Raw genomic sequence first — 144,179 nt, forward strand, 5'->3', positions numbered from 1 at the left:
AGGCTTTTATTCACTCTCCCATCATCATTGTCTTACTAAATTTCTCCAATTATTGACCATTTTCCAATTCTGTGGGTGGGAAAAGAGAAGATATTTCATTGAAAACACTGTCCTTACATTATCACCCTTTTCAGACAATATGCCTCTCTTCCCTTATTTGTCATTGCTGAACACTAGATCTTCCCTAGTTACAAAACTTTTTCTTTTTCTAATTATCATAAAAAACATATAACATAAAATATACCAGCTTAACCATTTTTAAATTTACCACTAACTAGTATTCAATATATTGACATTGTTTTAAAATGATTCTCTAGAACTTTTTTCATCTTGCAAAATTGAATCTACATACCCTTTAACCAATACCCCTACCTTTCCCCCTTCTCCCAGACCCTGGTAACCACTATTCTACATTTTGCCTGTGAATTTGTCTTCTCTGGGTACTCCTGTGGGTGGAATCATCCATTATTTTTCTTTATGAAGTGGACTTATTTCACTTGGCGCAATGCTCCCAAGGTTCATCCACATTGTAGAATGTGTGAGAATATCCCTCCTTTTTAAGGCTAATATTCCCTTTTATGTATAGGTTTTAGCCTATACCTGCTGATGGAAACTTGTGATGCTTTTCCCTTTTGGCTTTTGTGAAGAGTACTGCTATGAACATGGTTATGCAACAATCTCTTTGAAACTGGCTTAGTCCACTTGTGCTGCTCTGACAAAATACTCAAGACTGAGCAGTTTACACAAACAGAAATTTACTTCTGTCATTTGGTGTATAATAAGGACCTTTTTGCGGCATCTTTATGTGGTGGAAGGAAGAAAAGAGATGAATGCTATGTCCTCCTATTGTGAAAGGCAGAAGAGTAAAAAATTTCTAAGCTAGTTCCCTCCACCTCTAATGTAAGAACAGTAATAAATTCACAAGAATAGAGCCCTTGCGACTTAATCAGTTCAAAAAGAGCCTTACCTCCTGGGTTCAAACCAGGCCCCAGCCAAAAAAACTACAAAAAAAAAAAAAAAAAAAAGGAAAGAAAGAAAAGAAAAGAAAAAGAAAGGAAGAGCCTTGCCTCCTAATAAACCCACAAGGTGAATTAAATTTCAACCTGAATCTGGAGGAAGCGCATTCAAACCAGAGCAGAGACCTTGCTCTCAATTTTGGGAGTAGATATCCAGAAGCAGGATTACTGCATCATATGGTAATTCTATTTTTAGTTTTTTGAGAAACCTTCACCATTTTCCATAGTTGTAGTAAAATTTTACAAACCCACCAAAATGCACAAAGGTTCCAATTTCTTCACATCCTCGCCAACATTTTTTTGTTTTGTTTTGTTTGATAGTAGCTATCCTAATGGGTTTGAGGTGATGCATCATTGTGGTTTTGATTCTAACACCTTTTCCATGGCTCATTCTAATGCTTGTTCTGTTTCATGAAATTTTACTTTTTGTCTTTTGAAATATCTTGTGATTTTTTTTTTCTTGACAGCCACACAAGATATACCAAGAAAAAAGGAACTGCTGCAATTGGACCTTTAGTAATGTTATGTTGAGGTGTGAGGAAGGGAAAGAATGATTAGATCTCGGTTTTTAGTGTGGTATGTCTATGGACTGTGACATTCACAAGGGTTTTACAATTTTTTTTTCTCCCTTGTTAGTTAAGCTTAGAGTAGGCTGAAGTTGACTATTTTCCTTCTCCCTTATGGAAGCCTAGATTTGACTGTAGTTGGTATTATCCTTCTTCCAAGTCAGGCTCTACTAATATCCCAGTAGATAAGGTCTGTGAGGTTTACTAGTTTCTTTGAGGAAGACCTTGTTAAAAAGAATAGAGTGCTCTGACATATTTCAAAATTATTTCTTTTCCTCTCCCCCTGTTAGAAGCATGAGAGGACTTTTCTCTGATATCTACTTTGATAGCCTGTTCAAGCTCCTGGAGGCAAATCTCACAAAACGGGGAATCTTCTTATGAATGGGTCCCTGGTTTTTAGCTCTCAGATTTGTCCACACTGAGCCTCCAGCACCTCATCAATTAGAATTTAGGTTTTCCTATCCTTGCACTGGCTGCCATGGTGGTTTCTTCTGTTCAGTCTCTGTACTTGCCTATCAGTCTTGCCAATTCTGGGGCAGGGGTTTGGCCTATCTCCTCGCCTCTTCTCCATATCCTTGGAGACAGGTTGATTTTTCAGTCTGTTCATCTTTTTACATATTGTTAGGAAGGATGAGGAACAACCTCCTAGGTCCTTACATAGAGAACTAAAAATTGGAAGTCTTTTCTCATTGTGGTTTTGATTTGAATTTTTATGATGTTAAGTGACATTGGGCAACTTTTTATATTCTTGTTGGCCTTCTGTACCTTATCTTTGAAGAAATGTCTACTCAAGTTCTCTGCCTGTTTTTCTTTCTTTCTTTCTTTTTTTTGATCAGGTTGTTTGATTTTAGTGTTAAGTTGTAAGAGGTTTTAATATATTTTGGACATTAATCTCTTATTGGGTATATGACCTGCAATTTTTCCCCCTATTTTATAGGTTGACTTTTCACCCAGTTAATTATATCCTTTGTTGCAAAAAAGGTCATTAAGATTAATGTAGTCTAACTCACCCATTTTTGCTTTTGTTGCCTGTAATTTTGGTGTCATATATCTAAGAAATAATTCCAAAGTACAGTGTTGTGAAGTTTTCTCTGTGTGTTTTCTTATAGAAATTTTATAATTTTAGGTCTTAAACTTAGGTCTTTACTCCATTTTGAATTAATTTTAGTATATGGTGTAAGATAAGTGTCTAAATTCATTCTTTTGTACGTAGACATCCAGTTATTACAGCAGCATTTGTTGAAAAGAAATTTTCCCTACTGAGTGGTCTTGGAATCATTATAGAAGATCATTTAGCTGTGATCTTCATATTGATTTATGAACTCTTCTTCTATTCAATTGGTCTATTTGTCTGTCTTTATGCTAGTACCACATTGCTTTCATTACTGTATGTTGGTAACGTATTAGGAAATTAAGTCCTCCAATTTTGTTCTTTTTCAAAATTGTTTTGATTTGCTGAGTCCCTTGAAATTCCATATGAATTTTAGTATGACCTTTTTTACTTCTTCAAAAGATTCCATAAGAATTTTGATAGCAAATGCATTGAATCAGTAGATAACCTCTAATAGTATGAACATCTTAACAATATTATGTCATATACTCCATGAACATGATATACGTTTCACTTTTAGTGTCTGATTTAATTACATTCAGTGAATTTTTATAGTTTTCAACATACAGGTCTTTCATTTCCTTTGTTAGGTTTATTCTTAGGCATTTTATTCTTTTGCCAATGTTGGGAACAGAATTATTTTCTTAATTTGCTTTTTGTATTGCTAATTGTTAGTGTATAGAAGTGCAACTGATTTGTCTATGTTGATTTTGTATCTTGTAACTTTGCTGAATGCATTGATTAGTTCAATGCAAGTTTTATTGTGTGTGAAATGTTTAGGGTTTTTTGTTAATTTCAGATTAATATGGGTGTACATTCAATTAGGTTATATAGTTTGCTTTTATAGGGTTAAAATCCACATTGTAGGGGTGTCCTTCACCTGGGAAATCAGCAATATGCCTGTGCAATGTACCCTTTAGGTGAAAATTTACCCTTCCTGGCCCACCTTCCCTCCTGCATACTTGAGATTCATTGAGTTATTTTCTCTCAGGTGAGCATGTAGCTGTCAATCTACTACTTCCAATTTAGTACAGAATACCTGTGGTGCTTATTTCACCATTCCTGTGTAACTTGGTTACAAAAGATATAAAACCTCCATATTTTATGGATGAATAATATTCCATGATATATATATACCGCCATTTATTAATCCATTCATGTATTGAAGGACACTTGGGCTGTTTCCACATCTTTGTGATTGTGAATTATGCTGTTATAAGCATTGAGTGCAAATATCTTTATGATAAAATGCCTTTTTTTCTTTTGAGTAAATGCCTGGTAGTGGAATTTTGGGTTGAAATGATAAGTCTACTTTTAGTTCTTCAAAATCTTCATATTATTTTCTGTAGAGGTTGTACTAGTTTACAGTCCCACCTACAGTGTTCCTTTCTCTCTGCATCCACACCAACATCTGTTGCTTTGGGACCTTATGATGTGAGCCATTCTCACTGAAGTTAGATATTTCAATGTGATTTTGATTTGCTTTTCTCTAAGGATTAGGGATGATGAGCATTTTTTCATGTATTTATTGGACTTAGTCCATAATCATATCCCTTGCCCAATTTTTAATGAAATTGTTTGATATTATTGATTTGCTGGAGTTCTTTGTAGATTCTGGTTATCAGCCCTTTTCAGATATGTAGCTTACAAATATCTTTTCCCATTGTGTAGGTTGTCTCTTGCTCAAAAATTTTTTAACTTTATCAAATCCCACATATTTATTTTTATTGTTGCAATTGCCTTTGATCTTCTTCATAAATCTTTCCCTAGGTTAATATCATTAAGAGCTTTTTCCACATTTTCTTTCAGAATTTTTATATTTTGCAGCCTAGGTTTAAACCTTTTATACACCATGAGTTGATTTTTGTGAATGGTGAGAGGTGTGGGTCCTACCTTAATTATTTATATGTGGCCAATCAGTACTCCCTGCTCCATTTATTGAATAGGGATTCTTTTCAGTATATGTTTTTGTTGCTTTGACAAAGATCACATGGAAATATGAGATTGGTTTCATTTATAGATTCTGTGTTCTGATCCATAGGTCTATGTCTCTAATTTTAAACCAGTACCATGCTGTTTTGATCACTATAGACTTGCAGTATAGCCTGAAGTCTGATGCCTCCAGACTTGTTCTTATTTTGTAGAATTGCATTGGCTACTTGGGTTTTTTCTGATTACAGACTAAGTGTAAATCTTATTTTTTTAAGATCTGCAAAATATGACATTGTATTTTTACAGGGATTGTATTGGATCTTTAGATAATTTTGGATAGTTTAGGCATTTAGCAATTGCTGATTTGTCTGAGCCATAAGCATGATACGTTCTTCCATTTATTAACATCCTCCGCAGTTTCTTTTCTCAATGTTTCATAATTCTCTTTATAGAGATCCTTCATATGCTTTGTTAAATATATCCCATGATTTTTCATTTTGTCTCATGCTACTCTGAAGGGAATTTGGTCCTCGATTTGATTCTCACCTTTACTATTATTGACATACATGGAGGCCACTGATTTGTGTACATTGATTTTATATCCTGAGATGTTGCTGTATTTCTTTGTCAATTTCAGGAGGGTTTTCTGCATATAAGATTATGTTCTCTATGAATAGAAAACATTTTACTTCTTCATTTCCAATATGAATGACTTTTATTTTTTTTCTTTCCTACTTGTTTTGGTTAGGATTTTCAGTACTATAATGAATAGAAGTGGTGAGAGTGGGCATCCTTGCCTTGTTTCTTATCTGAGAGAAAAACCTTTTAGTCTTTTAACATTCATTATGATGTTATCTGTGGGGTGTTCATAAGTGGTGCTCATTATGCTAATTTTTGTCCTAGTTTACTGAGTATTTCATCATGAAAGAGTGCTTAATCTTGTCAAACAGTGTTTCTCCATCAACTGAGATGATCATGTGGCTTTTGTCTTTTCAAATGCACAAATCCCCACAAAAAAATTTAACAAGACATATCAAGTATCAGAGAAACATGGCCCAATCAAAGGAACAAAATAAAAATGTACCCTAGAGTAAAAAAGATCTATAAGCTGTTTGACAAAAAAAAAAAAATTATTTTTTTAAATTGTCACCAAGATGCTCAATAAACCAAAAGAGAGCACAGGTAGAAAACTAAAGAAAATTTTAAAAAATGAGGCATGAACAAAATAAGTTATCAAAAAGATATGGAAACTATTTTTTAAAAATCCCAGAAATATGGAGTGAGAATTCAATAACTAAACTGAAAAATTTATTAGGGCAATTAAACAGAAGACTTGATCAAAAAGAAGAAGGAATCACTGAACTTGAAGACAGATCATTTAAAATCATTTAATCAGAGGAGCAAAAATTAAATAAAAAATGAAGAAAAGCAAAGAGAGCCTAAGGGACTTACTGGACACTATCAGACAGCTCAATGTAGACATTCTGGGAATCTCATAAAGAAAAAAAGAAAGGCTTGGGGCTTATGGCTCAAGTGGCTAAGGCGACAGCCACATACACCTGAGCTGGCAGGTTTGAATCCAGCCCAGGCCTGCCAAGCAACAATGATGGCTGCGACCATACAATAGCTGGGCATTGTGGCAGGCACCTGTAGTCCCAGCTATTTTGGAGGCAAAGGGAAGAGAATCACTTGAGCCCAGAAGTTGGGGGTTGCAGTGAACTGTGATGCCATGGTACTCTACCCAGGGTGACAGCTTGAGGCTCTGTCAAAAAAAAAAAAGGAAAACAGAGAAAAAGAAAAGGCCAGAGACGCTAAAGAAACTTCCTAATTCTGAGGGAGAAAAGAAGGACAAACAAATTCAAGAACCTAAAAGAGCTCCAACTGCTATAAACCCAAAGAGAATCACACCAAAACACATTTTAATTGAACTATCTGAAGTCAGGAACTTTCAAGAAAGAATAAGGAAAGCATAAAATGAAATTTATTTGCATATCAAACTAAGCTTTCTCAAAATAATTGATAAATTTCTCAGCAGAAACTTTGAAGGTCAGAAGGGAGTAGCATATATATAAAGTCCTAAAAAATACTGTCAACCAAGAATACTGTGTCTAGCAAACCTAGAGTTTCCCAGATACACAAAAGCTATGGGAGTACATTATCACTAGACATGCTCTTCAAAGAATTATCAAGCTACAAAAGGATAGTAGACCACAAATCAAAGCTGAAAGAAAACACAAAGTTTCTCAACAAAGGCAAATGTATGAACAGATATGGTAATCCGTACTATTGTAATTTTGTCACATCGATTTTAAATGACAAAACCATATAGCAAAGAAGTATAATTTTATGTTAATGTGTACCTAGTACATAAATATGTAACTTGTGACATCAATAACAATGTGTTGGGGAAGTGGAGCTACAAGTGAGTCTGTATATGATTTAAGTTGTTAATCAGTTTAAAATATAATGCTATAACCTTAAGATTCTTTAGGTAATTGCAATAGTAAGTAAAAAGAAAATATCTATAGAATATAGAAAAAAGAAAATAAGAAAAGAATAAACGTATCTAATTACCAAAACATCAATGAAACATAAATGAAGTCAGTAAAAGAAGAAATGAGGGACACAAAAAACCCCACAAACAAAAAAACCCCACAATTAACAAAATGGCAAACTAATTCTTTCCCTATCTAGAATGCACATAGGCTAAAAATGAAAGGATGGAAAACCGTATTCTATGCAAATGTCATAGTAACTAAAAGAGAGCAATAGTGACTATACTAATATCAGACAAAATAGACTTTAAATTAAAAACTGTTACAAGAGACAAAGAAGGATATCATATAATGAAAAAAGGCTCAAGTCAGCTATAGAAAACTAAAGAAAATTTTTACTTCTTTAAACAATTAGAATTATTTATGCACCAAATCTAGGAGCTTTTAAATTTGTAAGACAAGCTTTTAAAGAATTGAAAGGAGAAATAGATAATAATACAATAATAGGAGGAGACTTCATAACAAGTAAAATAATCTATAATATGTGCCATGCTATGTATGGACAAATGAAACCTTTTCTTTGTTTAGTATTTCCAGCTAGTTTATGAATTTTAGCTTATAGGCTTTTGCAAGCATCAGTTTCAAGGGAATATCTTACGTTAAATTAGTTAATTAGTTATTTTTTTATGTGGCCATTATGAATTCCTAGCAGTCACAGTGATGCCTTAGAACTTGAAGTTAAACTTCAGGGAAGTAAAGTACTTTTTTAATCCCCTGATTATATCATCAGATTTCTATTCATTCTATTGACTTTTCTGAGATATTTCCACACTGTTCCTTACTACATGATTGTTTCTTCAAGTGTGGTCCCCGCATCACACATTTTTGACATATTCCCATTCAAACTACCTGTATTTGGGGGAGAGAAAGAATTTATGTTGCAGCAATCTGCATTAACAACTTTCCAAGTAATTATGTGTACAAAAGTTTGAGATCACTAAAGCTTATATATGAAAGCTTGAGACTAGCTCATAAGTACATATAATTATTCTATTTAGATGACCCAGGACCCAGGTTTTATAATTCTGGCAGATTGTGTATATCCTAACAATTTAGATAAGGATGTGGAAGAACCAAATATCCTAGCACCAATAAATATCCTAGGCACCTACCTATCAAACAGTTGAAGAACATTTCAATTGAATCACTAAAGATTGGATTGTGAAACTTTTAACAAATGCATCTATCTCACTTTGTGATTATCAGTGATATTAAGGGAATAAGTGTGTGTGCCTATGACATACATATGAAAACATAAATATTCTTCAATGAATAAACACTTCCTTGGGTTTGAACATAACTTATCTTTTGGGTTCAAAATCAGATTAGCCTAGTGCAGTGGCTCATGCTTGTAATCCTAGTACTTTGAGAGGCCAACATGGGAGAATTGCTTGAGGCCAGAAATTTGAGATCAACCTAAAGAAAAGCAAGATCTCCTGCCTCTACAAAAAAAAAAAAAAAAAAAAGAATAGTTGGCCAGGTATAGTAGTGCATGCCTATAGTCTCAACTACCCAGGAGGCTGAAGCAGGATTGCTTGAACCCATGAGTTGCAGTGAACTATGATGATGCCACTGAACTCTAGCCTAAGCAAAAGAGCAAGACCCTGTCTCAAAAAAGAAAGAAAGAAAGAAAGAAAGAAAGAAAGAAAGAAAGAAAGAAAGAAAGAAAGAAAGAAAGAAAGAAAGAAAAAGAGAGAGAGAGAGAAAGAAAATAAGAGATTGGTTCCACTGTCAAGTAATCTTGATCACCTGGTACAATTCTACTCTAATCATAGAACATAACTTTTAGGAAATTCCTGATTTTGCTCTTTTTTCATCTGTAATGTGAGGATGTCAAATTCAATGGCATCTGAGGTCCTGCTCTAAGATTCTATGTCTGAAAAATCTTTGAAAGAGATAGGAAATTCCAAAGCCTCTATTTCCTATAATTCCACCAGATTTCAAATTCTTTTACTTATGTAGAGACTCTATTATGATATATGCACGAGTGCCTATAGAACTCAGCTAAGAGTAGGCAATATATGCCCTCGTTTTTTTTGTTACATAATGCAGTGGCCTTTCCACGTTTATACTCCCATTTCTCACATTTTACAACTTTCTTTAGGGCACAGGTATTTCAGGAAAATTTAAGGTTTTTGAATAGCATGATGGATTTTTTTGCATTAATTTTTACTTCCTCAACATTGTATTAAGTATTATTTATCTCAATTACTGAAAGTTGTCAGAGTGCACCCTTAAATTTGAACCCTGAGTGTCTCATTTGCATCATCCTGATCCTGGCTTTGAGAAAGGAGCTCAAAAAGGGTGGTCAGAGAAAGAAGAACAAACAAGCCTTGAATTTTGTCAAAAATAGACCAATTAATTGAAAAAGTAGTGCAATAGACACACAACAAATGAATCATCTCAGTAATTTGAGGAGAAACCGTAGAACTAGAAGTGAGGGTGGGTGGGGACAAAAGAGATACAGCAAAGCATTTCAGGCAGGATACTTCCTTTTGCTGATTTAGCCTCAAAGAATTGGGGGGTTGTTCTCATGCACGAGTTTAATGCCACGTTCTCCTCTCTGCAATGGACAGACAAGTGATATATGCTGATTTGAAAGTATCCAGAGATTCCAGCCCTAAAAGTTCATCACCCTCTTCTCTTCCTCGGGGTAAGTGGCTTTAATTTTCCTTTTGGCATTTGTTTATATTCCAGAGTTAGATTTTCATCTTGCATTTATGGCTTTAAAACATTTCTTTAAAGATAAGCTGCAATTGTATAATGATGTTCAATAGGTGTAACATAGCTTGCCCATGGATAATCGCAATTTTAGAGAAAAATTTTAAACCTCATAAATTTATTTTTTAGCAAGATAGTCAGCATGGAAAGTGAATATCACTTCTTTTACTGAGCCTTGATTGAAAGACTCCAAGTAAATATTTTACATATATGAGCAAAATGAAAATTTTTAGACACACTGGAAACTTGCTGTATTAGTAACCTACCTTATTCTAAATTCCTTTACAAAATATCAATACCACAATTAAATTCCAGTCTATATGCATCCATAACATTTTTTTTCAGAATGCAAAATGTAGGCTTAACAATTAACATCCTCCACTCTCCAAAGTAAGTGGAGAATTTTCTGGAAGAAAACCATATTCAAAATCAAAGACTTGAGTATAAGTACAACCTGATAGTTTCTAATTTGAAAGTGTCACGCTTTAAAGGAGATGCATACAACCATTATGTACCCATAATAATTAAAAGTTAAGCACTTTTTTAAAAAGATGGAGATAAGCCACAAGAAACTGGACCATATCAATAATAAACCTATTTAACATTTGTTGAAAATGGCACTTTTCTGTGTGCCAGAGGAGTTAGTATTCTGAGTGAAAGGGATGGGGAGTACCAATGTGAGCTAATGCATGTATATGACAGATAGCACAGCCTGGGAATAAATAAGAGACCAGAGAAAGGGGCAGAAAATACATATGAAATTAACGATCTACAAGCAGTATTATCTTCTAAAATCTAACTGAATTTACTGGCATTGATAGTATTACAATTGTTTTCCAATCAGCTATATATTTTGCATTGTGCTGAGTATGTAAATTGTACCTGTCAGGGCGGTTTGTTACACATTAAAACTTTTTAACTTTTCAAAGATTTAGGTCAGGAAGAAAGTTTTAGGGTCTTCAAAAAACTTTCACTACGATCTTAATATAAGATTGGAGGAAACTGAAATATTTGGTTGAGCCAGTTATTTTTTCTTTAATGACAAAAGGCAAGTCTTTCTTTTCCCCAATTGAGATCTAGCAAAAGAGTGTGGAAGGTGGGTGTTGAAAGGCGGTGTCAAAGAATGAGTACAGAAAAAGTTACTTTCCCTAACACTACTGTCCACAATTTCAAATCAATGGATCCTGAAAGTGTGTATACTTGGATTGTAACTATTACCCTACAGAATATCATCTTAAAAGTAAATCTAAAAGAACAAATAATAGAATAAAGCCAGAACAAAATCTGTAACTACAGAACACTGACCTGGTATTACAATGACTGTGAAACCACTATCAGACGGGTTAGCTAAGATGTGGTAACTGCATCACACCGTGATTGTATCTAAGGCAGCAGCAAAACCAGAAAGAGACAAGTGAGTGATAACCTATTTTATTTATGTCCAAATGGTCAAGGATTTGGTCTGCTAGAAAAGTGCATAAAGTATTGGAAAATGCTTCTAGATCATTCATTGGCATGATCTATGTGCCAGGCATGCTGAAAATGTACCAGTGAATAAAATAGAGAAAATGTTTTTGCTTCATAGAGTTTATATACCCGTGGTGGCATACAATCAATACAAACAAAAACTAAGTGTTTATAAAAGATTGGATGGTGTTGGTTCCATCAAGAAAAAAATTTTAATGGAATTGGACTTTAGCTTTTGTGAAGAGACGAGTTGGTACCATACGTCAAATAGAATAATCATGGAAGGTCTCCCTGAGAAGACATGTGAGTCAAGACCTGAAAGAAGTGAGGGACAAAGACATGCTCTCCAACAAAAGAACCTTCTAGGAAGTTGGACCAGCAAGTACAAAATCTTGGGATGAGCACAGGCCTATTGTATTGCAAGAGGAGGATGCATGCAGAGCGTACCACATGGAGACCAGATGGAGAGGAAAACAGAGCAGTAACAGGGAACCACATGGAGCAGGCATTTGTACATCACTTTATAGACTATGTTCTACTTGATAGAAAGCCACTGAAAGGTTTAGAACAATGAAATGAGATTACCTAATATCCCGTTTACACAAAGAATAGCTCTAGGTATTTCCAAATAACATTCGCCGGCTCTCTTCAGTGATCTATTAGTAACTCCATTGATTCTAATCACATACAATGAAGCAGAAAACAGTACAGGAGAGCATTGCCCCCAGGTGCAGAACAATGTTCTACTCAATTCCTTAAATTTTAGCATGAATGAGGAACAATTTTTAAAAGTCACCAAATTGGCTTTTATCTACAGTTTAAAAAAATGTAAAACTACTATTTATCAAACAGTTACTATGTGCCAGACACTGTGTCTAACATTTAGAAGAATTGTAATCTTCTTATAATCCTCTCCAAACCTTATGGAGTACATATTCTTCCACATTTTACAGATGAGAAATCTGTGGTTTATGAAGGTTGAACATATTGCCCAAAACAACTTGTCCAAACTCGGATCTGCTCAATTTGAAAGACTACTCTTAATGCTAGACTTTAGTAATAAAATTTAGTAAATTAATTTTAGTAATAAAATTACATTAGCATTGAAATAGTGACTATATGGAGCTTTCTGCATATTGCAAACAAACTTGGAGTTAGAAGGAAGGAAAGGATGAAGAGGAAAAAGAAAGTTGAAATTATGTAGGCTCATGGACTAGGTTTAGCCAGACTTATGTCATACTAGCTTTCCGTAGAAATATTAGATCAATATTGCCAAGTTTGATCTCCTCGTTTGCAGGTGTAACCCTGGGACCTTGGAGTTTCCTCTAGATGTCTATTCCTATCTCCACACCCCACCGATACATGTCCTAAATAGTGTCAGATGATAATCCACTTGTCACTATGTTTAATGTTTTTCCCATAATCTTTTTTTTCCCTTTATTTATTTATTTGCAATCATTGGGCACCATGCACTGGTTTTATATACAATTCCATAATCTTATATCATGTTTGCCCATACTAAATTCTGTCTCCTCAGGGACATTTTAGAGAGAAATAATTTACTTGTATGAATGTCAGTATTCTAATGAGAGACCCAAACTGGATTGTACAACTTAATTCTCAAGGGAATGCACACAAACAAGTAGAAATGGCTTTATAGGTCGTTCTGGAACATATAATGAAAATAAGAGACAATATTGTAATTATTTATATTAAGAAACATTATTGAAAAATTTTGAAGGAACAGATAATATAAATAAATCAATAGCTGCGGATAAATTAGAAAACCTTTACTTATAAAAGCTCTTGGCTATAATAATACAATTTAGAAAATCATTTATAATGGTTATACATTTAACATATTATAAACCAAATGGGTGTAAAAGGGGTTTTATAATTAAATCAGAGATACAGGAGCTGTCTAAACACAGTTTCAAGCAGTGTAACTGAGATATATCCTAACAGAATAATTTCTGTCAGAATTTATTTAATTTTAGAAGCTATAATCCAGTGTTTCCACAGAATATTTTTTATAAGTTTCTTTATTATTTTTTCTATGAAATTCATGTTTGTAAAAATGTCTAGAAGCAAAATACATTGATATAGTTGTGATTAATTTATAACATTTAATTCATTAATATAATCATAACTTCTGATAAGCATGAGATATATATTATATAGTCATTAATATGATTACAGAGAAAAGCAAAGATATCTGATATTTTGTTTAGAGTATGCAATGTTGTAGACATTAGTATGTGATATATTTTAGTAGTCTAGTACTGAAAATAGTGCGCAGTCTCACAAAACATTCTTCCTTCAATGCCATACATTTCATCCAAGTTGGAGATGACGGTTTTAGGCAACAGTAAAGCAGAGTATTTTGTGTCCTCTGAATAATAGAAAATAGAAGTTGTATATGTTATCAGTACCTAACATGGTGCTTGGCATAAAATAAAGGCAAAAAAAAAAAAAGTCTTGAATAAGTGAAGATTTTCCTTCTTAGACAAATTAGTTTTACTTACTTCCTACAATAAGGCATGTACTCCATTTTTGTATAGCACTTGGCAATTTTAAAAACATCTCCCCATCTATCTTATTTGATTTTCATCCTTTGTGCACAAGACATGCACAAATATTCCCATTTTATCAATGAGCAAATTCTCAGTTGTATCTGAGACTCTGTTTTGTGGCACTCTGCTGTTAAGATGTCTGATAAAGGTTCTTCCCTCCCCGCAGTCCTCATTGTCCACACATTGTCAAAACCACCTTTAATTTTTGTAGCAGATGTGCTGAACTGAGTTAACTGAGTATATTTTTTTAACTTCTCAGACGTCTGTCAGGGTCCACCTTGGCATCAATTTGCTCTGAAACTTGGCTGTGCTGGGGTTATTCTTCTTGTCTTGAGTGTGATTGGGTTGACTGTTTCAGGTAAGTGAGGTAAGATTTGTTTCAGAATATTTATTCTACTTTATCACAAATATCAGAGCATCTTAACATAATTTGGCCACCACAAATTTAGTGAAAGACCAGTGAAATAAAATATTAGAAATCAATGTTTCTAATAGTCATCTCATATCCATTTTGAAAACTTTAGCCATTCACATTTATCTCCCTAAGTGGTCTGGGAGTCATCATGGGGTGCTACACATGAACTCTAAGAATGTTAAAAAAAAAATCACAATTATAAGGAAAAATGACAACAAAGAAAAGTAAAAGGTATAGTTATTTACAATTTATTAAGTACTCACTAAATTCCATATGGAGGTAGATGATCTCTCTCTCTCTCTCTCGGAATAGGCATAAGTATACTCATTAGGAATATACAAAGTTCAGGTAAGAGTGTAAGCAATTTAGAAGTGTAAGTAATGCCCTTAAGTTGATTTGTCTAGTAGATAACAGGTAATCTAATATCTGTGTGAGTCTACTTGTTGTATCTTTTTCCTTGTTTATGCATGCTGCCTCTAGTTGTTAGTGCCTGGCTACACTTTATCTTCTGTCCACACTCAAGCTTATTGAGATAACTTCGTTTCCTGAAGTGGTAAATATAACCTATCCATTCCACCTCACATTTCAGCATTTAACTCTCTTAATGGTTTTTCCTTATTTACTAGTGATATCATTAATACAAAAATCATCAATAGAAAGATGCAGCATGGATGTTCAACAGAACAGAAACGAAACAACAGGTAATTTTGAGGCTTGAATTTCCTAAGAATAATAATCAATATTTGATAAGTAACATGTGTTTTTTTTTCTTTCTCTCGCTCTCTCCTCACCTTCCTTTCTTCCTTTCTTTCTTTTTATTTTTTATTTCAGATTAATATGAGGGTACAAACCAGCATGTGTTACTTTAGTTAAGGTTCACAGCAAACCATTATGTTTAGAAACTGTTATCATCCTACTTTTATGTTTGAGAAAATTGATGCACGGAAAGGTTAAGCAACTTACTGAGGGTCACACAAGTAGAAAGAAATGGAACTGGGAATAGCATTTAGGTGGCCTGACTTCAGAGCATGAGATCTTAACCACCAGGGCATGCTGCCTAAGAAGAAGCCCCTGTAGGAATAGTCAATTAATTGTTAATAGCCAAATATCAAATTAAAAAGTAAAATACACCTTTAAGTGAAACATTTGATTGTTAATGAATATATCAAATATTTAAGTTTGGTCTGAAGTTAATTAATAGAACTCAAAATATAGAATGAATTATTTATTATTATATTTCCGGAACATGTAGCAACATTAATCTTGTTCTAGTGTATATGTTAATAAAGACAACTACTGGCACCCTCTTCCACTGGCCCATCTTCTATACCTTCCACCTGCCCCAGGGTCTTTTCCCCACTCCTTCCACTCCCCTTAAAAAAAAAAAAGAATGACCACTGTTGAGTAACTGTAGTAAAATGTGATTTGTATACACATTCTCATCATATTAAGTAGGCAAATATATCATTTGGCAATTAGAAATTTTATGATTTTTCTAAGTTATGGCATTTCCATTAATTTGGTGAAATGAATTATTATTTTCTTTGCATTTGCATGCTTTTTAAAATCACCATTTTTTAGATGAGTTTTGATTTTGTTGCCCATGTAGTGGACTAGTCACTGATGATGAAATTAAGGAAATAAATACTCTTGACTCTATCATCTGATTGGGTAAGCTTAAACAAGTTATTCTGTCTCTCAATGTCTTAAAATGTAAGATGTGGCTATTAAAAAAAATAGAGTGACAGTCTCACTCGACTAGAGTGCCATGGCATCATCACAATTTCCTTATCACAATTATAAGGAAAAATGACAATAACAAAGAAAAGTAAAAGGTATAGTTATTTACAATTTATTAAGTACCCACTAAATTCCATCTTGAGTCCAAGAAATTAAGGTTGCCTCAGCCTCCCAAGTAGCTGGCACTACAGGCACCTACCACAGTACCCAGCTAGTTTTTCTATTTTTAGGAGAGATGGGGTCACACTCTTGTTTGGGCTGGTTTCAAACTTCTGAGCCCAAGCAATGCCCCTGCCTCGGCCTCCCAGCATGCTAGGATTATAGCATGAGCCACTGCACTGGGCCCAACCAGTTTAAATTATTTTGATGGTATCTTCCTCTTTTAATATTCTATGATTTCATTTATGCTCAATATAACTGGTTGCAAATTCTCAATTCTTAGTACTGGAATGAAAAGTAGGTTTCATAAACCTCAAAATTATAACAAATTTATTGTTCTCACTATGGTAATCAAAGACTTCCAAGCATTTATAATGACTTCTGTATGTTACCATGTGGTGTGGTAGGGACAGGTTAGGAATATCACACTTATTTATTTCTCTTTTCTGTTTCCTAATTTAGAAAGTCCAAGTCCATTAGAGTGCCTGGAACCCTGGCAATCACTCCAAGATAAATACTTGTTTTTTTCTACCATTTTAAAGCCTTGGAATAGCAGTCTAGTTGATTGTTCCACAAAAAAATCCAGTTTACTTCTTATTCAAGATCAAGAGGAATTGGTAAATCTTTAAATAACATATCTTAATAAAACTTAGTGTTTCCCCATTAAAAAAAAAATAGAGACTTTACAGCCTTTGTATTAACCTGGATGGAAGTGGAACACATTATTCTTAGTAAATCATCACAAGAATGGAGAAGTAGGAATCCTATGTACTCAATTTTGATATGAGGACAATTAATGACAATTAAGGACACAGTGGAGGTGGGGGAAGGGGAGAGCAGAGAGAGAAAGAAGAAGGGAGGGGTGGGAAAAGGAAGAGCAGAGAGAGGGAAGGAGGAGCAGGGTGGGGCCTTGGTGTGTGCCACACCTTTTGGGGGCAAGACACAATTGTAAGAGGGACTTTGCCTAACAAATAGGCAAAGTGTTAGTATGTTATGGTGAAAATGCAATCAGTGTAACCTGGTTTCTTGTACCCTCAATGAATCCCCAACAATAAAAAAAAAAAAAACTTAGTGCTTCCTTTAAACCATACGAAGATCTCTGGGCTTTACTCTAAAGATTTTATGCGATGGAAGTAGGGACTTTGAATTTAAGATGCTCACAATTGTAGAGATTAAACAGACATATATGAAAATAACTTAATAGAAACTGATGAATAAAACAAAAAATAAAAATATATGGAGAGAACTATAACTACATAATTACAGAGAAGCGACGATTAACTCTGATGAAAAGTCAGGAAAACTTCATCAACTGAAGGTGTTGAGGGGTGATGGTTGAACTAGGCTTTAGGGGATGAGTAGAATAAAAAAGATGAATAGATAAATAGATGCAACACTCAGTCATTTCTTCTGTCTCATTTATAGAGACACATACAGGAGCTGATAAAATATGAAGGAAATTCATTTTGGATTGGATTAAATTTTACATTACCAAAGAAGAAGTGGAAGTGGATAAATGGTTCTTTTCTAAATCCTACAACGTGAGTATTAGATGAACTCTTTTTAATAGTTCATTCTCCTTGGGTTTACATTATAAGGTAGTAACATTTTTGTTGAAGATTAAGTTTTGTAGTTTTAATTTGGTTTAGAAATTCTCGAGAGGTTCAAAATAATCTGGGAAGATGGGGGATTCTGAAGTTAGTAGAAAGGTCCATATATGAAAAGACATCAGACCCTTACAAGAATATATATTTTTATCTGCAGTGGCATTTTAGGTGATAAGGCACTAACTCCTTGGGAATGGGGGATGTGAAATTTAAAAGAAATGTCTAGCTAGAGGCTATTGGTACACAGAAATTTTTATGTAGAAGTAGTGTTTTCAAACTCCAGGAAACTGTATCTTAGTGGATCATAAAATCAATTTTAAAAATTGAAGGCATGGTTATGAAAGGAAAAAAATAGTAAAAATCAGAATGTGAAACCAAAACACTTGAGAGTATCTAGCAACATTTTGACAAATATGGCAGTACATTTTAGCCAGTAGTGTGAAAGGGATGTTTTTGAGGGGCCGTGATGAAAATATGTATAAGCCACAAAAGAGACATTTGCTGTTTTCTTTTTGGTGTACCATTATTATTTCTTGTGTATTATGGTTGAGATAACCACAAATGTAATAAGAGGCATGATGCTACACAATTAGATGTTATATTTCGGCAGAATTCATAGTTAATTTTATAACAAAGGGCGGGGTATTGTTCTGTCTTGCAAGCAAAAGCATGTATTTGACTAAGTTTCTGTTAAGAACTTTCAGTAAGTTTATCAAAAGACATGGTATTGAGAGTTACATTGAATGAGTCTGTGAGTGATTTACTCAAATTTGCATAATTTATATATAAAATGTATTTTCTATCATTCAAAAATCAAGAGGTTGAAATTTAAAACAAAGGTGCATGTTTAAGTTTACCTAAAATATAGGGATAATTTATTAAGTGTGAGAAAGTACTAAACATTGAAAGTAATGTTGGCTTAATAAGAGCCATATTCTGAAATATTTTTTAAGTGTGAGAATTTAAAGATTATTTAAAAATAAGTGTTTGGGGCTAGAATTAATTTATAAAAATGAAAACATTTTTCTTTAATAACATCTCTCCTGATTTTATACAATATTTTCTGGTGATTATTTTCTATGTTTTTATTTATAAGTAAATAAAAGTTTATTTGGTATTAAGTTACTTTTATCTTTTCATATGTAGTAAGGGTTAATTTTTGTTGATTAAATAGAATGTGTGTGTGTTTCTTAATTTGGTCATGGCAGAAAATGTTTATTTTATTGTAGTTCATAGTAAAAATAAAATTGGAAAACATTAAAGTATCTGTGAGCAAAAATACGTGTAATGTGAATGGAATAAATTCAGTTGAAATCTGAACCTCCCATTTTATTCTGAGGAGAGAGGTGATGCTTTGAGTAGAACAGTAGTGATCAGATAAAGCTGGAAGGTATGTTATGGTGAAAAGAGCACCAGTTAGAGCCTGCTTTTATTTGAAATCTCTGAGCCTTATTTTTTAGGCAAGAAAAAAAGGGGAGAGGGGAGAGATGATAATGTGTTTCATGGAATTGTTTTGTGAGTTAAAGGAGATAATGTTAGAGAACTAGCAGGATATGTCATAGAGGAAGGTCTGGAAAGCTATCAGGGCCTTTTGGAAGGGTAATCATTGATTCGACCAGATTGGCATTGAAAAAGTTCACTTGAAAATTGAAGAAAGAATTAGGAGAGTTGTACAGATAAAATATAGGAGAGATTTGCAGTATTCCTATTGAGATAAGTTGATGGTTTGACCAGAATATTGGACAGTAGGAAGAAATCAGACTAGCAACTCAAGCCCAAGGGGTTGCATGAAAATAATAGAATAGAGGGAAAAAGAAAGGCTGTGATGGATGGAGTCCTGCCCACTGCCACCAGCTCATCTTTTTGAGACAATAGGTGATTCTTGAACTCATTCCATTCTTGATCCCGACTCTAATACCACCTGTCCATCATTTGAATTCTATCTCTGCTTCCACCTGCAGTGAACCACAGGATTCATGCTAGTTTCAACCAAATATTGCAAAGCAACACTGACTTCTGTTTGACATAAGAATAAAAGAAACCTCTGCCTACCTATCCATGAACTGAGCCTCTTTTTCTCACAGACTGTGTTATGGTCCATTATTTCATTTCCAAGAAACACAGTGGACAGTATACTTTCTGATTCACCCATGTAAGCTTCACCTTGCTGGGCTTATCGGTGTTGCCGAGAGGAATTCATTTGTTGTTTCCATCTGTGCAGATGTTACACTTATTGATTTTTGTGTAGGTCAAAACTTGTTACGATCCATATACACCCACACCTCTGTACACTTATCACATGATCACATGCTTCGTTTAAGCATTGTCACACTTTCATGTATGTCATCTCAATGCCTTCCCCAAATTTTAGGTGGTTATACTATATATGTTGAAGAAAACTGAGGCTTGGTAAAATTAAGAAACTATTCACACGACATGCTAGTAGTAGAATAAAAATATTTAATTGTCAGTTTCTAAAGCTCCTTTTAGAAAATATCATTATGAAATTTCTCGTTAGAGGATTCTTTTCCAGTGAAGGTAAATTGAAAGTTCCAGAGGTTTATTCATGTATTAACTTTATCTTCAAAGTGCAAACCATTATACATGTATTTCTGGCTGTGTATTTAATATGATTAATAAATTAGCCTTCCACTATTTCCTGAAAGACCCAGGAAATAATGGCTAAATAAAGATAATTATTAAAAAATCTTAAACCCTGAGAGGCTTTTCTTTTGCTCCACAGATTAAAAATTTCAGGTGATGCTAAAGAAAATAGTTGTGTTTACATCACAAAAACAAGTGTTTTTTCTGAAGACTGTTCTGTGGAACATAAATGGATCTGCCAAAAAGGATAAAAACCTGTTATACAAAAAGTACATCCTACGACTTGACCATGAATTCCATCTCAATTTCTTTACTTTTAGCTGCACACACTGTGGATACTGCCCAATGTACATTTAGTGGCACAAGCAAACAAAGGCCAAGAATTCTGTAACTGTTGTGAATCTCACAAAAGTTTGTGTCGAATTAATTTATTTCATAATTGAAGAAACAGACAAATAGATAAAACATATAATTTTAAGAAATACTGTTGTTCTATGGAAGGGAGCCCAGACCAGTCAAGAGGCATTGGATTCTAGCCCTGGTGTACATGCGTGGCTTTCACTGATCCTCTTTGTCTCCGCTCATCTCCAGAAAAGCTGTAGGGACTGGTTTCTGTCTATCAGTCTATCATTTTTTATACTACCACACAATGGAGTTGTGACAGAACATTGATTCAAGTCTATTCTCTTAGCTGTGAGCAATGGCAGTATTACAGCCAGTGAGATTTATCCGAGGTGTAATTACTGCTAATTGAAAACTTTTTCCGATACCCTACCATGATGACTTGAAATATAGTCAGCATTGGCAATTTTTGACAGTCTCTACAGAGACGGAATTGTTAAAAAAAGTTCATTCTCTTAACTCTGATACTAGAGAGTCATAACTAAAGTAGTTTGGGAAGGGACTTTACTCTTCCCACCACTCCACAGTGCTTCCAATTTTAATTTTCTCATTTCCTCATCTTCACCCACGTCTCCTTCTTTTATGGCTCATGTACAAGTTGTAAGAAATACTTCATTAGATCTTTCCTTATTCTAACAGAAAGTAAGTGATATCTTTTTAACTCTGCAGTTAGGGAAACTATTTTAAAAAAAGCAGAAGTGTTTATTCTGACAAGATATTTTGAGTGTTCACTTTTCTAAAAATCATGTCGAACTTTCCATTTATTTCCAAATAAATGATAATAAATTTATAAATTTTCTATTTATTTCCAAATAAATGATAATGTTGAAAAATAAATGATAATGTTGAATTTACCTTATAAGAAGACTCATAATAAAACTTTGAAAAATTAGATGTGTATTTACCCTAATGATTCAAAGCCAAATTGAATTATATAAATTCAAGTACATACTCTAATGATCAAGCTAACGTCTCAATTCCTGTTTCTTATGCATAGAAATTGATAATATGTGTCAATGGCATATTGTGAATACACCAAAAATCAAAATATAATTCATTCTGTGGCAACAACTTGCTCTATAGACACCCACATGTCTACAGATGCACACGGGCCCACACACACACAAATAAAAAGGGTGATGATGGATGTGTTAATTAATTTGTGCTAATGAACCCACAGTGCACATGTATATCAAGTCATTACATTGCATGCCTTGGATATATACAATTTTGTCAATTAAACATTTTTACATTAAAAAAAGAAAAATTATCTGCCATCTGTTTTTGGTGTTACATCTGTCCACTACATACCCCTGTGAAGCCCGTGTTACAGGCTTATTGATTCCTTACCATTGTCCGCACCATTTTTTTGCCTCGGAAAATCCTAGTAATTATAGAAGGCCTGGATTAAATGTTAATTCTTTCATGAATTTTTCCCAAACCTCTCTGCTCTTCACATTTGTAATCAATCTACTTCCTACCACTTTTCTAAAAGGTGATTTAATTCTTTGCTGTATCATGGGTGTCTTTAAGTTTGTGAAGCTGGCTCCACTCCTCTCTTTGCTGGAGTTAGACAAGTACCAAGACAGAACAATTAAAGGGAAAAGAGACTGTCCCTGACTTCATTTTAATGTAGCAAGCTAAGAAGTTCCTCTAGGCAGCATGATGGTCTATTTAAGTGACAGTAAAAGGATCTTGAGGCTGGACCAGTGAGATTACTTCTGTGCTACATGCTTGGATTTGAAGTCAATTTATCTCTGCTTTACCTCCCAGTCCCACCCATTCCCGAGTTCTTCCATATGCACCATATGTGTCAAAAGGTAGGTATAGCAGAAAAACATTTAGTGGGAATATTAAACATTTTAATATTCTTAATGCATTAGCCTAGGTTTTTTCCTTGTTTGTTTAACTAGTCCTTCCAATTCACTTGTATTTTAGTAGCCACCAAACAATTCTTCTCTTTGTAATGCAGGTATAGGTAAACAAGAACAACTTCAGCCTTTCATACTAAGCAGATTGGGAAAGGGAAAACCCAAGAAGTAAAAAGATAATTCTAAAAAATAATTTTGGCTTTAAACACGTATGAAATCAACTAATTTATATTGGTCTGGTGAGATGGACTAACCTAGTTTGTAGAAACCCAGGAACCAAGCTGCTACATGGTGGATTGGGTGTTCCTCCTCAAGTGGGAACCTGACCTGAGCACCCTGGGTCTGGCAGAAAATGGGAGAGAAGTACTGAGAAAGTCTCTCTCTCTCTCTCTCTCACACACACACACACACACACACACACACAGACACACACACACACACAGTGTTCTGACCCGTGAGAGACAGACAACACTGTTCTAGCCCCTCACTAGGCTAACAGAAGCCATCTCAAGCCCAGAACTCAGGGCTTTATTTATTTAGAAAATTTGGGGGGTGTTCTTACAAAGCAAAAAGTGAAAAGGTAACAGCGTCATACTCCAATTAAACAGGCAGTTCTTTGTTTAGGGAAGAAAATCACCAGGCTGAAGGACAGGGGAGTACTAAGCTACAAATCAAAGAATACTTTGGTAGAAAGATGACGAGGGAAAATTATAGCCTTCAGGTCAAGGCTCCTGTGGCTGCAGGGTTTCTGTGGGGGGCAACTGTTAATTATTTTCTAGTTTCATTTATATTCTTTTCTCTAAGCTACCGACCTCTAAATAGACATTTCCCAGACTACTTTCTTATCTAGTCTACTGAACGTGCCAACCCTCTTTGGCCAGCCTAGGTGTGCATTGCAACAGGGAAGCTGAAACTTGGGGCCATAACCCTCTGGAGATTCCAGGGGGCAGTGCCAGCCTACTCTAGCTTTCACCCACACTACTCCTTGGCTGCAATTCAAGTTTACTTCAGAACCATTTGCGATGAACTCTGGTCTACTACCTTATGAACTTATTATTTTTGCTTTTGTTTTTGTTTTCCCTTTGTGGTTGTCTTGTTTCCTTCCATCTAAGCAAAACAGAACAAAAGAACAAAAGCAGTTCTGTATCAATCAGAACAAGTTTATCCATTTTGTCCCTTTGCAACACATTATTTCCTCCATAATAAATGAAATTAGATAATTTATCTGTTTATACACTTAATATTTTGTAATTGTTGTACTACCACTGGTGTTATTAGGTCCTCCTTATGGGTCTATGAGGTCCAGGAAAGCAAGGACCATCTTCATATCATTAGCCAATGAATTATTCTGGCACACAGCAAATATTCAGCAAATACTTATTATCAGTAAATAAATCACTACATAATCAATTTTGTTTACCATTTGGGATCAGTTAGGTGTTCTTGGTCAAAGTCTCTAAGGCTGTTAAAAGGGGGTGGTGATTGGGGTTGTTGTTATGTAAAAGCTTTTCTCATTCACACGTGTGACTGTGGATTATGGCTATTGCCTGAATCTCAGGTCGGCAAGAGTGGTTTTTCCACAAAGATTATTTTTCAAATATTAAAGTAGGAGCACAAAATGATTGTCAGTGTTTAGGAGGTAACACACTGATAGAGCTAGAGTCCAAGGAGGATCTTCCAGGTTTATGAAACCCATTGCACTCTTTATGTCAACATTACGATCAGGGCCCTTTACAAAATACCAGTTGGGAAACTACCATCAAAGTGCACTTTGGATTTGTCCTTTGCCCTTCATGGAAAAATTTTTAGTGTTCTGGCGCATAGTTAAAAATTTTCAGGCAAAGACATTCAAATAAGCATAACTGCTAAAAGTAATTTCAATACTGACTTAAATTGCTTCTCATATAGCTTCTTTTATTCATAAATTGATAAGATATTTTTATACATCTGTACTGATTTTCAGGCTCAAAACAGAAAAGGCAACATCTAATTATTACTACTTTATTTCAATTTGTTGTTTGGTGCTAAATAAAGTGAAGGATGATTTAAATTGAAAATTATTTTATAGGGCCAGGTATGGTGGTTCACACACCCTAATCCAAGCCCCTCTGGGAGGCCGAGACAAGAGGATCGATCCAACTCAGGAGTAAGAGATCAGACTGAGCAAAAGAGAGACTTTGTCTCTACTAAAAAAAAAAGAAAAAAATTAGCTGGGCTCATGGCAGACACCTGTAGTCTCAGCTACTTGGGAGGCTGAGGCAAGAGAATCTCTGGAGCCCAGAGAGTTTGAGGTTGCTGTGAGCTACAATGATGCTGTTGTGATCTACCCAGGGGGACAGAATGAGACACTATCTCAAAAAAGAAAAAAGAAAAGAAAATTACTTTATAGATTAGGTGATTTTGTCCAAATGGCAATGGAGGAGTAGATTTTATTTATTTATTTGCTTATTTATGCATGTATATATTTATTTAGGGACAGAGTCTCACTCCATCACCATCAGGTTGAATGCTGTGGCATCATCATAGCTCATAGCAACCTCAACTCCTGGGCTCCAGAGATCTTCCTGCCTCAACCTCCTATGAAGCTGAGACCACAGCTGTACACCAACACCCTGGGTTAATTTTTCTAGTGACAGGGTCTCACTCTTGTTCAGGCTGCACTCAGGCAATCCACCTGCCTCGACATCCCAGAGTGTTAGGATTATAGGCCTGAACCACTTCACCTTTGAAAATATGTTTATTCTAGGGAATAGACCTTATTTTTGAGAAGGAAAAAAGCTGAAATTACTTTTATAATAAACAATATATGACCAAAGATCTGGATGCTTTGGAAGCCTCCTGGGAGTGACAAGTCAGAAAACAAGAAAAGATCATGAGGAAGGTGAGTGGTCTGTGGCTGGGAAAGATGAAGTTCACAGAACTTCCAGAATCAGCTCTATTTTCTTTTCTCATCAATGACACTTTTTAATTAATTAATTAATTTATTACATTTTTTTTATTAAATCATAGCTGTGTACATTGATATATTCATGGGGCATCATTCACTAGCTTCACAGACCGTTTACCAAGTTTCACATATACCCTTGCAAGATGCACCGCTGGTGTAATCCCACCAATCCCCTTCCCTCTACCCACCTCCACCCTCCCTCCCCTCCCTTTCCCCCTTTCCCCTATTCTTAGGTTGTAACTGGGTTATAGCTTTCATGTGAAAACCCTAAATTAGTTTCATAGTAGGGCTGAGTACATTGGGTACTTTTTCTTCCATTCTTGAGATACTTTACTAAGAAGAATATGTTCCAGCTCCACCATATAATCATGAAAGAGGTAAAGTCTCCATCTTTCTTTAAGGCTGACTAATATTCCATGGTGTACATATACCACAATTTATTAATCCATTCGTGGATGAATGGGCACTTGGGCTTCTTCCATGACTTAGCAATTATGAATTGGGCTGCAATAAACATTCTGGTACAAATATCTTTGTTATGATGTGATTTTTGGTCTTCTGGGTATATGCCCAGTAGAGGGATTACAGAATTGAATGGCAGATCTATTTTTAGATCTCTAAGTGTTCTCCATATCTCTTTCCAAAAGGAATGTATTAATTTGCATTCCCACCAGCAGTGCAAAAGTGTTCCCTTTTCTCCACATCCACGCGAACATCTCTGGTCTTGGGATTTTGTGATATAGGCTAGTCTCACTGGAGTTAGATGGTATCTCAAAGTAGTTTTGATTTGCATTTCTCCGATGATTAAAGATGATGAGCATTTTTTCATATGACTGAAGGCCGCGCGCCTGTCTTCTTCAGAGAAGTTTCTCTTCAAATCCCTTGCCCAGCCTGCGATGGGATCCCTTGTTCTATTCTTGCTAATGCGTTTGAGTTCTCTGTGGATTCTGGTTATTCAACCTTTGTCGGAGACATAACCTGCAAATATCTTCTCCCATTCTGAGGGCTGTTTGGTTGCTTTACTTACTGTGTTCTTGGCTGTGCAGAAGTTTTTTAGTTTGATCAAGTCCCAGTAGTGTATTTTTGAAGCTGCTTCAATTGCCTGGGGGGTCCTCCTCATGAAATACTCACCCAGACCGATATCTTCAAGGGTTTTCCCTGCACTCTCCTCTAGTATCTTTATAGTTCCATGTCTTAAGTTTAAATCTTTGCCCAGTGAGAGTCTATCTTAGTTATTGGTGAAAGGTGTGGGTCCAGTTTCAGTCTTCTACAGGTTGCCAACCAGTTCACCCAGCACCATTTGTTAAATAGGGAATCTTTTCCCCACTGAATGTTTTTAATTGGCTTGTCAAAGATTAAATAATGGTAAGTAGCTGGGTTCATCTCTTGGTTCTCTATTCTGTTCCAGACATCTACTTCTCTGTTTTTGTGCCAATACCATGCTGTTTTGATCACTATCGATTGGTAGTATAGTCTGAGGTCTGGTAGCGTAATTCCTCCTGCTTTGTTTTTATTCCTGAGTAATGTCTTGGCTATTCGAGATTTTTTCTGATTCCATATAAAAGAAGTATTGTTTTTTCAAGATCTTTAAAGTATCACAGTGGAACTTTAATAGGGATTGCATTGAAATTATATATTGCTTTGGGTAGTATGGACATTTTAACAATGTTGATTCTTCCCAGCCATGAGCATGGTATGTTTTTCCATTTGTTAATATTTTCAGCTATTTCTTTTCTTAGAGTTTCATAGTTCTCTTTATAGAGATTTCTCATGTCCTTCGTTAGGTAAATTCCCAAATATTTCATCTTCTTTGGCACTATTGTGAATGGGATAGAGTCCTTAACTGTTTTTTCAACTTGACTATTGTTGGTTATATAAAAGCTACCTATTTATGAATGTCGATTTTGTAACCTGAGACGCTGCTGTATTCCTTGATCACTTCTAAGAGTTTTGTAGTAGAGTCCCTAGTGTTTTCCAGATATACAATCATATCATCTGCGAAGAGCGAAAGTTTGATCTCTTCTGACCCTATATGGATACCCTTGATCACCTTTTCTTCCCTAATTGTGGTGGCTAAAACTTCCATTACAATGTTAAAAAGCAATGGAGACAATGGGCAGCCTTGTCTGGCTCCTGATCTGAGTGGAAATGATTCCAATTTAACTCCATTCAATATGATATTGGCTGTGGGTTTGCTGTAGATGGTCTCTATCAGTTTAAGAAATGGCGGCGCCTGTGGCTCAGTGAGTAGGGCACCGGCCCCCTATGCCGAGGGTGGCGAGTTCAAACCTAGCCCTAGCCAAACTGCAACCAAAAAATGGCCGGGCATTGTGGCGGGCGCCTGTAGTCCCAGCTGCTTGGGAGGCTGAGGCAAGAGAATCGCCTAAGCCCAAGAGTTAAGAGGTTGCTGTGAGCCATGTGACACCACGGCACTCTGCCCCAGGGCGGTACAGTGAGACTCTGTCTCTACAAAACAAAAAAAAAAAAAAGAAAAAGAAATGTCCCTTCTATACCGATTTTCTTAAGTGTTCTGATTATGAAGCGATGCTGGATATTATCAAAAGCTTTTTCTGCATTGATTGAGAGAATCATATGGTCTTTGTTTTTTCATTTGTTTATGTGCTGGATTACATTTATAGATTTACGTATATTGAACCAGCCTTGAGACCCTGGGATAAAACTGACTTGGTCATGATGTATAATTTGTTTGATGTGTTGCTGGATTCTGTTTGTTAGGATCTTGTTGAATATTTTTGCATCTATATTCATTAGTGATATTGGTCTATAATATTCTTTTCTTGTTGGGTCTTTTCCTGGTTTGGGGATCAGGGTGATGTTTCCTTCATAGAACGTGTTAGAGAGTCTTCCTTCTTTTTCTACCTTTTGGAACAGGTTGAGTAATATAGGTACTAATTCCTCTTTAAAAGTTTGGTAGAATTCTGACATGAAACCATCTGGTCCCGGGCTTTTCTTTTTAGGGAGGTTTTGTATAGTTGATGCTATTTCCGAACTTGATATGGGCCTGTTCAACATTTCCACTTGATTCTGGCTAAGTCTTGGAAGGTGATGTGCTTCCAAGTATCGGTCAATTTCCTTCAGATTTTCATATTTCTGAGAATACATTTTCTTGTAATATTCATTAATGATTTTTTGGATTTCTGAGGAGTCTGTTGTTGTTTCATCTTTGTTGTTTCTGATTGATGAGATTAGAGATTTTACTCTTTTTTCCCTAATTAGGTTGGCCAAAGGTTTATCTATTTTATTGACCTTTTCGAAAAACCAGCTTTTTGATTTATTGATCTGTTGTATTATTCTTTTGTTTTCAATTTCATTTAATTCTACTCTAATTTTGGTTATTTCTTTTCTTCTACTGTGTTTGGGGTTGGAATGTTCTTCCTTTTCCAGTTGCTTGAGATGTCCCATTAAGTTGTTAAGTTCCTCTCTTTCCATTCTCTTGAGGAAGGCTTGCGGTGCTATAAATTTCCCTCTTAGAACTGCCTTTGCGGTGTCCCAGAGGTTCTGATAGTTTGTGTCTTCATTGTTGTTTTGTTCCAAAAAGTTGGCGATTTCTTTCTTAATCTCATCTCTGACCCAGCTATCATTCAGCATAAGGTTATTTAACTTCCATGTTTTTGTATGAGTATGCAGATTCCTGTTGTTACTCAGCTCAAGTTTTATTCCATGGTGGTCCGAGAAGATGCATGGAATCATTTCTATTCCTTTAAATTTACTGAGGTTAGACTTGTGACCTAAGATGTGATCGATTTTGGAGAAAGTTCCATGGGCTGATGAGAAGTATGTGTATTCAGTTTTGTTGGGATGAAATGTTCCGTAGATGTCTGCTAAATCCAAATGTTGGATGGTTAGGTTTAAATCTAAGATTTCTTTGCTCAGCTTCTTGTTGGAGGATCGATCCAACACTGCCAAAGGAGTGTTGAAACCTCCGACTATTATGGAGCTGGAGGAAATCAAGTTGCTCATGTCTGTTAGAGTTTCTCTTATAAATTGAGGTGCATTTTAGTTGGGTACATAGATATTAATAATTGAGATGTCATCATATTGAGTATTACTCTTAACAAATATGAAGTGACCATTCTTGTCCTTCCTTAACTTTTGTCGGTTTAAAGCCTATTGTATCTGCAAATAAAATTGCAACACCTGCTTTTTTCTGATTACCATTTGCCTGAAATATGGATGACTATCCTTTCACCCTGAGTCTGTATTTGTATTTTAAATTAAGATGTGACTCTTGTATGCAACAGATATCTGGCCTGAGTTTTTGTATCCAGTCAGCTAACCTATGCCTCTTTAGAGGACAGTTTAAGCCATTCACATTAATGGAGAATATTGATAAGTCTGGTGAAGTTTTGGGTATCGAGTTTTTCAAAAGTCCAGTGGGCGTTTTTAATCCTTTTGCCAGTGTGGAAATTGGAGTTTGATCCGAAGTTTCTGAGTGAGTTTACTTTTGTGGTATAGGATTGGGTTGGTCATTATGGAGGATAGGTCTGAGAATATCCTGAAGAGCTGGTTTGGTTATGGAAAATTTCTTCAACATATGAATGTCATTAAAGTATTTAATTTCTCCATCATAAGTGAAACTCAGTTTAGCTGGATACAAGATCTGGGGTTGAAAGTTATTTTGCTTTAGGAGATTAAAAGTCGGTTACCACCCTCTTCTGGCTTGAAAAGTTTCAGCAGAGAGATCTGCAGTCATTCTAATATTCTTCCCTTTGAAGGTAATGGTTTTCTTTCTCCTGGCAGCTTTGAGGATTTTCTCCTTCATATTAACTTCAGTGAAGTTAATTATGATATGCCTGGGGGAGGTCTTATTGGGGTTGAGTCGTGCTGGGGTTCTGAAGCTGTCTGTTATCTGAATTTCAGAATCTCTAGCCATGTCTGGAAATTCTCTTTCATAATTTCATGCAGAAGGGCCTCTGTGCCCAACAAGACCACTTCATCTGTTTCTGGAACTCCTATGATTCGGATATTCACCTTCTTCGAATTATCCCAGAGCTCTCTGAGAGAATGATCCATTTTTGCTCTCCATTTCTCTTCCTCTTTGAGAGTTTGGGAGCGTTCAAAGGCTTTATCTTCGATGTCAGAAATCCTTTCTTCTGCTTGCTCCATTCTGTTGCTGAGGGATTCTACTGTATTTTTCATATCTTTGAGGGCTGCAAATTATTGCTTCAGTGTGTCTAAGTCTTTGGTGGTTTTGTCTTTAAATTCGTTAAATTCTTGAGACAACTTTTGAATTTCTCCTCGAATTCCTAATTCCACTTTGTTAATCTTGTCTGCAATCCAAATTCTGAATTCGATTTCTGACATCTCATCCAGTTGTTTATGAATGGGATCTTCAATTGCATCTGCCATATCTTTCCTTGGGGGGGTTGATCTATTCTGGTTATTCATGTTACCAGAGTTTTTCCACTGATTCTGCCCCACAGATGTTTTACTCCCTCTGATTTTTTTCCCCTGGGGCTTTGTCGAGGGCCTGTATAGTGTTGTGGCCTGAGAAACTGGGGCCCTGTCTGGTGTGGTGGGGCTAAGTGGTTCTGTCTGGTTTTCAGCTGGTTTCTCTTCCACCCTAGTGAAACAGATACTCTCATCAATGACACTTTTTGAGGGGTTCACCTAGACTTGCCTCCTGTACCAAGCAGAACCAAAATGGTGTGTAGGTAATCAATCACACTTTAAATAGATCATCTAAGAGAGAACAGTAGAATTCAACTGAGAAGTGACAGGAAACATCTAAACCGAAGAAAGGAAGAGAGGTCAGGAAGCCTTCTCTGCCTGGAATTAGCTGGGAGCCTGGAGCAACGTCCCCCTGTGGAGAGAGGGAGACAGACCCAGAGCAGTCCACATTCCCATCACAGACTCCTGCAATCCTATCTCACCATAGGAGAACCCCTCAACCTTCACAACCTCTGAAACTAACATGGAGAGCTTCCTGGAGACCATGTGATAGCATTGCATCAGAGAGGGACTCACTCTGAGTCCCACGCACCCACTGAGTCCTAAGCACCTCAGCACACACCATTTTGAGAGCCCAGACACATCCCCCACCACCACCTGCATCCTGCCCTGAAGCTGAATAGCCCCTGCATCTCCACATGCCTGGAAACCCATTGATATTCAGCTGTATGTTGCTGCAGTGGCCAAAGTGTGAGCCATTGGCCTGACTCCACTATCCCTAACAGTGGAGTTACCATGCATTTTCATATGCCCGAAGGACAAGCCTCACCTCCCCAGTTGCAGGGCTACAGTATAGCTTGTGCCACCCCAACTTGAGCATTTACACTGGAGTTGGGGATCACCCTACCCCTGCCTGCTATTGGTAGCACCTGCATGAGCCACCATGGAATTTGAAGACAGATCTGCCTGGCCAAGCTTTGTACTCTCCACACCCAGTGCCCAAGCATGCTGTCCATTGATTCGAGGATGAACCATTTCCATCAACCATCATTGGCACCTCAGCAGTTCTCTTAGGGACCTATTATTACCACCACAGCTGTCACCCACCAATACATGCCACATGCCTGGGAATCAGCCCATCCAGCCCATTGTAACCACCACAACCCCAGCAGAACTCTTGGGAACCTGAGGGTTGTCCCATCACTGCTATTGCCATCACCCACACCATGCCCCTGCCTAGGGACCCAAGAACCTTCCCACACAATTGAACCACTGCTGTTATACCAACACCCAAGAAATCCAACTGGAGACCCAAGAATTGACATGCCTGAACTAACACTGGTGCCAATGCACACCCCCCTGGGAATGAAAGACAGGCTTGCTCAGTCCTCTGCTGCCACCACGGGGACTTGAGGACTGGCTTACCTGGCTCACCTGGCATCCCCACACCCAGCAAAAAGTCTTCACATTCTCCACAAACTGAACCCTAAGCCAATGAGGACATCACAGATACCACTGATGACTGGTGCTGTCCACAGCCAATAAACTAAAACAGGAACTCTACCATTGCACACACTCAAAATCAAGGCCAAGATGCCCTGCTCAACCAATGCCATGAATATAAAGTCCTTCCCTTCAAAAGGAAATTTAAAATATTGGATGAGGCAACTGTTACACTAGATATAAAGATATCAGTGTAAGGGCACAAGCAACATGAATAAACAAAGGAACACTATCATTTTCCAGTGACAGATTTTAAAGAGAAAGAAATTTATCAGATTCTGGAAAAGGAATTCAAAATAATAATATTGAAAAAGCTCAGTAAGATAAAAGAAAATACAGGCAAACATTACAAATAAATTTTAAAAATTGAGGCTACAAATGAAAAACATATCAAAGTGATAGATATCACTAAAAAGAACAAAATAGAAATTCTGGAACTGAAGAATTCATTGAATGAAATACAAAATCCAGTCAAAAAACTTCAAAAATACACTAGACCAAGGAGAAGAAAAAATTCAAAGCACGAAGACAGGTCTTTTGAAATAACCTACTCATACAAAAATAAAGAAAAAAGAATAAAGAAGAATGAACAAAGCCTATATAGGGGTCCTCAAACTACGGCACATGGGCCACATGAGGCGGTGTGATTGTATTTGTTCCTGTTTTGTTTTTTTATTTCAAAATAAGATATGTGCAGTGTGCATAGGAATTTGTTCATAGTTTTGTTTTTTAAACTATAGTCTGGCCCTTCAACAGTCTGAGGGACAGTGAACTGGCCCCCTGTTTAAAAAGTTTGAGGACCCCTGCATATGACATATAGGACACCACAAAATAGCCAAATATTCAAATTTTCAGTGTTCCAGACACAATGTGAAGATGATAGAAATAGAAAATTTATTTAACAGAATAATAGCTAAGAGCTTCCCAAGTCTAGCAAGAGATTTAGACATCCAGATCCAGGAAGCTGAGAGATTCCCCCAAGCAGATAGAATTCAAAAAGTTCTTCTCCAGAGCATATTATAATGAAATACAAAGAAAGAATTCTATAATGAAATACAAAGAAAGAATAGCAACAGAAAAGCATTTAATCACCTATTGATGATTCTCAAAAAATTTTGAGATATTGAAATCCTATCAAGTACCTTCTCAGACCACAATGAAACAAAACTAGAAACAATAACAAAATGAGCTTTAGAAACTGAGCATATGCAAGAAAATTAAACAACGTGCTGCTGAATGACTATTGGTTCAATGAAGAAATTGAGGAAATCAAAACTTTTGTTAAAGCAAATGAAAATCAAAACACAACATACCAACAACCTGTAAGATACTACAAAGGCAGTATAAGAGAAATTTAGGGCAGTCAATGTCTACATTAAAAAATTAGAAAAAATAAATTAAAAAAATAAAAAATTGGAAAGATTTCAAATAAACAATCTAACGATGTACCTTAAAGAACTACAAAAGCAAGAACAAAACAAACTCAAAATTAGAAGAAAATAAAAAAAGATGAGAGCAGAAATAAATGAAATGGAGACTAAAAAATATACAAACTGTCAACAAAATAAAAAGTTTGTGTGAGAAATTAAACAAAATCAATAAGCTGCTAGCTATACTAACCAAGAAATTGAGATTACTCAAATAAACAAAATCAGGAATGAAAAAGAGACATCACAACTGACACCACAGACACATAAAAGATCAGAGATTATTACAACTCTACATTAACAAACTGTTGAACCTAGAGAAAACTGGTAAATTCCTGAACACATACAACCCACCAAGAGTGAATCAGGAAGAGATAAAATACCCAACAGACTCATAAGGAGTAAGAAAACTGAATTAGTAATTAAAAGACTACCAACAAAGAAAAAGTCCAGGGTGCTTTTGCTGTTTCACCCTCCCTTGCATGCTGACTTAATCACTCTTCCTTATGGAAGTAAAATACACAGGAGCAGGAGGCATGATTGGCTCTAATTAGCTGGCTCCATAGAGAAGATGACAAAAATCCAGGTGTTATTTAGTTTCTTCAGAAACACCTTCCAATGCACAGCAAACAAATATAGTACAAGAGATATTTTATGGTATCTGTAATTACATATATTCATGTTTTAGAAGAAATGAAGTTTCTTTCTTCATAGAAGCCAACTGACAGCAATAGAATGTCCGTTGAGGCTATCAGTCACTTTCTTCTACTGTTATCATTTCTCAGGATAATAATGTACCCATAAAGTACATTATTCAAAAGTTGCCATATGCAAATAGGACTAAAAAAAAGCAATGCTTTTTTTTTTTTTAAAGACAAAGTCTCACTCGGTGCCCCAGGTGGAGTGTCATGGCATCATAGCTCACAGCAACCTCAAACTCCTGGGCTCAAGTGATACTCTTGCCTCAGCCTTCCAAGTAGCTGTCACTACAGGTGTGCGCTACCACACCTGGCTATTTTTTTTTTTTTTTAGAGAGACAGGATCTCTCTCATGTTCTGGCTGGTCTCGAACTCCTGAGCTGAAGCAATCTACCATGTTAGTCTCCCAGAGTGCTAGGATTATCAGACCTGAGCCATGTACCCTGCCATAAGCAACTCTTTTTATAACTGTGAAAAAAAGTCAAATATTCTCAAATGCAATTGCCTCATTTTACATGTGAGAGTTACTTATAGTGAACTTTAGTGGGTTCTAATTTAGTCAGTCACAGAGCCAAGACTGGAATACAGTCAATCCTTGCTTCTTTTTTTTTTTTTTTTTTGCAGTTTTTTGGCTGGGGATGGGTTTGAACCCGCCACCTCCAGCATCTGGGGCTGGCACCCTACCCCTTTGAGCCACAGGTGCCACCCCAGTCCTTGCTTCTTATTTCAGGGCTTCTTCTGCTTTCCAGCATGTCTGTTTGAACCTTTAGTACTCATTTGTACTGTAAATTTTCTCAGTAATTCCCTCCTTCTGAGATTTTTACACATTTCATCTCCTAGAGCCGGCAATTGAGGATGCTGTGTTATAAAATACTTGCTCCTTTCTCTGCAGGTATGTTCTGATATAAATTCAAAAGTGGGTCTGTTGCCATCTTGTGACCATAATACATAACTGCAGCCTTAAAAGTGCAGTGTTTTGAGAGCAGGTTATAACTAACTACAAGAGGGAGTCTGAGTAACAAATTCAAATATTTTGACTTGGTTGTTTGTACCTTCACATTAAGTTGAAATTTAAAAATAAAATAAAATTAAAAATAATGCAGTGTTTGTGGGGGAAAATTTCACACTTACCTGGGTCCTAACAAAAGTGAACAGACTGTGCTAGGGTCCATTATTTCACTTCCAAGAAATAGAGGCACAAGGGTCCTTTCTGATTCATCCATGCCAGTTTCAACTTGCCTGGCTTATTGGTGGGGATGGGTTCATTTGTGTCCATCCACATGGATTTTACATTTCTGGACTTTCATTTATCGCAAAATTTTCATAATGACCCACATACAAAACAATTAAAGAATGGTTCAATGAACAATGTTTATTGAAAATGTATAGATTGGGGGAGGCGGAGCAAGATGGCAGCCGAGTAACAGCTTCCTTGCATCTGGGCACCGTGAGTCTGGGGAGATAGGACTCCAGGCATCTTTGGCTGGTGGGATCTGCCTATCATCACCCCTATGAGGATACAGGGAGTCAGCGAGAGACTTCTGGACCCCAAGAGGAGGACTAAAACAGTGGAAAAATGGCAAGTGGTCGCTTGTGTTCAATCTATCTAAACCCACCTGCAACTGTAAGTTCAGTAGCAACGAGACTGCAAACCAGAAAGGCTTTACCTGTGAACTGTTTTGGGGTCTTTGGACATGGCACTCAGTTGAACTGCCTTGGGGAGAGCCTGAGCGGGAGAGCGGAGAACTTTGGCCGTTGTCTAGGGCCCCAGTCTGAGCCGCTGAGCCAGACGGAGCTAATAGTGTTTGGCTGTGGGTCACAGGGAGCCACTGTGAGCGATCTGCCCCAGCAAGCTCCGCCCTCAGGGTCCCAGAGCTAGAATCGGGTGGGAGCTGGTAACCCAGTGACCGAGTAGCCTAAGGGTGGGGTCTGAGCCGCCTTGCAGCCCTAACCCTCAGGGGCAGAGTGAGACCACTTTTGGCACACTGGGTAAGTGGATAGCCACTTCAGCAATGATTCCAGCGACAAGCACTTCCCTGGGAAAGCTTCCGTTCAGCAAGTTTACAAGTTCAAAGTGCCTTTTAAGTGGGCTGAAGAGAGATTTAGGGTGTCTACCTGCTGGGGTTTGAGAAATCAGCAGCCTCCAGTCGTATCAGAACTGTGATTAACATCTCATACCCCAGAAGACCACGTGTTGCCCAGACAATATTCAATAACATATACATACTGCTTTGTTTTTGGTTATGTTTTTTTTTTTGGTTTGGTTGTTTGTTTTGTTTATTTTGATGTTGTTGATGTTGTTTTGTTTTTTTAATTTCAACCTTTTCCATACAGATCCTTTTTCTTTCTCAATTTTCCTAGTTTAATTATAATTTCCCATTGCTGCCTTTTTCAATAACTAGAACTTCATTTTTGCTAGTGTTTCTACTGCTATTTGGTTTTTCACCCAATTTTATCCCGTAAAGTTTTCTGTTTGCTTGCTTTGGTTTGATTTATAGCATTCTTGTCTTTCCTCTCTACTTGGTGAAGGTGGGGTACTATGGCTGATCAGGTTAGCAAAGAGCTGCTGACCTCAAGGGAACCACCCAACTGGGCACCCCCAGAAGGTGGGGTTTTTTAAAATGTTGTGTCAAAGTACCCTAGTATACACCTATATTGCTCTGTCTCCCTCTTTCTGTGCCTCTCTTCTGTTTGTCAATATTCCTTTTACCCACCCACTCTCCTTTCTCTATTTTTCTTATCACTCTGTCCTCCTTTCTTTCATCCCTTTTTTGCTCTTCAACCTTCTCACCCTTCTGGTCCTGCAACCCTTAGTCCACAGGCATGAGAACTTTAAAAGCAAGAGGAAGTGAAAGGAAAATCAGGGCAAGGAAACAGATAAAAGAAATCACTCATGAGGAAGAATCAGCAGAAAACTCCAGGCAACATGAAGAACCAGTCCAGAACTACCCTGCCAAGGGACCATGAGGTAGCTACTGCAGAGGATTTCACCTATAAAGAAATGTTAGGAATGACAGAAAGGGAATTTAGAATACACATGATGAAAACAATGAAAGAAATAACGGAAACAATGAAGGAAACTGCTAATAAAGTGGAAAATAACCAAAAGGAAATCCAAAAACAGGATCAAATCAGAGATGAACGATATGAAGAATATAAAAAGGATATAGCAGAGCTGAAGGAACTGACACAGTCAATTAGGGAACTTAAAGATGCAATGGAAAGTATAGGCAACAAGTTAAACCATGCAGAAGAAAGAATTTCGGAGGTAGAAGATAAAGTTTTTGAGATAACTCAGATAGTAAAAGAGGCAGAAAAGAAGAGAGAGAAAGCAGAATGTTCACTGTCAGAATTATGGGACTTTATGAAGCTTTCCGACATATGAGTTATAGGAATTCCAGAAGGGGAAGAAGAATGCCCCAGAGGAATGGAAGCCATACTAGAGAATATTATAAAAGAAAATTTCCCAAACATCACCAAAGATTCTGACACACTGCTTTCAGAGGGATATCGGACCCCAGGTTGCCTCAACTCTAACCGAGCTTCTCCAAGACACATTGTGATGAACCTGTCCAAAGTCAAGACAAAAGAAAAGATTCTGCAAGCTGCCAGGAGTAAGCGCCAGTTGACCTACGGGGGCAAATCCATCAGAGTGACCAAAGACTTCTCTAATGAAACTTTCTAAGCAAGAAGACAATGGTCATCTACCTTTAATCTACTTAAACAGAACAATTTCCAGCCCAGAATTCTGTACCCTGATAAGCTAAGCTTAAAAATTGACAGAGAAATCAAATCATTTACGGATATACAAACATTGAGGAAATTCGCTACAACAAGACCAGCTCTACAGGAAATATTTCAAGCTGTTCTGCACACTGACCACCACAATGGATCAGCAGCAAAGTAAGAACTCAGAAATTAAAGGACAGAACCTAACCTCCACACTGATGCAAAAGATAAAATTAAGCAATGGACTCTCACAAAATAAGACGAATCGAATACTTCCAAACTTATCAATTATCTCAATAAATGTTAATGGCTTGAATTCCCCACTGAAGAGACATAGATTGGCTGACTGGATTAAAAAACACAAGCCATCCATTTGCTGTCTGCAAGAAACACACCTGGCTTCAAAAGACAAATTAAAGCTCTGAGTCAAGGGATGGAAGACCATTTTTTAGACAAATGGAATTCAGAAGAAAAGAGGAGTTGCAATCTTATTTTCAGATACATGTGGATTTAAAGCAACTAAAGTAAAAAAAGACAAAGATGGTCACTTTATATTGGTCAACGGAAAAATACAACAAGAAGACATTTCAAATCTGAATATTTATGCACCCAATTTAAATGCTCCCAGATTCTTGAAACAGACCTTACTCAGTCTGAGCAATATGATATCTGATAATACCATCATAACAGGGGACTTTAACACTCCTCTTACAGAGCTGGACAGATCCTCTAAACAGAAATTAAACAAAGATATAAGAGATTTAAATGAGACCCTAGAACAACTGTGCTTGATAGACACATATAGAACACTCCACCCCAAAGATAAACAATATACATTCTTCTCATCACCCCATGGAAAATTCTCCAAAATTGATCATATCCTGATCATAACCTATCCATATCACACAAAACAAATATCAACAGAATCAAAAGAATTGAAATTTTATCTTGTATCTTCTCAGACCATAAGACACTAAAGGTGGAACTCAACTCTAACAAAAATGCTCAACCCCACCCAAAGGCATGGAAATTAAACAATCCTCTGTTGAATAACAGATGGGTGCAGGAAGAAATAAAACAGGAAATCATTAACTTCCCTGAGCATAACAACAATGAAGACACAAGCTACCAAAACCTGTGGGATACTGCAAAAGCAGTTTTGAGAGGAAAATTCATCGCTTTAGATGCCTACATTCGAAAAACAGAAAGAGAGCACATCAACAATCTCACAAGAGATCTTATGGAATTGGAAAAAGAAGAACAATCTAAGCCTAAACTCAGTAGAAGAAAAGAAATATCCAAAATCAAATCAGAGATCAATGAAATTGAAAACAAAAGAATCATTCAGAAAATTAATGAAACAAGGAGTTGGTTTTTTGAAAAAATAAATAAAATAGATAAAACATTGGCCAGCCTAATGAGGATAGAAAAGTAAAATCTCTAGTAACCTCAATCAGAAATGATAAAGGGGAAATAACAACTGATCCCACAGAGATACAAGAGATCAACTCTGAATACTACCAGAAACTCTATGCCCAGAAATTTGACAATGTGAAGGAAATGGATAAATATTTGGAATCACACCCTCTCCCTAGACTCAGCCAGGAAGAAATAGAGCTCCTGAACAGACCAATTTCAAGCACTGAGATCAAAGAAACAATAAAAAAGCTTCCAACCAAAAAATGCCCTGGTCCAGATGGCTTCACTCCAGAATTCTATCAAACCTTCAAGGAAGAGCTTATTTCTGTACTGCAGAAATTATTCCAAAAAATTGAGGAAGAAGGAATCTTCCCCAACACATTTTATGAAGCAAACATCACCATGATACTAAAACCAGGAAAATACCTAAACAAAAAGGAGAATTTCAGACCAATCTCACTCTTGAATATAGATGCAAAAATTCTCAACAAAATCCTAGCCAATAGATTACAGCTTATCATCAAAAAAGTCATTCATCATGATCAAGTAGGCTTCATCCCAGGGATGCAAGGCTGGTTTAACATACGCAAGTCCATGAACGTTATCCACCATATTAACAGAGGCAAAAATAAAGATCACATGATCCTCTCAATAGATGCAGAAAAAGCATTTGATAAAATCCAGAATCCTTTTCTAATTAGAACACTGAAGAGTATAGGCATAGGTGGCACATTTCTAAAAGTGATTGAAGCTATCTATGACAAACCCACAGCTAATATTTTACTGAATGGAGTAAAACTGAAAGCTTTTCCTCTTAGAACTGGAACCAGACAAGGTTGTCCTCTGTCACCTTTACTATTCAACATAGTGCTGGAAGTTCTAGCCAATACAATTAGGCAAGACAAGGAAATAAAGGGAATCCAAATGGGAGCAGAGGCGGTCAAACTCTCCCTCTTTGCTGACGACATGATCTTATACTTAGAGAACCCCAAAGACTCAACCACATGACTCCTAGAAGTCATCAAAAAATACAGTAATGTTTCAGGATATAAAATCAATGTCCACAAGTCAGTAGCCTTTGTATACACCAATAACAGTCAAGATGAGAAGCTAATTAAGGACACAACTCCCTTCACCATAGTTTCAAAGAAAATTAAATAGGAATATACCTAACGAAGGAGGTGAAGGATCTCTATAAAGAAAACTATGAAATCCTCAGAAAGGAAATAGCAGAGGATATTAACAAATGGAAGAACATACCATGCTCATGGACGGGAAGAATGAACATTGTTAAAATGTCTATACTTCCCAAAGCAATCTACCTATTCAATGCCATTCCTATCAAAATACCAACATCGTACTTTGAAGATTTGGATAAAATGATTCTGTGTTTTGTATGGAACCGGAAAAAACCCTGTATAGCTAAGGCAGTTCTTAGTAATAAAAATAAAGCTGGGGGCATCAGCATACCAGATTTTATTCTGTACTACAAAGCCATAGTGCTCAAGACAGCATGGTACTGGCACAAAAACAGAGACATAGACACTTGGAATCGAATTGAAAACCAAGAAATGAAACTAACAATGACCTAATCTTCGATAAACCAAACAAGAACATACCTTGGGGGAAAGACTCCCTATTCAATAAATGGTGTTGGGAGAACTGGATGTCTACATGTAAAAGCCTGAAAGTGGACCCACACCTTTCCCCACTCATAAAAATTGATTCAAGATGGATAAAGGACTTAAATTTAAGGCATGAAACAATAAAAATCCTCAAAGAAAGCATAGGACAAACACTGGAAGATATTGGCTTGGGGAAAGACTTCATGAAGAAGAATGCCATGGCATTTGCAACAACAACAAAAATAAACAAATGGGACTTCATTAAACTGAAAAGCTTCTGTACAGCTAAGGAGACAATAACCAAAGCAAAGAGACAACCTACACAATGGGAAAGGATATTTTCATATTTTGAATCAGACAAAAGCTTGATAACCAGGATCTATAGAGAACTCAAATTAATCCACATGAAAAAAGCCAACAATCCCAGATATCAATGGACAAGAGACAGGAATAGAACTTTCTCTAAAGATGACAGACGAATGGCTAACAAACACATGAAAAAATGTTCATCATCTCTATATATTAGAGAAATGTAAATCAAAACAACCCTGAGATATCATCTAACCCCAGTGAGAATGGCCCACATGACAAAATCTCAAAACTGCAGATGCTGGCGTGGATGTGGAGAGAAGGGAACACTTTTACACTGCTGGTGGGACTGAAAACTAGTACAACCCTTCTGGAAGGAAGTGTGGAGAAACCTCTAAGCACTCAAGCTAGACCTCCCTTTTGATCCTGCAATCCTATTACTGGGCATCTACCGAGAAGGAAAAAAATCCTTTTATCATAAGGACACTTGTACTAGACTGTTAATTGCAGCTCAATTTACAATCGCCAAAATGTGGAAACAGCCTAAATGTCCACCAATCCAGGAATGGATTAACAAGCTGTGGTATATGTATACCATGGAATACTATTCAGCTATTTAAAAAAAATAGAGACTTTACATCCTTCATATTAACCTGGATGGAAGTGGAAGACATTATTCTTAGTAAAGCATCACAAGAATGGAGAAGCATGAATCCTATGTACTCAATTTTGATATGAGGACAATTAATGTCAATTAAGGTTATGGGGGGGGAAGCAGAAAGAGTGATGGAGGGAGGTGGGTGGGGCCTTGGTGTGTGTCACACTTTATGGGGGCAAGACATGATTGCAAGAGGGACTTTACCTAACAATTGCAATCAGTGTAACCTGGCTTATTGTACCCTCAATGAATCCCCAACAATAAAAAAAAATATATATATATATATATATAAATAAAAAAAAAAAGAAAATGTATGGATTGATAGTCTCTATCAAATTTACTTGGCTGCACAGGCAAGTTTTGTCTATGTGACCAGTGTATGTCAAAGACCTCTCAATAAACTTGTGCCTTGACTTCCCTGTGTCTGAGTTATTGCACACACATCTTGGTGTTCCATGTTCAGAGACAAAGCTCACCCTGTGTGATTGAAGGAGGACCCTGAAAGATGTACAGGGCCCTCCCTAAAATTTATCTGTGTTTTCTTTCTTCTATGGTATCAGATCATTTGCTTTTATTAAGACTTCACTTGGGTATAACTTTGTGGGGTTTGTTTTTTTCCTTTTACAAGTATGAACCTATGCAATTGCTGATTTTTTTTTAAATAGCTTTAACACAGGAGGGAGTCAAGAAGAACATGGCAGGACCAAAACTATTAGGAAAGAAGCAGCAGTCACCAGGAGAGGGAGATATTTGGTTATTTTTGCAGTTTGAGCAGTGTTCTGATTTATCTCTGTGCTTAGATATGACTAAGGACTAGCCTTGCTTTTTTATCTCACACTGTCATATTCCCAGAGTGATCTTATATAAGGTTTGTATTCTGTGAAATTATTATGTTCAGCAGGGAGCATCAGCTAAGAGCTCTCAAGTGTACTGTTCTTTCTCAATGCCCCTGCTATGGGATAAAAGCAGATGAATTTAAGGCATAGGACGTTTATGTTTTCCAAATCTTCTTCTTTGCTTGAATTCTGTGAATTTGGAGATTTTCTAAAGAATGTTTTCTGTATTTGGCTTCTTTTTTTTTAGTATTTTGAGACAGGGTCTCACTCTGCTGCCCCAGGCTAGAGTACCAGGGTGTCAGCCTAGCTCACAGCAACCTCAAACTCCTGGGCTCAAGCAACCCTCTTGTGGCCTCCTCTCAAGCACACCCCCGAAAGGCCTGGCAATTTTTTCTATTTTTAGTAGAGACAGGATCTTGGTCTTACTCAGGCTGGTCTCAAACTTCTGAGTTCAAACAATCCTCCCTCAGGGCCCCTCAGAGTGCTAGGATTACTGGTATGTGAGCCACCCGTGAGTGGCCTTTTTTTTTGTAGTTGGACTAGAGTTAGTCCTTCACACTAATTTTGTTTACTAGCTTAAAAGCTCCTCACAGGCGAGGAGCAGATGTATTGTTGTGATGCAAGAACCATAGTTGTTGGTGAAAAGTTCAGATTGTTTTGCCTAACTTTTTCACAGAGACTTTTCAGCACCTTCAAATAATAAACTTAGTTAACTGTTTGACCATTTGGTACAAATCTGTAACAAATAATCCCTCTGATATCAAAAAAGTTTAGCAACATCATTTGACTCTTGATTTGGACTCACAGAATTTTGGGGGCAGTGGAGAATTGGCTGACTTCCATTGGGCACTTTGACACTTTGTTTCAGGATCATACTGATACACGTATGTTTCGTCACCAGTGATAACATGGATCAACATATTGTCTCCTCTCTCCACAAGCTCTGGGAAAACTTCAACTCTCCTTTGCTGTTAATTGGTGAGGTCCTTTGGGACCATTTTAACATACACCTTTCTCATGCCAAGATTTTCAGTTAACATTTTCCTAGCTTTTTCTGTATTGATGTTTATTTGGTCTGCGATGCTTCTCACGGGCAGCTGGAGACTTTGACGACATAATTCACCAAATTTTTGCAGCTCCAGACCTCTGCCCTGACCTCTCTTTAGTGATCCTTTCTCTCCCCTCAGTAAAACATTTAATCCATTTGTACACTGCCTTTTTCTTTATGACACTATCCCAATAAACTTGGAATACCATGTCCCTGATTTCACTTCCACTCTTGCAAGTTTAACAAGAAATTTCTGAATGTTTGTTCATCGCTCTGATTCAAGCTCTGACATTCTCACAATGGCACACAAAAACACATGACAATAATGAATGCCACTTAGCAAGACAGTCACATGTTTACACAAACACAGCTGTGAGATACTGATATACTAAGGTTACAAAACTTTACCAAGCTGTTTGTACAGTGTTGCCATCATAAGCCTATAGTGACAAGTTTGCAAAATTAATTGTCAGAACCCAGATAACGTATAGCTCCTGTCCACACATAATCTATTTTAATACAAGTAGTTTATGTGGGGAAAAAAAAGTTTAAATTGAAATTTTCCTTCTATATCCCAGGATCTCCAGCTGAAATGTGAGTTCAATCATGTGGAGAGACTTTTATGTTAATTAAATTTTAAGGGGCTAGAACTAGAAATTTACTTAGAGACTAATTTCACCATAAGAGACTGAATCAACTGAAGAAAACAAAGCTTGGGAGATAACGTAAGAATTCCAGAGTCATTGAAAATTTCAGGGTTAGAATATAAATATTTGAGTGTTAGAGCAGACGAGGTGATGTGTGCAGCCTGAGAAATCAACATTCCTTAGTGTTTGAGACAGCCTGCTGACTTCTTATCCTAGATCTGCTGCTTCGTAGCTGTATTTCTTTGAATAAATTAACTCATCCCTTTATGCCTCAGTTTCCTCATCTATAAAATGGGTCTAATAGTAACAGTAATCATCTCCTAGAACTAAGAGTGAGCCTCAAATGAGGGGCACATATACAACACTTAGAAGTGTCTGGCACATGGTAAATGTTCAGTAATGACGTTAGTTATTATAGGACTTTGCTTTATGAAACACTTTAGCTTTTCCAACATTTTACTGAAGTCAGCTATTTAAAAAATTTTTCCTCACATAAAAATTATTCAACCTCTGTTTAAGGACATGTAATAATGGAGTGTTTTGATTTTAGGATTGCTCTACAATAAATGGGAGTTTTCACAAGATAATTGAAAGTAGTTGGTTTTCAACGCATGTCTTCAGCAAATAATTTAGAGCAGTCTTTTAAACAGGGTTATATGAAAGAACTCAGTGCCTCAGAAAATGATTTGAGTGATTTTTTTATGAATACTTTCAAGGATGGTGCATGCACAATACTATTCTGGATGCACAGCAGAGAAGTTAATTCACTATATACAATGGATACGTTGGGGAATTAGGGATCAGTTCTATGATAGAAAACTGGATGAGAAGGGCTGATTTACAGTTCTGAGCTTATCATTCCATTTTTAAAAAATATTCACAGTACATTTAGCAGTGGTCAGCCCAGTATTATTCTGTATCAGTGCAAATGTTTGGAATGAAGCATCTTAGTCTTAGATCATAGCATGGGTGAAAGTCTTATGATGAGAAAGTCCTTTGTATTTGAGAAATTAAAAGAAGTCTACTAGGTCTGAAGAGGGGAAAACATTTTTTTTAAACCTCTTGCTTTGTTACAGAATTTGTTGAGTGCAGACTTTGTTATTGTAAATTAAGCTCTAAATAGAAAATTTGTGTTATATTAAAGCTGTGTGAATTTATAAGTCCTTATAAAGCAAAGAGTACCAGGTCCCCACACCAAAAGGACCCCTTTTCTTTCTTTAGAATGTTGACCTTTATCAGTTCAGTAAACCCCATGCAAGGTAGGTCATCCCAGTCTGCCCCAGAAGCCTTGGGTTTCATGTCAATAGCATTCATTAAGTAGAAATTAATAGTCCTGGGTATTGTGATTCAGAGGAAAGTGAACGTGATTTGACTTATATTGAAACAGGAAGCACTGTTATCTATTTCTCGCTGTTTTTATGTTCAATTCCATGTTACAAAGACATTATCTAGATGAGGTATTCTCATTAATCAGATGATGCAAAAACTAATTGATTCAAAACATTAGCTTATTTCAGCCATGGATTAATTATTAACAAAACACGGCATAATTACAACAAGGACTCTACCTAACAAATGTGTAAACATTGTAATCTATTTGTTTGTACCCTCACATTAATCTGAAATGAACAAAAATATATTAATGAAACTAGGCTTCAAAGACAAGAACAGAGTGGGATCTAAAATGCAAGTGGAAGAATTGGCCTAAAATAAAGGAGCACTTTATTTTAAGACAACTATGGCATGATTCCATTTATATAGAGTATTCAAAATAGCGAAACTCAGAAACAGAGAGCAGAATGGGGCTATGCTGATGGGGAGGAGGAAATGGGAACTATTGGTCAATGAATAGAGAGTTTCATTTGTACAAGATGAATGAGATCTAGTGATCTGCTGTACACTATTGTGCTTACCGTCAACAATAGTGTATTACACCCAAAATTTCATTAAAATGATAGATCTCATGTTAACTATTCTTACTACAATCAAAAAAGAGTTCAGGAAAAATGAATTCAAATATATTTGAAAATTTGTAAGAGGCAGTGGAGGAAATCATTTATAATGTCCTTAATTTTATTGATGTAATAAGATAAAACTTTGGAAAAGTAAAAAGATTCACAGGTAATACTAAATGACTTGATTAGCTGGGCCACCAAAAGTTTCACTCTACGAGGCATTAATTTGTGTTGCATTTTTCTTCAAAACTAGCACATGATTAAAAATAAGAGCACATTATTCTTGATTAGGGATATCTTGGCACATAAAGAGGTTACCAAAAAAAAAAAAAAAAGGCAGTGCCTGTGGCTAAAAGGGGTAGGGGGCTGGCCCCATATGCCGGAGGTGGTGGGTTCAAACTCAGCCCCGGCCAAAAACTGCAAAAAAAAAAAAAACAAAAAACGCTCTATTTCTTTCTCTTTCTTTCTTTGATGTGCAATAACAGCCTTGGTAGCTCTTTATAATACTTTATAATGTTTTGAATCAATTAGTTTCTTGTCAATGGGCAAAAGGAAATATATACAAAGCAGATCTTTAAAAGGCTCTTAACAAAGACCTTAGTGTTATGTAGGCTCTAGACCATTTCCTTGTCTTTCATAAGTGCTTTCATATTTGTATAATCTTTACTTTATATAAGACATGCTTGGCCTTTTAGAGCTCAGTAGCACCTGGATTTTTTGTTTCTTTGTTTATTTCTTCTTTCTTTGACTCACAGAGAAGGAGTTAAGTAAGAAAGCATTTCCCCCACTTTTGTGTTGTACTAAATAACCAAATATTATTTTAGTATTTTAAACAATGCCAGATCATTTAGGCAGAGTCCAGTTCATGGCAAAATATTCGAGCTCTTTCTGCCTTCTTAAAATGCAAATAAATGCCCTGGAAACGCAAATGACCGCTTCCTTTTTCAAACAATTAATCCTGTCTCTGGCTTGGAATGTCAATTAGTCTAACCATAGAAATAGGCACCATAAACATACATAAAATTATAGAGATTGTATTATACAATGGCCACATTCTACAAACTCAGACATGAGGCCAGGTCAGACTCAATTTGCTTAAGTCCAGTTTTTCATCTCACTTTTTATGTCCTAACATTTATTAAGTTTTTACTAGGTGCCAAGAATTTTTCTTCAATAGTTCATTTAATCCTTCTAAGAATCGTATGAGATAGATACCATTATTTTTGTCATTTTACAGATTAGAAAACTGATTTTCAAGAAATTTCAACTTCCCCAGTATGTTTACAAGTAAAAGCAGTTAGATTTGAACCTTATCAGACATCAGACAACATACTTTAAACACAATATACTCCGCTTCTTGAATACTTTATAACTAGCAATATTGCCTAATTTACTCAAATGTATGAAACTCTTTTTTTTTGAGGCAGAGTCTCACTTTGTCACCCTGGGTTGAATGCCATAGTGTCATAGCTCGCAGCAACCTCAAACTCTTGGGCTCAAGTGTTTCTCTTGCCTCAGCCTCGCATGTAGCTGGCACTATGGGCCCCCGCCACAATACCCAGCTAGTTGTTTTTGTTTGTTTGTTTTTTAGTAGAGATGGGGTCTTGCTCTTACTCAGGCTGGTCTGGAACTCCTGAGCTCAGGCAATCCGCTCACCTTGGTCTCTCAGAGTGCTGGGATTACAGGAATGAGCCACCACACCTGGCCAAATGTATGAAACATAATTATAAATATTTTCATTATTATATCAACATAATAGTCATGTTTTAGATATCTTATTTTTCAGTATTAACAGCACAATTTAAAGTACTATATTTATTTAATTTAGTATATTAAAATTTTATTTATTAGTTTGGACAATGGTGAATCCCTTTCACACATCTGCTTTTCATTGAATTTTTATTTAATGTAGCGAAAAGTGCAACACTAAATCCATTAAGTATATTTTACCTAAGAAATAAGCAACAAATTCTTTTTACGAATTTTATACTACAAAAAAATCTCTCTCCTTTTCTAGTCAGTAAATATCAATATATCTTAATTTACAATCAATAATGCCTTTTTTCCCCTGAGACGCGATTAAAATCCCAGCTTTTTCCTTCTTAAAATGTTGATTCTCAGTCTCTGGTACATAGGAGGTACTCAGTAAATATGATAAATTAATGAGTCAGCGGAAAGAGATAATTCATGTGTGTAATTAGAATCTGAGTTTCTCCTTCTGCAATTATGATCTGAAAAATTTTCTCCATAAATAAAAGTGAAACTGACATTACTTAAAGATGATTTCATTGTATATGTGGAAAACTCAAAAGAATACTTTGAAATGTTCCTACCTAAGATAGTGAATTATAAAATAAATACTTAGAAATTGGATGGACAAGGGGAATCAAAGCAAAAATGCAACTCGTATTTCCTGCTATGCATGAATAACAAATTTCCTTTTCCTCTGGCCCAGGAGTCTCCTGTCTTCTGTAAGTATTCATGAAACAGTTAACTTGCTACTAGGATAAAGATTTTAGAGTCTTCACAGTTCTTAACATTTTGAGGAATGAAGGTAGGATGCCAACATAAGCATAGCTTTCTGGGAGAGAAAGGACAAGAGTCTTTATGGATTAGGTTAGGGAGTATGTGAAGACTTCTTGGGATCTGATAGTGAATGTTCTTACCCAAGTAATGGATAGGTGAAGAGAAATAGTCTCCTCCACTGTTAGTAATTGTTTACATTTCCCTGATGACTAGACATGTTAAGCATTTTTTCATTTATTTGTTGATCATTACACTATCTTTATTTTAAAAGCTTCTGTTCACTTCTTTTGTCCACTTTTTAATGGGGTTGTTTGATTTAAGGAAATGCAGTGAGAATAGCTTTTATCAAAAAGTCCCAAAACAACAAGTGCTGATGTGGATGCAGAGAGAAAGGAAAAATTATACACTGTTGGTGCGATTGCAAAATAATATATCCTCTAAGGAATTTAGTATGGAGATATCTCAAAGACTAAAAGTAGACCTACCATTTGAACCAACAGTCCTACTACTGGGTATTTACCCAAAGGAAAAAAAGACATTTTATCACAAAGACACTTATTTGCACTCAAATGTTTATAGCAGCACAATTCACAATTGCTAACATGTGGAATCAACCCAAGTGCCCATCAATACATGAGTGGATTAATAAAATGACATATGTATACCATGGAGTACTACTCAGAAAAAAAAAATGGTGATCTAGTATCTTTTGTAACAACCTGGATGGAACTGTTCTTCTAAGTAAAGTATTGCAAGAATGGAAGAACACCATATCTACTAAATACTAAACTGGAACTAGTTAATCAACACTTATCTGAACACATGGAAGCAAAAACTCAACAGGAATCAAATAGGTAGCAGGGAGGGGCAGCAGTTGGCTAAATTCACACCTAACTGCAACACACATTCTGGGTGAAAGGCACACTTATAACTTTGACTTAAAATGTACAAAAACAAATTATGTTTGTGTATGTAACCAAAATGTGTGTACCCCTGCAATATTCTGAAATTAAAAATAAAATAAAATAATCTAAGACTAGAAAAAAAATGTTTAGAGGCTGAGAAGTAAGAAATAGGGTTGAAAAATGTTGTCTGAAATGATGCTTCTATGTTGCTTAACTCTTTTCCAAATAGTCAATTCTGTAACTGTAGGCAGTGTCCACTACAGTACAGGCTAATCATTCTTCAATCATTCTTTCGTACCTTGTTCCTGAATGTGTTCAACATTGATGTCTCTTTATATACAATTAGCACCGTGGCTCAAATGAAAAGCTTAGAAGATAGTCACGGATATTTTTTACAAAGAAAAAAAATGGAGTCAAGAAACAATATTGACTTTACAAAAGTAGTCTATAAACTCCCAAGAAAAATAATAAATAAAGAAATCTAAAGACTTCCCACTGCCCCTTTCTCTTCCTATATTTTCTCTTCTTATATTCTCTTCCTATTTTTCCTTTCCTTCTTTCTTTCCTGGTATGAAGGTGTCTGGATTCAAGGCAAGGGGCAGCATATGTGGAAGCTTCTTAGAAGCATGCAGGGTGCTGAGGCAGAGAGGGACAGCTGGGCAGAAGCACAGTGAGCCTGACTGAGGAACTGGGAGGTAGACGAGATGTCTAAGGATGGTTTGGAGATTCATTACACTGAGAAAAGAATTACATTAATTGAGCAAGTAAATAAAGGCAACACAGATGGTAACTGCCAGGTTTTCCTTCAACTGGGTTATGTACTATAAACATGGAAAGCTAGAAAGCCAGAATAACCCTCAGTAGATTAGAATTATAGGCATCAGAGAGAACTCAGAGTCGATCTATCTATCTATTATCTACTTTTGCCGGTTCTCTGTCTGCTTAGAGGGGCTAGATATTAGTATAACATGCTTCAGCAGTAATGAGCACACAGAACACCTATATCTCGACTTCCAGATATTCTCCTCCTTTCAAAGGAACCTGAAGTTGGAGAAATGGCTGATTCTAAGATGAAGGCAGGGAAAATAGGAGATGAGATCCTAGAATTATTCATTTAATAACCACTAATTGATCATATATTCAGAACCAAGCAACCTTTAAAGAGTTAGGATAACATAATTTTTTGCCCTTGTTTTTAGTAGGGAAAACAAATTAACAAATAAACAAGATATATAAGATATATATGTACATTTATATACACATATTTATATATTTTTATATATAAATAAAGTAAATTGACCTGAAGACCCAGAAACCCAGCTTATACTCTACTGAACAAATGTTATGCTTGGGCACATATTGCCATAACCCTGGAAAAAGAGGTTCGTTTTTCTTTGCACAAAGTTACTATATAGAGCAGTAGCAGCCCTAATGTTAGGAATCTGAGAAAGTACCACGTACTTCTTTATTTAGTATTCAAAGAAAGGTTCCTGGGCTTTTGGGAGTCATATTCACGATTTTGTGAAATTATTAGGACAAAGATTACCTCTCCCCAAAGATGCATTCTCTTCCATTTGCTCAAATGGTCATTGTAACTTTGAAGCTTCTTCAGTCTAGTCTTAATGCAATTATTTTACAGCTGTGAGGGGCTCTCAGGAGAGTTCTCAGCACAATATCTGTTCTCTCTTATTCAAATACTCCTTGGTGAGCATATAACAACTTTTCCAATTGGCAACAGAGGGAATAAGTGAACCTTTGTGCATCAAAGAAATGGGAATAAAAGGGTAAGTAACCAGATAGAATACACAGGGATAGAGAAACATGTGATTCTACAGGCCAGACAAAAAACAGTGCCTTGGTTCTTTGTAAAAAGTCCTAGAATAGCACAGATCCTGGACACAGTGAGCTAAGTGTCCAGGAAGGCCACTCATGGTACTTGCTTGACACAGGTGCCCTGGAACACATCATCATCTTAATAGAATTGTGTTAAATCTGTTAAAAGGGAGCATTTGTAAGTTTCAAAATAAAAAAAGCAATTTTGAATATTATGAAAAATAAAAACTGTGCATTTGTCTTCCTTATTATGCAGGTATAGTGAATCTTTTTAGATTTTTGTATAAAAATTACATTATTTCTTAATTAAAAAACAAAAATTATTATAATTTAACTTCGTTCCCTTGCCCCTAAGTGTCTATACAGGTTCCTGTGCCTAAAATTCTACTATTAGAGAAACTTTTCTTTGGGCTTCAAAATGTTTTTCAATATTCATTTATTTTGTATTAAAACACACATACTCTAGAATAGTTAACACTTTCAGCATTATTATTAGAGTGTATTTACAAGTGATAGAATAAGGTTTTTCGGGAGGGGATAGAATGAAATGTACTAGATTCTAAGGCAAACTCTGCTACTCCCATTTGATCAGAATCAGCCCAGATATTTTTACCCGGATGTCATAAAATATTTCTCTTTTGATGAGGTAGCCAAGAAATTTCCTCTACAGATGAAAGTACCTGGTCTTTTTATTCCATAGGCCAATAAAATAATATAAAATCAAAATTAGGAATTTGACAAGATGGTTGACCTTTTATTTTGCCAAGTAAGGAAATAAAAAAAATACGAGAATATAACCATTTATCTTTATTATTAGTCTATAAGAGAAAGGACATTTGATATCAAACATGTAGAAAGAATATAAGCTCAGAATGAGCTGTCAGTTTTCCTTAATTCATCAAGGATTAATACAAACTCTGTCACCAACATCAGTATCTTTTTCTCAGATATTCTTACATCATTGTTTGAGAAGCATTACTCTAATAGTTCTTAACTTGGGATAATCTTACCATCCAGGGGACATTTGACAATGACCAGAGAGATGTTTTTGATAGTCACAGCTGGGGAAGGTGCTGCCGATATCTACTGAGTAGAGGCCAGGGATACTGCTAAACATCTACAATGCATAGCACCATCCTCCTGACAAAGACTTAGAAAATTATCCAGCCCAAATTGTCAAAAGTGACAAGATTGAGAAATCCTGCCCTGTTATCACAGAGATCAAAAATATTCCCATATTGGCAAGACAAAAGTTCTGTAGAACTTTAGGAAAGCTATTCCTCGCAGAAACATCCATACCTTGTTTCCTGTCTTATGACTCCATTTAGGGACTTTAATCCATGTCTGAAGTTACCGGGTACAGAGTTAGTTGTTATTTAATGCAATACACTCCTCATTACTTCCCTTTTTCTAGTCTTAATTTGCATGAGATGATGTGCCTGGCAAAGCATGGCATATAATAAATGCTCAATAATTGTTGCTTTCCTTCTTTTGCCTTCTAAATCTTTTGTCTAGCTAATATTTTCTCCAAGCATAAATTCATTAGTAAACTTTAAAAGGTACATTAAACAACTCACCAAACATTCCCTCCATAAGGAGGAATGAGAATCGTACATGCTGAAGTAATGCTGGCTGGATTGTCGGATGTGAAAAAGCAAGTTTATCCCAGGTTTTCTGAAAATTTTATTTGATTAACTTGAATAAATAATATCAGTCCTGGAACTTTTAAAAAATTTAGCTCTCAATTAAAAAAGTCTTCCTGTCTCTCTCATACCTAAACCATTTTAATGGATTTCAATCGACATTTAGGCAAAGTAAAAACAAAATGGCCTTATAATTTGGCATTTCAGTTTTCTTTTTGCCTCCAGTCTTCCTATCTCTTACTTTCTCTTTCTGTCTTCAGACAAATTGGCTACTCTGAATCCTCGTACTTGATAAGTAGGCTCTCTTACTTATAAGCTGCAACATACTTTTTACTTTGATTTGGGCTGCCTTACTCTGTTTTATGCTGCTGTAACCGAGTGCCTAAATGTATTGGTTCACAGCCCTTGAGTAGTCCAAGATCCAGGGGCTGACCTCTGGCAAGGGACTTCTTCCCACGTCATATCATGGGAGAAGGGCAAAAAAAGGATGACAGCAAGAGCTCAAACTCACAGCCCTTTTATACTCATCATTAATCCATTCATGAAGACAGAGCCCTCAGGACCAGATCACCTTCCCAGAAGGCCCCAACTCCCGATACTGTTATATCGAGATTAAATTTCTAACGTGTGCTTCTGCGGGATACATTCAAACTATAGCAGAGACCTGCTGTAACAGACATATTGTCCCATTATGAATGCATACCTGTATTTCACATGAAATATCACAATTTTAAGAAGGTAGCCCTCCCTGCTGCTCGGGGATGGGGTAGACACCATTCTTAACTGCTCCTCTTGTACCTAACACTGCTGCTATCATGGCACTTTTCACATTGTACAATTGGTTTCAAAAATGTCTCTCTCATTAAGCTGTAAAATCTCTGAAAGTGGGAATCGTATATGTCTTGTTACTTAACTGTTGAATTCTCAGTACTTTTTTTTAATGTCTGGTACATATTAGGTATCCAGTAATTATTTGTTAAATGAATGACAAATTATTTTACATAAATTATCCTGCTTTTTATATCTTTACTCAGTTAATTGGATGGAGAGCTTTGCAAGAAGTGCATAGGTTATAGGCATTGACAAGAGTCCAAGGACACAAGGAACAGGAAGAGCTCACAAGTGTTATGCGTAGTTAACAAAGTGGTTATCTGCCTTGGAGGTATCCTTAGAAAATGAATGATCAACAATGAATGAATCGACTAATTGTAAAATAGCAATTGAGCCAAATTATTGAATTATGTCATATCCTATTCCATGAAAGTCATAACAGTGATTCAGTTTACTATACTTGATATTTATTGTTAGAAGAACCTGTCAGAGTCAGAAGGAAATTTGGATTGTCCCACGTCAAACAGGATGTAAAAAGTACTTTGGTAAATATTACTCAGGCCATTGCAATACAACTTATTTCCGCTAAATGTGTTATCACTGTATCACTGTTGTATTCCAAAGTGGTAGAAAGACAGTTGTGTGAAATTTGAGAAAACAAAGTGCCAAGAGTCAAGTATGGTTATAATCTTCTAAATATCACCACATTAATCACAGTGAGCTAAGTGTCCAGGCCAGAAGGGTAACTCCAGATGGTTTTAAGATACTGAACCCCAAGGTATTATGAAACCTGCCAAAACCAGTTAGAGCCAGGTGGGAAATGACCTCAGGTTACCTTCACTGCTCATTATATGCTAGTTATCATGCCTTAGCTAAAAGAATCTCCCACTGGCATCCTAACAGTTTACAAAAGCCATGGCAACTCCCAGAAATTGCTCTATGTGGTTTAAATTGCTCCTATGTAACTCTCTACCCCTCTCCCAAGAAATTCACTGACAATCCTGCCTCTGCAGCCAAGAGACAAGCCTAGAAACAGGGCAGCCAGCCGCATACCATGCTGCTTCATGGCAGCCATGTTTCCTCTTTTCCATTCTATCTTAATAAAGATGCTTTGCCTTCATCTGTGGGCTCACTCTTGAGTTTCTTTTCACATGACACCCAACAACCCACTTGGCCTTTAAATGGACCAGCTTCGGGGTCCTCTCTCCTGTGTCATCTTGGAGATTGCTCAGATCATAGTGAAGTGGATCAGGACTACCCCAACTAAGGTTATTTCGCTTTATTTTACTATTTAGCAAGAAAGAGGAAAAGATACAAAGAAAATAGAAATACAACTTCCCAGTGCCTCTCCTGTTCTTCACAGAACCACTTAATCAACCTAGTATCTGTTATCAACCTAAGAGTTCATGACAGAAGAAGGGAGAGTTTTACCAACTCAGAGGTACCCAGAATACCAGGTTAGCTAACATTTATTCCCTCTCACACTGAGGAAGAAAGGAAAATGCATACCTCAACCCTTAAACCTAACATCCAGATTTCAAAATTAAATTTTCTGTGGTCTCAGTTTCATAACTTAACTTCTTCTATGCTTTATTTATTGCTGCAGCATCTAGCTTACTTGAGCTCAATGTGAAGTAAGTCCTGGCTATGGAATATAACATGAGATTAAGACCTGTGGTTTTTAAATAAAAATAAAATTAAAAACCTGAGTGTTACAGGTGAGAATTCACCTCCAAGCTGTTTTATAGACCGGGTTCATCTAGCAGAACTAGCAGGTTCAGTTTAGTCAAAGAGAGAGCAAGAAACTAGGAGAGTGGAAAAATGAGGCAGCTGGGACACCATTACAGCAAAGAGGTAAATGTAATTTTTATTCAGAGAAAAGCAAAGATAAACATAGATTTCCAGGAGAGTGGGAAAGGGTCTTCCTCTCGAGTGAAAGGAGGCATCTTATAGACGCCATCTACCAATATTAGTACTTTCATCCCAATTCTTCCTACATTTATCTGTAAGAATTCCCATTGGTTCTCCTTAGGCCTTTATTGGTTGTGGATTACTTCATTTGTCATGTAAATCTGATTTTCTTTACTCTGTATTAATTATTTAGCCTTATTTTACTAGTGATGGTATGGCATGTGTGTTAGTCTCACAATGTTTGTGCTATGGTATGCGTTGTTCTGTGCTGGGATCCTTACCTTTGTTTTGTAGGCGGATCACTGGCTCTGTTTTATGGGGGGATCATTCATGGGCTAGAGGACATGGGTCACAGGTTAGAGGTTCTGTATCACAGGAACAGCATATTCTCAGTTAACTGGGTCACGCCCAAGCAAAATTCCTCATGTCCCTTCAGGGCCCTTTCCAACTTTCTTGTCTAGAAGGCCGCAATTCTTTCCCACTTCCCTACAGGCCCTTCATTCTTCTTCCATTCTTCATCACTGAGAATTCTCAAGTGGCACTTCTTTTGTGGAATCCTCTTTGATCCTACCTTCTTCCAGGTAGGAAATTTCCTAAAATACATTTTTCTCTATCATTGTACTTATAGAGTTTGGAGTTATTTTTACGTTTATCCAACCAAGTATATCACTATATTTAAAAAAAGAAGCAATATATTATTTTATTGGTTTCTACCCAATTAGAACACCTAAAATATACATCAATAAATATTTTTGAGTCAATGGAAAAAAATCTCTGGGTTGATTGTATATAATATTAGTTGGAGACTGTTTTGTTAAAGCCATATTTTGTTAAGTAAAGCAGCAAAATTTCCAGAAAGATGATGGTTTTAGTGATGAATTTTATACTTACAAATGCTGCATCATATTTTTTTTGTTATTATACATCCTTTCCACACCTCATTCTCCCATGGCTTTGAGATTTTAATATTTTCTCTAGTAAAGGAAAGATTTATAGACTTAAAGATATCTGAACTATTGTATTGGTAAGTAGTGTTTAGTAAGACTACATTTGACATTTGTCTATTTATTTATATGTCTAGCAGTCTGTTTGCTTGGATGGAGTAGTATTATTTAGGATTAGTGAACCCTTAAGATAAAATAATACCTTTTGATGCTGTGGAACATTGCAGAGTTGAAAAAATGTGGCTTTGCAAACACAGTCAGACTATAAGTATTCACCTGGCTCTTCATTAGCCAAGCTGTTTTTCCCCCCACCCCCATTACTTCTTTTTTGTAGCCACTCATCCATAAGTAGGCTTTCTGATTAGAAATTTCTTGAGAGTTCCATCAATCACTGATGCAAGAGATAAACATCTGAGAACAAGAGGGCAGTTTCACTTGTTTAAGCAGCATATTTCTTTTTGAGGAAAAAGTGATTTCTCTTTCAATGGGTTATTCCATCAAGAACTGAATAGCTCTGTTTATTTTTAAGCTTAATTAACCGCCTATTCATTACTGGTCTTAGGCAATATGCTCTTATTTTGTAGAGTTGGCTCACACACTTCATTAAGGTGAACTAAAAGTTCAAGGGATTTTCAGGAACTGAAATAAATTTTATATTTATTTTGACTTTTAAAATGTACTATGGCTAATTACACACCTGGGAACATCAACAAAATGTTTTTGTTATTTAAAAACTTTGTAAAACATATAATGTCAAAACAACTTTTCAAGGCTTTGCCTTGGATTCAACTCAGTGGTGCTTGGAATATAAACCTTTATGGTCCCATGTCTATGGACGTCACCCAGCCAAAGTGGCAAGGTAGACAAATCTTCACCAGTCTTTATCATTGGCTGTCTTCTTTCCCTTTATAAATGAGTTCCCTGTATAATTTTATCATTGTCCATGATAGTAAATATTATCTCTGTTGAGTAATGATTCCCAAATCTACAGCTTTTTTCTAGAGTCCCAGATTTATCATTTCAGCCGTCTACTGGCTATCATCTCTTTGTTGTACTGTGGTCACCTCATACTTTATAGATCGTACTGAAATCATCCCTTCATCTACGCATCTCTTTTGTTTTTTTGGAGACAGAGTCTCACTTTGTCACCCTTAGTAGAGTGATGTGGTGTCATAGCTCATAACAACCTCAAACTCTCTGTGCTCAAGCAATTCTCTTGCTTCAGCCTCCTGAGTAGCTGTGACTACAGGTGCCTGCCACAGTACCTGGCTATTTTTAGAGATGAGGTCTGGCTCAGGCTCAGACTGGTCTCAAACCTGTGAGCTCAGGCAATCCACATGCCTTGGCCTCCCTTAGTGCTAGGATTATAGATGTGAACCACTGTGCCCGGCCTTTAAAATTATTTCTTAAACACACAATAGCTGGTTATAACTCTATAATGTTCTTTAAAAAGCTATAAACTTCATTAGCAGTTTCTGCCATTTCTACTCCACTTGGGAAATACTTCATACCATTATTGTTTACAATCCTAAAATTACCTCCTTATTAAATTCTTCCACAAATTTCTCACTTCTAGTTTTAATTCGATTCTGTAGAGCATTGCTCATAGTTCAAATATAGAATACTCTTGGTGTCACCTGGCATTGCACTTTATGTTTACAATCTTGCAGAGTAGGCTTGGGAAAGAATTGGTTTTATTCATCTGTTTATCACCAGGACTTGGTTCAATATTAACAAATTTCAAATTATGTTTTGAGGATTAAATGAGCTGCTATAAATACCAGTGCATCACATTCTGCCTGCTTCATACTGACACTGAGCAAATATGCTTCCTCTTCTACATTCCATCCCTTCCTTCATCCTTGCTCTCCCTCTCTACCTTCCCCTCTCCTATCCTCACACCCTCTATGCTTGTCTTCCTCCCCCCATCTTCCTTCATTCCTTCCTTTCTTCCTTCTCTTCCTTTCTTTGTTTCTTTCTCTAACAGAAAGCAAACGTTTTTTTTAGAGAATCATGTTGTATTCATCTCATTGTCTCAGGAACCTAGCACTATTGGTGATCCATAAGAAGTACTCAATAGATATCGTTGGATTCGTATCTGAATTTTCTAAGATAATGGCCCTTTAACCTAATGGCCATGTATGTAAGTCAGATAAAGTTATGTAAGAGTATGCCATATTTGTAAAAAGAGATATCATGAAAATATGCTAGCTAGCAAGATAATTTAATATATATAACAACATATATTTTTTTGATAAATTGTATTGATTAAATTTAAGAGCAATACAGTCATTTACTCAGCATAAACATTTTACATTTGGAAAAGCAGAAATACTTCAGAGCTGTTCCATTGCTTTAGATTATCAGCCTGATGGATAAACAATTTATCCATCTGCCTTGTGGTGCTATTTTTCTTGGAGTTGGTGAATAAAAGTTGCTGTATTTCAGTTATTTTGGAAGCCAGTGACTTAGTTTATCTTATGAACATAGACAGTGAAGTGGGAAGAGCGTTTCCAATAGTAAGTCTAACAACTTATCACAGGGTCAAAAACAGAGACCAGCAGTTGGAGGTTCCAGTGTAAAGAAATTAAACCTTAAAAGTATCAGGGCAGGACAGGCCCCAAACTGAAGATTAATTAGCTTAGTAGTAGAGTTGGACTCCTATGAAGGGTTAGAGGAAAGGAAGACAAAAACAAAGCATCTAAGTGAGAATGGGTAAGGGAGCAACATCTCAACTCTACTGAGAGCACAACTTCATCAGGCTTTTTATGAACACAATTTTGCTCTAGAATATGAAATGTAGTTGACAAGGAAGGCCTGTTTCCACCTTCCCTAAACCTCAGGGATGCCTCCAGGGACCTCCATTAGCTACCGTATTATAATTGTTTTTGTTGTTCTTTCCTTTGTACTTGAAGGCATATTTCTAAAAGATTAACATCAGTTCCTGTCTTTTCTTACCTAGTGTCACCTCCTTCAAACCATGCATTATCTCCATAAATACTTAAATTAAAAGGAATGTTTTTTAAAAGGGAGATGGGGGGTGGCGCCTGTGGCTCAGTGAGTAGGGCGCCGGCCCCATATACCAAGGGTGGCGGGTTCAAACCCAGCCCCAGCTGAACTGCAACCAAAAAATAGCCAGGTGTTGTGACGGGCGCCTGTAGTCCCAGCTGCTCGGGAGGCTAAGGCAGGAGAATCGCGAAAGCCCAGGAGCTGGAGGTTGCTGCGAGTCCTGTTGACATGATGGCACTCTACCGAGGATGGTTAAGTGAGACTCTGTCTCTACAAAAAAACGAAAAAAAAAGGGGGGAGATGGGAAGACAAGACAAATGGGAGAATTAACATACTGGGGGCTCTGTCAAATTTCCAGTTTCTTTGGCATGGTTCATGTACCTTGTAGAAATGTTTTGCAGTCAAATTTATGGTAAAAACCTTTTGGGTTTTCTCTCTCTCTCCTCACTAAGAAAATCATACTAAATGTTGAACACAGATTAACTTTTAAAATTTATTTTATTTTACTTATTTATTTATTTTTATTGTGGTTTTTTTGGCCGGGGCTGGGTTTGAACCCGCCACCTCCTGCATATGGGACCGGCGCCCTACTTATTTATTTTTATTTCAGGTAAACGTGAGGATACACACAAGTAGGTTGCAATATTTGCATTCGTTAGATAAAGTCCCTCTTGTAGTTGTGTCCCCCACCGAAAGGTGTGCCGTCTACCCTTACATTGTGCAAGATTTTTTTAATGTTGAATTCTGTGTTATGATAGTCTAATAGAATAACTTAACAGTTTTGGTTATCTGTAAAATAAGCCAATATTGAAATATCTGTTTGCATATGTGTTTTGGCAGCATTAGTTATACTGCTTTTCTCAGAAGCCTGAAAAATTTACCTTTTGGGAATTGGTGTGGAACAGCTATTTGGAGAAGTATTTTTCTTCCAAGTGCTAATTACTGTGTAGTAATGCTTTTGATACTATGGTTAGTCCTGTGCATGAGGTGCTAAAATAAACGAATGAACACCTAAGTGTTGTACAATGACTTCTTTTATTCTTCTCTTTCTTCCCTTCCCAGCTGTGCTACTGATTTCAAACACAGAGCAGCAGTCCAGTGAACTTAAGCAGGAAGTTGTATATAAAGTGACACCTCTTAGAGAAGTAATAAGAGAAGTGATCGAAATATGATTGCTGGGTCTCATGATACTTGTGCCAAAAAGTAATTGATCTTCCATTGTGTATGACTATAAAAGCAGCAACATACAGAGAGAGAGGCAGAGAAGAAGACAGGAAGGAACAGTGGAGTTGAGGCAGTTGGTTTCTAATGAGAGAGAGCAAACGAGTTACTTACCTCTATGTCTGTATTGGTCAGGTGTTGGGATAAAATGGTGCCCACCATCTTGATGAGCATCTTTTTGCTTCATTTTACTGCTGCTGTGGTTTCAGAACCGTAAGGACATATTACACTTTCTGCATATACTAAAATGCTAGCAAACTGACCTTATTAAATATGTTTCATGTTAAAATTTGATTCTATTTTACCATTTCAGCTTCTGAGATCAATTGCTTGTTTTTCCTGTAAATTTTAAGCAAGTAGGAAAGGAACTGACATCTTTTCCCTAAGACACCACTCTCCGAATATCCAAGTGATTGTGGTACTGTCTGTGAAAAATGTGTATGTTTCAGGAAATTGCTTTTTGTGGATGCTCTTCATTTCTCCTACATTTGCTTAGAGTCTTGGTTACTTTCTTTGCATAGGCGATACATCCTATGGATTTCCTCTGTGATGCAGAGTTATTCTACAGAAAAAGCTTGTCTCCATCTCTTAAACCTTAATGAATCTGTAGCCTTGAGTGTTGTCTTAGAATACGATGGATCCACTACCATTATTTTTGACCAGTCTGTGGAAGAGGATGACTTCTATGCTTGTGCAAATTTCAGGGTGAGGCACCAAATTTGACATTTCAGAACTTCTGATGAAAAGGTTAAATTATTTTTAAAAAACTATTTTTAGAGAGTTAAAAAATCTTATTTTAGGTAAATTGTAGAAGTCGGGGAGGAAAATCAGAGGATTCCTGAGAGGTAAGAAATAAAAGGAAAATTTACACCTGCAACAAAACATGTTGCAGGGAGAGATAATGAGATAGTTGCTGCTTTTTAGATATTAAAACCATTCTATAGTATGGGGAAAGAGAATCTACATAAAGGAAAGAAGGGGGTCGGGACTCAGGAAAACAAACAAAATAAAAGACAAGAAGATGAAAAAATTTAGTTTATTAGAAAGTATCCTAATGGTAAATAAGGGAATTGCATTGAAAACAAATGACCAATAAGTCTCTCACTAGGAAATAAAGGGTTTGCAAGTCTCTCTTACCCTGCAAAGCAAAATTAAGATGCTGTTCATCCTCTTAACATCTAAAAATAATTTTCCTCTTCTCTGCCCTTCCCCATAACTAGGTCTCTCAGAAGTCCTCTGAACAGCTGGCTTTTGTGACCTTGTTGGCTAAGGGAGATACTCTTAAAATATCAGAAAGGAGAGCTGTATCAATCACTTCAGAGGAGAAGATAACATTTATTCAGTCAGATAAACCCATCTATAAATCTGGAGAGAAGGGTAAGTCAGTGTTTATGTTTCCTTTATACCACTGACTTGAGAAATGTATTCTCCAAATTGAGAATGTTCAAGTACATGGATTTCAGTTTTGAATTCATCCTTAATGTCATGGGATTGTGAAGTTGTAAAATTCTTACAGGTTTTCTAGATTATGAAATAGAACTCTCCAACTCCAGTAATTGAATGCTTTGCTTCATAAAATTTTGCATGCCACTTTCACTGTTTACAAATTCTAGTGACAGGCCCATAGGCATTATGCCTGGATAGCAAACATGTGATGTGGAGAACAATTGCTTGTTTTGAATTGCTGTTCTATAATTTATCAAGTGGGCAAGCTAATTAACCCTCTTTTTATGATCAATTATTTTATCTGTAAAATGGAGATAAAAGTGTCTCACTTATAGAAATATTATGAGAATAAAGTAAGATAGCCATGGAAAAATAATGCCTAGTATGCAGTAATGACCCCATAAAAGGTATTTACTATTATCATTATTATTCATACTAGTGGAAGCAATCAGAAACATGGCAACCTACATACAGCCCTTCTATTTTCTTTATTATTGCTGTAAGTAAAAATAGCAAAAAGGACACCACACTGAGATTCAGAGGGTTTAGTTTTAGTCTTGGCTCTGTTAATAAATTATTGTAAACTCTGTAATTCAAGTAAATTCTGATTTCTGGGACTTAGTTTTCCCATTTGTAAAATTAAAGGTTGGATAAAAGCATCTACACATTTTATTCTGATTAACATTATATCTTTCTATGATTTACTGTAAAGAAATAAAATACCTAAACCCCAAATCCTTGTAGTGAGATTTTTGCTGAATTAGATTTTCTCTTCTGGATTTACTAAAATGCTATGATGACAGTTAGGCATACAAAAGTAACTAAAGCATTTTTTCTATAATTCTGCTAAAATTAACTTGTTTAATAGCATCAATAAATTTTTCTAGGAAAATTATATTTATTTCTTATCATATATGGTTCAGATTTGTTCTTCTATGGCTAATTCTGCTACCAATTCTGGAAATATCTCTATTGATTATCAGCGTTGAGGAAAAGGAGGAACTACAAAGATGCAATAAGGGGGCATTCTCTGGGAACCCAAATCTCAAAGGCTCTAAGCAGAGCTAGAGGAGACAGGAGCATAATATTGTGTGATAGAAAAGTACTTCATTTCTATGCCTATTTACAAATAATCATACCTGAGGGGGAAAGAACAAGGAAAAAAATTCATCTCCTTCATTTTTTTTAGTTCAATTCCGCGTTTTGACACTGGATACCACGTTCAAGCCTATAGAGGATTTGGTGAGTTCAATAATTTCACATGGTCCAATGAAATTTAAACAAGTTAAACAAATTCATTGTTACACATGCATTGTTATCCTGAGTCTTCAGGATGCTTTTCATGTGTAGACAAATAAGGTTCCTACATGGAGAGCTATGTAGATATAGTTTCAATGCTAACTTCACATTTCAGTGTAAAACTTTCATTTATAGTGAGTTGATTTAAACTTTTTAAAGTCTTTTCATTACGTGAAGAAAACATACATTGTACAGAACCTACTTTCCACCTACCAAAAGCATTTGAAATTTCTTTCACCTTTGGGGTTTTCCTGGCATCTTTAGCTATAGAAACTTAGTCCTCTGGAGAAGTGAGGGCTGAATTTCAATCTTAAATTAAGATATACAATCTTTATAATCCAATATTTGGCAAGAATATTGTACTATTACAGTATTAATCCATGTTTCTTTTCCTCTTTCAGTATCCTTTAATCACAGTTCAGGTAAGAGATCTGCTTTTCTTATCTACTTTAAATATTCAGATAAAGAATGCTGTGTGTCTAGATTTAATTATACATAACTAGAAATTAAGATGACTGAAAAAGGAGGAAAAGAAGTATTTATGTGCATACACAGTGTAGGGCATCAGATGAAGATTTAAATAAAAATTCATTGCTTCTGGTGCCTGTGGCTCAAGTGGCTAAGGCACCAGCCACATACACCAGCTCAGATCCAGCCTGGGCCCGCCAAACAACAATAATGGCTGCAACCAAAAAATAGCTGGGCGTTGTGGCGGGCGCTTGTGGTCCCAGCTACTTGGGAGGCGGAGGCAGGAGACTTGCTTGAGCCCTGGAGTTGGAGGTTGCTGTGAGCTGTGATGACATGGCTCTCTACCCAGAGGACAACTTGAGGTTCTGTCTCAAAAAAAAAAAAAAGAAAAAGAAAAAAAATTCATTGCTTCTAGAGCAGGCTTTTTATGGAAAATAAAAGGTTGGGCTCTTTCTAAGGGAGGTATATATTCTGAAATTACTTGTCTGCCGGCCCTTCTCAGTCTTAATTTAGCCACATCTTGTTCTAAGGAAATAGAAAACATAAACATCTAAAAATTTAGAAATGTACTAGAAAATGATTATTATTATAAAACGCACTGTTTGCTTTCAGAAAATAGTTAATGAAGTCTCTTGCTATCTGTTTCAGTCTCTAGAGAAGTATGTCCTTTGATATATTTGAAATCCCGTGTGCATATATATGTATATCAATACACATATATGTATATATATATACTAGTACATATATCACATGAATATATATATGTTTATTTATTTATGACAGAGAGGGTAAGTAAAGAATGTTTCTGTCTCTTTGTAAAGATCTTTTTGTCAGGGTTTCTTTCATCACAGTTGAAGGATATCAATGAATTTACTGAACCAATCTCATGGAAGCTACAGTATATTGAAAACAAATAAAGGAGAAAAGCCAGCATTATCAACCCTATATTATCATAGAACTTCATTTAGCAGCTCTTGTTTGCAGTGTGTAATTCATGACCAACTTAGGTATAGATCAGTAAAAACTCACGACAATTTTTATAAATATTTGTTAGAATAAGTATCCCCTTGTGCACCTATGTGGTATAAGTCCACTCTGCTTTGGAGAACACTTATTCTAGAGCAAGGACATTGAGTTTTTGATTCTTTAACTATGTAACTCTTGTTCAGAAATATCAAAATCAAAGCATTAGTTACAGATTTTTTTTAATCCTTTATGGCCTTACCAGAGATATACTGTGAATTTGAATGCATTGAGGAAATTACATTGTTTTTAGAATTTGAGATAATCATTTCAATAAAATGACAGCACTTTCTTTACTTTCAATAACTACAGAAAGTACCCAAAATATAGAAGGAAAGAATATATTCATCAATCTCTGATTGTTTTTATTTCTTCATTATTTTCCAGGATCCTGAAAACAATAGGATTTTCCAGTGGCAAAATGTGACTTCTTTCCAAAATATTACTCAACTCTCATTCCAATTAATTTCAGAACCAATGTTTGGAGATTATTCTATTGTTGTGAAAAGAAAATCAGGAGAAACAGTGACACACCAATTCACTGTTAAGAGATATGGTAACCAATTACTGTTTGTGGTTGTTCTATATGAATGAAAAGTGCAAAGGACTAAATAAAACTATTTTTATATTAGACTTAAGCAAAAAGAAATGAAGCTTGATTTGGTTTTCTGCCACTTTCCTTTCTTGGTCTCAGCTGTTTTATGATCAATTTTCTCTCGCTACTCACTTCTTTCTCAGTATTCTTATTCGGATGCCCACCATTTTGCCCAAGGAAACATTCATTTTCTAGAATCCAGACAATCTTCTAGGAAGTATCTAAGCAATTACAACAACAACATTGAAAATGTGAAATTCTGAAAATAGAAAAGAGGAAGAAAAAGGAAAGAATTGATCATTGATGAGACACTGTCACATGCTGTGGTACCCTGGCACCATACAGAATTTAGGGTGATTGAAACATGGTCTGTGCAGATGTATACATAGAAAAATATTGTGTAAGAAAGCGCATTTAGCTACATGATTGCAATAAGTATGCTCATCAGTGATTGTGGGAGCTGACATATATTTCTCTTCGGTTACAGTGCTGCCAAAATTTGAAGTTAAGGTCAGTGCACCACAAACAATAACAATTTCAGATGGTGAATTCCAAGTGAGTGCATGTGCCATGTAAGTATTTATTCAGGAGATTTGCTTTGACAGATAAAAAACAAATCTGAGAGAGAATGAGAAATAAGACTAACCATATAACTTTAAATATTTATATGTCTGCATTAAAATTCTTAGAGAAGTAATGAATTCTCATAGTAGAATATTTTAAAAATAAAAAGAGAAACATAAGAAGTTACCTACAAGGCCAGGGGGCTGTGGCTCACGCCTGTAATCCCAGCACTCTGGAAGGCAAAAGTGGGCTGATCACCTGACCTCAAGGGTTCAATACCAGCCTGAGCTAGAGCGAGACCCCATCTCTAAAAATAGCCAGACAAGGGGAGGGGGGAGGATAGATGGAGGGAGGGTAATTGGTGGGACCACACCTACGGTGCATCTTACAAGGGTACATGTGAAATTTACTAAATGTAGAATATAAATGTCTTAACACAATAAGTAAGAAAATGCCGTGAAGGCTATGTTAACCAGTTTGATGAAATAGTTCGAATTGTATATAAAACCAGCACATTGTACCCCATGATTACATTAATGTACACAGCTATGATTTAATAAGTAAAAAAAATAACAAAATAAAAAGAGCCAGGCATTGTGGCAAGTGCCTGTAGTCTCAGATACTTGGGAGGAGGCAAGAGAATCACTTGGGCCCAAAAGTCTGAGGTTGCTGTGAGCTATGACACCATAGCACTCGACTAGGATGACAAAATGAGACTCTGTCTTACACACACACACAAAAATTACCTATAATTAACTCTACCAACTGTCATTAATATTGTGATTTATTTTTCTATAAGTTTTAATAAGTATTTCCATTATTGCAATCATACTTTTCTATTTTCAATAATAAAAGTTCTCCTTATTATGCCAATATTTTCATGAATTTCTATTTTTTTGCCCCATAAGTATATCTTTCTGTGGCAATACCCAATTTACTTAACTATTCTTTAATAATATAACATGTAGGCTGCTTCATTGGTTGGTTTCAGAGCTACTCTCTTAATCAATAACAGTGTTATAAATAGTAAAAGATACTATTTGCCATATTTGTTAAATACTATTTACTTAATTGATGCAATGAAAATTACTTGGGGCTATCTAATCAACATGTGAGAACAATTCTCATGGATTCCCCCACAGAATCTTGGAAATTAGTTTATAGCCTGTAAAAAAAATAAAAGTAGGTAAAATCTTTTTTGGATTCTATAAAAACGATACAATTTTTATGAGTTCCAATGAAGTGTCGTTGAATGTGGGCCAGAATGTAATACGTGTAATCTGTGAGAGATTATAGATGATTGATAATCAACATAAGCTTCAAGAAATCCCGGAAAAAATACTCAAAGCCAGAACTTTCAAAGGCATTAAGCTCTCTGATTTATTTATCTGCCCAATGGTGTGCTAAAAAAGTGCAACACACTGGTTTTGGAGATTCAAAATGTTTGCAAATATGGCCTTTAAAAAAGACTTTCTAACCAAGTGCTAACATGGAACTAGTTGCTCCCAAACGTTATAATGGTCAGGTTAAGATCCATTATCCTCTCTCCTTGAAATTTCTTTTAACATTATATTCTAGACAGATTTGACATAAAGGAAGTTAGTATCAGTGATAATAATATCATGCAACTTGTCCAGGCAGCTAGACAGTAGCTATGCTTGCTAAAAGTTACTACTGGGAAGGCTATAAGAGCACTATGTCTAGAAGTTAGCATCAATGAATGAGTTGTCTAGCTCAAGTTGTATGATGTTGTGCCTGTGTGTTGTTTCTTTAGTATTCCCTGGGATTGAGCTTGGAACAGATAGTGAGAACAATAGCAAATTAGATCATTTTAGCAAACAGTATCAGATAAATTAGGCTTTTAAGAGGGAAGAAAATTTACCCGTAGGCAAAGAGATTTTAATAAGCTGCATTAGCATCAACCAGAAGCTTTTCAAATCACAAACAAAGCGAAAATGTTTATTTGGTCCTGAATGATGACTTAAGTCTCTCGGGCATGTGTTAACCTGTAAGTAATACTATAAGAGTTTTATTTTATAAATAAAAGACAATAAGAAGAAATAATAATAAGTATTCAGGTATAATATTTGTGGCCTGATCTTAGTCTGAACTGATCTTAGTCTGGCCTCTATTTAATAATCAAATCTAACAGATGATTTTAATGATTTAAGTTGAGTCAAAATTTCAGAAGTGTTAAGAATTTTTAGAGAAAAAAAAAGAGTGGAATGGAAAAAGCACAGACTGTGAAGATCTGAGTTTGAATTTTAGTTTCATCAATTACAATGTTCTCCACAGAGAGTAACTTGATCTCAGTTTATTTATCAGGGTTACTGGGAAAAATAAATAAGATAAGCTGTATAAACACTTGCTATATATGTGTGTGTGTGTGTGTATACATATCAGTGTCTGACAAACAGAAAAAATGTATAACTAATAAATTTAATGATATTCAGTTTTATTACATACTAGTTTTACATTTATTATGTTTTTCTAAATCTTACTAATAGCATCAAGAATCCTGAAGGAACAAAAAAATTCCAATTAACTGGATTTGCCTTTGGTTGAACCTTTAAAAGAACTATTCTATATATTTGATATAAAATTTATTTGACATATCAAATATATATAAAAATATATATTTTTTATAAAGTTTAAGTATAGCAATCAGACTAAAACATAATTTTAAAGACTCAATTTAATTGTTAAATCTCATTTACTAAGAATTTACATTATTTTAGATTCCACCACACCTTGAATTTGATTTTTTTTAAAAGCAGTCAAATTCTCCTAACAGATTATGTGCCTAATTTAACCTAAATTCTTTAAGGAAAAAAAAAAAAATCACACCAATCAGTGAGGATTCCTAATTGAATTTTTTAGACTGGGGTACTCACGGTTTAAAGATTTCACATGTAATTTCTGAAAAGGACCATAAAATATTGCTGTACTATTGTTTATCCGTGATAATAAGTCCACCTTCTCCAACTAGGTACACCTATGGTCAACCTGTGCAAGGCAAGGCCCAAATCCGGGTGTGCAAAGAAACTATTCCTTCAAGCAACTGCAAGAAAGATGAGAATGAGATATGTGAGCAATTTATTGCACAGGTACAGACCATGATCTTTATTCCAAAGAAAGTTCTTGCTCATTTTTCATTAGATCTCTTTCTTTGTTTCCAGTTATAAAAGGGACTTAACACTATTTTCATTTTCTTGATAATGGAAGTTACCATTAAATAAGGTAAAGAGTGAGAGGAAAATATAACGCTTAACCATAGTCTCTTATTCTACAGACCAGGTAAATTGTTATCTACCTATAAATTCACAGGAATTTTAGATTTTGAAATATCTTACTGGCTTTATTGTCTTCTATACTGTCTCAGTAGCCTCTCTGATCTTTCTTTGGAAAATTATTAATCTTCTTTTAAATAAGTGAGTCTGTGACATGACTCACCTTGCATCCTAGATTCATTCTTATGAAAACAAATTATTACAATTTAGGGCATCCATATTTATTGCAATTTATAATTGAAGCCACTGTTTGCTTTCTCCGTCTTCAGCACTTTAACCTTAGGTGAACAACGCTATCTCTATGATTGCCTTCAACTTTCAAAAGTGTAATTTATGCATGCCTCATAGTTTATATTTTAGGTCTGGTTGTCCTAGAATTACTCACCAAATTTGGTGAGCATCCTCTAAGTAAATATTAATAATTGGCCAAGACAGGCAGGAACTTATCTTTATAAAAAATGAAGGTTAAAAAAATTTAAGTGGTATTCTTCCATGTCAACATTACTGAAAAAAGTTTTTCCCTCACACTGGACACTCTTTGTTATTATGTTTTAATTTGACTACATTATAATTAGACAAAATGAAATGGATCTTTGTGTTGTTGGTGATGTAACAGCTGATAGTTCAGAGGAGCACCTACTCTGGTTCAGAATACCTAGTTAGTTCCAATATCTTTTAACAGGGGACAATTTATATAACATACCCGAGTTTCTGATTATTCACCCATATAATGGGTGAATAGTAACAGTACCTAACTCATACAATAATTTTGAGGATCAAATGAATTAATATATTCCCTCTAACATTTTAAATTTGGAATTAATAAACATTTTGAAATACAACTAAATCCATTAATCTGATTATTGATGTTACCGGTGAAAGATTATCTATGGATTTTTCCTTATTTTAAGTGAACAATTTACCTTAGTCGGTGTTGGTTTCGGTCTTATGCATTTGATGAGTGCTTCTGTTCCACCTGTGTATAGTGCCTCTCAAGATGATATAATTCTTTATTCTTAAAACATCATTCAGCACTACTTTCCAATCTTTAATCTCTTCCCATCTACAATGTTTCCAGGAGAATTTCTTGAAATATATAAAATATAGATTACCTTTTAGCCTTGTTCGAATGGCTGATGTAAATATTCTATCCCTCCTCTTCCTCCTTTTATTCTTCAGTCATTTCAACAATTTTGTGAGATACAGCCATGGGCATGAAGGCAGGGTGTCAAATATCCATGTTAAAACTCTGTATTTTTAAAAAGTTTCTTGGATTTCTAACTTTTTAATGCCTTCTCTTTATTTTTCAGTTGAAACATGGTTGTGTTTCTCAAATTGTAAATGCAAAAGTTTTCCAACTCTATTATACAGAATTGCTTAAACCATTTTACATCACAGCAATTGTTACAGAATTTGGAACAGGTAATGATTGTATTTTATGGACAACCTGGGGGTATATGGCAGCTTAGTAGGAAGAAACTTACTGAATTTGTACTATGCATAAAATCCAGACCAATTATAGCTCAAAATAAGATGAAGTACTTTTGCCAATAGGTCAACTTGGTTGCTTTTGAAGAAGCTTTTTCTAAGAACATTTAAAATAAAATTATTATGTAAATGTTACATAATTATACCTGCATCAATTAGACAGACAAGTCTCTCTCTGAAGTAGTAAAACTAAGCCAATAAATTAACTACCATTTTGAAACTTTGTATAAATCAGTTGATAAGCAATTGTCAGGATCTAATTTCTGATTTTCTTTTTCTTTTGAGATAGAGTCTCATTTTTGTTACCCTGGGTAGAGTGCTGTGGCTTCATAGCTCACAGCAACCTCAAGCTCTTAGGCTCAAGCAATTCTCTTGCCTCAACCTCCTGAGTAGCTGGGACAACAGTAGCCCACCATAATGCCCAACTATTTTTTAGAGGGTCTTGTTCTTGCTCAGGCTGGTTTGAACTCGTGAGCTCAAGAAATCCACCCACTTCAGCCTCCCAGAGTGCTAGGATAACAGGTGTGAGCCACCATGCCTGGCCTAATTTCTGATTTAATTCAATAGCTCACAATCTACATCTCGAAGGTCAAATCCAGATCCCTGCCTATTTATGTAAATGAAGTTTCATTGAAATATAGCCGCTCTCATTTGTGTATCTTGCTTAAGAGTTAAAGTGGAATAGTTGTGACAAAGACAGTGTGGTCTACAGCCTCGAATAACTATATATATCAGATCCTTTGCAAAAGAAGCTTGACAACCCCTGATTTAATAGAACTGGGGACATTTGGAAATGCTAAAATTATTAGTGAGAAATTTGCAAGGTCACACATAGTATGTGCTCATAAATAGCTGGTGAAAGCATTTTTTTAAAAAGAGGAAAGTGACATTTAATTTAGGGTGGGGAAAGCAAATTCAATTACTGATTATTTCTTGTTACTTAGAAAGAGTTTAGGATTATATTATTTGTAAAGTACTTTATATAAATATACTTGATCAATTTTGTGATGGCACTCAAAATAGGTAAATTTATCACATTTACCGTGTTGTTAGTAGTAACTTACCTAGATGTTTCATTGTGCTTATTCACTAGGTTTGTTGATATCACAAGGCATTTCTATTTACTTTGCTACCAGCTATTCAAGTCTGATGAAAGTCTAAATACACAGCTTGCAAGCACAAGAAAGATTTCAGAAAGCCTTATATTGGAGATGTCTCTGGTATTCCCCATCATAAAGAGAGTCAAAAGCCAGAACTGAATAGCCTAGCAGGAGGCAGGAACTTGAGCTTTTTCTTCTGCTTCTGATTCAAATGTTTTTATATTAATTTCATTCTTCAATTTTAAGAATCTCAAAACCAGATAATGTAGAGCATGCTAAAAACGTATTTCAAAGCATTCACATCTGTTTTTCAATGTAAAACAAGAATATAATTCTGCGTATAGAAAGTTCTCACATATACCCTAAGCTATTTTTCTTTCGAATTTTTTGATCAAACACTTAAACCCTCCCTGACACTGTGTCTTACCATTTTTTACAGGTGTGCAGATCACTGAAAAGACTTCTATTTCTATCACTCAGTTTCCTGGAACTGTGAAATTTGAGAACATGGACCCTTTCTATAGAAGAGGGATTTCTTATTTCGGAACTGTAGGTTGACTAAAAAATACACATTCCCTTTTCTTCCCCCCCACCCCCTTTGAAAATTTCCCGTCCCTTTTTTCCTATGTTCATAATACATCTTTAGCACTACTGTGTCTGACATACTGGGAAAAAGTCTCAAGATAAAAAAACAATAGATAAAACTATAACTCTTTGTATATTTTGTGCATGTGTATTTAATAGAACATCTTGTCCATTAGAGTTTAAGACTGCAAGTGATCACTTTTATGAATAGAAAATTCTTTTTCTGTAGAATTGTGAAAAATTGGTGTTTTAAGAATATAAATACTTTTTTTTGTACAGCTTAAATTTTCTGGTCCCAATGACGTACCGATGGTGAGCAAGTTGTTGCAACTGAAGCTTGATGGCAAATTTATGGGAAATTACACAACAGATGAGAATGGTGAAGCTCAGTTTTCCATTGACACTTCAGATATATTCAATCCGGTGTTCAACCTGCAAGTAAGACATCAAGAAATGAAGGAAGACTGTCAGATATCCCATAGGGATCTGAATTTTAGGAATTCTAAACATTAAGAATCTCTCACAAGATAACTTCAATTGAGAATATATTTTAATCAAGTTTTAAAGTTTAGCTTGTTTTTATAGGATTTGCCTGTTCATTAAATAATATCTAAAAATACTTGTTCAAGCAGATAAAAAGCTAAGAGTCTATTACAATGGTACAATTCTCTAACAACCAATATTTTCCCTTGAGAAACTAGAAGTAGCTCATGAAGATGACTTTGACTTATTTAAATAATTCATGCATAGATAGAGGAGATACTATGATTTCTCTTTTTTTCTGCTGTGTTAAGCAGAATTTTGCAGTTAAAGAATTTTTCAGTGTTCAAAAATAATGGAAAGAAACAGTGTAAGTCCAGTTTTCTGGCTTCAATTAGAGAGTAAAAGAAATAATGATTTATGTTTTGGTCTAATGACATATTCATGCAATATTATTTCATGAGTCATGTTTTGTTAAGAGGAGAGTGTTATTACTATTTCAAGTCCAATAATTTAAAACGTCAGCCTCAAGCAAAAAATCTCTCCTTTCATGGGAAAGAAAAACCTTCTGTTCTGTAGTTACAACTCTCTTTGGATGTCTTTTAGCTCTAAGATCCTTCACTTTCTTTTATCATATCAGGCCATGTACATTGGACCTGACAGCTGCCATCGTTTCAGGATATGGGAGCCCTCATATTTGGATGCATATTTCTCAGTCTCACGCTTTTACTCTCGAACTGGTAGCTTCCTGAAGATTGTTCCGGAACCAAAGCTGCTTAGATGTAATCAACAGAAGATTGTTACTGTGCATTACTCCTTAGACAGTGAATCATATAAGGATGACGCAAATGTAACCTTCTTCTATTTGGTAAGTCTTGTTAGTGTTTTGGAATCCTATCTAATGGTATGTCTGCTTAGCACATCAGGGCTTAGAAAATACACATCAGTCATGCCATGGGAATCTTAGTAAGCTCCACCTTCTCACCTTGCTGATGAATGCTACTGAATCCATTTCAAAAAAAGCAAAACATATGCACAAAATGACCTAAGGCAGTGGTTCTCAACCTTCCTAATGCTGTGGCCCTTTAATACAGTTCCTGTGGGTTGTGACCCACAGATTGAGAACCATTAATCTAAGGCACTTAAGTTTCCTTAACATTGAAAAATTTGATATTCAGAGTCTGCTTTTTTGAGCATTCATTTGTACCTCGTGGCAAGTATCTATAGCCCTTGATGGTAGTTAAAATATTAGGCAGATACCAGAGAGTAAAGTGGAAAGCTCATTTCGATAAGCAGTAGAAGGACTTAGCCCACTTGATTCTGTCTGTTTTGTCTCTGTGAGGCATATTGATGAGTGAAAAAGACACCGACTTGGAAATTGGCATTCCTAGTCTGGGTCCCTTACCCTCTCCTGTTTATCATACAAGTTGATCAGTCTTGAGCAGATTGTTTAAATGCTCTAAGCCCTGGCTTCCTCAGTTGTATATTTGTAACTGGAAATAATAAGACTTACCTTGGAGGGTAAATAGTCTGTCAGGCGCTATTATTTGGAATTTGTGTGTTAACTTGTTTAATCATCTTTATGGATACATCCATCTGACAGATAATGCAACAGAGGCAAACAGGTGAAATAATTTGCCTTAAGTTATAATGAATAATTAGGTGAAGGCATATTAGAAGCCAAACAGTCTGGACAATTTAGGAGCTTTATAGAACACCTTTCCACTACATATGATTTCTCGAATTTTCTAGTACATAATAGACCCTCAGTCAACTGTAATCACTTTCTCTGTTTTTTCCCAATTAATGCAAAGTCCATTTTTAACATTTGTTTGTGGAAGCTACCTTACTTTATGGAACAGAATTATCATTATATAATTCATTACCTCACAACACTATTATAATGGGATATATTAAATAATATATCTTATATTGTGTTTTCTTCATTCTGCACAGGTGATGGTGAAAGGAGCTATCTTCCTCAGTGGACAAAAGGAAATCAGAAACAAAGGTGTATATAATACATTCATTTTTTAAAATACATACTCTAGCTTCATTTTTTAAAATTATGTAACTCTTATAGCAATAGAGCCAAGAAGTTAGGAAGAGCACTTCCTTATTACAATTTGTGGGTGAAAGGCAATAGTTGGCATGGCCCAAGGTCAGCTACTAAATATTTTGATGAATGAGATTTTTACCTGTTTCTATTTTTGCCAGGGCTTTTGGTACATAACAGAAAAGTGATGCCCCAAATCCCAGAATTTTTATTACCTAAATTATTCAATCTTCTTTATTGTACATATAGCTTCCATTCTATAAGCCATTTTCTTTTACCTAAGTGCACCTGATGATCCAGGAAACTTTTGTCCACTACATCCGTCTCCTATTTACACAGCCTGGAGAGGAAGCTTCTCGGTTCCAATCGACATCAGTGCTGATCTGGCTCCTGCAGCTGTCATGCTTGTCTACACCCTTCAGCCCAGTGGGGAGATTGTGGCTGACAGGGTCAGATTTCAGGTTGACAAGTGCTTTAAAAACAAGGTACTGTTTTTTCTAATTCCAGTCTGGTCAGCAGTTTGTCCCTGTTGTCTCCCTCTTATCTGACTGCTATCGCCTTTACTTGGTAGCCTCACACTAAATGTGGGTGTAATTAAATTATCTGGGGGTGGCTCAGCTAAGGCGTCAGCCACATACAACTGAGCTGGGGGGTTCAAATCTAGCCTGGGCCCGCCAAACAACAGTGACGGTTGTAACCAAAAAAGAGCCGGGCGTTGTGGTGGGCGCCTGTAGTCCCAGTTACTTGGGAGGCCGAGGCAGGAGAATCCCTTGAGCGCAGGAGTTGGAGGTTGCTGTGAGCTGTGATGTGACAGCACTCTACCCAGGGCGACAGTTTGAGGCTCTGTTTCAAAAAAAAAAAATTATCTGGGGCTGAGAGAATTACCAAACAGAATGTCTAATCTTTGGCAATAGTGCTAATCCTGAGATGACAGGAGGGTGATGAAGGAGATGTCTCTGCAAAGAGATTTGGGAGAAATACGGGTACAGAAATCTATAAGGATTTAGTTGGAAAAGATTGAATTTATTAAAATTATTTTTATATAAAATTATCTCTACCTCCATTCCTTTTTCTTTTCTACTTCAGGTTAGCATAAACTTCTCTAAGGAGCGGGGACTACCTGGCTCCAATGCCAGACTCGATCTTCAAGCAGCCCCTGACTCACTCTGTGCTCTCCAGGCTGTGGATAAAAGTGTCCTTCTACTGAAATCCAAACAGCTGTCAGCTGAAAGTGTAAGCTCTCACACTTCCCCGTTTTCCTCATTTTTGCCTGGGCTCCCCACAAGATTTAGGTTTTTAGATCATGTTTTTACTTGAGATTGAACATGTTGGACTTATCGAATATTTTCTCCTTAGTACTTTAAAATATAATAGTTTTTGTAAAATATTTCTCAGAATTTATTTTTCAGGGGAACTTTTGCCAGGTACTCAGTAGACCTGTGCAATATGTAAACCAGATCCGCTTTTATTTCTAGACATTTCCTTGTGAATTATTATAAGTATTAGTCTTTCTATTTTTTCCCTTTCTTAAAAAACTCTATACACATACCAGTTTTACCTGTTTTCCAATTCAACCACATTGCCTGTCATCTGTTTTAATTCATTCTTTCTCACATTTTTATTATTTTTTGTTTTATTTTCAAGGTTTTCTTTCAACTATTTTCTCTTGAGGTATTTATACTTGGGAGTTTATTTATGGTACAATTTTGTCTATTTTTTCTGAGCTCAGTGAATTCTCATTCTATTTCTTCTTAGTTTTTGCCCATTTTTACTTTTTTCTTTATTCAATTTCTGATTCATGATGCTTTAAAAGACTCCAAATGCATGTTCGGGAAAATTTCATTTATATCGAAGTGTTCTGGTATGGCTTTCTCTGTTTATTTATTAATTAGTTACTTAGTTACTTTAGCAAAGAAGTTTCATCAACTAAAATATTTTGATTTGCATTTTCTGTGTTCTCTTATGAAAGCTTTGTATTAAGTTTATTTTTTTTTCTAGTTCTTGGTATTTTGTAGACAGAGTTGTCACAGGTGAAGAGTGCCCCTTTCTTTTATTTTAGTAAAATGTAATTTCTTGAATAACTAATGTTAGTGTTGGAAATGGTATTATCAGGATTAGTGTTTTTTATTTCTCTTATGTTTCAGCATTGTTCTTAATTTTATGCTATCATATTCTTCCCTCCTTCAAGTGCTATCTCTAAGGGTCAGCATACCTCATATCCCCTCTTTTTCTGACTGTTTTCCCATTATCCATGCTTTACTTGAAGTTGGCACTTCCAGGCCTACTTATTTCAAGCCCTTGTCTTGCAGCCATTCCTGGGAACTATTTAGCTTAACGACTATAGCTCATATTTTGATGTGCAATGTTGAACGTTCTTTTATTTGGAGTTGATTTGGTGTGTGTTCCTTCTATGCCATGCCATTCTTTCCTTTGTCATGTAGCTGCTTCAGTTTCCCCTCTACAGCTTTGCATACTCAGATTTTTTGTACAAGTGGTAATTACTCTGCAACAAGTATCGAAGTCATGGTATTCTCTGCATTTCAGTAATGTTAAATATACTACTCATATGTGAGATACGTATATAATTACTCGTTCTTTTGGCTAATTTTATATTCTTTTCAAAGGTTCTGTAAAAAGACTTAGAATCAGGCAGCTAACATTCTCCAGACCTAGGAGTTCTAATGTTATCATTTCAATAAATTATCTATACACTAGTCCGTGAATTCATCAGTAGATCTCAAGTGTCTCTTTCTTACATGCCTCCTAAATCCTGCACAAAACTGAAATATTTTGTTAACATGACATTAATTTGCCTAAAGGAAAACTAATTTCTTCTTTTGAAAAGATAAATTAACACAAAAATATTTGATTAAATATTATGGCCACACTCTTAAAGAAAAGGACAAAACTAAATAAGTATGATGTAAAATTTGCCAATTTTGTAACTGCAAAATGAGTGCCTAAAATCATTGGGAATCATGTGATTTTTCTCATAGGTGTATAACCTGCTTCCAAATACAGAACCAAATGGTTATTTCTACCCTGGTCTCAATCTTGATGATGGCAAGGTAGACACTTGCATTCCTCAGAAGGATATGTTTTACAATGGTGTGTATTACACACCTGTAAGCAACTATAGAGATGGAGATGTCTATGATATTCTTAGGGTAAGATCACCAAAAATTTTGTAAATTATTTTGTGTCAATTTAAATTTTAGTCTTTATATATTCAAATAATCCATATCAATGTTTTATTCATGTAGATATCTTCTTCTATCTTGAGATTGGTAGTGTAATCTGCTAAAAGAAATTGTCTTATTAAAACGGAAAGTTTTGTTGACTATTTTGTAAAAAATGAATTATGTGGCCAGCATTATAAAACCTTATATTAGAAGCAATGAGATGATCTTCAATTCATTGCAATAACTCTTATGCAGAAATAATCAAATCAAAAGCTAAAATAGAACTGGATTCCATATATGCCTAAGCATCAATTAGATGGGCTGAGGCTTCATCAAAGGATTTTGTAATTAACATCACAAGTGTATAAAATAAAGGGCATTGAATCAAACAAAGTTTAGTTCAAGTCCCAGCTAAGTGTGCTGAGATTTACTGAGTGTACATTGAATATGTGTGGGTGTGTCTGTGTGTGTGTGTGTGTGTGATGTTAATTAGGGTTATTATAGTGCCAATCTCATAAGTGTTTTCCCTTTAGGGTTAAATGAAGAAGGATATGAAATACTTACCAAAATGCTAGCACATAATAAGTGCTAGAAAAAATCATAGTGATTATAATTTTTCCTCTAAATTAGAGATTTTCCATAAATCACATAGAGGTGACTTGGTTCCTAAAATCTCGGGCCCTTGCTAGTACACAATGTATGTATATTTATGATCTATTTACTATTACAATATAACTAATGCACCTTTTCTAGTTCTTGTATAAAAGGAATGCACAGTGTTTTTTATTGTTTGTTTCTTTGAAGGATGTGGGTCTGAAAGTCTTTACCAATCTCCATTACCGGAAACCAGAAATATGTGCAAGGGAGGGAAAAGAAGATCTGCTATTCCCTAGGCCGTTATATTCAGGAATTCCAGGAAGGCTAGGAGGTCCAGGAGATCCAGAAATATATGCACCAATGCATACATTTCCATCTAGATTTGCCTGTAGGTAATATAGAATTTTGTGTCAGAGGGATGCCAAAATGGTCGGTGGAATTTGGTGTATTGAGGGGAAAACTATACAAAATTGGGGTTTACATGTGAATATTGTCATATTTTGATTGCAACTGCCATCCTAAAGTTAGATAAAGCAGAATAAGACAAGCTGGAAATGTTTAAAAAAAGAATTAGCTTCCGAGAAGAGAGGTAGTTTATTTTCATTAGTAAGGCTCTGTTGCACAATGGATAGTGCATTGGACTTCTATTTTCATTAGTAAAGCACAGATCAGAAGTATAGTCATGTTTCATTCTGAGAATGTGTGTCCTTAGGTGATTTCATCATTGTATGAACATGATGGAGTGTACTTACACAAGTTGCTTGTACATGCAACGGTTCAACATGTTAGTGTGCTGAATACTATAGGCAATTGCAACACAATGGTAAATATTTATGTGTCTAAACATAGAGAAGACACAGTAAAAATATGGTGTAAAAGATTTAAAAAATGGGGTCCAGGCACAGTGGCTCATGCCAGTAATCCTAGCATTCTGGGAAGCAGAGGCAGGTGGATTGCTTGAGCTCAGGAGGTTGAGACCAGCCTGAACAAGAATGAGATCCTGTGTCTACTAAAAATGGCAAAACTAGCTGGGAATTAGGGCAGATGCCCATAGTCCCAACTATGTGGGAGGCTGAGGCAGGAGGATCTCTTGAGCCCAACAGTTTGAGGATGCTGTGAGCTAAGATGCTACAACTCTCTACCCAGGGCAACAGAGTCTCAAAAATAAAACAAAACAACAACAACAACAACAAAAATAGATAAAAAGTGGTACACCTGTATAGGGCACTTACCATGAATGGAGTTTGCAGAAATGGACGTTTCTCTGGGTGAATCAGTGAGTGAGTGTTGAATGAAGGCCTGAAACTTTACAGTACCTTGCTGCAGACTTTATAAATTCTGGGCTACACTAAATTTAATAATTTTTTTCTTTCTTAAATGACAAATGAACCCTAGCTTACTATAACTTTTTTATTTTATAAATTTTTAACTTTTTAAAGTTTTTTGACTATTTTGTAATAACAGTTTAAAAACACATTATACAACTGTACAAACATATAATCTTCACATTTTTCCTATTAAAAAATTTTTTTTTAATTTTTAAACTTTTGTTAAGAACTAAGACCCAAACACACATATACTCTAGGCCTAGACAGGGTCAGCATCATCATTTTCACTGTCTTCCACCTCCACATCTAGTCCCACTGGAAGGTCTTCAGGGGCAGTAACACAAGGTGACAGCTGTCATCTCCTATGATAATAAGGCATCTTCTAGAACACCTCCTGAAAGACCTGTCTGATGCTGTTTTTCACTTAACTTTTTAATGTAAGGAGGAGGAGTAAACTCTAAAATAATGATTAAATAGTATATTATAGTAAATACATAAACCAGCAGTGTAGTCATTTGTTATTATTACGTACTGTACATAATTACATGTGCTCTATACTTTTATACAACTGGCAGTACAGTAGATACGTTTACATCAGCATCACCACAAACATGTGAGTGATGAGCTGCACTATGACAGATTCGGGGTCACTAGGTGATAGAAATTTTTTAGCTCCATTATAATCTATGGGACTACCGTCATGTAAGTGGTCCATCGTGATGACACAAGGTTGTTATGACAAAGCCAAAATCAAAGCTGTATTTCACATGCATCTGAGAGTACTTGAATAACATTTCTGAACTCCCTCTGACTTGACATCAAGATTAGTCCAGTGATTGAAGTGGGGTTGATCCTGAAAATGGGTTCCAGAAATTCTACTTTAGAAAAATGACAGTCCTGACAAGGTTATACAAGGATAAGACTCAGTGAGTGTTGAAGAAGCCCTATCAAATCCAGAAGTTGAAACCACTTTGAAGTGGTAATCAAAAGGTTGAAGGTATCTAATTTTCTACTACAGGCAGTTCCTGGGTTACAAACCAGATAGGTTCTGTAGATAGGTTCTGTAGGTTTGTTCTTAAGTTGAATTTCTATGTAAGTTGGAACAGGTATTTTTACCTTTTACATTGTGAGTCATACATTGGTTAGATGTTTGTAAGTTGGGGACTGCCTTACTAAACTAAACCTTATTCTGTGAACTTTATCACAAACATGTAAATATTCTTGTATCTCTGACTAAAAGGTGTCAAAACCAAGTTATTCATTTTCATTTCTTCTTTCTCTAATCATTATTTATAAATTCACTCAACAAACATTTATAAAAGCTAGGGATTGAGTTGTATGGTGGGAATACAGTTACTTCATCCCTGCTTTCCTAGAATTTTTAGTTTAAGAAATTAAAACAGGTAATTCTACAAACCTGAGAAGAGTACATTAAATGGAAAAAAACATATGAATAGAAAAGGCCTGACAGACCCTCAAGGGCCTATTACGTACTTCTTATTTATTTATTTATTTAATTTTTCTTTTTTGAGACAGAGTCTCACTTTATTGTCCTCAGAAGAGTGCCCTGGCATCATAGCTCAGCAAAGTCTAACTCGTGGGCTCAAGTGATTCTCTTGCCTCAGCCTCCCGAGTAGCTGGGACTACAGGTGCCCACCACAACGCCCAGGTATTTTTTTAGAGATGGGGTCTCCCTCTAGCTCAGGCTCTTCTTAAACTCATGAGCTCAGGCGATCCACTCACCTCAGCCTCCCAAAGTGCTGGGATTACAGGCATGAGCCACCATGTTGGCCTATTATGTACTTCTTGAGGAAATAGCATTTATAATGAGACCTGAGAAATGAATGATAACATATCACAAAAAGTTAGCAGGACAATCTGAGCAGAGAGGGAAGTACTGTGCAAGACAAGGTAAGAATCTACAAGCACTTCAGAATGGCAGAAAGTGACTCGAAGTAAGGGAAGACTAACGAGAGAGAGCAGGCAGATCATGAAAACTGTGCAGGGCATTCGAAGAGTTATAAATGTTAGTAATTCAGGTGAGAGAGAGTGGTGGACTACTAAAAAAAGGCATGGAAACAGAAAAACAGCAATAGATTTGTGAGATGTTTTCCAGTTATGCTAGACAACTTTTGTAGGTTGCTGAGTTATGGGAAATGCAGGATAGGGAGGATCAAAGACAATTCTTAAGTTTCTGACTTGAGTAAGTGGGTGGATTTTGGTACCCTTCCTGAAGATAGGAAACACTAGGCAGAGGTGGGGGAGGGGATCCAATGAGTTTAGTTCAGGAGCAGTGACATTTGAAATGCTTATAAAGCATCCAGAAGAAATGTGCAGAGTTCTGCATGCATGAGCCTGCAGCTCAGGAGAGGAGTCTGGGAGGAAGACACAGACTGAGGAGGTTTCAGCATAAGTGTTGCCATGTGTGAAGAGGTCAAGGGGGAGACAGTGCATAGGAAGAAAAAGACCTAGAGCAGAGCTCTTAGGAGCAAGTCAAGGATGACAGTTAACGCAGGAGACTTGAGAGTGGAGAAAATAAGAAAACTGGAAGGGCGTAATGTTAAGCAGTTAACATTAGTTGCTATTTTGAAAAGGACACAGTGATTAAGAGTATCAAGTGCAGGCTAGAGGCCAAGCAAACAAAAGTATTCTCAAAAATTAGCCGTTTTAATGTCATTAGAAATATTAACAAAAGTAATGTTAGCTGGTGGAATTGGTAGGCATCCGCATGTCAGATGAGAAACTTGATTCAGTGGATAAACATTACTTTCTCTAAATTTGTCTGTGGAGGAGCACTATAGGTTATTTGCTATTTTTGTTTGTTATTCCTTTTAAAAATAGGAGAGATAGGAGCATCAAAATGCTGATGCTTAGGTTGAAATTTCGGTTTCTTTGGCAATGAACCTTATTGAAGCAAATTTCGATTTTCTCCAATCCAGGAACAAATTTCTGGAACAAATTATGTTGCTTTGCACTAAGCATATGTAGTCAAAGACTCAGCTTACAGTTCTGTATCAATGAAACATGTATTTTTATACTCTCTAATTTCTCTTTTCTTTAGCTGCTGAAATTGCAGGGAGCAGTGCCTATGAAGAACAGGTTTTTGTAGAAACAGTAAGAACAAACCTCCCAGAGACGTGGATCTGGGACCTCATCAGTGTGGAGTGAGTTTTTAACTGTTTTCTCCTGTATGTTGTCTTTATTTTTATTTTATTTTCCTTTTTATTTATTAATTTATAATCCTGGGTATATAAAAGATACTATATTTTTAAAACATACAATGTCACTTATTTATATGTACTGATTACACATTTTTGTTGTTGTAGTTTTTTTTAGGGGGGGGGGCTGGGGCTAGGTTTGAACCTGCCACCTCTGGTATATGGGGATGGCACCCTATTCCTTGAACACAGGTGCTGCTGTAATAAAATTACGCATTTTATTATTATTTTTTCTCTCTAACATTGTTTTCCCTTTTCTGGGAGTCTCTCTTATGTTAATTTCAAGTGGATAGATGTAAGCTGCTTCAATTTTTTAAATTAATAATATGATCTTTAAAGAAATGTGACCTTTCTAAAGTCAAAATTGTACAGAAATCTGGCTCTTACGACTTTTATCTACTGTCCTGACCGAACACTGTAACTCATTTTTTTTAACTTTCTGTTGACACAGTTTTTGCTTGCTCTGGACTAAATTTAGATTATTAGTTTAAACGCAGTATGTGTTTTACCAATAACTCTCCTTGCAGTTCCTCAGGTTCAGCAAATCTTTCATTCCTGATTCCTGATACTATAACGCAATGGAAGGCAAATGGCTTCTGTGTGAATGGTGAGGCTGGATTTGGCATTTCATCAACAATCACTCTGGAAGTCTCCCAATCTTTCTTTGTTGAGATTGCCTTGCCCTTTTCAGTTGTTCAAAATGAACAATTTGATTTGATTGTCAGTGTCTTCAGCTACCTGAATACATGTGTGGAGGTAGGTCGTTCCCTTTGATTTGAGGCAAAAATCTAACAAAGCTTAAAAGATGCTTTAATATTTTCCTTGAATATTGCCATATTATCTTTGTTCTCAAATGTAAAACGATACTGTCCGAGGATAAAACTTTTTTCCATATTCCACAAACAAAAACAACTGCTTTAATTCACAGCAATGATTTAAGCACTGTTTTGAGAATAGCATTTCATAATGATATGCATTCAAGTGCTGCCCTCATTGCCATGATTTTTTTTAAAGATTTCTGTTGGGTTGGAAGCATCTCAGGATTATGAAGCAAGTATCAACACCCTGAAAAACAATGGCAGTGAGATTATCCAAGCTGGAGAGAAGAAAACATATGTCTGGACTGTTACACCTAAGAAATTGGGTAAGTGTCTACCTGAATCTGTCATGGAAAACCGGCTCATTTTTATTGTCTCTATTTTTCCTTAAATTCTCTACACAAACCTAATTTTCTCCCTCAAGTATTTAATTCTTTTTTTTAATTTTCCATTAATCATTCTAATCTTTAATAGTCTAATTTCTGTTACTAATGCTGTAGAGACCAAAACCACCATTCAGTAGTACAAAAGCATAATGTGATTAACAAACACTATAAATCCTAACTTGCATATCCTAACAAGCCCTAAATGTTTGGGATATATCATACCCCAAATGAAGGCCCCGTTATAATTAATACTGCCTCAATTCTTTCACTTCCCACATGCTCCTCCTTCACCTCCCACCATCAATCCATACAACCCATACAAACATTGATCCTTAATCACAGTGAGAAATCATGGAAATTGCTAGGATTTGTAAATTTCCTAGATATATCATAGAACACCAAAAACGCTGAACACTTGGATGGGGATCAGATACTGAGAATATTGTCTTAGTATATACGTTATCTTTCATATAGAAAAAGAAATTTGTATCTTATTGAGAATATAGGTGAAGAAAGAAGTTTAAAATCTAGTACACAAGAAATATTAAACATAATGTGCATGATATTTAGTATTGCTACTTTAAAAATTGTGCTTTTAAAATTTTCTTTAATTTGTATCTCATATTCATGGTCTTATTTTAGCAGCAAAGATATACTTGTGTGATCATTTTAGTTCAACAGTGAACTAAATGCCTAGTCTTTCTCAGATTATTTATTCTATTAGATTTTAAGTTTCTCAATTTTTCTACTACACAAAATCTTCAAAAATCTTACCCTGGCAACTGGGATAAATACTGTACACACTTGTATGGTTTATGGCATTAAGTGGAAGATACAGTTCTAAGTGTGGAGTATCAAAGGGTTTCCAAAACGAAGAATCAGAACCAAACACACCAATGATAAACACAAAACTAGAACAGTATACTGGTTACATATATTGTTATATAAGCCGTTAGGTAATATTAAACCTAAAATTACTTTTTTCAATTTTTCTGAGCAAGGAAACTAGAGATCAGTTCAAATTACATAATGTAATATCAGTGAGTGTATAAAACAATGGCTTTCTTGCTAGCACTTGACGTCAATTTGGTACCCTTTCTCCTATGCCATATATATATATATTTTTTTTTTTTATAGATTTTATTTTATTTTTTTTGCGGTTTTTGGCCAGGGCTGGGTTTGAACCCGCCACCTCCGGCATATGGGAGGTACCCTTCCGCTTTGAGCCACAGGCGCCGCCAGTTTTTTATTATTTTTTATTAGTTTTTATTTTATTTTTGTTTGTTTGATCTTTGGAAAACTTCAGAGCCCTAATTACCTGATATTGTGGTGCTTATATTGTCATATGTAACCTTTATGAACAATTGATACTAGTTAAGGAATTGGCTCAGATGGCTTTGTACAATGTTATTTTTCCTAAATTTTCTTAACTTCTAACTTTGTGAATTAATTGCTTATCTTAAAACCAGTAAGACAGAACATACCAAATTGTATCCAAGCAGGGGAAAAGGCAAGTTGTTTTGTTTTAACCATTAATATGACGATAGAATTTGATTTCTCCAATTCAAGACATGATTCACAGACCCTAATCATGTCCCATTACAGAAGGGGTCAGTACTCAATTTAATTTATATTTGGGAATATTTTCCAGGTAAAGTGAATATCACTGCAGTGGCTGAGTCCAAACAAAGTAGTGCTTGCCCAAATGAAGCAACTGAGCAGCAAAATCTAAACTGGAAAGACACCGTGGTCAAGAGCCTATTAGTAGAGGTATGGACGTGCAAAACTGACAAGTTTCCCTGATAAGAAATACACAATGCCTAACAAGTGAAGTATTAAAAGTCATTCTGAAGAGATTTTAATCAGCCACAGTTACTTCTGACACAAGACATGCCATTTATATGAATTAGAATAGCATAAAGTGCATCCTTTCTTTAATTAATACCTCTACCCAAGAAAGTAAAACTTAATGCTTGAGACCGGCTAGACTATGCCTTGTTTGCTCCTGATTCATGATGCTTTCTCTACCACTTATTTCTCTTCCTTCACTTTTTAAAAAGTGTTTCTCAAATCCAAGAGACAAACCTCCTTGCCCTACACTCCTGTGCAGTTCCCATAACCCTCAAGAAGAATCGATGCTTATCATTCTCATCTCACCTCTTGGCACATCGCTGCTCTACCAAACACTCTTATTTGTCTACTGGGGATGTTAGACAGGAAGAGAGGAACCGAGAGTGTCCCACACTGCATCCTCTGTCCAATCGAGAACACAGAGCCTAAAATGGGTATTGGTAATATGCAGTGACTTGTAGATATGGACAGAAGGAGGCAATCCGTGGATCTCTCAGGGACAAACTTGTACTGGCCAAGCTTATCTGAGTTGACGCTTGACTGCTTCTCCTCAACGGAGAGATGAGCCAAACTCATTATTTTGTGCTTGTTTTTGTTTAATCTCCAACAGCCTGAAGGTATTGAAAAAGAAACTACCCAGAGTTACCTTATCTGTACAAAAGGTAAGACAATTTTTTAGGTCCTCAAATTAGTCCTAAAGAAAATTCATTAACAGACTCAGTTTATTTCCTCTCCTTCCACATTAGTCCATTATGTGATTTCATTTTAAATACTTCATGGAGAATGATGTGATTTCATTTTAAATATTTCATGGAAGATTGCTTTTTTATTCTTTATTGCATAATTTTAGCAAACAAAAAGTATATTTATAAGACTTTTTTGGTTCACCTGTGACATTGATCTGCCTCAACCTATTATTTTCCCATCTTGTGTGTTCATGATTCCTCTTACTATTGGGCTACCTTTGCTTTTAGATCTTAGGATGAAATAATCTGTGGCTACATCACTGCCCCTCAATCTCCTGTTTTATGGCCATTATACGCATTATTTTACCTGATTGATGGTGATCTTATTTTAATGCCTAATCAGAGTCTTCAAGATTTACCTTTTGTGTGTGCTATGTTATATGTCATAGTCAGTAGTTTTAAATATTTTTTCCATTTAAATTGGCAGGCACTAAACTAATGGAGAATGGGGCCCACCATCTAACACACAGATTTTCACGTGCATATACGATTTTCTGAATGTGCTGTTATTGTAAACTACATCACACTCAAAATTTCATCTCTTCTAAAAAGCAGCTTGTAATGTAAAAGTAAATAGTAGAATCTGACTTTTGATATGTGTGTTCCTCAAACCGGCTACTTTTTTTTTTTTTTTTTTAATAAAAGTAATTCATCACTTTTTGTAATCTATATTTTCTTCCAGGTACCAAAACCTCTAAGCAGGTAGTTTTGGACTTGCCAAATGACGCAGTAGAAGGATCCACCAGAGGCTTTTTCACTGTTGTGGGTAAGGTGATTAAATTTTGTGTTTCACAACAATTTGAAAATTTTGGTTGAAGTGGTCTCAAAAAAATTCTTAAAATCAAAGTATGAAGAGATTTTTCTTAAGCTATCAATTGGAGGGAATTACTGTTCAGGCCATCCTCTAATGCATGCTTCCCTATGGTATCTGGAGGGATTACAGTACCATTTCTTAACCTGTGTTTCTAGAAAACATTACTTCTGGCAGATAGTAACTACTATGCAGAAAACCAAGAGTTCTATTATAACGCACCATCTGAAATATTAAATTCATCTCTTGGAGAATCAGAATAAACTTTCCTGTTCAATATTCTGGGAATTTCCTCAGTGAAAGGAGGAATCTGTTTTACAAAAGGCAAATTTCTTTGCTTATTATTAACATTAACACCTTTGGGGAGAGATGGATTACAGTTTATAGTTCATAGGGTCAATTTCTCAAAAAAACAAGCAAACACACATTTTCCTAACTTCACTTTCTCTGGTGATGAGATTTTCAGAAATATTTTCTATTTTTTAGAAACCCCTTTAACTTCACCTTACAGGGTTATCTCCTCTTTAGAATTATTTCATGAAAGTTTCCCTGTCTCAACCTTTTTGAATCAATACTAAATGTGTCCTACTGCCACTGTGCCTCTTCTATCCATAGTTATTAATGCTGAGATTATAGCTATAAGCAATCTGACTCCCTGGTTTTCTATTTTTAGGAGATATAATAGGACTTGCAGCTCAGAATCTGGAGAATTTTGTCCAAATGCCCTATAGATTTGGAGAGCAGAATATTGCCCTAGTAGTGTCCAGTACCTATGTCCTTGACTACCTGCAATCTACTGAGCAACTGACAGAGGAGGTTAAATCTCAGGCACTCTTTTTTTTATCTAATGGTAAGAAGATTTCTGTAATTTCTTCCCATAATACTTGAAATCAATTGTTACTAATTCCAAGATGTCACAAAACTATTTTTATGAGGTACTCTGGTTGGGGAAAACTGGACCTCAATTGAGGAACTCTGAGTCCTACCTGTTTTCTTTTTGACTTCAAAATATGTGTGGTCAGTGAGCTTCATAATTAGGAACTGTGAAGGTTTAGAATCATGAACTCGGTTATTTTCTTTCAGCACTTAGTATTTTTCCAAGTCACCCTGCTATTTGTTATTGTTAATAGTAGCTGTAAATGGTTCATTTGTCAATTCTGTATTTGTTTACTCAGTTGCGTTCCATTGCAGGGAAGAAACTGAATCTGTGTGTAGAAAGAGGGTGTATAATTCTTTAAAAATGTGATATTAAAGAAAAGTCCAGGGGAGTTCTTTTTATAAAGATATCACTGATGTAAAATAACGGTCGGGGAAAGATATTAAACAATTAGTAAATACCGAGGATGAGCCAGTTACTGAGCTAGGCATAGTCATATGTACCATGTTATTTATCAGCAAAGCCTTATAAAATGGGAGTCCCACTTTTATCCCTATGGGTAGAGAAACTCAGTTTCAGAAATTCAAATTTAAGAAATGATCATCTTAGTAATTTTCATCTGTCTGATACCAAAACCCAGGACTTGAACTACACCATTCTTTTTCTTCTAACTTTCTTAGGTTAAAAAGTAACGTCCTACAATGTTGTATTTTAGGTTATCAAAAGCAGTTGTCTTTCAGGAACTCTGATGGTTCATACAGTATGTTTTGGCAGAAGGATCAGAAAGGAAGTATATGGTGAGAGATAAAAATTTTATTTTAAGTAATATAAAAATTATCTGAGGAAGGCTTGCAAGGAGGTGGGGGGATAAGCTCAATGGGTATTTGAAAGCAAAGTGGGTTTCAAAGTGAACATAGAGAGGAGAATCAGATAAAACTAAAATATTTGATTATTCTAATGCAACAATATATCTACCATCCTATGGCAATTTGCTTTGCATCCTGATCATTTAATGATAACCCCCTACATTTATACAGGTAGTTAATTCAATGGAAAATGGCACATTTTACTCTGTACTTGTGAGAATCTCATACAGATAAAAGAAAATGAAATTAGAAAGCCTCAAAGCATGTAATTACACTAGTTCTGTCTTCATGTATGGATGAAGTGGAATACATGGTAAGACATTTAGGCATGAACATGCTGAAAATTATTCTAATTTTCACTTATTGGCATTCATAACATTTCACTCACTGCAGCCAGTATTAGACAAGTTGAATGTAACCATTATGAAGGGACAATAGTGATGAACCTATGTATGGAATAAATATCGTCATCATTTATTTTTGTCTACCTTTCCTCTGGTGGTTTACATTACAGGCTTAGTGCCCTTACTTTTAAGACATTTGAGAGGATGAAAAAATACACATTCATTGATGAAAATGTTCAAAAACAGACCTTAATTTGGCTTTCAAGCAAACAGAAAAGTAACGGTTGCTTTGAAAATGATGGCGAGCTCTTCGATGATGCCTGGAAGGTGAGAGGCTAGCAAAACTGGGCTTTCCCTGCTCCCTTTCCTTACCTATCTTTCCCTTCCTCTGGCCCATCTCAGCAGGACCAGGAATATTCCTGTGAATGATTGATATCTGAATCTCTGGCTGTGGTGTTTTGATCGACAGCATCATTTCTGCTGGGCGTGTGTTAAACCAGCCTAGATCTGACTCATCAATCTTTTCCTCATCTTACTTAGACTTCAGTCCTTCCCTAGAGTCAATCCGTCTCAGTAAATAACTAGAAATAGGAGCAAAGATGGAGGAGGGAATCTAGAGAGAAAACATTCATAAATTTGGAGCCAGGCCATATTCAAGGAAGGGAACCTTGATTATATGAGGGGTGGTAAATTCATTCCGATTCCTGGGTTGCAGGAAAGTTCTAGAAAGAGTATCTAGTGATTTGCACTGTTTTAATAAAACAAACTTTTCTTACACCCTCTTGAAGAAAAACACTAAGGCCGAGTCTGCCCTAGGACAAAATACAAATGAAGAAAAGTATGTCCTTGACAGAATTCACCCCTTTCCTTCTTCTTTCATATTTTAGGTAAATCACTAGACACTCTCCTTTCTTCTGACTTTCTTTTTTTACAGATAGCTGCCCACCTCCATCCTATCTTCTATTTCCTTTATTCTTCTAAATTTTTTCCTCTGGATGCTCAAAATCCTCAAATCGTGACAGTCCTTAAAATATCCTGAGCTTTTCTTCTGTCTTCTTCTTCATATTCCCACCCTAATTTTTGAATTATAGAATGTAAATCTAATCTACCTCAAATATGGATGAAGAGCAACACCTCACAGTATTTAATTTTAATGCAGATGGTTTTGTGATTGCTTGTCTCATATAGTTGGTGGAGGTGGGGGGAGGGGGTGTATCTTTAAATTATTCCAAACCTATCTCTCAAAAGAAGCACCCTTGGTGTACATATACCACAATTTATTAATCCATTTGTGGATTGATGGGCACTTGGGCTTTTTCCATGACTTAGCAATTATGAATAGGGCTGCAATAAATATTTTGATACAAATTTCTTTGTTATGATGTGATTTTGGTCTTCTGTGGTATATGTACACCATGGAATATTATGCAGCCTTAAAAAAAGACGGAGACTTTACCTCTTTCATGTTTACATGGATGGAGCTGGAACATATTCTTTTTAGTAAAGTGTCTCAAGAATGGAAGAAAAAGTACCCAATGCACTCACCCTTATTATGAAACTAATGTAGGACCTTCACATGAAAGCTATAACCCAGTTACAACCTAAGAATAGGGAGAAGGGGGAAAGGGAGGGGAGGGAGGGGGGAGGTTGGTGGAGGGAGGGGGATTAATGGGATTACACCTGCGGTGCATTTTACAAGGGTATATGTAAATCCTAGTAAATGTGGAATGTAAAGGTCTTAGCAAAATAACTAAGAAAATGCCACGAAAGCTATGTTAACTAGTGTGACGAAAATGTGTCAAACAGTCTATGAACCAAGTGTATGGTGCCCCATGATCATACTAATGTACACAGCTATGATTTAATAGAAAATAAATAAATAAATAAATAAAATAAAATAAAAAATGGAGACTTTAAAAAAAAAAGAAGCACCCTGATGAAGAAGAGCTCATGTTCCTATGTAGAAACGTCAAAAACTTTTTCATGTTCTCTTCTCAAACATTTTCTCTACATCTTTCTTTTTACTGAATGCATTACTAGTTACTACTTCAGTACCCTATTTTTCTCTATAATTAAGAATGTGTGTGTGTGTGTGTGTGTGAGAGAGAGAGAGAGAGAGAGAGAAGAAGAGGTGGGGGAGTGAGAGGGAAGGAAGAAGTAAAGGGAAGAAGAACAATAAAAATTTATATTTAGAGAAATGGTGATACCACTTGCTATAATTTAAATGTGCTGTATGTCCCCATATCTTATTTTAGTTCCTACCATGTTTGGTTACTTGTACCTTGAAAACTTATCACCTCCAAAATATTTCTTTTCTGGAGAGAGGTTGCCATTTGCTTACAGATATAAGAGGTTTATACTAGATGAGTGTATCGCAAATGCCAGCCTGAATGCTCTTTGTAGTATAATCCCTACAACATCCAGTAACATTTATTTTCTTGTCCCATGTCTGAGGTTTTTGAATCAGCATCTCTTGTGTACATGGTGGTTTATTTAATGTTTAAGTTCTCCTGGCGGGGGGGGGGGGAGAGTCTTTAATGCACAGTTTGCAGATCACAATTTATAAATGTTTTTCTGATCTTGCACCACAAAAAACTCAGACCTGACTATTGTAACCTCAAATACTTTTCCAGGGGTTTTCAGGAAACCACTTTCTGTTATACCTCGTCAGATTGGAATTCTTTAATGGCATTTTTTGAATTAACATCAAATAGAGCTGATAGAGTGGTGTGAATTACTTAGAAGGCATACCTAATAGCTGGCCACTTAAGTATGATTATATACATCACTTAGTATACTTGACATTAACCGTGTTGTTTTTATTCAATTATCATATGGCGCTGAATAGATTCTTGCTCAGATAGCATGGCTATTAACCATCTATTACAAAAATTAGATGTCCAGTGTTTTTATGAATCATAGTATTTGCTCTCAGTATTTCTTTCATCACTAGTTTCACTTCAGAATATTGTCTGTTCCTTTTCACTGTGCCATGCTATCTGACTCATTGTTTCTTTGTTTTTAGGGTGGAGATGAAGAGGATATTTTACTCACTGCATTCACTGTTGGGGCCTTCTTTGAAGCTGGGCTCAATTTCACTGTGTGTATTCCCGCCATCTTCTAGTTTCAGTCAGCTGAATACACATGAAATAGGCTGTAAATTCAGAGTGAATTAATATTGTAAAACTGGATACAACATATACAGAACATTTCATTCATTATCAACCTTTAAAATAATGCTGTTTAAACTTTTTAGCTTGATAGATCTTTGATGAACACTGCTGGGTTTTTACCCAGGGAGAATACACATATGCACACATACACAATTTATTCCTACAATTTCAGGTATTCAACATCTCCATGAATTTCATACTAACATCTCCATGAATTTCATACTAACAAGCCCTGCGCTAAGTAAAACCATAACCTAGGATTCTTCTTCTCTCTAACCAATCAGTGAGTAACAATTTCAACTTAAGTGAGGCTCATCTAGGCTACCTCTCAATCCATGGGTTAGATTATCTGATTCCAAAATCTTATTCCTAAATTAAGATACCAGGAATTTTCCTTATAATATCTTACAAATCATCTTCAGAAATACAAGTTTCTGTTTTTAGGAATTACAGTAAAATATTATAGGTTTAAAAGTAAATTTATATGCTTTCCATATAGGAGAAATTCATACCTTTTCTTACTGCCATTTTCTTACTACTTAAATTTTATTTCTCACTAATGGTGACATTACAAATTTATTTTAATGATATTTTGAAGAATAATATGTGCATATGTGAATAGGTATATACAAAATATCCTCAAAGATGTTAGAAATAATGGTTAATTTAAGTATTCAACAAGCTAATAAAATTTTTAGGTATCCTTTTAAGGTATATTTTCTTCTTCCTGACTAGTTTCCTGCTCTACGAAATGGGCTCTTTTGCCTAGAGGAAGCATTGGCAAGCGGTGTCACTAATGGCTATACTCAGGCAATTGTAGCTTATGTTTTTGCATTAGCTGGAAAAGAGAAGCAAGTGGAATCCTTGCTCCAGACTCTGGATCAATCTGCCACAAAAATCAGTAAAGTATTATCATTCATTTTTGCTAACGGAGATGATTTTGAAAACAAAGTGACAGCATTTACTAAGCAACGGTATAGGAACTCTCTCTTCACCAGTATGTTTCTGTTTCTCTTCTGGGATTTATCAGGGGTTCTTTATCTTTAAAGATTATTATATATTTTAGATTTCCTTCATCCTCAATTATGCTAGTTTTTTCTCAAATGAGTAAAAGTCAAGGTAATCAAGCATGGCGACCATGCCATGGGCAATAACAATTACTTTCAAACTTCTTCACGTACTACCTTGACTTAGGAAGTTATTGTTCAAGGGTGTGTTAGTTTGCTGTGGCTGTCATAACCAAATACTACAGACAGGATAACTTCTACAACAAAACTTTAATTCCTCCCAGTTCTGGAGGCTAAAAGTCCAGCATGAAGGTGTCAGCAAGTGTTAACTTCTGACACTTGCTGACAAGATGACTTGTAGATGGCCATCTTCTTCCTCTGTCATCGCACAGTCTTCGTGTGTGTGCATCCTTGGTGTCCCTTTTGTATGTCTGAACTTCTTGTAAGGGCATCAGTCAGATTGGGTTGTGGCCTATCCTAACAATCTCATTTTAATTTAATCACCTCTTTAAAGGTCCTATCTCCAAATAGAGTCACATTCTCAAGTAGTGGGGGTTTAAGATTTCAGTATAAAATTTAGGGGGACACCATTCAACCCATACAGAAGCCAAGAATGGAATTTGTATTTTTCTTATGTGTAACCAATGTAATTCACAGGGACTATGTGGAAATTTTTCCTTTTTCTCAGATAATGTTATATACTGGGAAGGAGAAAATAAACCCAAGACAGAAGAATCCCCACCCTTTATTCCTCATGTGCCTTCTGTTGAGCAAGAGAAGACTTGCTACGTGCTGTTGGCTGTCATTTCCCGGGAGATTCCTGACCTCACCTATGCTAGTAATATTGTGCAGTGGGTCACCCAACAGATGAATTTCCATGGAGCCTTCTCTTCCACCCAGGTGATTCATGTGGGCTTGATATAAATAACAATATATATATTTTTTATTTTGAAAGACTTAGGAGTACATGTGGTTTTTGGTTCCATGGATTAATTTTCTTTTTACTTTCTTTTTTTTGGTTGTTTATTTTTTTATTGTTAAATCATAGCTGTGTACGTTTGTGCAATCAAGGGGTACAACGTGCTGGTTTCATGTACAATCTGAAATATTCTCATCAAACTGTTCAACGTAGCATTCATGGCATTTTCTTTTTTTTTTTTTTTTTTGGTATTTTCTTAGTTATTGTATGTAGACATGTATTCTGCAGTTAGTAGGTTTCGCCTGTACCCATTCTAAGATGCACCGAAATCAAAACTACTTTGAGATATTACCTAACCCCAGTAAGAGTAGCCCACATAACAAAATCCCAAAACCAGAGATGTTGGCATTGATGCAGAGAAAAGAGCACACTTGTACATTGCTGGTGGGAATGCACACTAATACGTTCCTTCTGGAAGGATGTTTTGAGAATACTTAGAGATCTAAAAATAGACCTGCCATTCGATCCTATAATTCCGTTACTAGGTATCACAGTATAACAAAGACATCTGTACAGAATGTTTATTGCAGCCCAATTCATAATTGCTAAGTCATGGAAAAAGCCCAAGTGCCCATCGACCCACAAATGGACTACCAAATTGTGGTACATGTATATCATGGAATATTATGCAGCCTTAAAGAAAGATGGAGACTTTACCTCTTTCATGCTTACATGGATGGAGCTGGTCCATGGATTAATTTTTACAATGATGATGTCTGAGTTTTTAGTGTACCTATTTCCGAAGTACTGTACAGTGCACCTGATATGTAGTTTTTCTTCCCTTCTCCCCCTTTTCCCCTTCTGGGTCTCTAGTTTCCATTGTACAAGTCACTATGCCCTCACATACCCATAACTTAGCTTCCTCTTATAAGTGAGAACATGTGGCTTTTGGCTTTTTTTTCTGTTACTTCACTTAGGATAATCACCTCTAGTTTCATTCAAGTTACTGCAAAAGACATACTTCATTCTTTTTATGGCTGAGTAGTATTCCACATTTTCTTTTCTTTTCTTGTTTTTTGCAGTTTTTGGCCTGGGGCCTGGTTTGGACCCGCCACCTCCAATATATGGGGCTGGCGCACTACTCCTTTGAGCCACAGGCTCCGCCCTATTCCACAATTTCTTTATCTATTCCTTCCTCACTCCTAGTGGGATTATTGGATGAAGTGATAGGTTTACTTCTAGTTCTTTGAGGAACCTTCATACTGTTTTTCACAGAGGTTGTACTAATTTACATTCCCACTGACAGTGTATTAACATTCCCTTTTCACTGCATTTGTGCCAACATCTACTATTTTGGACTTTTTAATAATGCTCATTATGACTTGAGTAAAATTATATCCCATTATGATTTTAATTTGTATTTCTCTGATGGTTAATGATTTTGAGCATTTTTCATGTTTGCTGCCCAGTCGTATCTCTTCTTTTGAAAAATGTCTGTTCATGTCACTTGCTCATTTTTCAATGAGATTATTTGTCTTATTCTTGCTGATTTATTTGAGTTTCTGATAGATTCTGGATATTAGGACCTTGTCAGATGTATAATTTGTGAATATTTGTTCTCATTCTCTATTTTACTCTGATTTTCTATTTTACTATGTTGATTGTTTTATTTGCTGTGCAAAAGCTTTTCAGTTCAACTATTTATTTTTGTTTTTAATAATAATATGTTTAATACCAAAGATACCATTCCATAATCTATGTAGCAAATATAATCACAAGAATTGCTTGCTGAGATGAAAATATTTGATATTATAAGTCTTATTTTATTTAGTCAATAATTGTTTATTGTGCAGTCATTATGTATCTGTCAGCATTATGTATCGGAAAAGTCTCTATATAGAAATGAATAAAATGAGGCTCACTTTTCAAGGAATTTATGCCCAATTTATATGGCCATTGACACTGTAAAAATAGAATGCTAGTCTGTCTAGAGAGATTGTTTTGTCATAAGCACCAGAGTCTTGGTGTTATCTTATATATCTGATGACACTATAATCATCGATCAACCAAAAAGAAAATTTTCTCTCTAGTTCTTTGGCCCATACATTTGGAAAAGAAAATGAAAGAAATAAGTAACAGGAGAAATGGATATGAAATACAATGATTTATGTCTTTCCTCAATAGTAAATGAAAACATAAGGAATTGCAGGGTCTTTTCCACAAATGAAATCTTTTTTTTTTTTTTTTTTACTCAGGAAACATTTATTAAAAACCTAGTATGTGACAGGCATCATTCCAGATACAGGCATAGTAACAGAACAAAAGATAAAAATCCCCACTGTGGTACGTAGTCAGTTGCTAAGAAACAATGGGACACTTAAGGACATCTAAAGGGCTCAAAGCTGGGGGATTGGTGAGGCACCCTGTAACTACCCACAGTAGAACCATTATTGCCACCAAGCTTGATATGTGGGGGAAGGGAACCAGAATCCAGCAGAAAAGACCAAAAAGACTGTCCCAATAGGAGTTGTGGCCTTAAGAAAAGTAACATTGTAATGATGGCCACCTCATGGCTCAGCATAGCCAAAGGAATAAATACCCAAACCTCACTTGCGTTCCTCCCTCTAATGTCCTGTTCTCTAGTAGCTATTTATGTCCTCGAACTCTGCAACATTCCTAGAGGTGTGTCCACATATTCTCCTTCCTTTATTTCCCTCTTTTTTTTAGTCTTAGTTTCAGAGTAAAACCATATGCAAGGGGAACTCCAAAGATATTTTCCTCATTCTGACTTCCCTTCTTTGAATATGTGTGGACATAAGAATTATCCAAGGCAGTCATGGGGTCACCAAATTATAGGACACTTTAACTTTTAGAAAAACAATTGGCGGGCGGCGCCTGTGGCTCAGTGAGTAGGGCGCCGGCCCCATATGCCGAGGGTGGCAGGTTCGGACCCAGCCCTGGCCAAACTGCAACAGAAAAATAGCCGGGCGTTGTGGCGGGCGCCTGTAGTCCCAGCTGCTTGGGAGGTTGAGGCAAGAGAATCGCGTAAGCCCAAGAGTTAGAGGTTGGTGTGAGCCGGGTGACGCCGCGGTGCGGTACAGTGAGACTGTCTCTACAATAAAAAAAAAAAAAAAAACAATTGGCACCATTTTCAACAGCAGAGATTATATTTTATGAAGTCTTTAGGAAACTGAAATCTAATTAAGATTTGTTGAAGGAGATAATTTAAATGGCAACAAGTTACATAAGCAAGCATATTTTCCCATGGTTCAGGATATTGCTTAGCCGTGTTCTGTTGACCTGTTTTAGGAATATTTCTATGGATTGATTTGAAGTTCACAGTCAAATGATGACTAATATCATATAACTAAGCTTGGGTTATTGCTTATACTATTTTGTACAGGGCACTGCAGTCTGTTTTCTTGCTGTAACCCGCTACATGAAGTTAACCTTCTCTAATGATCAAAACACTGTCACCTTTAGCAGTAAAGGAGGCAATGAGATTTTTCGGATTAACAGTGATAACCGCTTACTGGTCCAACGTTCAGAACTAACAAAAGAATATGGACAATACACAGTAGATGTGGAAGGACAAGGTTGTGCATTTATCCAGGTAATAGAAAACTACCTGAAAGGGAGGGGAATACTTTCCAGGAAAAAAGTGAGCTTCAATTATACATGAAGTATTATTTTCCCATTTTGTATATTACCATTACTTGTTTCTGGAAAACATTTATGTTTTCAAATTAATAGCAGAAAATACAAGTTATTTCATGAAGAGGCACTCACTGTTACTGTAGCTAGCTAACAGAAAAGTTTCTTAAAGAATATTGCTGTTAAAAAGTATTTACCCTCATGAAATTGTGTTGTTAAAGATTCTGGGTCTACTGAAAACTAAACAACTTAATTTAGCACTGATTCTCTAATAGTAAGGATGTAAAGTTCATTAATAATAAACACACAGAAATAATACCCACCTTAATTCTACTACAGGATGGGTTTTCTTATGATTTGCTATTCTCTCTAGGCCACCCTTAGGTATAATGTGCTATCACCTAAGAAGGAATCTGGATTTTCCCTTTCCTTAGAAGTGGTAAAGGATAACTCTTCAGATATATCCCTGACTAAGTTTGGCCTTATGGTGACTGTCAAGTAAGTTGTTATCAACTCCCAGGTAATAGAGATGGTAATTCAACAGTATATTCAACTGTACTGAATTAGCAAAATATGAATAATGATAATTGCAATGAGTTTACATACAGGTGGAGATATTTCTACTATTCTACATAGCGCTCTGAATAGACTTAATGCATACATCTTTTGCTAAATCAGAGCTAGAATTATGCAAATATGATATTCACTGTTTTTTTAGATTTGTACTTTTCAGAAAAGAAAAGCAAAATAATGCTCTTGAATTGAAATATGGCTTATAGATGCCAAAGGGTTTTAGCCTTAGTTAATATATGGGGAAACTGAGTAAAATTAGTTTTTCCTAATTTTAATTTAAATTTAAACATCTAGATTTTTCCTAGAATTTCTAAATGAAAATCTCTTGAACACCAAAGATAAGAACTAAATACATTGTGGAACTTAATAGCCTCACAATCCTATCCAGAGGCAGGAATGTGATCTGGAAGATCTCTTAGGGACATGTATACCCTATAATTCTTCCAACACACTGCCCTTTAAGCAGATATCTCCTTTAAATATTATGCAATTCTGAAGCTAACCTAAGTATATGTTATATAAATTCATAAGCTTTGTTTATAAGTTTCAGACTTGAGACTTCATGTAAGCTTGGAAAAGCAAGCAGGGTTTGGAGAGATTTCAGTTCCAGCTTATTTGCTTCAACTGTCGCTTCATATTATATCCTTTATTATTGCTCTGCTATGTCTCTATTCTCAGATGTTCAAGAATGACTTACTTTAAGATGTTTCCTCTTTTACCTTGTTCTCTGGTCTTCTAGCCATTATTATTTTTCTGCCCGCCATCCTCACCATGAGATCAATCATTTTTCTAAATTTATGTCTAAATTGTTTTTTTTTCTTTTTTGAAAAAAATTTAAGATATACTGGAGTTCGCAGTGAGTCCAAGATGGTCCTTGTGGATGTGAAAATGCTGTCAGGATTTACTCCACTCTTGTCATCTATTGAGAAGGTAAATCACACAAGCCCAACCTGTCAGCCCAGGGAAAGCAAGAGAGTATGTGGAGGAGATAAATAATTGGTCAGCAAAACAAAACCATGGAATTCCTCATCTAGTCAAACTTCTCCAGAGCTCACATTTATGTTTTTGTTATAACACTGAAAGGATGGTGCTCTTAATGTGTAGTAATTAGCAGTCAATATTTCCCATGTTTCAAAAAAAAAATATTTCCCATGGTTAATAATATATTTCTTTTAGTTCTTACTTGTGTTTATTAAAAAAAAAAAATCATGGCATAAAGGAAGCTTCCATAAAACGGAACCTGAAAAAATAAAGAGCATGAGCTTTCAATTCTAAAATGGTACACTCATTTGTTCTAATACCTATTCCCCATTCCTGTCAATTTCTTCAAAGCTGGAAAGCCAGGGCCAACTGATGAAGACTGAAATCAAGAATGACCATGCCCTTTTCTACTTAAAAAATGTAAGCTAAGAAGTATATTTTTTCTTTCATGTCTTTCTATTTTTCTTCTTAGGATGACTGGATACTTCCATTTCTTGTAAATATGAATGATAGGTTTTGTTAAAAATAAAAGTGAGACATTAAGAATGATCAATGTTCTGTCCCACCAATCATCCTTTTTCTGTTAACTCTAAAGTTATTTCATAGATGCCTTGGCTACCTGGATAAATGGTGCTCAAGTTTAGAAATATCATCTTCCCATTTTTCATTCCTCATAGCTTCAACATAGTCTAGTCACACAGTAGATGTATAATTCTTATATAGTTTGACTATCACAGAGTTTGCCACGATTTTATTCATTCATTCATTCATTCATTTATTTATTACTAAGATTGTATATTGAAGGTGCAGTGTATGATGTTTTCATATGTATAGGAAACTGATTGTTCAATCAAGCTAATTAACATATCCATCTCCTCACATAGGTTTCTTTGTGATGAAAATACTTAAGATGTACTCTCTACAAAATTTTATGTGCACAAGATAGTAGTATTAAATATAGACCTCATGTCGTGTATGAGATTTCTAGAACTTGTTCATTTTAATAAGTGGACCAACATCTCCCATTTCCCCACCCCTGGTAACTATCATTCTGCTCTGCATCTATGAATGTGACTCTTTTGTATTCCACTTGTAAGTGAGATACTGTAGTATTTTTCTTTTTCTGTCTGGTTTATTTTACTTACTATAATGTCCTCTAGTTTCATTAGAGTTGTAAATGGCATGATTTCCTTTTTTATAAAGGCTTAATACCTTGCATATGTATATATTCACCACAGAATCATTGCCCATACATCTATCATGAACACTTAGATTGTTCCCATGTCTTGATTATTGTGAACATCAGAATGCAGCTATCTCTTCTAGATCCTGGTCTCATTTCCTTTGAAAACATACCAGAAATGGGACTTCTCAGACATATGTTAACCCTATTTTTAATTTTTTTAGGAAACATCCAAATGTGAATCAGTAGGTCATAAACTTCTAGAGATAATTTCCTTAGAAATGCTTTTTTCATACTTCCTGTGATGTATTTATAATTTGTGTCTTTATAGGTTTTTAGAGCACCAAACACCTTCACTTTTTTTGTTGAGCAAAGCAACCTTGTGTTGAACATTCAGCCAGCCCCAGTCTTGGTCTATGATTATTATGGAAAAGGTAGGAAAGCAAAAACCATATTGTAATGCTAGTGGGTGTGATGCCTATATCTAACACTCCCTGAGCGACTAAATCATTTTCCAAAATCATCTGCAAAGGCTAAGGAATAGATGATTTTATTTTGTATTACACTGATTTTTTTCATTCAGTTCTTTATCTTCTGAATGAGCCATTTTCTATTTTCTAGAGTTTTTTCAATGCTCAGAATCTTTTGTATGTAATGTGAAAGGGTTCTCTCAAACCTGAAATACAAACCATGCTTAGCTTTCAAGTCTTTTTTTGTTGTTTTTCTTGTTGTTAATGACATGACTTATTATGTCACCTTTATGAACTTAGCCTTATAAAGAAAAGTGGGAAATATCCTGAAATGTAGAAAACTTTTGATTATGTTTCACAGCAATTATGAAGATATTAAAGAGACCATAAAACTTTTCTCTGGAAAGTTGGTGCTATTAGTTTCTTGAATGTCAAAGTTTGTCTAAGAATGAATTTTGTCTATGTCATTTACTAACAGAATGTATTTCATAGAGTGCCTTAAACTTTATTAGGATATTTCTGAATTTATAAAATAAGGGAGTGGTCACCTTTCTGGCAAAATTACTAGAAAGATTAAACCCAATGTGTTCACATTTTCTGACATAGTCTGGCTACAAACAGTTGGAAATTTAATAATTAAGCATGATTGCTTTATTTTCCAGATGACTATGCCCTTGATTTTTACAACATCAATAGTACTTCAGTTTCCTAATGAGACAAAACAAAACACAGGAAAAGGTAAAGAAATTAAATACATCATTGATCACTGAAAGCACATCTGGCAAGAAAATGTAAACCTAAATAAGACAGAACAATGGATGAAGCAAAAAGAAATCTCTGATACTTCATAAGGCTTGTGTATCTTTGTGTACTAGATGAGTATTATGGTAGTCATAAAGGTGTTATAAATTTCTTTAAGTAGGTTTAAAGAATTTACAGCTATATGTGCCTTTGACAAATCTCATATTGTTTTTCTACAAGTTCACAAGTCATTAAATATATATATGCACATGTATTTGTACAAAAGCATACACATTATACGTGTATATGTGATATTTTTGTATGTGTATATGTTTTTTAATCTATATCAACATAGCTACTACGTATATACACATTTATTTATTGTTTACACTATGTTTTAAATCCCAGGTGGAGAACTATTTCTTTGGAACACTCATTCTTCTGCATCATACTTGGGGGAGAACCATGAACCACTTCACCCTTCACAGTCTGAAATCTACTATAACTTACTGTCAGATTTTTCTTTGCTATCCTATTAAATGATGTCTTTTCCAAGATGAGTCTATTATTTTATTACTTTTTAATACTTCATCATATTTTTATTCTAGAGAACTAAGAGCTCTGTATGACACCAGATTGAATAATTTCCTTTGCTATTGACAGCTCTGTATTCAAAGTTTTAGACATTATATCACATAGAATTGGAATCCTTCAATATCTAAAGAAAGAAAGAGAGAGAAAGAGGGTAAAGGAGAGAAAGAGACTAAGTGGAAATTGAAAGGACTCCGTGTGAGCTCATGGAAACAAATATAAACACACAAACACAATAAAACATAGACTCTTCTCCGTGAAAGATTATCAAAAATAGGGGAAAATGTAGAAAGAGGCAGGAGCACAAATTAAGTGATAGAGTTACTGAGCTCAGATGCAAGGTTGAGAGGGTAATCTAAGAGAATTATATCTTTTAAAATTAATTAATTTTTGACCTTATCACATTACTGAAAAGTAATACTCAATGTAAAAGTAATGCTCAATGTCTAATACTTACTTAAGGAAATACTACTGTTACAGCAACAAATTAGTATTGAAAAGAGAGGGACAGGAAAAAATTAGAGAAAACAAGGATGGAAATGGAAACATTTTCTCTACTGACTTGTACACAGTCTTCTGACTCTCCTAAGATCTTTCTACAGGCAAGAAAAAACTATAGATAAATTCTCTAGTTGTGGAGTTAAAGCATTTGGAATCAGGGACTCCTCAAATCTATTAGTATTCAACAAATTTAAAATATAAAGTGTTCTAATAGACGATGGTTGGTTTTTCCTGTAGTCTTCCTGTGCATTGTGTATGGCTATTGGATCTACATTACAACTAAGCCTTTTACAAGTATGTTTAGTCATTGATTTACCATTGAGGAGCAGTTAGTATCCATCTATATCAGTGTTATTTCACCATGCTAAGAGTTTTTTACAAAACATGACATGTCAAACTGTTGTAATTATTTGCCACCTGGAAGAAAAACTCAGACCCCACTTTAGGTATAAATCAGATGGTGATTTATTACACCTGCACAGGTGGGCCACCACCCAAAGAACAAATGGCCTCAAAGTGAGGGGCAGGTTGACTTTTATACTATTTTTGTTGCCATGCAAGCAAGCAGAATGTGGCAGTTAGCTGGGGCCAGGAGTCAGGGGGCTACAGCTCGGCGATTGCATGTAGTGTGTGGTGGTTGGCATGGGGAGTTGGCATGGGGACAACTTGGGGAATGCAGTACCTTGGGAAATTTACGTAGGTAATTTTTTTCACCATTGTTTAGCTATTGCTAGGGGGTTGGGGTAAATTTTCCCATTGTTTTACCTGTTGCTAGGAGTTCTTGGGAACTCAGGGAACTTCCTTGTTCCATTCTGAAACCTGTTTGAAGAATTAAGCCAAGGCGGATGGGGGTTGAGATGTGCAGGGACTCAGGCTGAGACAGTTAGGGGTCTTTACGGGTCCTCTTGCCGGCTCAGTTACTACATTCCCCACTGGTCTTCTGGGGAATCAAATCCTTGACTCATCTGTGTTGCTGGGAAGGGGCTGATAATTGGTATGTATCAGTCTCTTGTCTTCAGGCATAAACTCTCTGAGCTTCAGTAAGGTCATGAATAAAGTAGTTTTAAACATTTTGGATGGCTCTACTCTGACTAGGGAGTGCATACACTAATCTCTTCCCTAGATAACAATTGCAGCAAAGACCTAATAGCCAGGGAACAAAGTTGGAGCAGGAAAGACGGGCACACTTATACATTCATTTCACTCTATGAGTGAGGGGAGTGAAGCCTCACTTATTGTTAATTGTCTTAGTCATTCTTTAAGCACTCATATACAATTCTAACTCATTTTTTAACCAGGGCAGTCTCGATTTCCCACTCGAGTTGCCACTTAGTCATAGGAGGTAAACCAACACTCCCCTGTGAAGGGAGGTCTAATTTCACCCTCAGAGTTCTCTTAGTTACATTACACTTACACACTTTTACATATTTTTTAAGAGACCTGCTGGTGATTTAATGTCTAAGGAGTTGATTTAGAGTTTCAATATCAGCTTATCTCTGCAGGTGTTGATATTTTAGCACTGAGGTCTTAGGGACTGTGACTCTTCTTGGGTTCTCTACTCAGGCCTTAATAGTTCCATGCTGGTGGGGTAATATACCTTTCCCTGTGATATTTTCCTCTTTTTCCCAAAGTCTAAAAAGTCTAATTAAGACAAGTCCCTCAAGGAGTTTCATCAGGCTTCAGCCGTTCATTGATCAGCCAGTTCTCCATATGTGGCCAGAGCAGGGCATGTTGACTGTCTCTAGATGTCATCTTTTAAGTTCAGGCAAGTGGGCCACTTGGCTTCTGCCAGCAGTAAACTCAGCAGAGTATACAGATTAGGGACAGTAGGATGCACTGTTACAGTGAAACGTAACTACTGCATATAATTTTACACTTTCTGACTAGTCTCTAAGCCCATTTAACAGATTAGTAAAACAGTTATGTCTCATTTTATGAATTGACATTACAGACAAGGCTGGGATTTGATACATGTGGGTTATAGCTTTTTCTCTTTGAACCTTTTTTCTCTCTCTAATTTTTCTCTTTACTAAAAACAAAATATAGCAAAACTAACTTAGTTGCTAAAATAAACTGTACTTTCAGTATACTGGGTTTGATTATTTGCATAAAGTGCAGTAAGAATAATTAATAGCCATCTAGGCTCTGTTTTAAAGTTGGCTTTGCTGGAATCTTTTATAAGGAATCTCAGTTGGAGTTTCTTGAAAGCCTTTCACGAGCCCAGGTTTCATCTGTGCCATTAGATACCTGTATGTGTTGGGTAAATTCCTCTTTTCTTGAGGTCCCCAGATTCGACAGCAAGTGACCTTCGTTACTTACCACAGATCAGGAAATGTTACTGACCAGTATCTGGTCAGTTTTCCAAAGGGCTTTTTATTGGCTTTATAAAGTCAACCTTAATTCCTTAGTGCAGCCTGGATACTTCTGAAAATGCTATTTCCGTCAAAGCCTTGGTAAAATAACCAGTGCCTTTATCATGTCCTATAGAACAAAACAGATTCTTACTGAACTTATGAAAATAACTGTACTGTCAGGAATTAAGAATACTCACAAATGGCTTTTAAATTCTGGAGAAATTAAGGAGAGAGAAAAAAATACATGCTTCAGATTCTGCTCATGAGTACATACATTGCTTGAAAAACTACAAATAGTTCAAAAGACAGAAAATTACTTTCTTGACTTCTAGAAAACAGAACACAGAAAGAATCAACAATATTTTAAACAAAAAGTCATTTCAAACTAGCCCAGTTCCACATAGCTAATTTCTGCTCTGTTTGAAGTTAGGTTAGCAATACTCACAGACATGTTAATTTTTCAATGAAAGTTTGAAAAATCTGCTTTTAGTTTGAAGGTATTTTTTATTTTATTTTATTTTTTTTTGTAGAGACAGAGTCTCACTGTACCGGCCTCAGGTAGAGTGCCGTGGCGTCACACAGCTCACAGCAACCTCTTAACTCTTGGGCTTACGTGATTCTCTTGCCTCAGCCTCCCGAGCAGCTGGGACTACAGGCGCCCGCCACAACGCCCGGCTATTTTTTGGTTGCAGTTTGGCCGGGGCTGGGTTTGAACCTGCCACCCTCGGCATATGGGGCTGGCGCCCTACTCACTGAGCCTCAGGCGCCGCCCCAGGAAGGTATTTTTTAAAGACATCAGGAGTTTGCTTATGTTAGGCCAGACCAATGCTTTACAATATTGGAACATACATATATAATCATAACTCATACAAAATGAATTATCATTTTATATTTGACAATGTTTTACCACAGGTGCTAAGCTCTAAATTTAGAGTTTTGACTTTGGAAGTTTTGTCAAATATCAAAGGCTTAAAAGATTTTAAAGGAAATACGTAGTTAACTGGATTACAAGTAAACTTTTTCATAAGTTGTATTTAACCTGCACAGACATTTTACAAATATTTTAGACCTTTTTAACCTTTGTCTTGCCTTTTACTTTTTTATACAACTATTTTGTTTCAAGACAAATTTATGACATAAGATACAAAGTTTTGGTAAAGTTTCTCTAAAAGTCTGTGATGTTAAAGGAGTTAGGTGTTTAACTTAACTTTAAGATTCCCTAGAACAGTGGTCAGGAGTAGTTAATTTCATTTTCCTAGAGGCAAGGAAGTTGTGGAATACATAGGGGGGTATATTTTACCTTTTACTTCAGAGACAAAGTTAAAAAAAGTAGGTTCATTGTCAGAGCCTGCTCTTTCCTTCCATGTTTATTTTTCTATTGGTGGGCTGCTGTCACAGAGGACCACTGTGGGACCTTCCTATCACCTTGCTGGGGCCCTCCTTTCTGTGTTATTAGTACGGAAGGGCTCTTGAAAAATGGCACTAGTCAGGGTGCTGGGGAGCACTCTCATCAGGGAATAAGAATGTTGCAGGAAAACAGTGAATTAAAATAGACAAACATTTATACTAACAATATAGGGGAAGAAACCTCTAATTGCTGGCAAGAATTAGAACTCAGATGTCTCAAGGCAGAAAATGCTGAATTCTAGGGAACCTTTTAAAACTCTTTTATACTTTTTTTTTTTTCTCTTCATTTCAATACAAGATTGTTTCAGGCCGAGACTAATCCTTTAATAAACACTGAACAAAGGACATAAAATGACGGCAGACACGGGCCTGACATGAACAATGTCCAAAAGTTTACATTTACTCTCACACTCTTATGTTCTCAAAACCAGAACTACGACATTTTCTCATATAGTTTTTAACAGGCCTGTGGGTGATCTAACAACCCAGGGGCTGATTGAACACCCTCTTTCATTTTAATTGTGTTTCTGGTGACAGGTGTGAACACACATTTCTGGGAGCGTCCAACTGACCAGTAGGGTTGAGGCTTCTCCTGTGAGTAGGGCGCCGGCCCCATATGCCGAGGGTGGCAGGTTTGGACCCAGCCCCGGCCAAACTGCAACAGAAAAATAGTTGGGCGTTGTGGCGCGCACCTGTAGTCCCAGCTGCTCGGGAGGCTGAGGCAAGAGAATCGCGTAAGCCCAAGAGTTAGAGGTTGCTGTGAGCTGTGTGACGCCACGGCACTCTACCCGAGGGTGGTACAGTGAGACTCTGTCTCTACAAAATAAATAAATAAATAAAAAGGTTTTTGACAGGCCAATAGCCCGGCAACCTTAGGTCCCGGTCTCTTTGGCCTTCCCTTGGAGGCTCTACACAAATTACAACAATTGAATTTGACAAACAGTTATATACCTTTCTGACAATTCACAACAAATAAGTACAGCAAAAATACCGTGAATAAGTATATTAATGTCTACTGACATTAGTCAAAATTAGATGTTTAAGTGGCTTACCTCCAGAGGAGGACTTACAGGTGAATTTAGGAGTGATCATCAGCCGGTCTCCTGAGGGCCTCCAGGTTCTCTGGGGACTCTGTGATGTTTCCAGGGGGCGCCTCCCTTCAGAGGGACACAGCCTGCCCCCCTCCTGGAAGTCACCTGAGAATCAGTAGAATAAGAGCCAAACAGAGTAATGCCAACTGGTTGCTGTTTTTTGTTTTTTGTTTTTTTATTTATTTAAAGTAAAGAGGACTATTTTTTTTCTTTAGTTCCAAATGAATAATTGACTTTGGTTTTTTTGCTGAATGCCAGCACTTTATCTCGACCATTTATAATATAGAAACCACAGTTTTGTGTGTGTTGTTTTTTTTTATAGTCAATAAGAAGAATGGTTTTAGCTAACTTTGTAGTAACTCTTTAATTGCTGGAAAGAGAGGGTTTCAACCACATTTGGGTTATAGGGCAGTGGGAGACATAGGGGATAAAACAAATTGTACATTAATACATTGATAGATAACAAGAAAACAGAGGTGTTGACACCCAAACTTGGAATTGACTAATCTTTAAAAGGAATTCTGACAAACCATTGCAAACAGCAAACACAAATTTGACAAACAACTCATACACACTAGCCAAACAAACCGAAGACCCACCCTCTGTGAGTCCTAAGAAGAGGACCTGACAAACTAGGGCTCACTCTCTATGAGCCTAAAGAAGAGAAAAACGAGACAAAATGAAGGCCCACCTTCTCTGAGTCCTAAAAAGACAAACTTGAGATAGATTAGAGACTCACAAACTTAGACAGACTAAATACAGACCAGGAGCAAAAAAGACTGACAGGTTTCACACAATCTCACTGACATGGGAGACTCACCCCCTATGAGTTCCACGAAGGAAAAAGACCAACAGACTCACACTCTGAAGAGGAGAAACTAACAGATTAGGCGCAAAAAGACTGACAAATTTCACACACATTCATTTATTTACTCAGAGACTTCAGACTTGGGACCTAAGTCCTACCAAAACCCTCGGGACCTAAGTCCTACCAAAACCCCTGTGAGCCCCGAAGACACAAGACACAGGACCTGAAGACTCACGCTCTGTGAGTCCAAAGAGTAAAAACAGACTAGACAGAGATAGATAAAACCAAATTAAGGACAGACCAGAGACTCACACACCCTGTGAGTCCAGGATCAAGTTTCAATCAAAGTTAGACAAAACTAAACTAAAGACAGATCAAAGACTCCCATACCCCATGAGTTCCGATAAGGCAGACCAGATGGCCTGCAAGTCCAGACCTCATGACCTACAAATCCTGTGAGTCCAGACCACTGAAAGATACAGACCAGATGACTCACCCCAGCAAGTCCAGACCAGTGACCCGCTGCAGCGTCCTGTGCGGGCCCAGGAGGGGAAGTTAATGTCATGTCTGACCTTCCTTCATTCCCCAGACACCAGATAACTGCAGTCCTCAGACAGAAATATAGAGCTGGCTTAATGGGGCAGATGGTCCCGCCCCCAAATCTCTAGAGAACAGACAGATGTTATAAACTCACCCAGGTGTTACTGATTAATCACCAATTCAGAAGTTTGGAAACCTATGCCCTGGCTCCACACATCCAAGGACTCCAGGGCAGAGGAACATCTCTCCGAGGCCTTCCCCTGGAGCTGCCGGGCCTTGGCAGGCCTAGGTGGTGGGGGGGGTCCAGAGGTGGCATCTCACTGGGGCCTCCAAATGTTGTAATTATTTGCCACCTGGAAAAAAAACTCAGACCCCACTTTAGGTATAAATCAGATGGTGATTTATTACACTTGCGCAGGTGGGCTGCTGCCCAAAGGGCACACGGCCCCAAAGTGAGGGGCAGGTTGACTTTTATACCATTTTTGTTGCCATGCCAGCAAACAGAAACAAAAGTAGAACATGACAGTTAGCTGGGGCTGGGAGTCAGGGGGCTACAGTGTGGCAACTGCGTGGTGTACTACGTGGTGGTTGGCATGGGGAGTTGGCATGGGGACAACTTGGGAAGTTCACGTAGGTAATTTTTTTCACCATTGTTTAGCTACTGCTAGGGGGTTGGGGTACATTTTCCTATTGTTTTACCTGTTGCTGGAGTTCTTGGGAACTCACAAACTTCCTTGTTCTACTCTGAAACCCGTTTGAGGAATTAAGCCAAGGCGGGGGGTTGGGGGGGTGAGATGTGTGGGGACTCAGGCTGAGACAGTTAGAGGTCTTTAGGGGTCCTCTTGCTGGCTCAGTTACTACAAAACATGAAGGAAAGACACTAGAACTCACTTCTTTAAAGCACGCCAAGCTCTATAGATAATCAAGAATTCCATTCAAGAAAAATGTGGCTTTTCTAGTACGCTTTTGTGATAAAGATTCAAGGAAAATAAAAAGAGTTTACTCTTTGGTATATGACATCCCTTTGTGGGAAACTTTTTTTTTCTTTTTCTTTTTCTTTTCTTTTCTTTTCTTTTTTTTTTTTGCCTCAGATAATCAATTCTTATTTCTTATTTTACTTTTGTATTCAAGAGTTATTCTGATAACATAATATAATTGTTTCTCAAATTATAAGCAAGCAAAAAGGGAAAGTAGTGAAGTCAACTACTTTCTTGTTCCTCAAGGCACAGAAAAAGTCTTGGGGTTAATGTTTACATTTGCAAATTTCTTGGTGTTACAATGAGGATGAAAGGTAACCAGAAACTGAGATCAAAATGCTGTATAAAGAATAGAGGGATTCAGATGAACAACGCAACTTTGTTACCTGCTTTTTCATTGAAACACCTCTTTAGTTTTTTTTTGATCAGAGTACCAAAGTCCTTTCCCTGGTCCAAATTATAATTTTTAAAAAATGACCATACGGGATACTCTAGCTCAGCATTGTTAAATGGGAAGTAACAAGTTTTGATGTGACTATGTGTGTGGGATTGTGTTGTGTTTGACTGCATTGTGTGTGTGTGTGTGTGTGTGTGTATTTAAGGAAAGGTAAATCAGACCACCATGGAATATTTCAGGAAGATACACAGTTCTGATTTGTATGAGGTTTGTGTTACTGAAGCATCACATGGCACTTGGGTGGCTCCATTGCCCCCTCAGTGAAAAAGTACTTCAGACACTGGGACTAATTCACTCCATCATGTTTTTGTATAGTAATCACATTTTTTTTTTAAATTTTGAAATACATTACACATGCATTTAACTAGTGGCTGAGCCTTTAACAGTAACATCTCCTTTGCTATCTTTTAGAAATTTCATCCACCTTATCATTCTGTTAATTTGTTCTTTTTTTAGCCTCAACCTCTTTCCTTTTATTGTTTTTTCTTCTATCATTATCATAAACATTTTGAATTATTTTTCCATAATTAACACATTTTCCTTCTCTCTCTCTCTGAATATTTAATGATCTTTTGACTCCACTTTCTCTTCCTAAATATTAAATAACTTTTATGATTCTGTTGCAAGCCCTCTTCTCTTATCACTACACACACTAAAGATCCTGTCATTTAAATCATAGTCTATAGTTTTGAGATTCCCAAATACATGTCATTTTATCTGTGTTTTTGCTCTATGTATCCCAACTGCCTACAGTACTTCTTTAACAGAATGTTCCCAGGTATCTCAATGGGACTTGTAATCCACCCCCACGCCACTCTTTCCAACTGAGACCCCTGTCTCCATGCATGCTTATCATCACCAATCACCAAAGGATTAATCTTCACTCCTGATACGTACATATGGTGCATGTCCAGTCTGCAAAAATTAAGTCAACTTAAGGTGGAGGAGGTCCATGTCGGTAGGTAGTAAGCTACACAACTTCTGCTGTATTTACAAACACTTATACACTATTTCACCCTTTCTAGTACAGCTGTCGACATTTCTCCATTTGGTAATTAAACATAAGAGCTTCTGATATTGTAGCATCTAAGGACAAATAAAAATTTTAAATAAGAGGCTTTTTGTTTCACCACAAAGACATTTGTGCCAGAATGTTTATTACAGCTCAATTCACAATTGCCAACTCCTAGAAGCAACCCAAATGCCCATCAACTGATGAATGGATTAACCAACTGTGGCCTATGTATACCATGGAATACTATTCAGCCATAAGGCTTTACATCTTTTGTGTTTACCTGAATGGAGTTGAAACACATTCTTCTTAATAAAATATCTCAAGAATGGAAAAAAGATATATATCCAAAGTACTCAGTACTAATAAACAAGTACACAACCACATGAATGATAAAACACAACTATAGTCTAGCAAGGGAGAGAGGAGACGTGGAAGAGGGGAGAGCAGTTGGGATCTCACCTAAGAGAGTATTCAGCACACCCTCTGGGTAAAGGACTCAACGACAACTTGAACTTTACCTTACAATTGAAAACAATGTAACCTAAAAATTTGTACCATATTAATTTGAAATAAAAAATAATAAGAAAGGCTTAATTCTCCCTGCTGAAAATAAAGGAAGAGACTTCCTTTCCCTTCCTTTTTTTAGAGTTTTCTTAGAAATTTGTAACTTTAAGTCTTTTCTCCTCTTTGAGGTGTAAGTAAACCCTTTTAAAAACTGAATAGGGTTTTTGTCAGCATTAGGAAGAACCTGGGACCCATTTCTTTGAAATGTAAACAACATGGGAGATGGTACTTCTATCTCTGGTTTCTGCTGGAGGGTAACTTCCTAGGGCACCTTCCTCCAAGTTAAACTACCTCTTGTTGTGAGTCTAAGGTTTACTTTTCCTTTTGATAAAGCCAATTGACTAACATATACCGTTACCCCCAAAGACCAGGTGAATCTAGGACGAATTGTGTGTGGTAAACGGTACTGTTTAGTCCTCTTACTTGAAGACTAGTTATTGCTTATCTTGAGAACATGGATGTCATGGACTGTATCTGCCGACAACATAAAAGGCTGAGATTTCTTTCCAACTTTGCAAACTCTTAGCAGATTGCCTGTGATGTACCTCTCGTTCTGGTTCAATCAGTATTCAATAATGAAAGTATTTGTCTTCTCTACTACCTTTAAAGAGAGGATTTCAGTGTGAGGAGACCATATTTTTAATTGTAGTTCCCCAACAAAGGACACTTGTGGGAATGAAGATGCCATGCTTTATTTTTCCATAGAAAGGTTACCTTTGGGTATGAATGACTTCAAAAAAGTTAGTAAACAGAGAGGGCAGGGGGGAATGTTTGAACAAATGGACATATTTGCCTTATACCAGAATAAAAATAAATCATATATATTGAGGTGAAAGTTCAAAAATAAAGAGAAACACGTTTCAGGCTGCTATTTTTTTGACCGAGCAATAATTAGAGTTATAATATAGCACAAACAAGCAAATTGCTTTAAGAGGTATTCTTACCATGATTTCTCTTACCAATCATTTTCTTACTAATAATTTTAATGTTATCAATGCATACATTTTAATTCCAAAGATTTAGAAAAACTCTAAACTATTTTTTAAGGAAAGGCTAAAATTTCTCCCTCCCCCAAAAAAGACTCATTAAAATGCCCACTGATTAAATTAACTTCAGGGGGGCTGTGCCTGTGGCTCAAAGGAGTAGGGCGCTGGCCCCATATGCCGGAGGTGGCGGGTTTAAGCCCAGCCCCCGCCAAAAACTGTAAAACAAACAAACAAACAAACAAATAAATTAACTTCAGTGTTTAAGGGCTGCCATTTGGCAGGACGTGAAGGGGGAAAAATATCTTTGGAATTAAAAAAATCTTTTGCATTCTGCCATCAGGTATATATCTTGGATAACCACAGTGCCAAATTTATATTTTCTTTCTTAAATCTAAAGCCTAAAGTGAAACCATACAGTTTGCACAATATAGGTCTTTATAGTTATGCTTAATATAACTGTTTACACACTAGTGTCTTTAGGAAACATTCACTTATCTGGTGATTCTAAACAGGATTGTTCAAAAATGGGCTTCGGAGATTATGTAAGCCCCTAGAAATTTTATGTAGTATTCATATGAAAGTAAGAACGTGAATCTTCAGGTTAAAGAGTCTGAAGCTTTCATGAGATTATACAGTTGTGTGTGGCCCCCACCTAAGTTAATCACTCAATTTACATTGATTCAATTGGCTTTCCCTATAAAAGCTAGTTTCCCTGGTAAAATTTTAGAAATGGAATTCCTCAACCCAGGAGACAGAGGTAAGCTGTGATAGCATAGAAATATTATGGATATTATTAGGACTCATTGCTCTTTTAGGGAAAACAAATATTGTCGCAGTACTAGGACAGAAATTCTCTATGCAAATGTTAATGACTCCATGTTTAGGGCATACACTAGAGGAGAAGTTCTATGAAGGATACATCATTGGTTTGAACAATTTGCATTCTAAAAAAAATTACATATAACTGTAAATATTCTTGTAAGGATTATGGTAGTAATGGACGGAGCATAGATTTCACTAAAGCTAAGTTGGTTTACTGGATTTGTCATGGCACATGACCAAGTATTGAGCTTAGAATACCAAACAGATTGGGACAGAGCCATGGGACCCTCCCCAATTCCACTTCACATCTTATCTGCCTGTGAATGTTCCCACTGAAAGCTTCTGGACACCCTTAAACCTGGAAGAACTTTCCTTGGCTTAATTTTAGTTAATATTTTAAGAGGCAATACAGAGCAATTAAAAAAACACTCAAATATAGATTTACATATTGATCATTTCCACTAAGCAGAAGTACTCTATTTTCTCAAATCCCACCATAATTGTTTTTTAATTTTCTAGAAATGTTAATTATATTTTCATTTGACCAGATCCCAAAAGGAAGATGTTTCTCACAGAGATGTGCCTTTCTCAAAACTGTCCTGTTGACTTTCATTAATATTTATATTTAACTTTTTCAATGACTTTCTATCCTGGTAAGAAAAGAATAGAAAATTATTTTCTAAGGAAAAAGAGGGGAAAGAGTTAGGATGAGCTTGAAACTTTCTACTCCAAGCACTTTTAAGTTTTATGTAAATTTATTCTTCCTATTCGTATGTATATTCTGAGACCCAAACATTTTGTGCAATTTTCAGTCTCAGTTTGCATGTGGCTGCAAAGTGAATCTCTTTCTCTTTCTCTATCTCTCTCTCTTTATATCTCTAGCTCTACCCCTCTCTCTCTTTCTTCCTCCCTAGCTCCCACCATGTTCTCCATGCCATCCACTGGTGCCATAAATTTAAGTGCAGTTATTACTGAATATTGAACAAGAGGAATTCTCTTTGGTAAATTATATCTTCCTAGGAAGTTTCAGTTTTCAGCAATTTTTTAAAAATCTTTTCAGGTAAGCCCGTCATTTCTGCTGAATTTCTAGAAAAATTTTTACAAAATTATGAAATAGATGAAGCCATTAAAAAGCTACTAGACACACCAGCAGACAGTGATAAAGAAAGGACAGGAAGAAACGACGTGCCTCAAGTGACTTCACCCAGGTTAGTCGTAAGGGGTTTTGCAAGAGATCTGGGGTGGAGAAAAGGGTCAGAGATGGCATATGAGTGACAAGGCATTTTATTCTTGGTTTCTTGTATTTACTAGAACCTGTTACAGGTCACTAGCCCCTCTAAACTGATTTTTTCATGTATATAGGCATTCCTTCATGTGTATATTCCTATATGTCTGGAACGCTAGGGCTTGAACTGATCTCAGATATCACTGAGTCAGGAGAAACTGACATTTGTTATCATCCACACAGGGCTTGATTTGTTTGAAGGGCCAAATCTGAAACTGGATAATCAAGAAGTTGAAAAAAATTCCTTGGTTTCTGAAAGAGATCAGGATAGAGCCAGTGGGTCCAAACCAGAGAAGACACTTAAGAAAACTGACCTCTGCACTAGAAAAAAGGTGAGGTCTACAAAATGTGCATGTCAGTCATCTCTGGAAATAGATAATCATCTGTATGTCAGAGGAGAGGCCTTCTTGAAAAGTTAATTGCTTGCAACTTGGTAAAATACTGTGGTTCCAAACACTTGATACTTTCCCACATTCTACTGATCTGGAAAGTATACAAACAAGAAAATTTTACAGTGATGCAAAATGGACAATGTAATCACAATTATCTAATTATATTATTAGCATTAAATTTAATTAAAGACAATTGAATAATAAATATAACTTGATTATATTTTATTTCAGGTAATTTTACGCCATAAAAGGAAGAAAAGATTTCACAAAATCTTGCAGGAAGCAATTGATACAGTGATAAGCTGTGTGAGTATTACTTTTTCCCAATCTGGCCCCATAATCACTGAATAACTCTGTTTTCTCAATGCAATTATTTGCCCCTTTGCAATGTTTATTTGGTTAACAAGAAACTGCGGCTTCAGATTTGGATTGGCAGTCAAACTCCTGAGACAATAGGCTTCACCCTGCCTAGATTTACTTTACTTAAGAAAATATATGGAACAGGCAAAAAAAGCAGTATTTTGGGAATGGTATTTCAGAGGTCTCCCTGTGTGCCATTCTGATGTCCCCAGGTCATACAGGACCTAGAACAGGTGGCTGTGATTGATGAGCCTCAGCTGGCTCAGAACCTCTGAACTCAGGATAGCCATCATTTCCAGGTTCCTATCATTGTTCAACTTTGCTAGTCACGTTGCTTCCCCAACTCCCACCTCAGGCACACGTGACTATCCTTCATTCTCTGGTGCCAAAGCCTCATCACTACAGGTTCCTCCTCACCCATTAACCTTGACCCTGAGTACAGAGTAACCTCATCCAGATTCACATTTATCTTAGATCAATGTACACTTATGAGTTATTTGAGTTAGTAATTCAAGGGAGAGTTCACTAAACTAAAATCTTCAGGCATCCCTGACATCCCAAAGAAAGGTCAAAAGAGCCGTTCACACTTTGTCTACCTTTCATTTTTCCTCCTGTGTCTCTCACACACACACACTCTTGGTAGTGTGATGGGAGAGTCTTCTCACAGATCTTAATCTTAGTCCTATGAGGTGCTCTTTAGAATACCACCACAAAAGTTCATAGAGCGTATTCTGACGATAAAACTGTTTCTACCCATTTTAGCAAAGCCTCCAGCTGCCCATAAATACACTGAAATCATAAGATCACTTTGAACTTCTTTTTTTTTTTCTTTTTCTTTCAGGAAGAAATTGTCTCCAAAACGCTGCTATGTCTGAAATAACTCCTGCTTTCAAGAAATCACCAATGGCTGTCTCAGTAACTCTTGTCTCAGTGATTGACTATCTATGCATTAATGATATTACTTCTCCTTCAAATATTGAAATGTTTTGATCATACCTTAAAACCTTATGTGGTGGGTCAAATAGAAATTTGACTATTTCTGACTGGCTAATTTTACTCAGCATAATATCTTCCAAGTCCATCCATGTTATAGAATGTGTCAGAATTTTCTTTCTTTTTAATAGCTGAATTCTCCTATTCCATTATATGTTTATATTACATTTTGTTTATCCATTCTTCCGTCTATAGACACTTGGGTTTCTTCCACATTTTGGCTATTGTCAATAATCTTCCTATAAACATGAGCATACAAACATCTCTACAAGATCCCGCTTTCAATTCTTTTGCATATATGCAGAAGAATTGTTGGATCATATAGAAATTCTATTTTTGAAGTCTTTGAGAAGTTGTCATATTGTTCTCTGTAGCAGCGACACCATTTTACATTCCCACCAGCAGTAAACAAAAGTTCCAACTTCTCCACAACCTCACCAACTCACTTTCTGAGTTTTTGTTTATTTAACAGTGGTCATCCTGGGGGACAGGGAGTAGTATCTCAGTGTGGTTTTGGTTTGTATTTCCCAATGATTAGTGATCTTAAGCATCTTTTAAGTCTACTGACCATCTGTTTATCATCTTTGGAGAAATGTATATTCAAATCCTTTGTTCAATTTTTAACTAGGATTTTGGTATTTGTTGTAGATTTTGTTCTTCTGTTCAAGTGGTTTTCTAATGTATTTATTTTAGTTTTCATATTTAATCTTTATAGTTTTAATCTTTATAGTTTTCATATTTAATTTTAAATTAAGTAGTAAATAATTTTATTAATAGTTTTTTGTAAATACATCTAAAATTATAAACTTTCTTTGTAGCATAAATTTTTCTTTTCCTGTGGATTTTGTTATAAAATGTGTCATTTTTATTATATTTTAAATATTTTATAACTCAGTTTTGATTATATTTTCCCAAGGATTATCTATTAATACATTTCTTAGTCTCAACTGATTGCTTCCTTGTTCCTTGGTCTTTCATTTCTTGATTAGGAAATAAAATACTTTGATCTTTTTTTCATTATATTGATAACAAAATGTGGGGAGTAAAATCGATACTTTATAGGATATATTAAAGTTGTATTGTGACCACATACATGATCATTTTTGTAAATATAGGCTTTTTATTCAAAGAATATGACAATCTGTAAACACCTTTTAAATCAAGTATTCTGCTCATATTACTGAATTTCTTTTCTTTTTTTTTTTAGACAGAGTTTCAATGTTGTCACTCTGGGTAGATTGCCATGGAGTCACAACTCACAGCAACCTCCAACTCTTGGGCTTACGTGATTCTCTTGCCTCAGCCTCCCAAGTAGCTGGGACTACCGGTGCCTACCACAATGCTTGGCTATTTTTTGATTGTAGTTGTCATTGTTGCTTACCAGGCCTAGGTCAGGTTTGAACCCGCCACTCTAGGTGTATGTGGCCAGCATCCTGCCAACTGAGCTATAGGCATCACCATATTACTGAATTTTTTATGGCCTTTCTCAGTGCTTGCCAGAACTATTGTTATACCCTTTCTTTCTTAATGTTAAATGTTACTTTGTTTCACATGGAAATTTTAATCAGTAAGTTTATATAGAGATTAGTTATACTACTATGTATGGTTTGCAATAGTAACTGACTCGTGGAGTGGCTGGAGCCTGTGTTAGCATCTTTTCCCCACTGAATGTTTTTAATTGGCTTGTCAAAGATCAAATAATGGTAAGTAGCTGGATTGATCTCTTGGTTCTCTATTCTGTTCCATACATCTACCTCTCTGTTCTTGTGCCAGTACCATGCTGTTTTGATCATTATTGATTTATAGTATAGTCTTAAGTCTGGTAGCATGATTACTCCTGCTTTGTTTTTATTTCTGAGTAATGTCTTGGCTATTTGAGGTTTTTTTCTGATTCCATATAAAACAATGTATTATTTTTCGAGATCTTTAAAGTATGGCAGGGGAGCTTTAGTAGGGATTGCATTAAAAATGCATATTGCTTTGGGTATTATGGACATTTTAACAATGTTGATTCTTCCCAGCCATGAGCATGGTATAATTTTCCATTTGTTAACATTTTCAGCTATTTCTTTTCTTAGAGTTTCATGGTTCTCTTTATAGAGATCATTCATCTCTTTCGTTAGACAAACTCCCAAATATTTCATCTTCTTTGGCAGTAATGTGAATGGAATAGAGTCCTTCACTGTTATTTTACCTTGACTATTGTTGGCATATATAAAGGCTACCAATTTATGAATGTTGATTTTGTAACCTGAGATGCTGCTGTATTCCTTGATCTCTTCTAAGAGTTTTGTAGTAGAATCCCTGGTGTTTTCCAGATATACTGTCATATCATCCGCTAAGAGTGAAAGTTTGATCTCTTCTGACCCTATGTGGATACCCTTGATCACCTTTTCTTCCCTAATTGCGATGGCTAAAACTTCCATTACAATGTTAAAGAGCAGTGAAGACAATGGGCAACCTTGTCTGGTTCCTGATCTGAGTGGAAATGATTCCAATTTAACTCCATTCAATACGATATTGGCTGTGGGTTTGCCGTAGATGGCCTCTATCAGTTTAAGAAATGTCCCTTCTATTCCAATTTTCTTAAGTGTTCTGATCATGAAGGGATGCTGGATATTATCAAAAGCTTTTTCTGCATTGATTGAGAGAATCATATGGTCTTTGTTTTTTAATTTGTTTATTTGCTGTATTATATTTATAGATTTACGTATATTGAACCAGCCTTGAGACACTGGGGTAAAACTCACTTGGTCATGATATATAATTTGTTTAATGTGTTGCTGGATTCTGTTTGTTAGGATCTTGTTGAATATTTTTGCATCTTTATTCATTAGTGATATTGGTCGATAATATTCTTTTCTTGTTGGGTCTTTTCCTGGTTTGGGAATCAGAGTGATATTTGCTTCATAGAACGTGTGGGTAGTATTCCTTCTTTTTATGTATTTTGGAACTGGTTGAGTAATATAGGTACTAGTTCCTCTTTAAAGGTTTGATATAATTCTGACGTGAAGCCATCTGGTCCCGGGCTTCATTTTTTAGGGAGATTTTGTATGGTTGATGCTATTTCAGAACTTGATATAGGCCTGTTCAACATTTGCACTTGATTCTGACTAAGTCTTGGAAGGTGATGTGCTTCGTAGCATTGGTTAATTTCCTTCAGATTTTCATATTTCTGAGAATAAAGTTTCTTGTAATATTCATTAATGATTTTTTGAATTTCTGAGGAGTCTGTTGTTATTTCATCTTTGTCATTTCTGATTGATGAAATTAGAGAGTTTACTCTTTTTTTCCAGGTCAGGTTAGCGAAAGGTTTATCTATTTTATTGACCTTTTCATAAAACCAACTTTATTTATTTATTTATCTGTTATATAATCCTTTTGTTTTCAATTTCATTTAATTCTGCTCTAATTTTGGTTATTTCTTTTCTTCTACTGGGTTTGAAATTGGAATGTTCTTCCTTTTCCAGTTGCTTGATATGTTCCATTAAGTTGTTAACTTCCTTTCTTTCTGTTCTCTTGAGGAAGGCTTGCAGTGTTATAAATTTCCCTCTTAGCACTGCCTTTGAGGTATCGCAGAGGTTCTGATAATTCATGTCTTCATTGTCATTTTGTTCCAAAAATTTGGTAATTTCCTTCTTAATCTCATCTATGACCCAGCTATCATTCAGTATAAGGTTATTTGACTTCCACGTTTTTGTATAAGTATGCAGATTCCTGTTGTTACTGAGTTCAACTTTTATTCCATGGTGGTCCGTGAAGATGCAAGGAATAATTTCTATTCATTTAAATTTACTGAGGTTAGACTTGTGACCTAAGATGTGATCGATTTTGGAGTATGTTCCATGGGCTGATGAGCAGAATGTGTATTCAGTTTTGTTGGGATGAAATGTTCTGCAGATGTCTGTTAGATCCAAATATTGAATGGTTACATTTAAATCTAAAATTTCTTTGCTCAGCTTCTTATTGGAGGATCTATCCAACACTGCCTAAGGAGTGTTAAAATCTCTGACTATTTTGGAGGTGGAGGAAATCAAGTTGCTCTTGTCTTCTAGAATTTCTGTTATAAATTGAGGCACATTTTGGTTGAGTGCATAAATATTAATAATTGAAATCTCATCATATTGAGTATTACCCTTAACAAATAGAAAGTGATCATTCTTAGACTTCCTTACTTTTATTGGTTTAAATCCTATTGTATCTGCAAATAGAATTGCAACACCTGGTTTTCTGTGATTTCCATTTGCCTGAGATATAGACTACCATACCTTCACCCTGAGACTATATTTATTTTTAAGGTAAGATGAGATTCTTGTATGCAGCAGATATCTGGTCTCAGTTTTTATATCCAGTCAGCCAACCAATTGGAGGCAATTTAAACCATTCATATTAATGGAGAATATTAATAATCCAGGTAAAATTTTGGGTATCAACTTTTTTGAATGTCCAGTGGACATTTTTAATCCTTTCACCACTCTGGACGTTGGAGTTTCATCAAAAGTTTCTGAGTGAATTTATTTTTTTGGTAGATGATTGTGCTAATCATTATGGAGGATAGGTCTGAGAATATCCTGGAGAGCTGGTTTAGTTATGGCAAATTTCTTCAGCATGTGAATGTCATTAAAGTATTTAATTACTCCATCATAAATGAAATTCAGTTTATCTGGATACAGGATGCTGGATTGAAAGTTATTTTGTTTTAGGAGATTAAAAGTCAATGACCACCCTCTTTTGGCTTGAAAAGTTTCAGCAGAGAGATCTGCAGTCATTCTAATATTCTTCCCTTTGTAGATTGTGTTTTTCTTACATCTGGCTGCTTTCAGAATTTTCTCTTTCATATTAACTTTACTGAAATTAATTATGATGTGCCTGGTGGATGTCTTATTTGGATTGAGTCATGCTGGGGTTCTGAAACTGTATGCTATCTGAATTTCAGAATCTCTTGGCATGTCTGTAAAATTCTCTTTCATAATTTCATGGAGAAGTGCCTCTGTGCCTTGCAAGGCCACTTCATCACTTTCAGGGATTCCTACAAGGTGAATATTAGCTTTCTTCGAATTATCCCAGAGCTCTCTGAGAGAATGATCTGTTTTTGCTCTCCATTTCTCTTCCTCTTTGACAGTTTGGGAGTGTTCAAAAGCTTTGTCTTCAATGTCGGAAATTCTTTCTTCTGCTTGCTCCTCTCTGTTAATGAGGGATTCTACTATATTTTTTAGTTCTTTGAGGGCTGGAAATTCTTGTCTCAATTTGTCAAATTTTTGGTGATTTTTTTCTTTTAATTTGTTGAATTATTGAGACAACTTTTGAATTGCTCCTGGAATTTCTAATTTCAACTTTTCCTCCATTCTATTAATCTTATTTGCAATCCAAATTCTGAATTCAATTTCTGACATCTCGGCCATCTGTGTATGATTAGAATCTTCAGTTGTGCCTGCCATATCTTTCCTTGGGGGTCGGGGCTTGATCTACTCTGGTTATTCATGTTACCGGTGTTTCCCCCACTGATTTCACCCCATGATTATTTTACACCACTTGACTAGATGAGCTGATAAGGTGAAATTGGGTTGGAGGTTCCTGGATAGTGACTAACCAGCCCTTTGCCCAAGAGCTGGGACTGGTGACTGCAGGTTTTCCTCTAAAGCTTTGCAAAGAACCCATACAGTGCTTTGGCCTGAGACACTGGGGACCTACTTGATGTGATGGGGCTAAGTGGCTCTGTCTTGTTTTAGCTGGTCTCTGTATAATCTTAGTGAATCAGTATCTCTGGGTTGAAGTCTTAGCTGTGGAGATACACCAGCAATTAAGTCACCCCTCCTCTCCTCCCAGGCAACAATTGGAAATGGAAAATCAAACCTTCCCACAACCACACACCCAGGGTTTTACTTGGATAGTCCTCGGGCATTTGGCCCAGTTCAAGAGGCCCAAATCAATTGTCTCAGTCAGCACCTGTCTCAGGTGTGAGAGTTCAAAAGGTCTCTGGCAACTAGATCCCAGGGGTCTGCTGACAACTCAAATATGACTGGCTCTGGTGCCCTGTGAGGTCAGGAGGACCCACCCAGCAAATAGATTAGTCTGGGAAGGTTGATGCCTCCTTCCCCACCTTGCACCTCTGTCACACCCAGTCACTGATAACCTCACAGAGCTGTGGCCCAGTTGCCTCCAATGAGCAGATACTCCAGGGGTTTGCACCTGCCTGAATTACAAGGAGATATATGTCTCCTCAGCCAGGCTGCTGCTCTCTGCCACTATCCTGCAGGGAGGAGTAGGCCTGACACTCTCGGGTGCTTAATGGAGGCTGGGGCTGTTCACTCAGTTCCGCTCCGCCCCTGATTGATGTTACAAATAGAACAGAACAACTTTGCAGAATTTGTCCTGTCTCAGCTATATTCCCCTGCACAAGAGACGCTGTTTGAGTTCCAGAACCTGTGCCTTAGGCCCTGTCTGTGCCGCTGCCTGGTCTCGGCTGCAGTTTGTATTAAAGCAGCACAGTTAGCTGTCAGTTCCAGCCTCTGCCTGCCCTCCTTTGTCTCAGCTAATAATCCCCTGAGGGCCGGGTGCATCTTAGGCTCAGTAAAGGGGTCCTCTGGGTCAGCCCCACCCTGGAAATCTGTGGGCTCTGAGTGTGCATATTCTAGACTTTGCTCTGCCCAAGCTGGTGCTGCCTCAGGCAACCTCTTTACTCATGGGGCCTGCATTTCTGTCCCAGATCTGTTTCACCAGTGGCTGCCACCAGAGAAGATGCCCAGCCTCCTCTGGTTGCCCAGAGAGACAGGGGGTGTGACTCCAGAATATCCAGGGGTGAGCCCTATTGTTGCCACTGTGACTGCTGCTCTGTGCCTCAGGGCACCGCCTCTCCTGTATGATTCCCTCTCAGTCGACCATCCTTTCCTTATCCCATGCCGCAGAATCAGCATTAACCAGCAGAAGTCCATGCCCTGTCCAAACCTTGAGAAAATACCCAAGAATCTAGACTCCTGGGGGACAGCCTTCCAGACCTCAGAATGAGAGTGGAGGTGAGTAATAGGAGTTCAGAATTGCAAGTAGAGTATATATACAGTTTTATAAAGATTCATGCCTGGCAGAAGAGTGCCATGGCACCCTAATAGGGGAAGTAGGTCCAGTTTTTAGAGGGTCTCTCCCATGGGATATAATGGGAGGACTTTTGAAATCTGCTTGCTTGTTTGTATGGAGTACTCCAAGATGTTCTCATGGGGGAGGGGACTCCCATCACTTGGCAATGGATTTTGTACCTTTTGTTTGTATCCTTGGGGTTGTAGCTCGCCTCAGCAGGGTTGATGTGCGTTCTTCAACCTTCTCTCTTGATGCAGCTCTAATCCACCAGGTTACTTGCTAAACATCTGTCCTTTAACTCTACTTCTGGATGGAAGCCTCTGTGGAAAGCTGGCTTCAGTCACCCATCTTGCTTCTGCCTCTGAAAACACCTAACAAGAGAGAGCTATTTGATCCTCAAATGCCTTCAGGTCATTTGTACATGAAATTTTCCATCTTCAAGTGGAGTTGAAGATTCCAATATTAAAATTATTTAATATAATTTTGGTATTTTGTTTAAAAGGCAAAATATGGATTTGTGAAATCTCAATGTTCCTAATTTTTTGCTCCACTGAAATGAAAAAAAATTAAGCTTCAATTTGTACTTAAGAAAGAAATCACTCTATGTAACAATGCAAAACTTACTAAATCTCTCCTCAATTTTTAATAACATCTGATCATTCAGAGCTTTGAAAGCTTCATTAACTCATTGCCAAAGGATATACATGAAGAAAGTAATTATAACATCAACAAATTATATTTGGGGAAAAAAAAACTGTAAAAACTAGTTGGATGAAACTAAAGGCCATTATCCTAAGTGAAGAATTTGGAATGAGAAACCAAATACTACCCGTGTTCTCACTTACAGGTAGGAGCAAAAGTAGTACAACGGACATCTGAAACTCAGAAGAGGGAGGTTGGGAGAGGGTGAGGGTAGAAAAACTACGTATTAAGTGCAACATACAGTATTCAGGTGATGCATACACTAAAAATACAGACATAGCCACTATAAAATTCATCCATTTAACCACAACCCACTTGGGCCTCTAATTCTATCAAAACAAAACAAAATAAAAAATAATAATTCAAAATAGCACCTATGTCTCAGCAGCTAGGGGACACCAGCCACATGTACCGGGGCTGGTGGATTCAAACTCGGCCCAGCCCTGTCAAACAACTACAACAAAAAAATAGACTGGCATTGTGGTAGGTACCTGTAGTCCCGGCTATTTGGGAGGCTGAGGCAAGAGAATAATTTAAGCCCAACAGTTTGAGATTGCTGTGAGCTGTGACGCCATGGAACTTCACCGAGGGCGACATAGTGAGACTCTGTCTCAAAAAAAAAAAAAGCACCTATGTGTAAATGTATTCTTCAATTAGGAAATAAATGGTTCTACTCTTTGGTATCAGAATAAAATTCCTTTTAGAAAATTTGTTTGTTTTGGGGGGTGAGGGGGAATATGGTGGACTAGAAACAGCTTGCACACTGTTCTCTGGGACAGGATTGAAAACTGCAAGTATTAATAGATGCCCACCTATGGCTGGACCCCTTTTGAAAGAGCCTTATAAATTATCAGAGGAATAAGAGTGGCAGGAGACACTCAGAATGAAGGAGATGAGGATGGGGAGTACCACTCACCAAGACTGGAAACTACCTGAGGGAGATGCCTACACATGGAGAAAGGATGAAGGAAAGAACCTTAGGTCCCCATGTTCCCATGTGTACACTACAACTTGACCTTGGAAGCACACACACATCATCATCACCACAGGATCCTGTACAGATCAAGGAACTGCTTGGAGACTACATAGTGAAGCTGCATCAGAAAGCAAGCTCAGGATACATTCGACAGATGTGTAGCCCACCTCTCCCAAGTCATCAGGTGAGAGAGAGGGGGCTCTGGATCTTTTCCCCATGTGGATTATTGGTGTGGATAGACAGCTGGAGATGCGCAGTGAATTGACAGATTGCTGTATATGAGGTGTAATTTAAAACCACAGACTCTGTTGTAGAGATTTCCCCTGCCTGGCCATGCTGGCTGGCAGTTGGCCCCTCCCTCATGGAGGAAAGCAGTTCTTAATTCCTGGAATTTCATCAATTCCGATTGATGAGAATTTATTCCTGAGCTAAGTTTGGCGACCAGAAAGGGGTGCCGCTCAGAGCCACAAGAGGCTAAGCAGCCCAATGGAAAATTGAAGGGAAGGGATCCCACCTGGGAAATAGACATTTTGAATTGTCCAAAATGGTGGACACCTTCTCCCAGAACAACAGGAGTGATTAAATAGACCTGACCATTCCTGCCGGGGAATATTGGTGTGGACTGGCAGTTCATGCTGTGCGGTGAACTTGTGGGTGGCTGGACTCAAAAGTCCAGACTCCAAAGTGAGACTCTGAACCACAAAAACTGAGGAAAAGGTCTCTGTGCCACAGCGGTGGGAGACACTGGCAGTGGGAGCCCACGGCAGCCAGCCGCTCCCCCACAGCTGATTGCAGTTGCCAGTTTGCAGGAGAAGGTGGGAGCAGAGTGGAAAGATTTGTGAAGCATTGACTCCTGGACTGAGTTGGGAGGTCAGATAGGAGTGCTGTCTGGAACAGAGCAGCGAAGGTTGGACAATAATTAGGAAATAAACTTTTATAGAAACTCCAAAATGGCCATCAGCCAGGTAGGGTGCTTACCCTGGTAACAATGTAAACTGTGAATCAGGTATAAGCCTGGGAACCACTCACAGTGCCACCTTGTGTCCAGAGAGTATATTGCATTATAAATATAGTCCTATAAAAGCTGACCCTTATGTCATAGCTATAGATGTATATTTCTATATATATACAAGAATAATATTTTTGTGGTTGGTGCCTTTTTTTTCTCTCTTTTTTCTCTCAACTGTTCCTTGGAGGAGCTATTGTTTTTTTTGTTTGTTTGTTTGTTTTTTATTATTGGGGATTCATTGAGGGTACAATGAGCCAGGTTACACTGATTTCAATTGTTAGGTAAAGTCCCTCTTGCAACCATGTCTTGCCCCCATAAAGTGTGACAGACACCCCCTCCCTCCGTCCCTCTTTCTGCTTACCCCCATAACCTTGATTGTCATTAATTGTCCTCATATCAAAATTGAGTACATAGGATTTATGCTTCTCCATTCTTGTGATGCTTTACTAAGAATAATGTCTTCCACTTCCATCCAGGTTAATACGAAGGATGTAAAGTCTCCATTTTTTTTAATGGCTGAATAGTATTCCATGGTATACATATACCACAGCTTGTTAATCCACTCCTGGGTTGGTGGGCATTTAGGCTGTTTCCACATTTTGGCGATTGTAAATTGAGCTGCAATGAACAGTCTAGTACAAGTGTCCTTATGATAAAAGTATTTTCTTCCTTCTGGGTAGATGCCCAGTAATGGGATTGCAGAATCAAATGGGAGGTCTAGCTTGACTGCTTTGAGGTTTCTCCATACTTCCTTCCAGAAAGGTTGTACTAGTTTGCAGTCCCACCAGCAGTGTAAAAGTATTCCCTTCTCTCCACATCCACGCCAGCATCTGCAGTTTTGAGATTTTGTCATGTGGGCCATTCTCAGTGGGGTTAGATGATATCTCAGGGTTGTTTTGATTTGCATTTCTCTAATATATAGAGATGGTGAACATTTTTTCATGTGTTTGTTAGCCATTCATCTGTCATCTTTTGAGAAAGTTTTATTCATGTCTCTTGCCCATTGATACATGGGATTGTTGGCTTTTTTCATGTGGATAAATTTGAGCTCTCTATACATCCTAATTATCAAGCTTTTGTCTGATTGAAAATATGCTAATATCCTTTCCCATTGTGTAGGTTGTCTCTTTGCTTTGGTTATTGTCTCCTTAGCTGTACAGAAGCTTTTCAGTTTAATGAAGTCCCATTTGTTTATTTTTGTTGTTGTTGCAATTGCCATGGCAGTCTTCTTCATGAAGTCTTTCCCCAGGCCAATATCTTCCAGTGTCTTTACCGATGCTTTCTTTGAGGATTTTTATTGTTTCATGCCTTAAATGTAAGTCCTTTATCCCATCTTGAATCAATTTTTGTGAGTGGGGAAAGGTGTGGGTCCAGTTTCAGTCTTTTACATGTAGACATCCAGTTCTCCCAACACCATTTATTGAACAGGGAGTCTTTCCCAAAGGTATGTTCTTGTTTCATTTATTGAAGATTAGGTGGTTGTAAGATGTTAGTTTCATTTCTTGGTTTTCAATTCAATTCCAAGTGTCTATGTCTCTGTTTTTGTGCCAGTACCATGCTGTCTTGACCACTATAGCTTTGTAGTACAGACTAAAATCTGGTATGCTGATGCCCCCAGCTTTATTTTTATTACTAAGAACTGCCTTAGCTATACGGGTTTTTTTCCGGTCGATACAAAACGCAGAATCATTTTTTCTAAATCTTGAAAGTATGATCTTGGTATTTTGATAGGAATGGCATTGAATAGGTAGATTGCGTTGGGAAATATAGACATTTTAACAATGTTGATTCTTCCTGTCCATGAGCATGGTATGTTCTTCCATTTGTTAATATCCTCTGCTATTTCCTTTCTGAGGATTTCATAGTTTTCTTTATAGAGGTCCTTCACCTCCTTCGTTAGGTATATTCCTAGGTATTTCATTTTCTTTGAAACTATCATGAAGGGAGTTGTGTCCTTAATTAGCTTCTCATCTTGACTGTTAATTGGTGTATACAAAGCCTATTGACTTGTGGACATTGATTTTATATCCTGAAACATTACTGTATTTTTTGATGACTTCTAGGAGTCTTGTGGTTGAGTCTTTGGGGTTCTCTAAGTATAAGATCATGTCGTCAGCAAAGAGGGAGAGTTTGACCTCCTCTGCTCCCATTTGGATTCCCTTGGTTTCCTTGTATTGCCTAATCGTATTGGCTAGAACTTCCAGCACTATGTTGAATAGTAAAGGGGACAGAGGACAACCTTGTCTGGTTCCAGTTCTAAGAGGAAAAGCTTTCAGTTTTACTCCATTCAGTAAAGTATTGGCTGTGGGTTTGTCATAGATAGCTTCAATCAGTTCTAGAAATGTGCCACCTATGCCTATACTCTTCAGTGTTCTAATTAGAAAAGGATGCTGGATTTTATCAAATGCTTTTTCTTCATCTATTGAGAGGATCATGTGATCTTTATTTTTGCCTCTGTTAATATGGTGGATAACGTTTGTGGACCTGCGTATGTTAAACCAGCCTGCATCCCTGGGATGAAGCCTACTTGATCATGATGAATGACTTTTTTGATGATAAGCTGTAATCTATTGGCTAGGATTTTGTTGAGAATTTTTCCATCTATATTCATGACTGAGATTGGTCTGAAATTCTCCTTTTTGTTTGGGTCTTTTCCTGGTTTTGGTATCAGGGTGATGTTTGCTTCTTAGAATGTGTTGGGGAAGAGTCCTCCTTCCTCAATTTTTTGGAATAATTTCTGCAGTACAGGAATAAGCTCTTCCTTGAAGGTTTGATAGAATTCTGGAGTGAAGCCATCTGGACCAGGGCATTTTTTAGTTGGAAGATTTTTTATTGTTTCTTTAATCTCAGTGCTTGAAATTGGTGTGTTCAGGAGCTCTATTTCTTCCTGGCTGAGTCTAGGGAGGGGGTGTGATTCCAAATATTGATCCATTTCCTTCACATTGTCAAATTTCTGGGCATAGAGTTTCTGGTAGTATTCAGAGATGATCTCTTGTATCTCTGTGGGATCAGTTGTTATTTCCCATTTATCATTTCTGATTGAGGTTACTAGAGATTTTACTTTTCTATTTCTCCTTAATCTGGCCAATGTTTTATCTATTTATTTATTTTTTAAAAAAACCAACTCCCTGTTTCATTAATTTTCTGAATGATTCTTTTGTTTTCAATTTCATTGATCTCTGATTTGATTTTGGATATTTCTTTTCTTCCACTGAATTTAGGCTTAGATTGTTCTTCTTTTTCCAATTCCATAAGATCTCTTGTGAGATTGTTGATGCGCTCTCTGTTTTTCGAATGTAGGCATCTAAAGTGATGAATTTTCCTCTCAAAACTGCTTTTGCAGTATCCCACAGGTTTTGGTAGCTTGTGTCTTCATTGTTGTTATGCTCAAGAAAGTTAATGACTTCCTGTTTTATTTCTTCCTGCACCCATCAGTTATTCAACAGAAGATTGTTTAATTTCCATGCCTTTGGGTGGGGTTGAGTGTTTTTGTTAGAGTTGAGTTCCACCTTTAGTACCTTAGTGGTACTAAGGTACTAATGGTCTGAGAAGATACAAGGCAAAATTTCAATTCTTTTGATTCTGTTGATATTTGTTTTATGTCCCAGGATATGATCAATTTTGGAGAATGTTCCATGGGGTGATGAGAAGAATGTAGATTCTTTATCTTTGGGGAGGAGTGTTCTATATGCGTCTATCAAGCATAGTTGTTCTAGGGTCTCATTTAAATCTCTTACATCTTTGTTTAATTTGTGTGTAGAGGATGTGTTCAGCTCTGTAAGAGGAGTGTTAAAGTCACCTGTTATTATGGTATTATCAGATATCATATTGCTCAGACTGAGTAAGGTCTGTTTCAAGAATCTGGGAGCATTCAAATTGGGTGCATAAATATTTAGAATTGAAATGTCTTCTTGTTGTATTTTTCCCTTGACCAATATAAAGTGTCCATCTTTGTCTTTTTTGACTTTAGTTGCTTTAAATCCACATGTATCTGAAAATAAGATTGCAACTCCTCTTTTCTTCTGAATACCACTTGCTTGAAAAATTGTCTTCCAACCCTTGACTCGGAGCTTTAATTTGTCTTTTGAAGCCAGGTGTGTTTCTTGCAGACAGCAAATGGATGGCTTGTGTTTTTTCATCCAGTCAGCCAATCTATGTCTCTTCAGTGGGGAATTCAAGCCATTAACATTTATTGAGATAATTGATAAGTGTGGTAGTATTCTATTCGTCTTATTTTGGTAGAGTCTGTTGCTTAGTTTTATCTTTTGCATCAGTGTGCAGGTTTGGTTCTGTCCTTTAATTTCTGAGTTCTTACTTTACTGCTGATCCATTGTGGTGTTCAGTGTGCAGAACAGGTTGAAGTACTTCCTGTAGAGCTGGTCTTTTTGTGGTGAATTTCCTCAATGTTTGTATATCCGTAAATGATTTGATTTCTCCATCAATTTTTAAGCTTAGCTTAGCAGGGTACAGAATTCTGGGCTGAAAATTGTTCTGTTTAAGTAGATTAAAGGTAGATGACCATTGTCTTCTTGCTTGGAAAGTTTCATTATAGAAGTCTGCAGTCACTCTGATGGATTTGCCCCTGTAGGTCAACTGGCGCTTACTACTGGCAGCTTGCAGAATCTTTTCTTTTGTCTTGACTTTGGACAGGTTCATCACAATGTGTCTTGGAGAAGCTCGGTTAGAGTTGAGGCGACCTGGGGTCCGATATCCCTCTGAAAGGAGTGTTTCAGAATCTTTGGTGTTATTTGGGAAATTTTCTTTTATAATATTCTCTAGTATGGCTTCCATTCCTCTGGGGCATTCTTCTTCCCCTTCTGGAATTCCTATAACTCGTATGTTGGAACGCTTCATAAAGTCCCATAATTCTGACAGTGAACGTTCTGCTTTCTCTCTCTTCTTTTCTGCCTCTTTTACTATCTGAGTTATCTTAAGAACTTTGTCTTCTACCTCTGAAATTCTTTCTTCTGCATGGTCTAACCTGTTGCTGATACTTTCCATTGCATCTTTAAGTCCCCTAATTGAGTGTTTCAGTTCCTTCAGCTCTGCTATATCCTTTTTCATATTCTTCATATCGTTCATCTCTTATTTGATTCTGTTTTTGGATTTCCTTTTGGTTATTTTCCACTTTATTAGCAAATTTCTTCATTGTTTCCATCATTTCTTTCATTGTTTTCATCATGTGTATTCTAAATTCCCTTTCGGTCATTCCTAACATATAGGTGGAATCATCTGCAGTAGCTACCTCATGGTCCCTTGATGGGGTTGTTCTGGACTGGTTATTCATGTTGCCTGGAGTTTTCTGTTTAGTCTTCCTCATGAGTGATTTCTTTTATCTGTTTCCTTGCCCTAATTTTCCTTTCACTTCCTCTTGCTCTTTAAGTTCTCGTGCCTGTGGACTAAGGGTTACAGGAACAGAAGGGTGAGAAGGTTGAAGAGCAAAAAAGAGATGAAAGAAAGGAGGACCGAGTGATAAGAAAAAAAAGAAAGATAGAGAAAGGAGAGGGGGTGGGTCTAAGGAATTTTGACAAAAAGAAGAGAGGCACAGAAAGAGGGAGACAGGGCAATATAGGTGTACAGTAGGGTACTTTGACACAACCTTAAAAAAAACCCACCTTCTGGTGGTGCCCATTTGGGTGGTTCCCTTGAGGTCAGCAGCTCTTTGCTAACCTGATCAGACACAGTACCCCAACTCCACCAAGTAGAGAGGAAAGACAAAAATGCTATAAATCAAACCAAAACAAGCAAACAGAAAACTCTACGGGGATAAAATTGGGTGAAAAACCAAATGATAGCAGTAGAAACACTAGCAAAAATGAAGTTGTAGTTATTAAAAAAGGCAGCAATGGGAAATTATAATTAAACTAGAAAAATTGAGAAAGAAAAAGGATCTGTATAGAAAAGTTTGAAATTAAAAAGCAAAACAACATCAACAACATCAATATAAACCAAAAAAACAACCAAACAAACAAAAAAACACAACCAAAAACAAAGCAGTATGTATATGTTATTGAATATTGTCTGGGCAACACGTTGTCTTCTGGGTCATGAAATGTTAATCACAGTTCTGATACGACTGGAGGCTGCTGATTTCTCAAACCCCAGCAGGTAGACACCCTAAATCTCTCTTCAGCCCACTTAAAAGGCACTTTGAACTTGTAAACTTGCTGAGCAGAAGCTGTCCCAGGAAAGTGCTTGTCACTGGAATCACTGCTGAAGTGGCTATCCACTTACCCAGTGTGCCAAAATCGGTCTCACTCTTCCCCTGAGGGTTAGGGCTGCAAGGCAGCTCAGACCCCAACCTTAGGCTGCTTGGTCGCTGGGTTACCAGCTCCCACCCGATTCTAGCTCTGCGACCCTGAGTGAGGAGCTTGCTGGGGCAGATCGCTCACAATGGCTCCCTGTGACCCACAGCCAAACACTATTAGCTCTGTCTGGCTCAGCAGCTCAGACTGGGGCCCTAGACAACAGCCAAAGTTCTCTGCTCTCCTGCTCAGGCTCTCCCCAAGGCAATTCAACTGAGTGCCAAGTCCAAAGACACCAAAACAGTTCACAGGTAAACCTTTCTGGTTTGCAGTCTCGCTGCTACTGAACTTACAGTTGCGGGCGGGTTTAGACGGATTGAACACACGTGACCACTTGCCATTTTTCCACTGTTTTAGTCCTCCTCTTGGGGTTTAGAAGTCTCTCGCTGACTCCCTGTATCCTCACATGGGTGATGATAGGCTGATCCCACCAGCCAGAGATGCCTGGAGTCCTATCTCCCCGGACTCACTGTGCCCAGATGCAAGGAAACTGTTACTCGGCCGCCATCTTGCTCCCCCTGTCTGGACATGCATTCTTCTGGAGGAGCTATTGTTAATTTTTAGTTTTTTTTCGAGTTTTAATTTTTTTCTTTCTTCTTTTTTAACTTTTTTTATAAACACCACTTTTTTATTTCCTTCTCTCTTCCTCTTCTTCCCTTCTTATAGTTTCTGAGAGTGCTCACATCAGATATTTAGAGGGTTTTTTTGTTTGTTTGTTTTTTGTTTGTTTTTTCCCTTTTTTAAATTATTTTATGATTATCATTGTTTTTATTGTAGTTTTGTTGTCATTGTTGGTATGTCTATGTGTTTCTGATTGTTTGTGCATCTGTGGGTTTGTATATCTGGGAGCCTTTTTATCTGTTTATTTGGTCTCAATGTGTTTGGTATTTTGCTAAATCCTTGGGTTGGCTATTTTCCCTAACTCCAATTTTCACATTCAACAAGAACAAGGTGGACGGGGGACAACGGCTGATTGGAGCCAGCTCTCCATGGAAGCTCCAGTCTGAGGGAGCCAGAAAGAACACAACAAAGCTGAAGCAGGGGAACCAAGCTGAGAGATAAGATAGATAATTTCTCGTCTTCCCTGGTGAGGCAAGCTTCGATTCCAAAGAAACTATTTTCAGATACAGATCTCATCCCAAAGAGGTTGTGTGGCCATCCCCTCCCCTAAAAGAGTTGCTGGCTTACTGTGTGATCTCTACTGGTGAGTGATAAACTGAGGCTCTCCTTCATCACCCCACCAAAGGAAATTGCTGGAAGTTGGGACTCCTTCCAAGAGAGCCCCTGCTGTGAGTCTAGGAATTCCCTTGTCTGGCAGGAAATTTGAACAAATATTTTCCTTGCCACCTTTATCCTTCTATCTACCCACCCCCCATTCCCTAGCCTGGCAGTCTAGAAGTCCAACTCCTCCAGAATCCAGAATGTCTGCATTTCTTGGCTAGGATTGGGCATTGCATAGACGGTGGCAGTACAGCTGTGCTGTACCTGCGAATCCAGTAACTGCACAGAAAGACATAGAGGGAAAGGTGACTGACCTGGCCCCCAAAAAGAGTTTCTCAGCAACAGAGAGAGGCTTGGGTTCCTGCACTGTGGGTGGAGGCTCAGAAATTGCTGAGGTGCACGAACCCAAGAGGAGGCACCTCCCACCCAACTTCAGCATTAGTAGAGTGATCCTGCTGGGATCTAACTCTGGAGAGTCAACTCTCCAACTCTGTGGCCTGCCAGAGGGAACCAAAACTTGCCGTATATGGATTCCAGAGCTCCAGAATATGGCAACAAAGGTGCAGTGACTGAAGGAGAAATTATTTTGCTGTCTGGATATCCTCAGATTTGGACTGAGCTCAGGTGGAACTTTCTTCATCTGCCATTGAGCACCTGAGGCAGGGAAACCTCAGCTTCACCTGCTGGATGTTGGTAGACTGTGGTAACCACGAGGAGGAGGCAATGACCTCACTTAGACTCTGGAAGGCACATTTCCCTGGCACATTTGCTTATTGGACTGAACAGGGCCACAGAGACTGGGTTAACAGAGACTGTCGGTGGGAATACTAGAGACTGGGGTGATCAAAGTCTGGTAGTGAAGGACGATCAAGGTGGGGTAAGAGGCATCAACCCCCGGCTCTAAACCTCCTACTGGACAGGATTCTCTGACCCCTCAGAGCACCAGAGGCACTGAAATCACACTTGAGCTGCCAATAAACCCCTAATGTCTAGTTGCTGGAGTCCTCTTGAACCCTCTAGCTAGAGAGAGAGGGTGTCTGGGACAATTGGTCTGCAACTCTTGAACAGGACAAATTACCCAAGAACCCTCCAAGGTGGGACGCTGGTTTTACTGTAGTGGGAAGGTTTGATTGTCCTCTTCCAGATAAAACTGGTGGGGGAAGGGATGTCCTAGTTGCTTATATTCCACCAAAGCTGAGACTGCAACCTAGAGTTACTGATTCAGTAAGATTGGACAGAGATCAACTGAATATAAGACAGAGCCACCTACCCCAACTACACCAAGCAGGCCTCTAGAGTCACAGCCTGTAGTACTGTACCAGTCTTTGCAAAAATGTACAGGAAAAGCTGCAGTCACCAGTCCCAGCTCCTAGGTAAAGGGCTTGTCAACCACAACCGTAGAAGTTTCAAGTCCAATTTCACCTTACCTGCTCATCTAGCTAAATACTGAAAAAAATCATAGGGTGGAATCAGCAGAAAAACTCTGGCAACATGAATAAACAGAACAGTTCAACTCCCCCAAATAATGACAAAATAGCTGATCCAGAGGATCCCATTCACAAACAGATAGCTGAGATGTCTGAAATCAAATTTAGAATTTGGATTGCAAACAAGATCAACAGAATGGAAGTAAAGATAGAGGTAGAAATTGTAGGATTAATTCTGAAGATGTCTAAAGAATTCAATGAATTCAAAGATAAAATAACCAAAGAATTAGACACATTGAGAAAAGAAGATGCAGCCTTACATGATATGAGAAATACAGTAGAATCCCTCAGTAACAGAATGGAACAGGCAGACGAAAGGATTTCTGACATTGAAGACAAAGCTATTGAATGATCACAAACATTCAAAGAGGAAGAGAAATGGAGAGAAAAAAACAGATCATTCTCTCAGCGAGCTCTGGGATAACTTGAAGAAAACTAATATTCACCTTATAGGGATTCCTGAAGGTGATGAAGTAGCTTCACAAGGCACAGAGGCCCCTTTTTCATGAAATTATGACAGAGAACTTTCCAGACATGCCAAGAGATCCTGAAATCCAGATAGCAGATAATTTCAGAACACCAGCATGACCCAACCCAAATAAGACATCCCCCAGGCACACCACAATTAACTTTACTAAAGTTAATATGAAGGAGAAAATCCTGAAAACAGCCAGACATAAAAAAAACATAACCTACAAGGGGAAGAATATTAGAATGACTGCTGATCTCTCTGCTGACAACTTTCAAGCCAGAAGAGGATGGTCATCAACCTTTAATCTCCTAAAACAAAATAATTTTCAACCCAGGATCCTGTACCCGGCTAAACTGAGTTTCATTTATGATGAAGAAATTAAATACTTTAATGACATTTATATGTTGAAGACAATTACCATAACTAAACCAGCTCTCCAGGATATCCTCAGACCTATTCTCCATAATGGCCACCACAACTCTCCACCACAAAAATAAATTCACTCTGAAACTTTGGATCAAATTCAAAATTCCACAGTGGTGAAGGATTAAAAATGTCCACTGGTCTTTCAAAAAACTTAACACTCAAAATTATACCAGGCCTACCAATATGCTCAATTAATGTGAATGAATTAAATTGTCCTCTAAAGAGGCACAGGCTGGCTGACTGGATACAAAAACTCAGACCAGATATCTGCTGTATACAAGAATCTCATCTTACCTTAAAAGATAAATATAGACTGAGGGTGAAGGGATGGTCATCTATATTCCAGGCATATGGAAAACAGAAAAAAGCAGGTGTTGCAATTTTATTTGCAGATACAATAGGCTTTAAACCAACAAAAGTAAGGAAAGATAAGCAGGGTCACTACATATTTGTTAAGTGCAAAATTCAGTATGATGAGAATTCAATTATTAATATCTATGCACCCAACCAGAATGCACCTCAACTTATAAGAGAAACTCTAACGGACATGAGCAACTTGATTTCCTCCAGGTCCACAGTAGTGGGAGATTTTAACACCCCTTTATCAGTGTTGGATAGACCCTCCAAAAAGAAGCTAAGCAAGGAGATTTTAGATTTAAACTTAACCATCCAACAATTGGATTTAACAGATATTTACAGAACATTTTATCCTAACAAAACTGAATACACATTCTTTCATCAGCTCATGAAACATACTCCAAAATTAATTGCATCATAGGTCACAAATCTAACCCCAGCAATTTTAAAATAATAAAAATTATTCCTTGCATCTTCTCAGACCATCATGGAATAAAAGTGGAACTCAGTAACAACAAGAATTTGCGTACTCATACAAAAACATGAAAACTGAATAACCTCATGCTGAACGATAGCTGGGTCATAGATGAGATTAAAAAGGAAATAAACGTATTTTTGGAACAAAATGAAAATGAAGACACGAATTGTCAGAACCTCTGGGATACCGCAAAGGCAGTCCTAAGAGGGAAATTTATAACACTGCAAGCCTTCCTCAAGAGAACAGAAAGAGAGGAAGTTAACAACTTAATGGGACATCTCAAGCAACAGCAAAAGGAAGAACATTCCAATCCTAAACCCAGCAGAAGAAAATAAATAACCAAAATTACAGCAGAATTAAATGAAATTGAAAACAAAAGAATTACACAACAGATCAAGAAATCAAAAAGTTGGTTTTTGAAAAGATCAATAAAACAGATAAACCTATAGCTAACCTAACCAGGAAAAGAAAGAGTAAAATCTCTAATTTCATCAATCAGAAATAACAAAGAAGAAATAACAACAGACTCCTCAGAAATTCAAAAAAAATCCTTAATGTATACTACAAGAAACTTTATTCTCAGAAATATGAAAACCATAAGGAAATCAACGAATACTTGGAAGCATGCCACTTCCCAAGACTTAGCCAGAATGAGGTGGAAATGATGAACCGGTATGATATAGCATCAACTATACAAAATCTCACTAAAAAGAAAAGCCCAGGTCCAGATGGCTTCACATCAGAATTCTACCAAATTTTTAAAGAGGAACTTATACCTATGTTACTCAAACTTTTCCAAAATATATAAAAAGAAGGAATACTACCCAACACATTCTAAGAAGCAAACATCACCTTGACCCCCAAACCAGGAAAAGACCCAACAAGAAGAGAAAATTATAGACCAATATCATTAATGAATATTGATGCAAAAATATTCAACAAGATCCTAGCAAACAGAATTCAGCAACACATCAAACAAATTATACATCACGACCAAGTGGGTATAATTTATCCCAGTGTCTAATGGCTGGTGCAATATACATAAATCTATAAATATAATTCAGCCCACAAACAAACTAAAAAAAAATACTTTATGATTTTCTCAATTGATGCAGAAAAAGCTTTTGATAATATCCAGCATCCCTTCATGATCAGAACACTTAATAAAATGGGTATAGAAGGGACATTTTTAAACTGATAGAGGCCATCTACAACAAACCCACACCCAATATCGTATTGAATGGAGTTAAATCAAAACCATTTCCACTCAGGAACCAGGCAAGGTTGCCCATTGTCTCCACTGATCTTTAGCATTGCAATGGAAGTTTTGGCCATCGCAATTAGGGAAGAAAAGGCGATCAAGGGTATCTATATAGGGTCAGAGGAAATCAAACTTTCACTCTTCATAGATGATATGACTGTATATTTGGATAACACCAGGGATTCTACTACAAAACTCTCAGAAGTAATCAAGGAATACAGCAATGTCTCAGGATACAAAATCAACACCCATAAATTTGTAGCCTTTATGTATACCAACAATAGCCAAGCTGAAAAAACAATCAAGGGCACTATTCCATTTGCAGTAGCACCAAAGAAGATAAAATATTTGGGAGTTTATCTGACAAAGAACGTGAAAGATCTCTATAAAGAGAACTATGAAACTCTAAAAAAAGGAAATAGCTGAAGATGTTAACAAATGGAAAAACATACCATGCTCATGGCTGGGAAAAATCGACATTGTCAAAATGTCTATACTACCCAAAGCAATATACAATTTTAATGCAATCCCTTTTAAAGCTCCATTGTCATACTTTCAAGATCTCAAAAAAATAATACTTAGTTTTATATGGAATCAGAAAAAAACCTCGAATCACCAAGACATTACTCAGAAATAAAAACAAAGCAGGAGGACAATGGCTCTCTGAGGTACACAGCCAAACACTATTAGATCCCATTGGCTCAGCATCTCAGTCTGGGTCCTAGACAATGCCCAAAGTTCTCCGCACTCCTGCCTGAGCTCTCCCCAAGGCAGTTCAACTGAGTACCAATTCCAAAAACACCAAAACAGTTCACAGAATGATTTGACAGACCGAGGGCAAGATGGCCGACTGAGAGCAGCTTCTGAGTGAGGCTCCTGTCCAAAAGGAAAGATAACGTCCAGAAACAGCCCAATTAAGCTGAAGCCTGGGAGCCCAGCAGAGAGGGAGATGATAACTACAGGTCACCTCTGCTAAGGCAACCTGCAACTCCAAGAAACCAAGCTTCAGGCACAAAATTCATCTCAAATGAGGAGTGTCCATCCCATCCCACAAGAAAGCTGTGGTTTTTCTTTGTTTTTCTCTCTCCTTTCTTTTCTCTCTTCATTTTATCCTGTGGGTTTTCTATGGACAAGTGGTGAACTGTGAACCTCTTGCCTCACCCCATGGATGAGTGCTGTGGGAAGTGGAAACTACTTTCTCAGAGGTACCCTGCTGTGACTCTGAATACTCTCTTGCTAGGCAGAAATATCAAACTAAGATCTTCCCTGCCATTCTGAACTCCCAGTATGCCCTTCCTCCCTTACCCAATGAACCAGAAGCCTTACCCCTGCTGAGACCCAGGGAGGAGGTTCTTGAGCAGTAGCCCCCCTCCCTGTCTGCTGGACCAAGGAACCCCACAGAAAGATTCTCTGGGGGCTGCGTTGAGCCCCCCACCAGGATCTCACCCAGCAGCTGCATGGCCTCACCCCCCACGCTCGCCCGGGCCGCCATACACCTGCCCTGGCAAGGGACTCGCTGAGGGGAGATGACACCGCGACCTGTGCCCACTCAGAAATCCATACGCCAGCCCTGGCTAGGGACTTGCCAGTAGCTGCATGACTCCATGACCCACTACCCATGACTGCCTGGGACTACATGTGTTGGCCACGGCCAGGGACTTGCTGGCAACCGCTGGTCCAGTGACCCGCGTCCACCCCAGCCAGGGACTCTGCTGGGAACTGTGCAGCCCTGCACCCTGTGTCCACCAGGCCTCCGCATGCCCAGTCTAGGAACTCCAGGAGCCGCACAACCCACATCCTCCCACCTGTACTCTCCCTGCCTCCACACCTGCCCACTCATCTGGCCAGGGACTCTGGTAGCCATATGCCCTCCAGAGCCCTCTCTGCCTCTACATGGAGCCCTTCTCCTGGCCAGAGACTGCTGGAGCCTTGGGCTTTCTGTGCAAAAGTCACAAGGCTCCAGGCACTCCCAGAACTGTGTGGCCCACACCCTGCCTTGTTGCTGGATCTGGGTGTGTCATACTCCGGAACTGCTCCTACAACCAGAACTCCCTGGCTGGGGCAGACCCAGAAGAGCTACACAGGGTCACTCCCTACAAAGATCCAGCAACAATAGAGTGATCCCACTGGGGTCTAATTTTGGAGAGACACTTACCCAACTCTGAGGATGACCAGACACAACGGTGAAAAACTATCATGAGGCTGAATCAACAGAAAAACTCTGGCTATATGAATAATCATAGTAGATCAACTACCCCAAGGAACAATAAGGCAGACACCACACAAGACCCAATGCACAAACAAATAGCTGAGATGTCAGAAATCGAATTCAGAATCTGGATAGCAAATAATATCGAATTAGAATTCGAAGCAGTAATCCAAAAGATGTCTCAAGAATACAAAGAATTCAAAGACCAAATAACCAAAGATTTTGACACATTGAGAAAAGAAGTTGTAGCCCTCAAAGATCTGAGAAATATGGTGGAATCTCTCAGTAACAGAATGGAACAAGCAGAAGAAAGGATTTCTGACATTGAAGACAAAGCTTTCAAATGCTCCGAACTCTCAAAGAAGAAGAGAAATGGAGAGCAAAAACAGATCACTCTCTCAGAGAGCTCTGTGATAATTTGAAGAAAACCAATATTCATCTTATAGGGATCCCCAAAAGCAATAAAGTGGCTTCACAAAGCACAGACTCTCTTCTTCATGAGATTATGAAAGAGAACTTTCGAGACATGCCAAGAGATTCTGAAATTCAGATAGCAGACAGTTTCAGAACTCCAGCATGACACAACCCAAATAAGACATCCCCCAGACACATCATAATCAATTTCACTAAAGTTAATATGAAGAGAAAATTCTGAAAGCAGCCAGACAAAAGAAAACCATAACCTAACGACTCTATTCCATTCACAGTAGTGTCAAAGAAGATGAAATATTTGGGAGTTTATCTAACAAAAGACGTGAAAGATCTCTATAAAGAGAACTATGAAACTCTAAGAAAAGAAATAGCTGAAAATGTTAACAAATGGAAAAACATACCATGCTCATGGCTGGGAAGAATCAACATTGTTAAAATGTCTATACTACCCAAAGCAATATATAATTTTAACGCAATCCCTATTAAAGCTCCACTGTCATACTTTAAAGATCTTTAAAAAACAATACTTTGTTTTATATGGAATCAGAAAAAAACTCGAATAGCCAAGATATTACTCAGAAATAAAAATGAAACAGGAGGAATCATGCTACCAGACCTCAGGCTATACTACAAATCGATAGTGATCAAAACACCGTGGTATTGGCACAAAAACAGAGAAATACATGTCTGGAACAGAATAAAGAACCAAGAGATGAATCCAGCTACTTACCATTAT

The 144,179-nt window shown here is 36.8% G+C and overlaps 2 protein-coding genes, 1 long non-coding RNA gene and 1 other non-coding gene across 7 annotated transcripts; 3 read left to right on the top strand and 1 right to left on the bottom strand.

Annotated features, from left to right (window-relative positions):
* Positions 1-9,696: 9,696 nt before the first annotated feature.
* Positions 9,697-61,673, top strand: KLRB1 (killer cell lectin like receptor B1). Of its 4 annotated transcripts, none has more exons than XM_053557647.1 (6): positions 9,697-9,833; positions 14,201-14,299; positions 14,983-15,057; positions 16,718-16,872; positions 17,681-17,796; positions 61,617-61,673. In XM_053557647.1, exons 1-6 carry the CDS (start codon positions 9,749-9,751, stop codon positions 61,654-61,656), a joined length of 570 nt encoding a protein of 189 aa, XP_053413622.1. In that variant the 5' UTR covers positions 9,697-9,748; the 3' UTR covers positions 61,657-61,673. The 4 variants fall into 4 exon arrangements, with proteins under 4 accessions (XP_053413622.1, XP_053413620.1, XP_053413621.1 ...); XM_053557645.1 differs by lacking the exon at positions 61,617-61,673 and adding an exon at positions 25,213-25,542; XM_053557646.1 differs by lacking the exon at positions 61,617-61,673 and adding an exon at positions 20,606-22,040.
* Positions 21,156-21,296, top strand: LOC128563086 (U4 spliceosomal RNA). Its single transcript, XR_008373737.1, has one exon. It is a non-coding gene; the product is annotated as a U4 spliceosomal RNA (small nuclear RNA).
* Positions 61,674-61,923: 250 nt separating the features above from the next.
* Positions 61,924-104,439, top strand: LOC128562576 (ovostatin homolog 2-like). The gene is given in 35 exon segments (XM_053557649.1): positions 61,924-61,988; positions 62,297-62,480; positions 62,996-63,223; positions 66,399-66,567; positions 67,094-67,178; positions 70,160-70,277; positions 71,771-71,882; positions 73,488-73,597; positions 73,913-74,071; positions 74,754-74,990; positions 75,505-75,509; positions 76,453-76,654; positions 77,256-77,402; positions 79,166-79,336; positions 80,156-80,336; positions 83,527-83,553; positions 84,371-84,440; positions 85,022-85,250; positions 85,509-85,638; positions 87,350-87,468; positions 88,160-88,211; positions 88,978-89,061; positions 89,780-89,956; positions 90,699-90,780; positions 91,364-91,520; positions 94,219-94,293; positions 95,102-95,267; positions 96,062-96,273; positions 99,696-99,905; positions 100,320-100,444; positions 101,359-101,449; positions 101,852-101,920; positions 103,015-103,117; positions 103,816-103,891; positions 104,303-104,439. Coding segments are annotated over 34 exon segments (4,401 nt in total). The 3' UTR covers positions 103,866-103,891; positions 104,303-104,439.
* LOC128562577 (uncharacterized) lies at positions 70,084-111,208 on the bottom strand. Its single transcript, XR_008373462.1, has 6 exons — positions 111,143-111,208; positions 109,800-109,943; positions 94,248-94,347; positions 73,941-74,065; positions 71,384-71,546; positions 70,084-70,231 (listed from the first exon to the last, which is right to left on the bottom strand). It is a non-coding gene; the product is annotated as an uncharacterized LOC128562577 (long non-coding RNA).
* Between the last annotated feature and the right edge of the window lie 32,971 nt (positions 111,209-144,179).

This window comes from Nycticebus coucang, chromosome 12, assembly GCF_027406575.1.
Source record: "Nycticebus coucang isolate mNycCou1 chromosome 12, mNycCou1.pri, whole genome shotgun sequence".
Lineage (NCBI taxonomy): Eukaryota > Metazoa > Chordata > Mammalia > Primates > Lorisidae > Nycticebus > Nycticebus coucang.

Excerpts from the sequence above, each read along its gene's own strand:
- KLRB1 (XM_053557645.1), top strand. The coding sequence starts at position 9,749 with ATGGACAGACAAGTGATATATGCTGATTTGAAAGTATCCAGAGATTCC. Across the intron at positions 15,058-16,717 it reads GAACAGAAACGAAACAACAG|AAAGTCCAAGTCCATTAGAG; the intron begins GTAATTTTGAGG and ends TTCCTAATTTAG. Across the intron at positions 16,873-17,680 it reads TTCAAGATCAAGAGGAATTG|AGACACATACAGGAGCTGAT; the intron begins GTAAATCTTTAA and ends TCTCATTTATAG.